Consider the following 135,680-nt stretch of genomic DNA (forward strand, 5'->3'; position numbering starts at 1 on the left):
ACTTCAGTTGAGGAAAGATTCCAACACTAAAATACGGAGGAAGTTCAGGCATATGAGCAGAAACTTCGACTTAAACAGATACTCGAGTTGCCGGAGTTCGACTTATCGAAATTTCACTGTGTTCGTTTTGAATTTGGCGCCTGAATTTGAAAGGGGGAAAAAAACAAGCTGGAACTGGTGCTGCCATCTTTCGTATTGGAAAATGAAGAACTAGAGTATTTTAGTTTCTAACTAGATGGCAGCAAAACATTCTAAATCACGTTTCCTGAAACCACCTGAAATTCACTTTCATGTCCCGTAGTTTTAATTCAAGAATATGGCAATGATAAACAACCGCATGTACATGGATTATGATATTTTTTTTTTACTACGATTTCTTCTGATTGGCAACACACGGCATTGCGCTGTCACAGCCGTTTCAAACTTCCGCAATCAAATTTTGACAGTGAACTTCTCCACAGATGTGAGTCGACTGCGTGATGTAAGTGCTTGAATTTGAGTAAATACCTGAAAAGTGAAAACCGTGAAATTTAAAACTCCGGCATTATAATATTGCGCGAAACTCATTTCATTATTGAAAAAGTGCTTTAAGGCATGCAGGGCCGTCTTAAAACCTCCATAGGGGCCTCCGGGCTAAGTGAATTTATTGAGCCCTATGTGGCGAATTCTAGAAAAATTCAACTTCTCAATTTTTCTGAGGGCCCTCTTCCCTTGTATCCATTGAGCCGTACCCGGGTGGAGGGTGGGGCCCATGCGTTAAGACGGCCCTGAAAGCACGTCCCACTTCGTTATTTATTTATACAATAATGTTGCCCGAGGCCTAAACAGGAGAATGCGGTTGATGGTGACGGAAAAAAAAAGTAATCGCTACTTATCGTAAATCACTGCTCCTTACTCGTTAACATTGAATTTTCAAAGTAATAGTTTATGTGAATGAAAATTTTTCGGGTGCCCGAAATACAGTGAAACTTCGTTACAACGATACCCGATATAGCGTTAAATACCCGAAAAGTGGAAACCGTGAAAGTAAAAACTCCGGCATTATAACATTGCGCGAAACTCATTTCATTATTGAAAAAGTGCTTCAAGGCATGCAGGGCCGTCTTAAAACCTCCATAGGGGCCTCCGGGCTAAGTGAATTTTCTGAGTCCTATGCGGCAAATTCTAGTAAAATTCAACTACTCATTTTTGGAAATGCCTGTGGTCTGAGAAGGGTTCATTCAAGTATTAAGTGAGCATCGATGGGGGGGGGGGGGATTCAGATTTGCTGACTTTGATGACATGGGGGGTTTAGATTATGCTTACGTCATCAACCATCCTTTATGAAAATGTGAAATATTCTTAATGGCATCTTATTTGGTACACCAAAAACTAGGAAAACCTTTCTCTGGTTTGTGGGCATCTGAACTAACATTCTACCTATTATGTTACTAAGTCCCTTACAGAGCCACTTTGGTGATCTCTAAATGTTTTGCGGATCCAAATGATCTGGAAATGTGCCCGGGTCATTTAAATGATCTTAAACTGTATCATACAAGTGATTCGTGATTATGTCGCAGATCACTTAAGTAATCTGGGAATTAGTAACTTGGGTGATGTAGAACTGCAATGGGGAGCTGCTTAGGTGATCTAAAACTGCCACATGTCACTCAAGGGATCTCTAAATATGCCATGAATCTCTTAAGTGTTCTGTAACTGTGTCATGGGTCACCTAAGTAATCCGTGAATGTACCACACGCCTACTTGAGTGATCTGAAAATGTGCCTCGGGTTACTTAAGTGATCTTTAAATCTAGGCTTATCGCTTAGTTCATTTTTGCAAAATTAGATGTGAGGGGGTACGTCACATCAGATAACCCCCAGCGCCACATTTGGTCTGCATGCCAAAGGTTTACCATATATGGCTTAGAAGGTAAGTCGCAATGAATTTCTTAACGAGAAATTTTGCGTCCTTAGCTCTTAAATACCATTGAAACTAACAGAAATTGATTTTAATAGCATATACAGTCAAACCTTGTTAGTGCGTCACCCGGTTAACACGTCACTCCGCTTACCAGATCACTTTTTGGAAGTCCCAATTATCCTCAGGCAGGAATTGGCACAGCTATGGCCTACTCCGTTTAACGAGTCACTCTGCTTATCAAGTCATATTTTTGCTCTCCCAAGAGTGACTCATTATCGAGGTTTGACTGTAATAGGTATTTACTTTGGAAATTTTAATTTAAAAATATTTTTCCATTAAAAAAATTAATTTTTGATCGTCTGGGGTGGGCATGAGCTCCCTGTGCCCTCACCCCTGTTTGTAATCCCACCAATATGCATTGGAGGTGGGGGCAGAGCTGATGAAATTTTGTTGATGGAGGGGGGGGGAGAATTGAGAGTTTTCCTGACAATGGGGGGGGGGGGGCAAAAATGGCTGAAGATTTGCTGAGTAATACTTGAACAGCTCCTTAATAATAAACTGTTGCTTCCCGATGTAATGATAATCCTTCTACAATCATTTATTTTCTTGGTCTGATGAGTATTCAGAGGGGCATTTGTGATTTTGCCACCCTTCTCTCATGCTGGTCTAATTTTCTTGATCACTCCTTCCTCAGATTTTCTGCCATGGGCCACATCACACTTAGCTTACGTTTCTGTTTCTGAGTTGCTCTTATGACTACGTACTCTTGTGGTTACTCGTACTCTTTTAGTTATTCACATATTTCTACACTCTTTTGGTTACTCCAATGCTCGTGCACTCTCTAGGTCACTCGTTTCCTGACTCATTCATGTACTTGTTCACTCTTTTGATTACTCTGATGCTTACTCTTGAGGTCACGTTTTGGTTTACTCCAATGCTCTCTAATTTATCATGCGCTCTAACTCTCTCTAGGTCACTCACTTGATCCCTTGCTCTCTAGGTAATTTTTTTTTTTATCATTCATATGCTTGCACACACACACACACACACACTCTAGGTTACTTATGTGCCTGCGCACTCTTTTGTCCACTTGCGTGCTTACAAACTCTCTATAGGTCACTCGTTTGCTTATTCACTTCACTGATCTAGTATATCCTTGTTGTCTAGGCAGAGGCAGATCTATGGTTTTACCCCCCCCCCCCACCACCCCGGAGGGGCATACAAATTTTCTGCCCTCTTCCTCCGAAGTTGCTGCCCTAGTCTATAACCCACTAAGATCCCCCCCCCCTGTAAATTTGCCACTGAGAGTATTGTTATATCAAGATTTAAATGCATTAATTTATTCGCTGCGGATACATAAATAGAGCTGGATGTTTATTCGTTGTACAGTGGAAGAAGTGACCTCACTTCTGTGTGTGTAATCTGAGAGCACATGCTCATTAGTGACAAGTGGATGTTCAAGAATTGATGAATTAAATGAGGATGAATGAAACTATAGTTCGTTTCAGGTTAACTTTGCAGTGGAAGGGAAGCTACGAGGGAACCGCATCACACGTTGCTATGACAACGAAAGCCTTTTAACCAATGTATCGATGCGCGGTCGCGGTAAGGTATAGTTTATTCTCACTGAGAAAAATCTTTTCACGTATAATGGTGACCATTTTTTTTTTCTAATTTAAAATTCTTAAACGAATAAAGATAGATTCAGAACAATATTTTTTCAGTATTTTCTTCAATCATTCAAAAAATTGAAATATTCTGCATAAATGATCATCGTAAGCATCCGATATATGGGAACTATATTTTGTGGCGAAGGAATACACTCTCTACCTTTCTCTGCACTGCAAAGTTAACCTGAAACGGACTATAGCTAGCAATCCTAGCCTAGCATTCGCTTTAGCCCGATTGTAAGAGTATAACTGGCAGTATGAAGGTTGATGGTTCTAATCCTACACACAACTTTCTTTTTTTCCTCTTACCTTTTACCTTTTGAGTTCATTCGTGAGGTGAAAAAACAAAACAACTTCCCTAAAATTCTGAAATTTTGCAGAAATGTGTGCTGAATATGTGTGTTAGTGTAATGAACAGAAATTAACCCATAAGTATTTACAAAAAAAAAAAAATATTGAATTGTGAGATTTTTGAAATTTATATATCTTTTTAAATTTAAAAATTCATAAAATTCTAATGAATGATCAGATATAAAAGTCTGAGGTCCAATTTACTGAGACATGCATACAAACATTAATAATGTATACAAACATAATGTATATGCTAAGACACTCCTGAAATTTTCAGAATTTTGGGTGTAGTTAGTTTTAATCTTAAACAGATGAGCTCAAAAACTTGCGCTGTAAACACTATACACTGTATGCACATCCTTCCCTCAAACGATTTCACTTAGCAGTGAAAGAGAGCAAATTACCACATTTTGGCGAAAAAGGGTTGATTTAGTTAAGAAAAGTTTCAATTAGATCTCATTTATAAAACTGGGGATAAATTTGTCAACACGAAGATACGTGTAATAATACGCGTTATAATATCGCACTACATGGAGAGAAAAGTGCCAATTGTGAAAGAATAAGGCCAAACTTGGCTTCTAAAGGGATGGAATATTTCAGTTAATTTTCAAGAAGTGACAACCTGCTGCTGGTGGAGGAATGTACTTTCGTTCGGTTTTGGCACATAACTGATGATTAAAAAAATGACACGTCACAAAACTTCAAAACATTATAAATCACTTAATATTTCTTTGATCCAAAAACAAAAAGCACCTTTCCATATTAGTTTTTCACAAGGAATCACGTGTGTAAGAGATTATTGAGCAATCTGGTTACTACCCTGTATGTTGTTGCAATCAATCTGTTAATTTCAATATTATATGAAGGCTAAGAACTCAAAATTTCTCTTCAAGAAATTTAGTGCAACCCACCCTTCAAGTTATTTATGCCCCCCCCCCAAAGATCGATCCTGCATATGCCTCTGATTGGATTGCTCTTTGAAAATATACATGAGGAGTTTGACCACCACCGTCTGACACTGCTGTAGTGAACTTTGCTATGCATGCGAGGGGATTGTTTTTCACATGACAATAGACTGAAAATGCTGTATTTTTAAAGAGTGCTATATATATTAGAGTCCGAAAATCTGATGACAAATCATTTTTTTCAATTCATGCCCAACCAACATCAATCAATATAGGACAATGATCATTTGATCATTTTTGTCACACCATGATCATTTTCTGCACATGAGGGCTAATTAGACTGGGACCTAAAATTTATTGCTGGTTCCGAAAGGCAGGCTTATTTTTTATACTCATGGAGAGGTTGGTGCGTTAATCCTTTGATGGGGACCCCTTGCGGTAGCAATTTTTTCTGCGGTCACGTTCGCCGTTTTTGTTGTACCCCTGTGTCAGGAAAGTTTTCTGACAAGGACGAACCGGGTATCGAACTCGCGACACCTCTAAACTTCTTTTGGTACTTTAGGTGAGTATCTTATTGACCTGGACTACCGCACCCATAGGAAAATGCCTCTAAGTTCATGGAAAGAATATATGCTTGGCTCCTACAAAATTCATCAGTCCCAATACTTAATAATTTTCAAATTTTGTCTATTTTAGATCATGGGAGATGATGCTGCATCAATCAAAGTAGATTCTAGGAACTCTTGTGTGGTTATGAAGAACAAGAGGAAAGTAATAGAAAGGAAATATAAGTGTACAAAGACAGTATGATTCAACCTTCATGTTTATAAAATGGCTGTTGTGTGAAAGAAATGGTATGCTTTACAATTTTTTAAAAATTTATTCAAAGATATCAATGATTCAATGAATGACAGAACATATTCGCAAGAAGTTTATGGTTAAAAAAAATATTTTTATTTTGTTAAAGCTACTGATAAGCGACCTATCTAGAGCAGTGCTTCTTAAAGTGGGCAGTATCATCCCTGGGGGTAATAGAAAGCTCCAAGGAGTGGTAGCAGCTATGAGTATAACATAGGATCCTATGGGTTGGCTTGAGTTGGCGGTTGATGATTAAAAAATATTCTTGGGTGGGGAGGCAATGGAACAAATAATTTGGTAACCTCTGTTCAAGAGTTATGCGCTCAGACAATAGTCATGGCTTCCCATATCCTTGAGCAGAGCCCCCTAGGGCACATATCCTTAACCTGTTGCTCGAGAGCACCCAATAGTGCTCTCTGCTTGTGCCCTATTTTGTGCTTGCAAACACTTGATCGACATCTCGAGTAAATACCTTGTAGAAATTGCATTCAAGGATTAAAATCAATTTTGTTTTTTCATGCATTCGTATGCCAAACTTGGCATAAGGGTGCTCTTCTTTTAATGATGTGTACAGTCAGTGCTCGTGACTAGAAAAAGATTGCAGACCTCTGTCCTAGGGGTTGGAATCTTTGGTGGGTCCCGGATCAGACTTTTTCAAGGGCATTCTCAGTAGCGAGTACATAGCATGAAAAAAAAAGAATGATGAAATCCATTCTGTTTCTGAGGGCTGCATCCCTGTCAGCTCCACCCTTTTGGGGCCATGGCAATAGTACTGCAATAGTAGTTCAGTTACTGTACAACATTTTAGTCAGTCTACATTGAAAACGAATGATTTCTTAGAACAATGATATTGCTACAGATTTAAAATTTTATAACTTAAAATATTCAATAAAAAATTACGTTTTTTCTGGTTTTCACTTTAAAAACATAATTTTGCCTCCCCTCGCATACTCCAATGGTAACTAGGAGTAACAGCAAAAATTTCCAGATATAAGAATCAAAATGGTTGAGAAAAACATGATTATTATTAACGGTGGCTACTGTACTTAAATTTTTTCATAATTTGTTGAAGATGACATCTTTGGACTCTTCCTTTGTTAGTGCAAATCCAAAGTTTGAAAATACTCTCTTGATCAAAGGTGAAATGGCAAGACTCCCTAGTTTAGCTAGGGAGTCTTGCCATTCCACTTTGGATTGCCAGCTTTGCAAGTTGAGATGCAGCATTAAAATTTCAAAAATAATAGCATTTAGGAACTCCCATCAACTAAATCATAGTATTAGATATTGTTGCACTAAGAAGTGATGGGGAAAGTAGTTTCATCAGCTTTTATATCCAATCAGCACTGATGACAAGCATTTGCTAATTTTTTTATGCTTCTCAATTCAGAGCCATACCATTTTGCATGTTTCCGAGGCCTTTAATTTATATTTGGTTGCAATGTTATTTCCAGTAAAAATATTGTTTTGAGTGCCTTAAATCTTCATCATAATTTAATATAACAAAAATCAACATTGTATATATAAAATAAAAACTCTCTAATACACATATCTGTTTCAAAAGTAAAGCTGTAGATGAAAATGACAATAATATTAAAATTATTCTGAAGAGAGTAGGAAATTATTTAATGTTTGTGTTATTACTGGTAAAATATTGCCATTTTAAACATTACGTGCAATCAGTGCATTTATTTTCAATAGGAATTTTTATGACATTCACTATTAGGTTTTTTGACGTGTCAAAAACTGCCATGCGTCAAAAACCTGCCTAACCTGATATAATTGCCTACAGTAGGGCTAGATAAATCTAAAAAATATACATGCCCGTCAACATGTAACTTGAAATTACATATGTCAGAACCTATTTTATGACAGTATCTGTCAGGTAGTTGAAAAAAATATGTATCCTGTCAAAATTTTTACATGATTTTTGTATTTCCAGCAAAATAGATCTGTCCAGCCCTGGTATACGGCTTCACTTTTCTTTCAAACCATTCTGCATGTGTATATATATATTGTTAAAGTTTTATTATATATACACACAGTCGAATTCCATTTTAACGAATACAGTTATAATGAAAATCTTAATTTAACGAACACTTTTCTAATCCCCTAGATAAGTTTACGTAGGAATAATGCAAATACCTGGAATTCCTTTATAACAAAATTTTGTTACAGCAAACTGATTTTTCTGGTCTCCTTGAGTTCACTATAACAGGATTCAACTGTATATATACACACATACGGGGGTCTGTCCAGACTTTTTTTGTAGGGTCCTGTTTTTGTGAAAATTTCCCTTATTTTTGTAAAAAGGATTAATTTTGTGGGAAATGAAGTAATCTAATTAATCTGTCACAAAAGAAATGAAATTCCAAATTTATGGTTTCATTTTTTATTTCATGAAGGGTCTGTTTTTCAGGTCCAGAATTTTGTGAAGGGGCTATTTTTTAGATCCAGAATTTTATGAAGGGTTTTGTCCATTCCAAAAAAATGGACCCAGATTTCAGCTGGACAGACCTCTGATATACGAGAGCAGGTTTTAACTTTGCAAAGGTCTTGTACAAAAATGATTAACCCTTTCACTACTGATGGTACTTTAAAGTGCCACTAATTTTTAATCCCTGTAACATCCCTTACATTCGTTAAATGTGGATTATTGAAATTCAGTTGGATATTTCGCCCCGCAAAAAGGATTTACAGTGCCTTCATTGCTTTCACAAAATGTTCACTTAAAAATGTATAAAATATGCCTTCCTTTGTGGTGAAATAAATATTCACTATTATGTGTTATTCAACATATTTGAATCAGTAGGAATATTTGGATAATCCTATTTTTTATTTTTATTGTAAGCGTATAGTGCTAATGAAACTTTCAAGTACCAGGTTAATTAATTCATTGTGTAACTCACTGAATACTTTTTTGAAAAAAAAAAGATTGTTTTTAGGCTTTAATTATGTATAGAACTAAAATGAACTACCAAAAATTTACATGGTAATCATTTCATTTTTTTCATAATGTGGTAGTGAAAGGGTTAACCAAATAAAGTTTGATGTTATGCTATTTGTATAGAAGGAATTAAAGAAAAAATGTTAAAAGAAGATTGAAAATTTCTTTAGTTGAGCGATAAAGCATCTTTTATTACTATTCAGTGCTGCATCAATAACAAAATTTTCCAACTAGATTCTTCATCAAAATAACTAGAATCCAGACATAACAACCAGGAATTAATTTTAACCATTATTAATGTGAAAATATATAAATTGTAGGCCTAATTAATAATTATAAAAAAAAATTACCTCTATCACATAAAAGAAATGTTTTAGACATCATCAGTATTCAGTGACTTCAGTTGAGTTAAGCAAAAAATTAAGCTGTATATGAAATGTATCAAGTACACTTAATACATTTCATATGTATCAGTTCCAATTTTTTTCAGTATCAATGCAGAGTTTTCAAAATTATGAAAGCACTTATTTTCTCTGTATAGATCAGCACAAATTCCAAACATCACATACCATGTCTGTACAACTTCGGTTGCAACCGAGAGATTTTGATACCTATTGTTAAAAAACTATAAATTCAATTTGATCCAGTTGAAATATAGCCAGATAAAATTTTTTACATGTGAAGTATAGTTGAACTAGCTTATAACAAGGAGCCTGTTTCCGGAAAAAATGTTAGATCCAGTCACTCCCTAAATCCGTATTCAAGTGAAAAGAAAAATTTCAGAAATTAAATGCTTATAGCAAGTATATGTAATACGGTATGGATATTTGAGGTATAAAATATTTTTCCCATCTTCTAGCAACTTTATAATTTCTATTTTATTTCAGCCGATGGCCCTTGAATTAATACAAATCTAAATCTAATTTCTGTTCTATCTTTTGATAGTTAAAAGTTAGCTTTTGGACATTTTTGCCAAAAAAATAATGTAACACACGTTAAAGGAAAAATTCTGTTGATATTTCTCACTAAACACATTGAGTCTGTATTGGAAATTTAGCGACAGTTGAATTAACCAATTCTGATTGGTCTGTTTCCTGTTTTCATTTTCCATCCTTGCCCTTCCCTTCTATAGGAAGTGTTGCTGTTCCTTCACATATAGAAACAAATCGTATGGGGTGATAGGCTTTTTGCTAAATTATTTGATTGAAATTTATCCCTCATAAATTGTATAGTTTTACTGTTCTCGTTCCATTTATTTTGTTATTCTTATTTTTTCAAGTTTCCCTTTCAAATTGCTTGTTAAATAAACTACAGTGAAAGCGACAGAATTGCCATACAATTAGCATTATATGAAATATTGTATAATAATAATGTATGAATAATAATGAAATAATAATGCGTCAATTTGCTCATTAAATACAGACTCTCATTAACCCATTTTTGACTGGCATTGCATTAATGCAACGTTCTGTTTATAATTTTTTTCGATTAATTTGTATTCAAATTTTTGTATAAAATTAACTTTTTTGAAAATTAAAAGGTTCAGCGAGGGCCATTATATTTTCTAAAATTTGTTTACAAAGGAATTTAATTTTTTATGGCTTTTCTCATACAAAAATGAAATTTTTTCCTGATTTTCCATCTGGAATTTTTTTTCCCATGAAAAGAAAATGTTTTTTAAAAATAGAAAAAATATTTTTTTCTGAAGTTTTTTCTTTTCACATGATATGTGAGGTTTCCCAATATCATGATCACTAATTATTTTAATTATGTTAATTAACTTATATAACTTAAAAATTTATTAATTGTAAATTCACATTAATTACGAATAAAAAAAAAACACGCTAAATTAATATCCAATTTCCTGAAACTTTCAAATATGTTATTTAAGTAACCAGTTATGATACATAAAAAAATTGTGAAATTTTATCATGAATTTGAGGACCATCAAAAATGGGTTTTTTAAAAGCGGGTCTGGCTGTATTATGTGGTGAGAGCAGGCACGGATCTATGCGGGTGTGGGTCATAATCCCGACAGAGTCAAAATCCCGACATGGTCAAAATCCCGACACGGTCGAATTTAAAAATTCAATTTCGCCGTATAAGCCACACTTCGTGATTTCTGTCTCGATTTCCGTTTGTCGCCTTAAGGTGTTTGTGGCGCATACCAAGATCAATGGAGATTAATAATTTGGAAATTCATTTAATTTTCCAACTTTTTCTGGCATTTGTCGCTTTTTCTATCCGCCACAAATACGGCTATTCCTTATTATTTTCTTTGAGAGTTTTTCGAAATTCTTACTCGCTCAAGTTTCAAATAGTTTCAATAACAGTGGGAGCAGGGGGATTTAGTCCAGAGAGGAGAATAACGGTTTATATGTTACTGCCGAAGCCCGAAATTGCCCACTTCGCAAACTGACTAGCCCAGTTGACCCTTCCAATGTCCGAAATACGGGCTTTGGCCAGCCTTTTGTGTGTATCACTTATCGCTCAAGTTTCAATGCCAAATGATATTGCACAAAGTTAGACCGTATCATGAATATCTTAATTTAAATTTTCAAGGTTTTTCGAAAGCAATGTAATAGTAGAGAAATATTTTTATTGATATGTATAAAATTACATGTCTTGACAGCCTAATTCACTGATTCATCGCCGAGCCGCAACCACTGAAGCTCAGGCCCGTAGCCAGGAATTTCATTCGGATTAGAGACAAAGTTGTCAAATAATATATTTGGCCATGTTTTACCTTATTTCAATCATTTTCTCACATTTCGTAGGGACCGGATCCCCAATTTCCCCCCTCTCACTACGGCCTTGCTGAAGCTATAAACATAAAATTCTGTCAGTAGTTTTATTTTATACTGTTGAGACTCATAAAAAAATTTCTTAAAATTGAACTAAGTTGGTCTTACGGAAGAATTTGCAGATTACCAAATCCACGCTAGTGAAGACGCGTGTAATAGTTAGTTCCTTATTCATGGATATTCCCCACTTTTCATCATTCCCCCCCCCCCCACAATCATTTTGTACTTCACTATAGACAGAACCCTTTGAACCCGTGCACACGGCAGTGTTGTTTTTGGGGGTCCAGCTCCCATGGTCCCACAGTGGGAGCTGGGGGATTTAGTCCAGAGAGGAAAATAACGGTTTATATGTTACTGCCAAAGCCCGAAATTGCCCACTTCGCAAACTGACTAGCCCAGTTGACCCTTCCAATGTCCGAAATACGGGCTTTGGCCAGCCTTTTGTGTGTATCCCTATATATCCCTATGGTTCGAGGTTATCGCCGCATTGGAGTATTTATTGTGATAATTATGGCCATTTATAATTAGCTGTAGCTAATCATAATTATTATGGTTAGCTGTGGCAACTCTAACAGTCAAAGGAATCTGAATATCGATATCTTAGTGATCCATGTATAGGGGTCGACATGTAGGGCCTGGCGAAAGCCCGTAATTCGGACATTGGCCGGGTCCACTGGGCAGGGCAGTTCGCGAAGTGGCCAACCTCAGGCTTTGACAGTAACATATATAAATATATATAGGTATATGCGGTCATCGCTCGATATAACGACCCTCTCGTCTCTTCAAAATGGTGGTTATATTGGGAGGGTCGTTGTATCGAAAGTAAAATATATATGATTGTCGTTCTATGAAAACATTTGGGTCTTATCCCACTGGTCGTTGTAATGGAATTATCGCTATAACATGAGGTAGTTATAATGAGCGTCGACTGTATATATATATATATATACACACACACACACGGGGTGATAACACTATCGACTGACCGATAATTACGCACATGATTCCTTGTGAAAAACTAATGTCAAAAAGTGTTTTCCGTTTTAGGATCGTCAGAATATTAAATGTATTATAACATTTTGAACTTTTGTGACGTATCATTTTTATAACGGCCAGTTACGTGCCACACAACCCACGAAAGTTAAATTTTTCCCCAGCGGAGTGCGGCGGGCTTTCTGGAAATAAACTGAAATATTCAATCACGTTATAAGCCAAGTTCGATTGTCTTCTTTCACTATTGGCAGTTTTCCTCTTCGTGAGGGGATTAATGTTATAATCTTGTTATTACGTAATAAATTCGATCACTATGTTGGATTGATATAATTGATCTCCATATTTGTAAAGTGTTTTGCCAAATGACTTTTTTTGATCCCCCACATTGCATTATAAAGTATGCAGAACAAAAATTATGCACAGTCGTCCCGAGCACCAGGGCTGGTACCCTTGTAGGAGCCATGATGGCACCAAAATACTCGAGGTCGTACTCATTGCCCTAGCTAGTTTATTTGTTGAAGGAAGCCCTGACCAGGACCGTCTCAACAGCATGATATCCCCATCCCGGGACAAGGCCGCAACTAGAATTTTATCCACCCGTGGCAAACATGATTTTGATGTCCCCTGAACTTTGAAATACGATAATTTTGTGAGAGTGTTCATTGTTCTCACCTAAAACTGCTGCCCCCTAAATTTTTCCGCACTGGGCAGTTGCCTCCTCCCACTTTGCCAAATCTGGCCCTGCCCCGGTCGAAGGGGTTTAGTGGAGTCTTTTTCTGTCCTCCACTTGATTAGAAACACCCGATAACCAATTTACATTCTGAATGCCGAAAATTTAGACCAGATCTCATTGTGTGTGTGTGTGAGTGCGTGCGTGTCACACACACACGAGACCCTTCCGTATATTTTTTTCCATGATAAAATTGGTGAATAATATGATAATAATAAATGATGAAAATTCTCTCATTTTCATGATGATTTACGTACCGAAAAAAATCATTTCAAAATTGACTCAAACTGAAAAAAAAGAAAGAAATAATTTCAAACTAATAAAATGTTTTCAATTATTTTGGCCCTCTGATTGACCGGATTCCCATTGGCCCATTGTTCGCCGTATTAAGCCGTTTTTAATTGCCGGAGTTGTTCGCCCGTGGGCTTCGTGAAGAGTTGTGGTTTTTCTCACAACGTTTGATAGGTTGTGATTACCCCTGGATTAAAACAGTTGAAATTTCTTTTCACATATAAAACGGTAAAATTAATTTTTACACTGCAGTTCCAGGATTGAGTTTTCAATGGAATCGCAAGGGAACGAGATTTTTTTCCGTTGAGCACAGGTTTCCGCTTAATAAAGGTTCAGTTGATATAACGTGTGAAATTATGTAACGGTCTCTTAGGTAATTGAAATAACATATAAAAATAAATTAATTGAAAATAAATAATTTAAAAATAGATAAAATTAATTATACTTAAAATAATTGAATGTAAATGAATAATCAGTCTATAATTACCAAATAATGTATTTAAGTTCTGGCAGCACCTCTATAAAGTTCCGACCTACACTGTGTTCTAAAATTTACACACGACACATTTACGTTCTTTTTAACTTCCTCAAAAATTTTCGACCAGGGTGTCATTGTCTGTCGTGTCAGGTTGTACATTATCGTCAATGTTTATGTAATCCTCAGCATCAGAACCTTGGGGGTCATTCAAATATTACGTCATCATCGATGGTGGGGGGGTTTACGATTTGCTGACTTTTGATGACAAGGGGGAAGGGGGGGGTTTGGATAATGCTTACGTCATTAACCACCCTTTATGAAAGTATGAGTTAGGATTCAGAGCTGATGACGAAATTTTGCTGACGGGGGGGGGGTCAGCGTTTTGCTGACTTTTGCCGAAAAGGGTGGGGATCAAAACTGGCTAAAAATTTACTTACGTAATACTTGAACGGCCCCTTTAGTAGGAATTTTGTAAGGGAAAGAGCAACATGGTCTTGCTGCCCCTACCACTGTAATATTCGAAGATTTTATAACTGTTTTTTTGTTCCCACCTAAAATTTGTCACCCCCTAAATTTTGCCACCAGTGCAGTTGTCCCCCTTTCCCTCTCTGTAAATAATTCCGGCTCTGCTAAGTCTTGCGACCACGGAATGCACACAGCTTGCATACAATTATGTAAGTCTTGCATAACATTTGAAAATTCAACCCTTACACTGATTGTTGCTGTTGAAAAGCCTGCTCTTCCGAAAAATTTTGTTACAATTTCAGAAAGCAATTGCTTTACTATGGTTATGGCTTATCAAAACCACTGCATTGAGTAAAGAAAAAAAAATGTTTATGCTAATCTAAGGTGTTGATAATGTATAACTCTCATTTGTGAGCATAGATTGAGATGAAAAATTTTACCCACTCAAAAATGTTTACTATTACTTCCTAAATTGTCCTCCGATACCATTTTTATATCATTCTGATAGTTATCGTCCATTGATCGCCGTGTGTGAAATTTTCCGTTAAAGGATACAATTTTTGTTTCTGTTTCCACGTTAGACAGGTTCTTTTTAATCGATTTGCATCATTCGAAAAAGTGGAAAATTGTTCCATATCATCAAAATTTTTTTATTGTATAAAGTTAGAAATATTTCAAAATGATAGAAAGCGAAAAAAAAAATGACGTACACTAAGAATTTATAATTTTACTTAGTTCAATGAAGATATACATTGAAAATAATTTGAGAAAAAAGAAAATTTTTGAGAAAGAGAAAAAAGTAAATCAACAAGGTGAACGTGTAAAAGGCAACTTAGCAGGGCCGGATTAACCCATATGAAGGCTCTAAGCACTAAAGTGATTTTGGTGCCCCACATTTTTAACTTCAACTCATGCTCCTCCCCCGTGATAATTAGATTTGTTTACAATTTTCTACTATAAGTCTGCAAATTTTGATAAGCAGATAGTTTATGTGCGGTTCAAAATAATCATTTTACCAGGAGCCTATGATGCCACGGCTGCTGAGGAGCCTCGAATGTCAGGAAGACTTCGTGACAATTTTATCGGGTTAAAATTTTGAAGAGAGTATGCAAATTGTGTGGTAGTGTAGTTGCATACAGGGTGTCCTTTAAGAGTTACTACGGGATTTCAGTTTGAAAAAATGCTCAAAAGGCGTTCAAAAATTACCCTGTACCAGTTTTGAGAGTGAAAACAGTGTGTAACAAAATAAAAAAAAATCTAAATTTTTAATGGCCTCCCCGTCCTCTAACTTCTAATTATAAAATGGCTGCACTGTATCTCCTGAGGCCAACAAAAAAATTCCAAGTTGACAATTACAATGTTCGCTGAGATATTTGAATTCAAAATTCGGAGAAAAGTTGGAAAGGACAGCATAAATGAGGGGAAGAAGCGTTGTCGATTAGTTTTTGCTCTCCTTTCATAACTTTTCCCCAGTTTTTGAATTCAAATATCTTAGCGAATATTGCACTTAGGAACATGCAATTTTTGTGTTGGCATCAGGAGAGACAATGCAACAAATTTCTAATTGGAAGTTAAAGGACGGGAAATCGAAGAAAAATTTAGATTTCCTATTTTGAGACACACTGTATTTTCCGAGGATGATATCACTTTCCTCTATCCATACGAAGGTTTCAACGGTTGGCTGATGCGAGATGAATTTAGGAAAGAAAAATTCAACTGTACTCTTGCTAGAAATATCGTACCCACGTTCTTGAGCTTTCTAGGTGAGCTCACTAGACTACAAAGGCAAAGAATATCAATTTTTCTTTGGAACTTGTATGCGATGGACGGTCGCACCTAACTCTGGTGCCAGTTACACTGCCACCAGTCCATGTACGGTCCCGTTCAGCGCACACAAACTCTAACGAAAGATTGAGATATTCGTTGCCATTGCAGTCTAAGGCGCTCACCCGGCAAGTGAGAGAACGTGGATTGGATTCGATTCCCCGCAAAGACAGTTTTGAATGTTCTTTCTTTCCTATATTCATCTTCGCATCAGCTAACCGTTGAAAAAAACACTATTTCCACTCTCAAAACTGGTAAAGGGTAATCTTTGAAAGTATTTTGAGCATTTTTTAAATTGAAACTATACCTCTCCGACGGACGGTTGATAAGAAAGGGCCGTACTAGTTTACCTGGGGGGGGGGGGGGAGGATGATGCTGTTGAGATAGCTCTGGGCTTACTTTATGGAAATAGAGCAAAATCTCTGAATCCAAAAACTGAGCATTAACGCGAGTTCTTGTTCGAAATTAATTTTGATTTTCTGCTTTGTGTCAAACATACAGGACATAACGCCACCTCTCGCACACTCCACTGCATAACACATTTGAAATTAAAATTTGAAAAATTTATTTGTTTTTATCATTCTCATCAGCGCCCCTCGCCGCGAGAAATTCAAATCCCGACAAATCGCGAAGTGCGGCTTATACGGCGGATTTTTTTTTTTTTTTTTCAATTTGACCGTGTCGGGATTCTGACCTGTCGGGATTTCGTCTGTCGGGATTGTGAACGGAACCGCAGAATTTTATATTGTAGCCAAAGTTATAAAGAGAATCGGGTAATTTCCCAAAAATATACATTTTTGCAAAATTAAGTTTTTCTGCGTTCTTCAAATCAAGAATATGGTTAAAATTTGACCAAAGAGCAAAGGCGCCAAAAGGCATTTATTTCATAGAAAGACGCAGATAAGGTTATGCAAACGTCGCGACCATATAACCCATATTTCCAAAGGACATTCTCTTATTTTCTGGAATTTCGCTATCCCAACTTTTTGAAAATTGAAATGTTTTTTCAGGCAATATTTTCAACGAAGTCCACTTTTATTTTTGTTCGTCACTGCAATCCAAGTTTTTCCAACTTATAAATTATACCGACTTTTAATATATATTCGCTGCATGACCACATGCCCCGTATTTCCCGGGACAGTCCTCGTTTTTTTTGTCCGTCCCGAATTTTTCCCAAAAATGTTCCGGTTTTTCCCGTTTTTTAAACGGATTTTTGCTATTTTTATCGAAAACATTGAGACAAGCAATTTTCATAATCCAATAACTGATATGCGTGTTGACATGCTTGCGTTAAGAGTAACTGATTTTTTTAAATAAAACGTGGTCATTGCCTGTGAATTTCACCTAAAAAAATCTTATAGCATGTTTATTACAAGTTGTATTATCACACAGTAAAAATTCAAACAAATGTGATAGAGATGGGTAATGATTTTTTTCACGACCCACTCTACTGTGGGTGTTTTTTTGGGAAAAGGTCTCTCTCTGGTATAATGGCAGTGGGCAATATCGTCCCCTGAGGAGGGGATAGAGAGGTCCAGGAGGGTGATAGAATCTACGGGTATAATAGGATCCTATGGGTTCCCTTGAGTTGGGAGGGAGAGAAAAGGAAATTCTGCAGAAGGGACGATGGAACAAAAAGTTTTGGAAACTGATTTAAATTAACAGGAACTGGTTAAAATACTATGTAAAAGGTATTTTCTTCAGGTGTTTCAATTTTTTCACAGAAATATTAATTTTTTTTCTCATTTTTGGTCAGATTGGGTCCCTCCTTTTCCCCGCGTACGTCTCAGATGTACATATTGTGACTGGTATTTCACGGAACCCTAGGGTTTTGTGAGTGCCTTTTTTTTGGCGTTCTGCGGGATCAGAACAGAACGTTACAGAACCCTTAAAAATTTTGGAACTCCGAAAGCTTCCAAAGAGAAAAGAAAACTACTATTACTGATACTCGGAATGTTTGTAGTTTTTATACATTGAGATTTTGAATCCTTTAAGCGGCATTGACGAGATATATCGCCTCCTTAACATATTGTTTTGCTCTCGACCAAAAAATTATGAATTTCAATTGGAAAACTCGAATGAAATTGAAATACACATCAATAAATTTTCAGAATATTTTTTGTTTAAGATGAGTTTTTATTAATGAAATATTGGATTATCTCGCTCATGTTAGCCCTTTCAGGGGGCATTGAGGAGCTCCCTTAAAAAATCGTTTGTTTTAGCATTAACAAGCCCAGATATTTCGTAAAGTCGACTTCTCAATTCAACCTTTTTTCTTTAACACTCTTAGTTTGCGCCTGATGAAAATAAAAAAAAAAGCTCACTTCATCAATAATGATATAGTGCAGACCTCGCAGCGCTCCTATTTTTCCTTTTTAAAAATGCCATCGTATTTTCCTACTTTCGTCGCAGTTGCCCTATTTTATTCTAATTCTCACCTACTATTCCTATTTTCCTTCTTTCCTTTTGTTTACAGCTAATATCTCACTAAGAAAATTCCGGGAAACCGCAAAATGTCACTGCTTTCCGTCCCTTTTTGAGGTGCTTTATTCACATCACAACTCCTTACTGAAAAAGAGAGGGGAAAAAGAAAATTTTTTTCAGTTCCATCAGAGCAGGGGATGATGACAACTGTATCTTTTCGCTCCCGCGCCGTCAAAGTGCTAAAAACTGAAGTCCAGTGGGGAAATCTGTTTGGGAGATCGGTTGCCGTGAATAAGGCAGAAAAAGGGGGAGGGGTAGAGACAGGCTCTGTCCACACACAAGAGATTCCATGAGAGACTAGGTTTCTCTCCCTGTATCGTTCAAAGCCGGGTTTTCCTAGTAGGCGTTTCGCGCCACGTGAACCGAACTGGATCATTTCGCTTCAGCAGAAATGTGTTACATAATCACACTACGCATTTGTGTATTCCAAGCGTGGCGCATCAGATCAGGGTGGCTATATTGTAGTATATGGCCCTGGGTTCAGCTACTCTATCGGCCGCATGCTCCGGTTTGAAGGAAAGGGAAAGACAACAGCAGAAAATGTGAAGAGAAGATCGGTGAAACGCGCGGCACACGACGCATTCAATTCCTCCAGAAGCAATCCGCCAATCACACCCGACGTAAAGCATTGTCGTGAGCCGTATTGCGCTCTGTAGGAAACAGTACTTTTCTTATTGGTGAGTGGACGGCGTGTCGCGCTGGGCGATTCACGTTGCGCGCAGCATAGAAAACCTGCTCCTAAGAAAACCCAGCTTTACGGGACAGAGCCCGAGAGGGGCTTTACGGGAGGGGGGGACGAGCTGATTACCCGTTCGCTAAACCAACACCCACTAGAAAACAATTCTCTAGTAGGTGTTGGCTAAACCCAGTTTTTTTTAACCTTCAGAAATAACTTTCGGGTTTATCTTCGGAGTCATTAAAGTATTACGTCAGCATCGATGGTGGGGGAGTTCCGATTTGCTGACTTTAATGAAGGAGAGGGGTGTTAGGATGATGTTTACTTCAGCACCCACCCCCTTTATACAAATATTAAATGTTCTTAATGACATCTTACTCGGTGCGCCAAAAACGAATAAAACTTTTCGCTAGTTTGTGGGCACCTGAACTAACATTCTCCCTATTGAGTCTTCTGCAGAGCCACTTTAGTGATATGATCTCTAAATACTTGGAGGATCCAAGTGCTCTAGTCCTTTACCGCGCGTCATACAAGTGATCCGTTATTATGCCGCGGATCACTTAAGTAATTTGGGAATGGGCCGCTGATAACTTGAGTGATATAGAACCGCACTTGTGGCCGCGCCATTGTTCTAAAACTGTGCCACATGTCACTCAAGGGATCTATAAATGTGCTACGGATCGCTTAAGCGATCTGTGAATGTGCCGCTTGGTTCATTTTTACAAAATTAGGTTTGAGAGGGACAGACCATATTTGGGCCACACCAAGGCCGTCTTAAGAGCGTCATGGACCCCAGGGCCAAATGGTTCTTTTGAGGCCCTACATTGCAAATTCTAGAAAATTTCAAACAGATCTCATTTTTGTGGGGCCCCCCTCTTCATCTGAGGCCCCCGTGCCGTGCCCGGGTGGGCCCATGCATTAAGACGGCACTGGGTCACACAGGCCAAGTGTTTACCGCGCCTCAAGGGTTACCTATGGGCTTAGAGGTAGGGTCGCAATGAATTTCTTAAAAATTTTGAGTTCTTGGCCTTCAAATAATATTGAAATTAACGGAAATTCATTGTAATAAGATATTTTCTTTCGAAATTTTAATTATTAAAAAAAATATTTTTTAATTAAAAAATAATTTTTTGATCGTCTGGGGGGAGGGGAAGACCACGAGCCCCACGTACATCTCTGATCCACCACTATGCGTTAGGAGGTAGAGGGCAGAGCGCTGACGAAATTTTGCTGAAACGGGGAGGATCAGAGTTTTGCTGACTTTTCCCTAACAAGGGGAGAAAGGGTAAAAATTTGCTGACGTAATACTTGAACGGCCCCTTATTTTAAGCATGTGCTCAACCCATGTCTAAATATGGCGTGCTTCAAGTGGCCTCGGTACACTTGCAGATAAATTAAATGACCCGCGGCGCATTCCTACCTCATTTAAATGACCCGCGGCATATTTCCACATCACTCAAGTGGCCCTTGGCATATTTCCAGATTACTTGAGTGACCCGCGGCACATTTACAGATGACAAATAATCTGTGGCGTTGTTCTAGATCACTTAATTAAGTGGCCCCCACACTGTTCAAAAGGTTGAGTTAGGTTGTAATGTGCCGCGAGTCATTCAGGTGGTCTGAAAGTGTGCCGCGGGCCGCTTGAGTCATCTGGAAATGTACCACAAGTCACTTGGATGATCTGAAAGTGTGCAGCGGGCCACTTGAGTGGTCTAAAAATGTGTCGAGTGCCACTAAAATAATCTATAAAAAATGCATCGAGCCACTTAAAGTGTTAATGTATTGCAGACCATTAGGTGATCTGTGTGCTGCGAGCCACTCAAATGATCTCGAAGCGTGCCGCGGGCCACTCAAATGATACGTAAAAGTGCCTCCAGACACTTAGAGTAATCTGCAACTGAACTACGAGCCACTTAAGTGAACTGGGGGTTTGCCGCGGGTCGCTTAAGTGATTTGGAAATGTGCTTGGAGGGTCATTTAGGTGATCTGTATATATGTTGTTGGCAGCGTAAATGATCTGGAAATGTGTCGCTTGCCACTGAAATAATCTGGAAATGAGTCCTACTCAAATGATTTGATGGTCGTCCTGGGCCACATAAGATAACTCCGAGGTGCCATTAGTTAGTATGAATGTTTTAAGGCATAACTAGGTTCATGTGTATGCTGTTGACGACTGCCGTTGTCTATGAAAAAAAAAAACTTTCATGAACATAATATGCAGGCCATTCTAATCGCCGTATTCTTCGGGTGTAATGTAACTCCAGGAGGCGTGTTACATCAACGGTGTTCAACATTCAGTAGAGTGTTGGGCATTTCATTGATTTCGAAATGTGTCGCGGGTCACTTAAGCTGACCTGTAAATATGTCTGGGTCAATTGAGTACTCTGGAACTGTGCCGCTGTGATCTGTAAATTTTCCGCCGGTCACCTAAATGATCTGGGAATGTGCCGCAGTATACTAAAAGAAGAGCTGGTGGCAGATGGCAGCAATACACATATAACAAGCATTACGCAGAAACAAACTTCAGGTTTCACTACACGCACACTCCAACATGTACCAATTCGTTAGAGGCTCCGCAGAGGAATATAGACGAGGTACATGTATGGTTTAGTAGTAGTAGTAGTATACTTAAGAGAATGTGAAACCGTGATGCAGGTTACTTGAGTGATCTTTTAAAAGTTCCATGGGTCAATTGAGTGCTCTGGAACTGTGCGGCGGCGATCTGTAAATATTCTGCGACATATTTACTGATCAAGGAATGTGCCGCGGATCACTTGAATGACGTGTGAATGTGCCGTGGATACTTGAGTGGTCTGGAGCTCTGCTGTGAGTCACTTAAGCGATCTAGGAATGTGCCACAGGTTATTAATTATAAGATTTTATTATTTATAAGTTATTACAAATAAGATTTGAAGTTGTGAGCCACAACAGATGACTCCGGGCCACATTCGGCCCGTGGATAATGGGTTAACATTCTTATGGCACCTAGACAGGTTTTTTTTCTTTCTTCGAAAAGAACGGGGGGGGGGGGGAGGATGGGTCACGATCAATAGTTAGATTTTTCAAGTAACAGTAGTAATTTGATTACTTTCTTTTTAGTTTTGTTATTTACATTGTTTTCGATACCACATTCTGTGGAAATGAACGATTTTTAAATTAATTGGAACTTGAGTTTCCTAAAATATCTATAGATAATACTATAATTAAAGTATATAAGGTGTGAATCTTAAAGGCACAACATTTTTAAATGTCACGATAATTCAGGAATTCCATTTTTTTCCCTCCTACTTTTTTCCTATTTTTTGTCATTGGTGTTCCTATTTTTCCTACTTTTTTTTCAAATTTTCACTTCCAGGCCTGATAGTGTTTTGAAGGGGGTTTAGTGATTTTGGCTGTGCCACGTATTCGCGTCAAAAAGTCTTTATTTCTTTTATTGGTTTCTAGAGTGTTTTAATAGCCGCGCCTGTCGGTACCGGTCTAATTATCCTTTCACCCTTTGCCTGTAGAAAATGACCATGATGCATGTCTTTTCAGTGCATCCCAATGGTTCGGACGCATCCAAACGCTAAACATAACTGAATTTTAGGTGTCATTCGAATTGGTAACTGCATTTTTTTTAATCGCATATAAATTATTTTTTTGTTCACATCCTTGTCATCTGGTTTTCGTTGCAGATAAAATTTTCAAAAATTCCAAGTAGGCTTTACATTTTTTTTAATTGAGATATTGCCTTCCCATTCTTTACGGCCGTGTGTATTTCTCAATATCGACTCGACATTTATTTTCTACCATCCGTGTAAAAGCATCTAATAAGTAAGTTTGTTCGCGGGAATGAACACGTGTTCAAAGCCTTCGACAATCCCTTGGGTATGGCGGCTCCAGTGCTTTTTCCCCATCCAAAGTAAATACTGTGCCATACCATCAGTGGCCAACATTTGAAAGATAACAGGATATGGGGTTGGTTCACAATCTGGTAAGTCACGAGTGCTTCATGATGTACAAAATAGCTTAGTCTTTCTAATGTAAAGATAAACATTATCGGAAAAACTATCCTTTGAAGGGTGTTTACACGCAGCGTTCTAAACGACGTATATTAAGTGGTTGATGTATGTGGTTTTGGTGGATGACAGTTATATGGGTTGCGATGGTGAGAGGAAAGCAAACTTCTTATATGTGGAAAACTCGGATATGTTCCTTGTTTTCGACAGGAATTCCTGTGATTCGTGTTTAGAAATTCCTTTCCTAAAATTGCTGCGTACATAGGCCTACACGTGTTGTGAATAATCCGTGGCACGTGTTGTGACATCCATGACTTGAGGAATAATACAAGATTTTTTTTGCGCCACGTGTTTCTCAGCTTCTATTTTTTTTCTTCTTTTTCTTGTCTTGGACGTCGTGTTCGCAATTCTTTTTTTTTTCTTTCAGGGAATAAAGAAGTTTTAGGAATAGTGTAGTAATTATAATTTTTTTGTAAACTGTAAATAAATGAAATTAGGTGGTATGTATCGTATTAACATGGTTGCAAAAATGTTTAGGTGAATACGCTTTTAGTAATCACATCAGTTTGAGATTTTAGAGCTTAAAGGAAGTGCGAGTTTTCAAAGTTTCTGACCTTTTTTTTTTGTTTATTTCCGTTGACCCTCTATGGGTCACTCCCATAAAAACGTACATTTTTTTATACAGAAAGATGTAAATAGGTATTGTTTACATATTTTTAATTGAAACAATACTTCAACACAGCACTTTAATTGATTAGAGTGGATATTTTAATTAGCTGAAATGGCTTATTAAGGGTAAAATATACAGTTTGCTTTCATTTCACTGTTATCTATAACCGAATGAAATCTTGCTAGCAAAGTTGAATACACTGAAACCACGCTACAACGATATTCGATGTAACGTCATTTTTTTCAAATCTTGTTTTGAGTTGCCTACAATGTCAAAAATGCAATGGTTCTTAACCGGGGGTCCCCGGTTGAAAGCATTTTTCGGGGTGCGAGATAGAAAACAAAAGACGTTGTTGACTGATTACTTAGAAAAATTGAAATGACAAAAAATTAAATTTTTCGATTCTTAAAAAACATGAATCATGAAGTATCAGAGAAAATCCTGTAGGCTTCAGACCACTCAAAAGCATGAATTACACAGACATTTACAACATTTTAGAGAATGAAAGAGTATGTCACAGAATAAAAAATAAATTTGTATATGAGCGCCTTGTCCTTCAGGAAGAAACCCAACCCGTGTTTCTTCTGAGAAAAAAAAAGCAATTGCACGTTTCTAAGCGCGATGTTCGCTGTCACATTTGAATTTCAAAAATTGGAAAATAATAGCATAAATGAAAGGCACATTGTGTGCGTCCTTTATAGTTTTGGTGAGCATCTGTTTGTTTCTTATCACACTAAGAGCCTCTTCAAGTATTTCATTTCGAGTAAGTTTATTTATTTTCGAGTTGCGGTAGGGTCGACTAGCCAGCTTCTACACATATTTGCGAACCATTGCTGGGACAATAACAAACTAGTGAAAAAAGGGCGAAAACTTTGAAAAAAAGGTTGCACAAAGTCACCACCTGAATTCCCATTTTTTTTGTTTATGCCTAATATTTCTGCCAAAATGCAGTATTTTTGCCATTCAAATAGGTATTTCTTGTCGTAACTTCTACATAGAAATATTAAATTACCTATTTTCCAAGAAACAGTCACCAGGAGAGGTTTACACGCACTTGAAAAATTTCGTGCAAATCACAATACAGTCCCCCCCCCCCCCGTTTTCGCGGGGGTTACGTTCCGGGGGTGACCGCGAAACTACAGGTTTTTGTAAACTGAAGAGCCAAAAAAACTGGTACAGGCATGCGTATGCAAATAGAGATATGAAACCAATCAGAGTACGGCGCTGCGGTCGGCAACGCCTATATAACACAACAAGTGTCTGGCACAGTTGTTAGATCGGTTACTACTGCTACAATGGCAGGTTATCGAGATTTAAGTGAGTTTGAACGTGGTGTTATAGTCGGCGCACGAGAGATAGGACATAACATCTCCGCGGTAGCGATGAAATTTGGATTTTCACGTACGACCATTTCACGAGTGTAGCGTGATATCGGGAATCCGGTAGAAAATTAAATCTACGACATCGCTGCGGCCGGAATCGTGTTGCGGCACTTCTGCGTGTTCGCGGGGGCCCTACACGATATTAGGCAGATTTACCAGTTTTTTTGGCTCTTCAGTGTATATCTCGTTTATTGAACATCATGTGAAAGAGCAGGGTGACGCAGGGGTAGAAGGGAATGTAAAAGAGTGTGCAGCGATTGTTGGCGATGTTTTCTGAAAGAACATTGTGATTTCTGTTTGCCGTTTCTTCATATCAAGTATGTTGGAGTATGTTGACAAGGCTTCCTCTACCAATTTTTCTACATTCGAAGAACGTAAAATAGAGATCTATGTCATGAAAATAATCTATTGCTGATTTGAGCTTGTGAAGCCCTTCCACTGTTACTTGTGAACTTGTCTTCTACTTCTTTATCTTGATCTTCATTTGGTACCGCTTCAGTTTCAGGACCAGTCAGCTGCATTAATTCCTCCTTTGTCAATCTAGTATCATAGCATGTATTCAGTCTCAAGGTGCCTCCTGACTTCCGGAACGAAACACCGTTTAAACCAATCCAGGAAAAGTATTATGATAGTCCAAGCCTTTTTATTGTTCGTCTAAAATACTGGGTGCTTTGGCTTTTCCGTCCCTTCAATGCTCACGGATTCGCAGATTTGAAAATGATGGACTTTATCATGTACCCATACGCATTTGCGCAAAACAACATAGTATCTCTACTTGCTTTAAAACCAGAAGCTCGCTTTTTTTTCCTCTTGCTTAACTTCTTTGCTGCATTTTCTTCCGAAATAGTGTAGTTTTGTTAGCGTTAAACACCTACTGTTGTGCATAACCCATCTCTTCAATAATTTTCTACAAAGTCTTTGGAAATTTTCTAGGTGCCTCTTGGTCGGCAGAGGTTTGATCGCTAGTGATTTTTACATTGTGTGATCCGACTCGTTTCTTAAACCTATGAAACAACCTTCACTTGCATAAAATTCTGATGAAATAGACGTTTCACCAGTCTTTTCCTTATGGAAGAGTAAATATTTTTCGCCTTTTCTGTTATAATATTACAATCAATTGGAATACCTTTTTGTATCATCATTCTTGTACCCACAAAAAACAGCATTTTCTGTACGAGAAACATGGATCCCATACGCGCTGCAAAGTTTTTACTGCCACGGATGCAGCTACATCCACGGCTTAACGAATTTCAGAGATTCCTTTTTCTTGTTGTATCTCACCGTAGATTTGTCGATTCCGTAATGGCGGGCCACACCAGGTATTGACTTGCTTTCGCCAAGCATAGTTTTCGTCAATATATCCAATTTTGTTTGTCAAGTTTTCACTTTTATTTGTCTTCTCAAAGCATTATCAGTAGCACTACAAGAATGAGCCCTAATAAACAAGCACAACTCAAATTATGTAAACCGAACACGTGAATGACGATTGCTGAGTGTTGTCAAAAAAAAAAAATTTCCAATAAAGGGAAAAACAGCCAATACGGGGGCCGACTGTATAACCTAAAAAATTCTCTAGACCAGTTCTCAATCGGTGCTCCGTGTGCACCTCCCAGGGGCTCCGCGGCGACTCGAGGAAAATAATATAAATCAGTAAATTTGATAGGTAAATAAATAAGAGGCCTACAGGTTCTGCCATAAAAATTATGTACAAACAGGGCTCCGCCATAAAAATTATATACTGGATAAGGCTCTGCGAGTCAAAAAAGGTTGTGAACCGCTGCTCTAGACAACAGCTGACAGCAGATGATGCAATAAATGCTGTCGGTGAGTCACCTACAGTTCCAGAATCGGCATGAAAAATTTCCGTATCTAAAAAACCTAGTTTAAGAAAAAAGCATTTTAGTGAAAAACATTAGCATGTGTAATGCTTGCCAGTTCAAATATTTTAAGAATATTTTTAGTACAGGTAGAATCTTCCTTTTGTCCATACTTCAAAATTTTATTCTTAAATAATAAAATGAAACTTTAAAAAAAATTAAATCTATATATATAAAAACGAATGTATGTCTGTCTGTCCTTTATGCATTACTACACTATTCATCCGATCGCCATGAAACTTTGGGAAGTTGTTGAGTACACTCCCGGGAAGGTTTCTGGCATAGTATATCTATCCTACGATAGGTGGCGCGCGTGTCGAAGGTTCCTGGCATAGTTGTGTAGCGGGTGCTAGACAACGGCGATTTATGTTTTATTTTTTATAATCATTATTTTTATAATAATTATCATTTAACAGTTTTAAATAATTTTTTTATTGATTTATATATTATATACATATTGATTTATTAAAAAAAAAGAAATATTTAAAATATAACAAAAATAATCGAGCTTGGTGATACAACAATAAGATAATCAGTACGAAAAAAGTAACTTCCGAAGAAATCAAGTTGAGGTGTCAATAAATATTTTGTTTATAAACATAAAAGGAGTAATAATTAATTATGACTATCATGTTCATCTAGCAATAATACCCCGTGCTACCCAAGTTTTCTTCAGTTACTGGGAGGATTGGAAAAGTGACAAACCATTACAAAGGAATAAACTGTTATACTGGCAGCATTAAAGAAGAGGCAAACAATTGTAAAGGCATATGCATGTCTGAAACGCATTTTTTGAGAACCACAGTAACCAAAATAAACATTCCCAAAAAGATTATTGGGGGCCCAGGATCCATTCATCATTATGTTCGTTATCATTATAACGAACTGTGTGGCATATCCATAAATTTTTCCATTTCTTTATTCAGCGAATTTATTTATTCGATTTTTTAGCGATTATTTATTTTCAGCGAATTTGCGAGCATAGTCGACAGTTATGCCCCCCCCCCCAAACGGAAATCAATTGGTCGATCTACATCTGAAGCACGAAAGAAAAAGGCATTACGAGCTTCAGGATTACGACGAACAACGGGAAGCAAGATTAGAAGCTGTTCGAATACAAACTGCTCAAGCCCGTTCTTCTCAAACGAACGAGCAACGAGAATCAAGATTGGAAGCCGATCGAGTACGCACTGCTCAAGCTCGTTCGAATGAAACAATTGACCAACGAAGAGCAAGACTGGGAACCAATCGAGAACGCAATGTTCAATCCAGACGGACACAGCACGCTGATTTGAATCTTGCTGCGTTCCATTACGATGCTGATTATGATTACAGTCTTCATCGAAGTGTCGTTATTGGAAAAATGGACAAGTTATGCGAATTTTGCCGTGCACTGAAATTCAAGAATGAAACTCCAGGAATGTGCTGCGCAGGTGGAAAAGTGAAATTGCCAGAATTGCATTTACCACCCGAACCATTATCAACGTTGGTATCAGGTGACACAAGCGAGTCGAAACATTTCTTGGCAAACATACGCAAGAACAATTCATGTTTCCAAATGACATCGTTCGGTGCAACAAAAATCATACGTGACAATTACATGCCAACGTTCAAAGTCCAAGGGCAAATTTATCATCGTGTTGGATCACTTCTACCACTGCCGGATTCAGATCACAAATTTCTCCAAATTTATTTCATGGTAACCACTGATGAACAAGTTGATCAACGTTGTCGATTCAATACCAACACTAATAGAGAAATTGTTGCTGCCATTCAAAATTTATTCGATCAACACAACGAATTAGTTCGACTGTTCAGGACGGTCCTTGAGCGAATGCCAGCTGATGATTACGTTGTTGTCATTAGAGCTGACAAAACACCAGCCGGCCAACACGAAAGACAATACAACGCACCAACAATTAATGAAGTGGCGATCGTCAATTTTATTCTGGCAAGGAGAAGATGGATATCATTTCAACATCAAAATGAGAAATCCACAAACACACGAGGAGACCAATAAGAAAGTCAGTGCCATGAATTACTATTCATATCGATTGATGATTCGTGAGAACCCAGACAATCACATTTTGAAATGTCGGCAATTGTTTCATCAATACATTGTCGATATGTATGCAAAAATCGAGACCAAACGACTTCCCTTTATTTGATTGAATCAAACCGAACTGCGCTCAGAAGAATATATTCATTTACGCGATGCAATTGCTACTGATGGTAATCCCAATGAACTGGGAAAAATGGTCATACTGCCAGCTACATTCACAGGAAGCCCACGGCACATACATGAATACTCACAAGATGCAATGACTTATGTTCGCGCATACGGCCGTCCAGATTTTTTCATACATTCAAGTGCAATCCTACGTGGGATGAAATTAAAGAACTTCTGTTGCATGGACAATCGTCTTCGGATCGCCATGACATTATCGCACGTGTGTTCAAACAAAAACTGAAATCTATGATGGATTTCATTGTCATACATCATGTTTTTGGGGAGACACGCTGTTGGATGTATTTCATTGAATGGCAGAGAAGAGGATTACCGCATGCACACATTTTGATTTGGTTGATCGACAAAATTACACCAGACAAAATTAATGAAGTCATCTCAGCAAAAATACCAGATGTCCCCATTGATCCAAGCTTATTCGAAGTCGTTACCAAAAACATGATTCATGGTCCATGTGGCGATCAACAACAATTCTCCGTGCATGAAGAATGGAAAATGCACGGAACGCTATCCAAGAGACTTACACGCCGAAACTATCAGTGGAAATGATGGATATCCACAATATCGTCGACGATCAACTGAAGATGGTGGGAAATTCATCATTCTAAAAGTGCGCAACAATGACATTGAAGTCGATAATCGTTGGGTTGTGTCGTATTCACCACTACTCTCGAAGACGTTCAAAGCACACATCAATGTCGAGTATTGCAATTCAGTGAAATCTATCAAATACATTTGCAAATATGTCAACAAAGGAAGCGATATAGCAGTTTTTGGAGAGGGAAATGCATCTACACCAATCGATGAAATCGAACGATATCAATTGGGACGCTACATTAGCAGCAATGAAGCTGTTTGGCGTCTTTTCTCATTTCCAATTCATGAACGTCATCCAACAGTTGTTCATGCACAGCAGTGCATTTTACAACGGAAAATGTACATGCAAAGGCATTTTCGCCACCGCAAACAACGTTAACTGCGTTCTTCTCATTGTGCACGGATGATTTGTTCGCAAGAGAATGCTACTTTACTCAGAAGTGCCAAAATACTACTCATGAAATGCATCAGCGAAAAAATTTCAACGTCATAAACAGGGCAAACCAAACCAGTTGAAGGACATCCGAATTTATATTCGTCCGACGCGTTAGGCCGTCTGTATACAGTTCATCCAAACAATCAAGAATGTTTTTACCTGCGATTACTGTCAGTTAACATATGTGGACCGAAATCCTTCTAAGAACTGAGAACAGTAAATGATGAAGTATGTGTGACCTATCGAGAAGCTTGCCAAGAATTAAATCTTCTTGAAAACGATGCCCATTGGGACACAGCACTCGCTGATGCATCGAATACTGCTCAACCACAGCAAATAAGCAGCGATAATATTGACAACGTGTTTCCCATCCAATCCGAAAGATCTTTGGGAAAAATACAAAGATTACATGAGTGAAGACATCCTACGCCGTTTGCGAGCAACGAATCCGGACATACAATTCACACCAAATGTGTATAATGAGGCGTTAGTTTCGATCGAGGATATGTTTGTCAATCGCTAACAAAGGATTGGTGCAGTTGGGAATGTGTGCACCAAATCGATCTGCAAATGACGCTTATGATCGTGATTTGCAACGTGAAACACACTTCGATGTCGATGATTTGGATACATTTGTTGAAAAGAATCTTCCAAAATTGGTTCCAGAACAACGCATTGTATATGACACAATCATGCAAGCAATTGCAAATCAAAGCGGCGGATTGTACTTCATAGATGCGCCCGGAGGTACAAGCAAAACTTTTCTCATTTCAATCATTTTGGCAACCATACGAACACGGAATAAAACTGCACTGGCAATTGCATCATCTGGAATTGCGGCAACACTTTTGGATGATGGTCGAACAGCGCATTCAGCACTGAAATCGCCGTTGAATTTGAAAACCACTGAGACGCCAACATGCAATATCACCAAAAATTCCGGAATGGGCAAAGTTCTCCAAACATGTGAACTTATCATGTGGGACGAATGCACAATGGCTCACAAAAAAGCATCGGAAGCGCTTGATCGTACACTGCAAGATTTGAGGGGAAGTGGACAGCCCTTCGGTGGAGCACTCATTTTATTGTCTGGTGATTTTCGACAAACTCTGCAAGTCATACCACGTTCAATATCCGCTGATGTTGCCTCATGCATGTCTCAAATCATCAGTTCTATGGCGACATGTAAAGAAATTCACTTTGAAAACCAATATGCGTGTTCAACTACAAAATGATGCATCCGCCGAACGTTTCGCAAAACAATTGCTGGATATTGGGAATGGGAAGATGACAATCGACAGATCTACACAATGTATCACATTTGCCAACAAACTTTTGTAAGATGACATCAACCAAAGACGAATTGATTCAAAAGGTTTTCCCAAATATCGCGTGGAATTACAAAAATCATCAGTGGCTCAGTGCACGTGCTATATTAGCAGCTACAAACAACGATGCCAATGCCATCAATTTCAGCATTCAAAACAGAATACCAGGCGAAGCGACAACGTACAAGTCCATCGATACTGTGATGAATCTAGACGAAGTTGTCAATTACCCAACGGAATTCTTGAATTTACTCGATTTGCGAGGTATGCCACCGCACATTTTAACATTGAAAATTGGCGGGGCCTATCATTCTTCTCCGAAATATCAATCCACCACGACTTTCGGTGAGAAAGATGATGAACAATGTCATCGAAGCTACAATTTTGAATGGCAAATTTAAGGATGAAGATGTATTGTTGCCACGTATTCCAATGATCCCAACAGATATGTCATTTGAATTGAAACGTTTACAGTTTCCGGTGCTACTCGCTTTTGCAATGGCCATCAACAAAGCACAAGGGCAATCGCTGCAAGTGTGTGGGCTAGATTGGGAGAATCAGTGCTTCTCGCATGGACAACTGTATGTGGCCAGCTCACGCGTCGGAAAACCTTCAGATTTATTCGTGTACGCACCAGACGGAAAAACAAAAAATATCGTGTATCCACAAGCACTCTAATAAATAAATAGAATTAAAATGACGCTCTGAAATTTTTTCCATATGGAAATGAATGAGTTTCAATAAAAATGACAAAATGTAAATTGAATGTTATCATAACGAGTTCCCTTGAACTGCCTTTTTTTCTGAGATCGCAGCAACGCGCGACAGGTAAGCTAGTACTATATAAAAACAACGCGCTATCCACATACAGCATTCACTGGGTGAAAGCAAAATGAGTCTAAAAATGCGGGCGAAACGCCCGTAAATATGTGCTCGTGTGAAAAGGCGTGCGGGTCCGCATACCCTTTCACACGAGCACACGAATTTCAGTTTGAAATTCGTGAATAAAACTATTTTTTTCGAAATTTTTGTAATTATTTTTCTTCATCCCTGATTCAGAGAGAGTGCCCATAGGCAGCCTAGAGCCATTCTTTGGTGGTTCAATCTAGAGCCCCATAGAATATGGACATAAAGATGTCTTTATTCTGATCCTCACAAACAGTCGATGGGAGAAAATATCTTAAAATATTTTCAAAAGATTTTGAAAAAAAAAAAACTGTCTTTTCGGAAAAATATGAAAGAAAAATTCCAAAAACATCCAATGATGTTCCAAAAAAAAACCTTCAGGAGATATCAAAGACCTTGCAAGTAGAAAAAAAAGGAGAGGGAGCGGAGACTTTCAAAATGTCTGTGCTTAGAAATATTCACACCACAATTCTATCTTAGGCCGGGATTACACTATGAAAGTTTTGTAAAAGCTTTTTGATAAAACGTGAAAAATTCAACCAATAAGATCACCAGTTGCATTTCCTTGAATTCAACCGATTCGCCTATTGGTTAAACTGTTCAACTTTTATAAAAGTTCTTTTATAAAACTTTATATTGTAATCTTGGCCTTAAGCCCGGATTACACTATAAAAATTTTATAATAATTCTTTTAAAAATGCTACCAATAAGTTGATCGGTTGCATTTGCTCGAATACAAACGATAAATTTATTGGTTGCTTTTTTGAAGTTTTATAATATAACTTTCATAAACCTTTTATAGTGAAATCCCATTCTTAGTTTAGTCACTTCTGAAATATAAAATTTCACTTTTTTTTTTTAGTTTATAGGCTCAATATCGAGTAAAATATACTTGTAGGTATCGGGGGAGGGGACCACCAAAACTATTCAAGTGCTTACGGCCTTCAAACGTCTTAATCCGGCTGTGAGTGAACGCCGTACGTGGATAACGTTGTTTAATGAAAGTATTTTTTTTTTAAGTTTAAAAAAATTAAAAGATTAAAATATATATATGTATAGATATTTTATGTTATGTTTAATATTTATATGTTTTAAATAATTCCAATATTTATATTTTTTAAATAATTTCAAATATTTAAAAAGAAAAAATTAAAATTTTTTAATTTAATTTAAAAGTTATTAAAGTATGTACTCAATTAAATATTCGTAATAAACAGAACGGCTTATAATTTTGGTCCCGTCAGTGGCCGTTATTGGCATGTTTTATTGTATAAAATTGTAAAGTATGGACAAAAGTCAGTTAAAGTTGCTATATCTCCATCTTAGAAGGAAACGGTTTCGGCTCGTCTGAAAGGCTCAGTATATTCCAATTGTTAAAACTTCTTCCGGACCCGCTTCCGCTCCGTGTGAAAGGCCTCTAAAGCTGGTGTTGATTGTGTTACCTGCTGGAAAATAAAAAGATCAGCATCTCTCATCTTCCTGTATAGTCTCATTTATATAATTTTGAAGCCATTCATTTTAATCTTCAATCAGTTTTTGTTATTTTTATAGCATTCCTTGGTGTTTAAACAAACTTATCTTTAGAGTTTTGGCAGAAGCTGGGACGAATCAAACGATTTCCCATTAAAACCTAGGTCAATTACGATGGGTTCAAGGGAACTACAAATGTCTATTCTAGCGGAGAAAAAAAAAAAAAAATTGGTGTCTTTTTTTTTTATTGAAAGCCTAGTCGATTACTCACATTCCCTGGTATATATCATACACGTGGCATGGAGCCTTCATAAAAAACATTTTCCACCCACATCTCTGATTGGACAATTCTTTAGTTTCGGTTTGAGGCGAAGCTGGAGATGGATTATTATATGCAGACACAATTCTGACTTGGTCAGTGGTCATCAAGAGTTTGCGTGTGTGTAGTATTCTCAGGTTTTACAGCAGTTAAGATTTGAAAGCGGTATGTAAATTTAAATCCAATTTTTTTGATACACTATCTTTGTATGTAAATCGTGAATATTCACTGATACAGAACTTTGATTTCTAATGATATCAGTTAAAGCACGCAAAATTTTCCAAAATTTTACGTTGGTTTCTGTCGCCTGCGTAATAAACTTTGAACTTCGCTATGCGCTGATGCTACAGTGAGTGTTCTTGAAGGTTATTATGATATTGAACATTATTTCACATTGTTAAAATTTTCCAGCGTTTTATAGAATTAAGGTTAATTAACACTTCATCTAGCTGATGGAAAGTACCAGGTTAGACAATTCATTGCGCATTATCTGATTGTTTGGAAGAATTATTTTTTTATCTTAATATTGTGACATTAATTAGTACTATAACGACCAACCAAATAATTTACATGATTACTATTTATCAATGCATTTATATTTTTATTGCCATTTTCTTCTCATTCTACTTTTTCATAATGCCGTGGATCAGGGGTCTTCAACTTTTTAGACATCGTGGGCCAAAGCAAGAATTAGACTCCTTATTGAGGTATTTCGAATAATAAGATTTAATCCAGAATCCTCAATCGCACACCGACATCTTAACGCAGTGGTTCTCATACTTATGTCACCCGCGGCTCTCTTGCTCAATTCACGGTTCGTATGCGGCGCCCACAATAGTTCGGTATGTGTTTTCCAATATACAAGAACCACTCGAAGCATAGGTAGCAGCACTATGTAATCACTATCTACAGTTCATCGCGACGCACACTTTGAGAAACACTGTCTTAACAGAAGGGCCAACCGGATCCCCAACCTGAACAGGGGCCCAAAATAGTTGAAGACCTCATTTATTCTGAAATTACTTTTTTTTATTACTTACCGATAAAGTACTCTGAAATCATTTCTGTACAATTCTGGAAAAGTTTGATTTCATTACTTATTCTTTTAATTATTTTAAATTCACTTTAAATTTTTTTTGTAATAATTATCCCGTTAGCTCTGAAATTATTTCTTTGGTTCATTCTGAAATAAATTCTTTCAGTAATCCTAGGAATATTTTTTTTTATCAATTATGAAATAATTCCTATTGCTACAGCTGAAATTATTTCACTGTTTATGAAAATGTTTTATTTTAGAATTAATCACCCATTAATTAAAAATTTTAATCAGTTACTAAACAATTTCAATAATAAGTTTTTTTCATAATTTCTTTATAAAAAATTCTTGAATTATTTTTCCGGTAATGTATTTGTCAGCATTACTGGGAATTTTATTATCGGGTATGCCTTTTCGGATGCTGACTTAGTCGTAAAAACTCTTTGGGCCCCGCTTGCTCCATATCTCACTGGCCTGCTGGCAAAATCAAATTATTTTTCCATTTATCCTCTTTTTCGATGTCTTTAGCCGTTTTCTAAATATTATCGGTGGGCCACGGTAAAATGCTCCGAGGGTCGAATGTGGCCCACGGGCCATGCGTTGAAGACTCTTGCCGTAGATAAAGGTTTAATGATGGAATATGAGCTAGAGCAGGGGTGGCCTACAGCTGACCCGCGAATCGCATGCGGCCAGTGAAGTAATTTTGTGCAATCCGCGGCGATAAGGTAGAAGTATGTACCTTGAAAAAAATTAAACTAATTTGTGATCATTATTTGAACTGTCGGTTCCGACAACAGATTTCTTGATTAACTAACTGTTTACGAACTTATTTTTAGGGACGAAATCAATTCAATAAATAATTAATTCAATTTATAATAGAGCGGCTTATACACCGAAGTTGCACCACTGGTGCGGCCCGCCAACAGAAAGAAGTTTGCCACCCCTGATCTAGAGCATTGATTTTCAACCGTCGTTCGGCGATGTTATGGATGAAAAACTGCCTCTATTTGCAATATTGACTATATTCCTTATGTTCTCTTGTACATATTAAAAATCCGCAGAAAATGAAGAGATTTAAAATTCCGTAGAGGAATGTGTACGAGATGCATGTCTGGTTAAATAGTGCGTATTAGTATACAGTCTGACCCGCGATATACCTAATGAACTCCGATTAAACGAATTTTCCGATTCAACTAATTTATTTTAGAAGTTCTTTTACGTGTGTTTGTGTTATCTCAACCACGTAAAAGTTTCACGAATAAAACGTTCCTTTATCTGATTCGTTAAATCGGGGTTTGACTGTATATTGCATTTTAACGTGTGTGAAAAACCCCCTCTTGGGCGCAAAATGTGAAAAAAAAGTTTCCAAATGTATTTTTTATTCATCATAGAAACCAAACATCACAGTCAACTTCATCAACTGGTTCATTATCATTATCAGTCATTCTCATAGCAAATTGCAAGGAATTGAGTAATCTGTTAATATCTATAATGCTATCCATATACAGGAACCCCTCCCCCTATTTTTTGGGGTCTAATTTTTTTCAAAAAGGGTTCCTTACACACGTTAAAATACGGTATTCTTTATATCAGGCAGTAAATTGGTCAGTTAATTGTCTGTATATTGGTTTTTATTTCCCTAGCCGTTTGTCAGGTCTGCCAATTTTTTATCCCATTTCCGTTGGTCCGTGAAAATGTTCAACTTAATTTATTGGTCTGCAGGATTAAAGAGATGATTCAGAGAAGGAAATAATTTTAATGCGGTTATTTTTTTGAGTTGAGAAAACGATGGTATTTCGTTGATTTACAATGAATTGTGATCAATGATCATTGAAATTGTCTTGTAATTCCATCGCTAAAAAACTTTCACACTGTACGAAACTGTATTAGAATTTAATTTCTTTAGAATTCATTAGTTCTGAATTCATTTGAGAAGTTAATATTTTTTCACATGGCTGTTTTCATCCGGTAATTTATTTTGAATGGCTAATGACTGCTGCCAAAAAATTTCTGCAATCAAATTTAATGGGAAATTGTATGATATTTTTTCTGCAAATTACGTTCACCGAAAAAAAAGGTAAACTTGCAGATATATATGTGATACATTGGCAAATCTGTGATAAATTAGAAAAAGTCGCTACTCTCTGCTAGGTAAAATTTTTCTTATGGATTTCTTTTCTTATTTCGGAGTTAAGTTTTGGTAGTCCCAATCTAGCATTTCTGTTATTCTGTGACTTCACTGTGTAATGTATTGATTGCTATTGGAAGTTAATGCCTTTTTAGCTGAATTTCTTTTGAATTTCCTTATTTTAATGTGACTGTGGCGGTACTATTATTTTTTAAATAAAGACATTTTTGAAAAAACGCATAAGGTTTTGGTTTGGATATGGTATAAAATTAAGAAAATGAATGTCATTTCATGAATATTTTGGTGAAAAAAAAGTTGTTGCCAATTTTATGTCAAATTAGTATATTTTCAGTACTTCTGCTAGACGTTATACATTAAAAGCTATTGCTTGTTCAAAATGTTCTTCACACATATTAAATAGTATTCTAGTTTCAGAATGCTATGAAAACATTTTGAGACGGTAAAAATACACATCTTTCGTTAAAAATATTTGGCATTCTCAATTCAGAATCATTTGATTGGAGAAGTTTCAAACATATAGCAAAGTTTTTAGTTCATTGCACAGCCAAAGCTATTTAACCCTTCGACTACTGACAATGTATTTCGAAGTATCACTTTCTGTACTTCTGTAACCTCTGTAGCATTTCTCCCATATGTTGTTGGGTGTTTGTTTTTTGAAGTATTAAGATTGTATAAATAATTTACGATTACGATGACAACACAAATGTGGGAAAACTAGTCCTTTTTTTCAATATATTAATTTATAAAATTCAGTTAATGTTTCGCCCCTGTAAAAGTGTTTACTGAATGCAGTAAAACACTGCACCTCTCAATGATTTTCTTCCTGGTGAAGTAAATATTGATTATGTATTTTTTTATACAGTGAGAAAGTTTCATTGAAAAATTCTTGAGAAATCATGAGAAAAAAAATATCAGAAAACGCATTTAGAGACAAATGAAGCAGTTTTTTATTCTAGAATAATTGCATTCTGAAATGAGCATATGAATAACGACGAAAATTTTCACGAAATTCATCGTTTGAAGGCTTTGTAGCCGCCTTGAATTGTTCCCAAGAGATCTCTGATGACTAGGTGCTATAGTATGCATTAATTATTTTTCTAAGTAGATCTGCTATCCTGCAGATTCCGATAATTGTAATGACGTTGAGTTTCCAGTTGTACTTTTCTGAAAGTTTCTGAATTTCTTTCTCCAGACGTTTGCTTTCCATTGTCACAAATGCCAGTATTGAGATTTCATTTTAGAAAGGACCTTGGTAGTCTAAAGAAAACTGCTTTGAAGCAAATTATAATGAGCAATTTTTATATAGCAAACTTCTCAAAAATGGCCCATGTATTTAATGCGCCTATTTTTTGCAACACGTGGTCTTTCATATCAAATAAAACTTCCATAGTACTCATTTCCTATTGTTTTCTGAACAATCTGAGTTGTTAGTAATCCTAGTTCAAAGGTTCTTAACATCTTTGATCCATGAACCCTTTGTGCTTAAAAACTAATATTCAGTATATATCAATATAAAAAAACCATGAGTAAATGGTCTTCTCATTCAATCTCGGAATAACCTCCAAATCAAATTGTCACTAAAAGTTAACCAGAGGCTTTCCTAATTGCGAGAGGAGGGCGCTATATAAAGTACGAACTGAACCAATCAAGTACCGGAGAAACCTCTAGCTTGCAAACATACTCATACATGTATGACATTCCTCTATTTTTCCGGAAGCCGTATAGAATAAGCATAATATTCAAAACGGGTGGCCAACCTTTTTCCAAGACGTGCCACTGCAAATTTTAAAGCTCAGACCATGCATCCCATTATACGGGACATTTTTTTCTTTGTGTCTAAAATATTGGTTAGGGATCGTTCAGGTATTGCGTCAGCATCGATAAGGGGGGTTTCCAATTTGGTGACTTTTGATGACAAAGTGGGGAAGGGGTCTGGATGATGCTTCGTCATCAATCACCCACTATGAAAATCTATATACGGTATATAAAATTGATTTTGTGTGTATGTTCTCTATATACAAATCTACAATTTTAGTTCGATCGTCGCCAAATTTTGCATATATACCAAATAGGACCCGACTTGAACGATAGGCAACTTTAAAATTTCGTCAGCAGAGCAAATGCCCCAAATAGGCAAAAAAAAAAAAAAAACTGTCGGGCAACAATAGTTTTTGGGTCTCAATGATCACTTTCGGAACGTTTACTTTGGTTACTGTGGTTTCCTAGCTATGCGTTTCGGACGTGATATTAGGGTGGAACGAAAAAGGGAGTTTTTTTCATTTTTTTTGGAAATTGATGTTGCCTTTGTATTCAAAAGATGCTTTTCAAGGTTTTAAGAACTTACACCAGAATCTAGGAAAACATTGATATCTCGAGGTTCCTCACAGACCCTAAAGGTTGAGCAAAAAGACTTTTCTAAGTACACATTATAAAAATATTTTTAAACATAAACAAGGGTGCTGTAGCCCAGGTCGATAAAATACTCGCCTAAAGTACCAAAGGATGTTTAGAGGTGTCGTGAGTTCGATATCCGATTCGTCCTTGTCAGAAAACTTCCCTGACACAGGGGTACAACAAAAGCGGCGACATAACCGCAGAAAACATTGCTACCGCAGGGAGTCCCCCATAGAGGGGTTAGCGCACTAACTTCTCGATGAGTATAAAAAACAAGCCTGCCGGTCGGAATCGGCAAGAAATTGTAGGCCCTGGTCTAATTATCCCTCGTGTGCAGAACATGACCGTGGTGCGACAAAAATGATCAAACATGAAAGATGATGATTTTTAAAAAGCATTGTTTAGAAAAGAAACACTTAAAGTTATTCAGTATATGAGGCAAAACTAAATATACACACACATTTATTTATTTATATAAACCCAGAGAAATACGAGTTTCATGTATGAGTAATAACTGACAAGCAAACATTGCAGCTGTCATGGCAGTTGAAAGGGGAATTTTTCAAGCACTCCCGAATATAGTGATTGATATAGGGAGATGAAAATAAACCTTTTTTTGGGGGGTGGGGACAAAACTATAACCATGTTCCAAATTAAAAAAAACCAAAACAGTTTGACGATATAGGTGTCAGTAGAATGCCTCTATGGCTTCCTCTGTTATCACACTGTTATTATATTTCACTTTTTTGTAAAATAGTCCGCTTTTTTTTCCAACGATGGAAGAGTACTCCTTGATTTTATTCTGACTTGAATGAAGCCTTCACGATTCGTTGATACAGCAAGAGATGCTTCAGTTACGAGTCGTACGCACAGTTCAACTGCTTGTGTGTTATCTGAGAATTTGGCAAGGGCCACTTGAATGCTCTGGAACTGTGCCACAGGTCATTTAAGCGATTTGTAAATCCTTAGTTCATTTTTACAAAATTAGGTTGGGGGGGGGGGGCAAGCCACATCCCATAACCTTCAGGGCCACACTTGGTCTGCGGGTCAAGGGTTTACCATATATGGCTTAAAGTGTGGCTCGCAATGAATTTTTTAAAGACAGTTTGAGTTGTTATCCTTCAAATAGCATTGAAATTAACAGAAATAGATTATAACAATATGTAAAGGTATTTTCTTTAGAAATTGTTTTTTTAAAAAATATTTTTTGCATTGAAAAATCTTTTTTTCTTGGGGGGGGGGGGGGAGAGGTGCACGAGTCCCCTCCCACGTATGTTTCTGATCCCACCAATATGCGTTAGGAGGTGGGGCAGTGATGACGAAATTTTGCTGACAAGTGCGGAGGGAGTCAAAAATGGCTAAAACTTTGCTTACATAATACTTGAATGTGTCAGAAGGAGGAACAAACTTGATATCATGAGTGCGTGAGTTGGTGAATGTTCCCATGATTTTTATGCTGGAAAAAATCAATAAAATTAGAATTAATAAAAAATACAAGGCTGTACAGTGTCATGGGGGTGTTATTTCTTTACGCCTATGAAGGGGGTTCATTGCGCAAAGAATAAGCATTCAAATTGACCCGCGACTTCACTTGTTGATAATGGTTTGGACCAGAACTAGGATTTTTTTGGGAGGGAGAGAGCGTAATTTTGCTGCCCATTATGTTTCCCCCCCTTCCCCCCACAAAATTTGTCCCCTTCCAAATTTCCTGCCCTAGTTGTGACATTCATTCCCCCTACATCCTGTGGCCAGGCATATAGAACCTCCATAGTGAATTTATTAGTTTAAAAAAGCAAAATTCCCTGGACAGATCATACACATTCTTGAGAACACGCGATTACCATGTTATTTTTAAAAAAATAGTATAATTTATTTAATAAAAAAATAAATATGTCCAATACCTCAATGATTCTAGGAGGTATCTAGGAGGATAGATATCATTATGGATATGGATCCTCCGGGCATATGTCTCCAGCTCACAGTCTGGAACCTTAACAGCCCTATACTTGTGGAAGTTGGAGATGAGGGACGTTGATTTTATTCACCATGAAATCAAACTAATCAGTGCTAATTAGAAGAAATTTATTCACTTTCACTTATACAAGAGAGAAAAAGTTGACAAAATTAGCGAACAGTATATTTTTTCCCAGGTATTCTCAGTAATTTTTTTTTTCAGTTTGGGTCCTATTGTTTTAGAGCTAGTAAGTAGATAGCTACAAGTAATACTAATAAATATAAATTATTCTTTGTCTCTTAATAGAGTAAAACCTCGTTTATCCAAACGTCAATTTTCCAAACAACTCTGTCGACCGAACACCTTTTCAACCTAACTCATTTTCAGTTTTGTATAGTCAATGATGCTCAACAGTTGGTATTCTCTTGGAACTTGAATTGTCTTATCTCCCCACTCCATAGCTCCATTCTATTGTGTAGTTATAAACTATTGACAAGCAAACAAGCGCGTGAATAGGAGCAGATCTAGCTGCCATCTTTTTTTCCAACTGACGAATTCATCTTAATCCTATGGGTATGCCTTAATGAGAGGGAGGAGTGCATCTTTTGACAACAAAACACTTCTTATCACAGTTTTGTCGGGGAGGGGGTATCATTTTTTGCTAAATTTCAATTTATTCCTTTGCGTTACCGAATTTGTGTCGAAATCGATTTTCTGAACTTTTCACTTTTCTGAACACTCTTTAGTCTTAATGTGTTTATGTTTAGATAATCTACTTTTTAAGGGTGTGTTGCATTCTTTATATACATATTTAACATCCATCCATTTGAAATATATGATATCCATATTTATTATGAGCATCTTTCTCTCAACCGCATTTTCAGGCATTTTGCCTGTTGTGCCGTTGTATTTATGTATATTATTTCTTCATGATTTTGTGTTGAGCATTTTATTTTACTCAATTTTTTCACACAATCTTTTACGTATATTTTGCATTGTAATGTAATTTGCGTTATTTTAATTTCCTGTCAACATTTCTCATTTTCCTGTTTTTAAAGTTATCTACTTTTTGGCAATAGTGTTAGTATGCCTCAACTTCAATTAGTGCAGTGTAGAGCTTGCGCTGGGAGGTTTCCCTGATCTAGGGGGATAGTTGCGGATAGTTTCAACTGTAAAGGGTGTTTGGATGGGGCAAAGTTGGAGCCCGAGGCGAAGCATTACGAGACAAGAGTTAGGGTTTTAGTGGGCCCGGTTATTACGAAGCCACCTGTCGACAATGAAGCAATCTCCATGAACGACAGTTTAGTGGGTAAATGGGTGGTCATGGATGAGGTAGGGGGATAATGATTTAATCATCGGCGATTCTATGGAACAGAGTGTGTAGGAATTTTTACGGTTTCGAGCGTTTTTGTCTTCCTGGGGGGAAATTGGCAACATTTGGGAGGTTTTTCATAGCAGAAAGATGCCCTTGCGGATAATCCTGTAGATAGGAGCGGTTATCAGTGAGTCTCTGTCACAGTACCAGGATTTACTATTATCCGCTGGGAAGGGGGGGGGGGGGTTCAGATGTGGCAGTGATTCCAGTACTGCCATGGAGTACTAGGAGGTATAGGATCAACCAATGCAATTTAGGCCTGAAGGACATTTGCTTCTCACTTGGGGTCACGTTCTTGGAGCTTTCCGCATTTACCGATGGGTGTCTTCGTCAGCATTTTGACTGAGTACATAACAAAAGTTTACGCACCAATATGGTTCAACATTAAGATAAGAGTCATCGTATGCTGATGGAGCAAGACATTTGTTCAATTTAGTGGAGTTATCTAGGTTTTTACCTGACAAAACATTATGCATCATTGACCCAGTTATTCAAAGGAACGCTTTCTACGCCCACCCAGAGAATTTATTGATCTCATTACCCTCAGAAATCCGTACATTCCATGTTCCGAAAATAAACTTTTCTGCTAAGCACTATTCGGAACTAATTGCATGGGATCAAGTGCGAGTGACTGAACCACCTATTGTAAAAAATTAGAAAATGGGCCCACAAAAAATTATCTGAACATGCTTTTCCATCTATACAGAATTTTCCGTGTCGCTGAAGTAGGCCTCATAGATCACTTTCACATTCAAAGATCACCTAAGTAACCCGCAATACAGTTACAGAACACTTAAACGATCCTTGGCACATTTAGGGATCTCTTGAGTGACATGTGCCACAGTTTTAGAGCACTTAAGCGGCCCCAATGCCGTTCTACATCACTCAAGTTACCCGCAGAACATTTTCCAGATTACTTGAGTGATCCGGGACATAATTACGGATCAGTTAAGTGATGTGTGGCACAGTTCCAGAGCACTTATCGGCCCGGAAACATTTCCATAATGATCAAATTTTTCACTTGAAGGATCTGTGAAACATTTAGATGTAGGAGACTTATCAATAGGTAGAATGTTAGTTCAGGTGCCCAATAACTATCAAAAAGTTTTTCCGTTTTTGGCGCACCGAATAAGATGCCATTAAGAATATTTCATATTTTTATAAAGGGTGGTTGATGAAGGAAACATCATCCAAACCTCCCCTCCTTCCTTGTCAGCAAATCGGAACCCCTCCCCCCCCCCCATTGATGCTGACGTAATACTTGAATGACCCCTTCGGAAAAAAATGAACTTGTGAAATAATGCGTTTTTTGGGTGTTTTAATAAAATAGCTAGTTGATTTACATAAATATAGACTGAAGGATATTTTCTTATTTGATGATTAACACAAGTGTTAATTTTTTGAAATGAACACTGTTTATAAAATTGTAGTTTTAAGTCTATTGTGTACTGTACTGTTTTGTACTTACTTCATTGGGAAAATTGTCAGTTATTGACGACTTTTTTTGCTGTCCAATTTTTTCACCTATTCCGCCCCCCCCCCCAAATATGGGAAAAGTGTGATTGACAGGATTTAATTGCTTTATATTATGCTTACATTTTTGTACTTAATTGGCATGCTTAATTTTTGTCTAGTGTGTATGTTTCTATTCAACATTTTGTTCTTTTGCAACATAAACCTGATTGAAAATCAATTCAACTAGTAGAAAAGGAGTCTGCCTAAAATCTCACCCTAAGTGGCTCTCCACAATATGTAGGGCTTGCCAAAAGAATGAGTTTCTGGATTTTTTTATAAGGAAAATTGGATTCTTACATGTCCAAGGGATTAATTATCATGCTATCTTTACAAAAAAGAATACTTCTGTGCCTGTTATCACATTTTGAAAAACCAAAAAGTATAACAAATTGATCTATTCACAATGTTCATTATTTTGTTGTTAGATTTTGCGAGAATGGCAGAACAAGAATGCATGAATGGGAAGAATGCTGAGGTGATGTATAATCATTAATCAATATATATATATATATATATATATGTTTGATTGTTTTGATTAATTATTCTATGATTATAAAATTCTTTTTCGAAGAATACACATTTAATAAAAAAAGCTGGGATTGATAATGAACATGAGCTTCAAAATGTAAATTATCTCTATACAGCCCTATATTTAGAATGCATGTTTCTGTGGAAGAACTCCACACCATACATAGCCTTGTTACTCTCTGCTTTGAGGAACTCCTGTATATATAGGAAACTGTTCGTTAGTCAAACATGTTCAATCTTGGGAAAAGTTTCTCAAAAGCCCAAGAAAGGATTATTTTGGCTCCTGTAGATTATTTTATAGTATTGAAAAAAATGAGAATTGAATTTATTTGACGAGTGATTAATTAAAATTGCATAACTATTTAAGTTAATAAAAAACACAGAGTATAGAAAAATATTTTTTCATAATTTTTCAAAAAGTTTTGAATTAAACACACTCTTGTATTCATTTCATGTTGGTGTTTAAATATCCTGCCAACTAATCAAAGGTAAATTAATTTTTTTTTTGTTGGTTTGTATTTATGGCAAAAATGCCCCCCCCCCCAGCAATTATCCTTTATTCAATTTTCTAATCCCAACAGACCACTCAGTGTCCAGCTGAGGATAGATTTGAGCTACTCTAAGTGGCCTCTACTGCTAGGATTACATTTACTACCATCACTAGCATTCAAATGTCAATGAATGGTCAACAAATCTTTGTCTGCCTTTTTAATGACAGCCTCTTTGTATAAAAAGTCTTGGGACCATTTCCTGTATTTACTTCATTTTGCTGAAGCCTCTTCTATAGTTTTTGTCTTTAGCTTACTGTCAATCACACAGCATATATTGTAAGATTACAGGCCATGCAGATTACAGGCAAAAATTTCCTTTTTTTTCCCCCTTTCTCATGTTAATGTTACTTTAATGGGGCAAAAAACTATGTATTTTATTTGAAATTAAATGTTTTCAGTCACTCTTTTTAAAAATTTCTTTGTGGCCTCCTTATCAATGGCTATTGCTTTCCTTTAGTAAGATTTCCCACCGTAGCCCCTCCTGGAATATCCTAGGTCCCCTTCTGGGCCATGGCTTCCAGTAACCACTGCTCTATATCATTGGTCATGGATCATTATAATCCCACCACACCACTTGTATAAGGGTTTTTTTGTCTGACGGCCAGAGTATTCAGATTGAAATGGTGTCTGGGAAGAGCGTTTTCTCGATACTGGTTTCAAATTAATTGTGTAATATTGGGTATCTGTGGTTTGGCATCGTGAGGACCAGAGTTCGAACCCCACCGGTGCTACAGTGGTGGTCGGCTGTAGTTGGTTTCTTGTGGTTCCCAACTTTGAGGTGGTGTGAATGCGAGCTGATCTCCCTGTGATAAAGTCTCACCACGGAGAGCAACAAGCCTACAAATGGTACAAATATTCAATCATTACACTTCTGAAATATAGATGGCAGCACTGAAAATCAGACATAACACTATATATGCACTCAGACTAATAGTTAGGTACACACATTCATACTTCCAACACAACTCATTCGGTAGTAAATTGCCCATGGACATAGACTGGAGTTGTGCTCAGGTTGAAAGAAAGAAAGATTGAGCATGAGGACAGTGCTGTTAGTAAATTGTACACGAGATCTGTTCCTCACACTTATTGACAGTATGTGACAAACTGATCCTTGCCATCACTTGAAGCGCACTGATTATCAAGACCAGAGCAGAAACTCTGACCCTTTTTAGTTTTGAGCGTGAAGCAAAATATTTCACGCCACAATAAGAAAATCTGACGCAACGAGTTCTCCTGGGTTAAAGATGAAATTCAAATCGGTGAGAGATTAAAAAAAGGAAAAACAAATGATTTAAATCGGCATACCCTAGTTTTAAACAAGTGAAAATCTCATTTCAATGGTTGAATTAACCATATTTGTTAGGTTGTCTCAACACATGAGCAGACCTGGGTATGGCTTGGAAGTCCCAGGTGCTTAAGTCTCTTGCATAAATAAGAAAAAAACTAAAAAAAAATACTATTCAGTTTTATAACAGCAATCCAAAATTCTAAATTATCAGTGATAACCTTGAGGGAAAGAGTATGCATGAATATAAAAGTAGGGAGTCTGTCTCAGTGCTCCCACCAAGCCATCTCAATGCATTTCCACACTAGAGGGTGTTGAAGGCATAGGCCTTTGTGATGATAAGATTTAGTGTAAATGGGTAGGTGGATACTTTTCCAGCTACATAGGGGCCAGCGTTATGTGTGAGCATTATATGAAGCAGAGTGTGGAGATGCATTATGAGGAGTTTAATAACATAAGAACAAAGAACACACACACACTATAGAAGACGATCACCATTGTACAAGTGACCCGGTAAGTAGAGTGATCTGATGTGTTATCTCGAAGTTTGATTGTATTCTATCTTCATTATGCCTTGAACACCAATATTTTTTTTTATGTGAATGCTTCCTACGCACACATATATATATATTTTGTTTTTTGCATCTTCAAGTGATTGTGATTCAAACTTAATTGTCCAATTTGAACTCCATGCTCCAAGTAATGAAAGACCTTTTTTTTATTTGTGATTTTATTCAGTTTTTTGTTGGAACCGAATTTATTTTCACGTGGCCAATGTGTGAGATAGCTTAACTTCGTGCTTTTGTCACAACATACAGTATATACTAGTAGTGAGCCGATCTCCCCTTTAAAAAGCCTTTCCACAGAGAGCAACAGGTCTACAACAGTACAATTATTCAATCATCACACTTCACTCATAGTTAGAAAAATTGATGGCTGAATGTAGACGAGGTGCATGTGTGATTTAGTACAAGTAGCATCATGAACTTAGTCAAACTTGATTAATTCCAAACTGAGAGTAGCTACTTGGCAAGCTTTTTTCCACACATGCAGTTGTAATATTTTTTTGAAACTAAGAACTTTTGCGAAATTGAATTTTTTTTACATTTTTTTTTCAGTAAAATTATCATCAAAAGAGTATCTCAAGTTTTTTTATGCATTATAATGAACAAAATCTATGTTAATTTCAGGCACCTAGATGTGAAATATGCCAAAACTTCAGCAAAATAAAATTGAATGAGGTGAATCTGTGCAGACATTGCGAATCAGCAGTAAAAGTTTCACAGAAAAGTGTGGAGAAACCTTGCAAAAATTATGGGAAATGTATTGACCTCAACCAGTGCAGAAGTTGCAAGGCTAGGAAATTCATTCAGCTGGTACAGGAAAAAAAAAATATTTCAGTTCCATGTTCAGGTATATTACTGATTTTTGTGTATGGAAATTTGATTGTAAATATGGCGAATATAATTGCCACTTGAATGAAGAGTAATTCAGTGTAATTTACCAGTGTTAAAATTGATCGGACATATAAAATGTCTGCTACTCATGAACATATCATGTTGGTAGTATGTTTTAAAATTTGTTCTATGTCATATAAGGTAAACTGATGGAAGTGAAAATTGGGGTGTGAGTGTAATCACATATGATTTGTAAAATTTAATGAGCTTCTGGTAAGGGTCTCTTATGGAATTTTTCTTTCTTTCTTACTCTATTTTCCAATAAAAGTATTAATTGGTACTATTTGCAAGGCTGATACATATTTGCAAGGAGCTTTCATAGGGAGAAGTTATGTTCGTGGTCAACACATTACCTGTTGTGCCTTTTACATTCATTTCTGAAAGTGTGAGTTGGCCTAATGCTTATCTTTGCTTGAGGGATCAAGCAAAGACAAGCATAAAAAAAAATAGAAAAGATTTTGAGTGAAAAACTTGTTTTTATCTGCTTACAGGAAAAATTCTCGAAGTTACATTATCTCATCTCAAATTGGTGAAAATACTTGGCAAGGGTCCATTCAAGTATTACATCAGCAGATTTTAGCCATTTTTGACCTCCTCCCTTGTCAGCAGTTTGGAATATTTAATGTCTTCAACAAAGAGTGGTTGATGGTGTAAGCAACATTCAAACACCCCCCCCCCTCCTGTAATCAAAAGTCAGCAAATCCAAAACTCCTGATGCTGATGTAATACTTGACTCCTAAGCAAAAAAATGGTGTTTGTATTTCTTCCATAGAACTTTGACGTAATATTATCAATAACACTGGACGGGTTAAAAACAACTTCATTTATTGAATTATTTCAAGAAGTTTGTTCTTACTGTGTTTTTTTTCTCTCTATCAGCTGCGGAAAACATTCCACAGTGTGCAGAAAATAGGCCACTTCATCCTAAAAGTAAGGTTTGATTTAATAAGGAAACATCCTACGGGATGGGATCAAAAATTCTTGTATATTTGTCAGACATTTATTATGTCTCTCCTGTCTTTTTTTCCTATGTGAACCAACTTTGGGACTCTTATTGCTTGTTTTCATCAATATTGATAAGCTAGGGTTCATGTAAAATAAATCGGGATTCATCTGTATTATACAAATTCTAGAATTGTCAAATTATCAAATTTTGTGATCATTTCAATTTTTGAGCTAGTTTAGTTTTTGTTTTTTAAGATAGTTTATTTTTGTGTTTTTTGAGATGGTTTATTTTTGTGTTTAGTTTCATCTTTTTCTTTCCTTGGTGATTTTACACATGTGTGGCCTTCAAAAGATTACTCTGTTGCTGGAAAAGGTCAAGGTAAGTTTCAACTGTGATTTTTTTTTTTTCTGTTCTTTTTGTTTCTGTTCTGTTTTTTTTTTCTGAATATTTTAATACATTTATAATGTAATGATCTCTTCACACTATTCTATTACTATGACTCTTCCTTGCACAAAATTTAAATGTATAAATCACTTTTGTTTGATGATATAAAATCACAAAAATGCTGTTTAAGTCTGATGAATCAGCCTGTAGCAAGGAAAAGAAATGGTATAAATATAGGAAAAAAAAATTAATTTCTTTTTCTTTTTCACAGGACAAGACGAAGCCCAGCCAACACTTGAAGGTAATTAATTTTGCAATAGGCTACAGCAAAAATTCTTATAATAATTTGCCTGTAACGATTTTTTCTGCTCCTAGCACATAGTGATAAACCTTGTTGTAACAATAATTTTCTCTGGTTTCCTGGGCATTTTTTTTATACAGGGAAAATTATATATAATGATACCCTCTTACATTTTTCTGTAGCCCAATCCACTTTTCATTGTGTTAATATATTACTCAATCTTAAATTATAATTTCTTTGTAACAATGCGTCGTCCCGATCCCTTGAGTATTATTATATGAAGTTTTTCTCTGTATAACTGACTTTCACCGTATTTGAAATCGTATGCAGTAAAATTCTGTTATGATGAAACTCATAAATATACAAGCAAATTTCGAGATTTTGCTTTGCAAAGTAAATTGTGAAACATGCTTTCTTTATCTGTATTGTACTAGTCTTTCAGATCTTTTTGCTCTGATATTAGCAATATATATATCACAAGCAGTATTCAATATCTCAATTAAGAAATTGAAGATGACCATTAATTTTAATGAATTGTATTGACAAAACAATTTAACTGACCAAACGAAGCTTTTCAAAGTTTTCACTGCTCAAAATACCTTTCATCTTGCAGAAGGTTTTTTTCATCACTTGGGAAGTGTTTTTGAATTGTGGAGTTCCATTTAAATAAGAGCCCTAGCAGTGAAAGATGGCCATGATGGAACAGAGACTGAAATTGACAGTCATCATCACATGTTGGAACATAGGAAATTACTATGGGGGGGGGGGGGGTGTGTTAAGATAAGATTAATATTTTTGTGTCCATCCTTTGTTAGAATACTCCAGAATAATGAGTATAAGGAGCATGTGTGATACATGGCAGTAATCCTTCCTTAGTTTGTCAGTTTTTCTTTCTCTCTTCAATAACCATTTTCAAAAAACTGACATTTTAGTAAAAATTTTGTAGCTTACTCAAACACATTTTCTGTATCTTCAGCATTATCACTGTCACAATCACTTAATATCAAGATTGTTCTGTAAGCTGTGTTCATTATATCAGACCTCTAGTATAATCATATCATATTATTTATCAAATTTTAAATAATCAAGTTCTAATAGCACTGAAAGGTCTAAAAAGAGGATAATGAAGGTTGAAAATGCAAAAAAATCATTAAATTGTTTTTTTTTTTTGGACAAGGCACACCCCAAACAACACCAAAAATTATGAAATTTGTTGCTTTTTTTTTCAATATTTCACCTTCAAGTCAAGTGGCTCAGTTGTTTATTAAACTAACAAAAATATCAGTATTATAGTAATGTTCTATTTCTTCATTTACAATGTAGTCAGTCTAATTCATTTTCAATATGAGGTGAGTACTTCATTCCTGAAGGAAAAAAAAAAATTGTTGGGCTCCCAAAATAACCCATGCTTTTGTGGAAGAGGTTTTTTTTTCCAAAACTGTTTTCTTCCCTGTTCCTGACAAGAAAAAAAAAGCAAAATCGTCAAAATGAATCTCTTTAATGTAAATAACGCTAGATGGAAGCTTTGTACTGTATTTTAACATTGCACCTGAATGAATTAATGCCAGAACTCCTGCAATATGAATCTTAACACCATCAGGTTTCATTTGGTCCTTCTGCTTAACACGTAACAATCTTCCTTATGGGGTTGTGAAATAAATAAAATATTTGAATTTCTTTTTATTTTTGCTTTAGTTACTGTACTGTGACAACTGAAATCATAAAAGTGGGATAAGCTGTGAATCATGTGATTCTAGGAAATTTTTTTTAACTTAAACACTCTGTGAAGAAATTGCAATTTGTTGTTCTAAATCATTTTTGAGCAATTTTTATTCATAAGTGCTCATTTCATACTCTGTTCAGTCAATTTGCAGGGCCCTCATTTCAACTTTTTCCGGGGGGGGGGGGGCAAAGCACATGTACTCAATATATGTATATATATATATATATATATATACCATTTTTAGTGTATTTTCAAAAGCCGGGGGGGGGGGGGTGTCAATTTGCTAGCATCTGAGAGCTAACTTGTTGAGGCAACACGATGGCTAAAAAGGTTCATTGAATTACATTAATGACTAGGCCTAGGATGGCCATAATCTTTGATGTTTACTTTGTTATTTTATGTCTTTCTGTTCTTGCTGTAACCATCCCCAGTGTTTTATACATAACATGCATCAAATTTATGTGATTAATAGAATAGAAGGCTGGTGTGTGCGTGCAGTTGAGACATTTGTCAAACATTGCAAGGTCAATTCAAGAGCACCAAATACATTATTCGTAAGTTGGGGGGGGGGGGGTGGCTGCATAGAGTAATAAATAGGAATTTAGATGTTTTCCTTCCAATTTGAGGCTAGCCAATTTATGTATATAATGTATGTAGTATATAATATGAATATATCAGGACTCCCACTCGTCCAACTTTTTCTACTTTTTGGTAAAATGTCCTTTTGTCCTACTTTTCCTATTTTTTTACCAAATCCTATCGACAAAATTTGTGTAATTGATTTTAATTGAGCAGGAAACTATTTATATATTGCCAAATGTTACAAATGTTGGAGAATGCAATTAATGGTTCTGCCAAAGCAGAAATTGTATCATTTTTAAGGTAATTTGGAGGGGGGGGGGGGTTTATGTGGACCATTTGATTGATTAATTTTTCATTTGCTTAGTTTGAGGGTTCAAGTATCATAGTCATTAAAAACTTCTGTCTGGATGGAAAAATGATTTTGTATTTATTACTTCATGGTCTTGGACAAGTAACTTTCATCATTCAAAATTATGATGCAAATAGGTGAAACAACAGTTTTCATTTGAAAGCAGTTGCATACATACGCCTATTCTAGGTTTGGTGTTTTCTGATGCTACCCAATAGTATTCAGTTGTCTTCTGTATTTTTAAGGCATGAACAATATTTACAATGCTCAGCAAAGAGCTAGAATTGGAAGTGCTTCATTTGTCTAAAATGATTACACCGGCATTGAACAGTAAAATGTGAACAAAACAGTAAAATTTAAAAATGATGAACAACACAGTAAAACTATCTGGTTCACCTTGCCTTATTTACATTGGATCTTGTAATTTACACATTTTGCATTGTGCTTTTGAAACCTCGAATGTGCGTCATTCTTAAGAAACTTACGTTTTCGAAATTTGCTGTGCCTTGTCGAAGAGAGTTGACAAGCTCTTCACTTTGAAAGACTCGAAAAAAGAATGTAATATATATGAGGAGAGACAGCAAAGAATTATCTGTGGTTGCTAGTGCACTGTTTTGGCCAAAAATTGGTTTTGTAACCAAGCCATTTGTCATTTTGTTTTGGCTTGACTGAAATAGTGCTAGGGGAAAAAAAGTTGATTAAAATTTTTTTTTTTTTTTTTTTGCAAAAAAAATTTTTTTTTAGGAATTTTTTTCCATTATGCTATGATTATGTTGTCTAAGGGGGTTACCCTTCCCCCATCCTACTTTTTAGTCCTGCATTTTCCTACTTTTTGTCATTTTTTGAGTGGGAGCCCTGATATATATATATATTTATTTATTTATTCTAACATGCAGATTCATCCTTGGTTATGAAACCCCAGAACATCAACTCCCAACCTCATCTCATCTGTTATCATCACAAAATTTGTTAGTCGTCGTGACAGTGGGAAAATATGTTGTAAAAAATTTTGTTTTTTGACTCAAAAGTGTTTCTGACTCTGAAATGAAGCTAGCATAAGTCCAGTGGCAAAGTCATAGCATTTGTTCATTCAGACTTGCCAATTTCATGTGCAGGGAGGGGGGGCACCACTCTTGAAAATACCTGCCTTCTATTACTCCTGCTTTTGGAAAGATGCTCTTCTGTGTAGATGCTCTTTATGTAGGTATCTTCACAGTTAAAGAGAAACAGTCCAAAGGTTTTTTTTTTTTTTGTGAAATTTTGACATTTTTCAAGTTTGAAAATTTTAAAGTATCACATTTTCCTGCATATATCTGTAGGTTATTACAAAAAAAATTGGAATTTGTTAGTGTTTAATATATGGTGCTGCATCTTATCTGTATAAATGTGAAGCATTGATGACTACAGCAGGACCCAACTTGAACGATAGGCTACTTTAAAATTTGTCAGAGTTGGACAAATGCTCAAAATGGGCAAAAATCTGTCGGGTGACATAGTTTAGTTACGGCAACATATAGTTTCTGAACCTCAACAATGACTTTTACAATGCATTTCAGATATGCATATGCTTTTACAATGGTTTGTCACTTCTTAAATGCTGCCAGTATATGGGGAAAAACCCGGGTAAGGGCCAGGTATTATAACTAGTCCAAAATAAAAATGGTAGAACTTTTGCCAATAAATATTTTGATGATACTGAGAGATGTCAAACAAATGCTATGAATTTGAAATTTTCCATTTGATTATTTTCACAGGACTGGGCAAAGCTGAGCCAATATCGGAAGGTAACAAAATTTTATGCAAACATTTTTTCTTATGATTAACGTGTCATAGAAAAATGTTCTCAATTTTTGTTCATTTCTTTGTTTTTGTAGGTGAACACAGAGCTCAGACAATGCCAGAAGGTGATTGATTATATTTAAATTTTGCATTTTCCAATATTTGGAATACTTTAATCATCAATTTTTTTTTAAAATTTTCAAAGCCCCAAAAAAATGGGGGGGGGGGGATTCCTTATACACTTGAAAATATGGTAATTGATTTGTCGAGCCTTGTCTCAATATCATAAAGAGTGGGAGTTGTTCAATCATGAAAATTAATTGTGGTGCATAAGAATTAGATGTTTCCAATTTCAACTTCAATATATTCACATAATTAATGATCAGGTTGATTTCTGTTAAACACTATTTAAGCTTATGAACTTGAAAAGCTTGTAGCTGATCTCTAAATGCCTTATGTTGAAACACCATCTTGCAAGTACAGCTTGAGCTATTCTGTATGAAGATTGTCATAAAATTATTACAATAATATGATATCTGATGGAATACCATTGGTTGGTTGGTTGATAATGATCTGGAATTAACACCCATGTTGATCTTTTTCTTTTTCCACAGCTCCTGTGGAAGCAAACAAAGAAGGTATGCAAACTAGGCATTTTAATAGCTTACCTATATAATGTATCCATAAAAGCTTGAAGTAAAACATGATTCGTTATAAAATAAATAGAGATGCAGAATTTTTTTAGAAATAGAGCTTGATTTTGTTTCATATTCATATTTTTCATCTCATGATTATTATGTTTCAAACAAAAGTAATCATTTTACTTGAAAGTTTAGACCACATGATATATTTATTTTGTGAATAAAATTTATAATTTTTCTGAAAAACTTTAAAATAATATAATTTTTTCCCCTTCCAGTTTTAAAAGTGGCAGATGCTGAAGGTAAGTTTTCTATCACAAAGTTCTGGACATTAATCTTTTTATTCTTTTTATCTGCCCTGTATATAAAGGTTTTCTCACATTTTTAGTTGCTTCTTTTTTATTTAAAACTAGCTATATAATACCCGGCGTTGCCTGGGTTTTCTTCAGTGAGGCTTTTTGGATCTGTATCTCCCTCTTTCTTTGAGTGATATACAAACCTTGTCTAAGTTAACCAATATAGTTGTGAGACTTTGAAGAAACGTAGAAATGAATATTTTTTTCCCTTTAAGGGGTGCTAGGTATTTCTATTTCCCCTACCCTTGAACTTCAAGTTATTCATCTGCCTGTTTCTGCTTCAAAAAATGTTAATTAAAGCAGCAGAATTTTTTCGATGTACTTTTTACGGACCCATAATTAATTTTAAAACATCCTAAACTATATGAATTTATGCAGTTGAATATTAAAAGACAATATGGAGACATTAATTTTCATGCTTGAGAAGATGTAAATAAATGGTTGGAATCAATGTTATTGCATGGATATCCAACTCAAAAGTAGGTCCGGTGCTAATTACTTCATATTTTTGTTTTCTGGGCTTCGTATCTCTAAGCAAACTCAATATTTAAAAAGTCGAGAATTCAATAGAATTTTTAAAATTATTGATATGGTGGAAAACCCCATTAAATTTCTGCATTTCTACAGTAAAATCAGCAATTTTAACACTGATTTCTATGGGGATCATCCTTTGCCTGACCCTCAAAGTGATGCTGATGATGATTCTGATGTCTATTCAAAAAACCTCATTACTGGGAGGATTGAAAAAATGGCAAACCATTATAAAGGAATAAACTATTATACATATACTGGCAGCATTAAAGAAGTGACAAACCATTGTAAAGGCATATACATATCTTAAACACATTGCTAGGGAACCAAGGTATCTAAAATAAACATTCTGAAAGTGATTGGTGAGGCCTAGGAACCATTGTTGCTCCGCAGCTTTTTGCCTATTTGAGGTATTTGTCCTGCTTGGACTAACTTTTAAAGTAGTCTTTTGTTCAAGTCTGGGCCAGTTTGGTGTACATGTAAAATTTGGCGACGATAGATCTAAAATTGTAGATTTGTATAGAGAACATACACACAGACGACACACAGAAAATCAATTTTATATGTATAGATTGTTGTCGACCTTTTTTTGCAGAATTATCAGCCTTTAGTAATTCTCCCCTCCCACCCTACCTGTTTTGGGCCAAATAAAACTCTAAATACAAATGATAGTTTACAACACTTTGGAAGCTACATATCATTCTATTAGTTCTCCCCTTTCCTTATTTGGTGGCAGAAAAGACTTGAGAATAAACTGCAAAAAAAGAAAAAAAATGTGGTCTAATTATTGTTTGATTATAGTGTATATTGACAGTCTGGTTCAAGATGGCAACAGCGCAAAAAATTGAATTTTTTAGTTTTGCACGGCATGAGAAAACATGGAAAATGTCTCTAAATATCCTGACACCCAAACTCCCAATTCTGCTTATACGCAATTTAATGTGAGCCAACTCCCATTGAGTTCCATACAAAGCAAATCATTTAGACACTGATTTTTAAAACAGATTTTTTAAAGTTTTAAAAACAATATTTTTCTAATAATTACAAAATTTCTTCCCAAAATGTGCCATATATAATTTTCTAATAAAACAATTAATTTGAGAATAAAAATATATATACAATTTAAAGTATTAAATAATTGTGATGCGCAATAATTTTATGGTTAAAATGAGTTGGTGCTTGCACTCAATCTATGAGCCACCGAGTGATTGAGTGAATAGTGCTAATTCTTGTCACAAAGGATGAGTTATTTCACAAAATGGTGACTTGATGCTTTATTTCGAATTCATAAAATGAAGATTTGAAGAAGCCATTTTTCTCGATAGTTTGTTTGCATGCCTTACCCATTCTGAATATTGAGGTGGAAAATTAAATACTCGCTTTCAGAACGCTCGTGTTTTCACAAAATCTGGATGTAAAGTCTGCGTGTTTGTAGAGTGTCACGTATATGAAAAATAAGCTTGATTGTGGCACAGCTTTGATAAAGGTTGACAACCCCTGCTCTAAAGTAATCCACATTTATATGAATCTACTTCGTGGATACCATTCACTGAATATAAAAACTGTTTTGGCCCATAAGTTGAACACGTCTTTAGACCAACCATCAGTCGATATTGAGTCGGAATACCATATTCAGCATGTACTAAATAGGATTAGGAAATTTTGAAATGTTGATTGACATTCATAAAGACGTCTGTAACTATTGAAACACACTTATAATAATATATTAGTTCTTTTTTTAATGTTAGGTTCTGATTTATATTTCATATAACCTGCTAATTTAATCCGTGATGAAATGTGGCCAACATGGTGACAAACAATTATACTCGTATTATAGAAATCCACCCATTTTTGTTATATAATCAATTTTTCCATAATTTCATTATTTCATTTAATTTGCATCTGTTTGTATGAATTTTTTCTTACATTAGATATTCCACTGGTTCGCCACTTGGATGTAAGTGTGGTAGAAGTTACACCTACAAAAATCAAGCTGAATATTGTCCCATTAGATGAGGTTAAATGGTCACAGTTTTGTGTTACTTATTATGGCACCTCACCTCAGGGTATGAAAGATCCACAGATGTATCGAGAATTTTGCAAAGGTATTTGTGTTTTTATTCCTTGTTATTGGTTTTGCAATGATTTGATTTATTTTTCCTCTTTTCATTCCCTTATTCTTTTGTGTGCAATATAAATGCATTACAGGGTCTACATATGTTATTGACGATCTGGTGCCTGGCTACTCATACAAATTGGCAGTTATTGCAAAATCTGATTCTCAAGATGAATGCAAGTCTGATGAACTGATGATAAATATTCCTGTTGCAAGTGTTCCTGGACAATGTATGTTCAAGTTCTCAGAATGCCCCCAGCAAGATCGATTTGTAGTATGTTGGGGAGAGGCATTGCCAAATGGATCTCCTATTAAGTTCTACAAGATTTCATGTGCACAGGTTAAGTTTTTTACGATATTTTTTCTTTTCTAAATAGATTATTAAATGAATGCATCTCTTTCAACTCTTTTGGATTTTCTGGGGGACTCCTGAATTTGTACTCCATCTCAGACTTCCGATTCCGAAAAATTCTTGTATCTCCCAAATTTCAACCGCGATAGAAAAATCACGGTTGGATTGCCCCTATTTTTTGGGGAAAAAATTATTCCCAAAGAATTTACTGGTCCTTTGTTTGTGCCCCCCCCCCCCCACACATCACATGCTTAAAGTGAATCAGCATTTTGACGAAATTCACCAAACAGTGGGTGTCAAATTTGAAAGTTTCTCAACAGCTGGCTGATGCATAGATCAATCTAGGAAAGAGAAAATTTGACTACCCTTGCAGGAAATCAAACCCACGTCCTCTCACTAGATTACAAAGTCAAAGAATATCTCAATCTTTGAGTAGAGCTTGTGTGCGCTGAACGGGACTGTTCATGGACAGCCGGACCTAACTCGGGCCAAAGCTCATTCAATTGATCATTATTGAATTTTCTTTTTTCTAAATTCATCTTCGTATCAGCCAGCGGTTGAAACCTTTGTATGGGTAGCAAAGAGTGACACCATTCCCGAGTCAATTCATTAAATCTGTCCATTCATTTTTTTAAAAGCAATGGATAGTCAATATCACCCTATTTGGCATTGTAATGTTTTTCTAAAGGACAAGAAATTCCTCATTTGCTTTTCAAAAATGATTAACTTTTATATGATGGTTGTTTGTCTTCCATATATTGAGAGTCAAAATTAGTAGATGCAGAATTTTTTTGTTATGTAAGTATCCTCTATGAAGTGACTTTCAAATGGGAGTCTAGCTGACATTCTTGTCTTGAAGAAAAATCAACAGAAAACCAACCTCAGAATAATGCAAATTAAAATAGACCAATGTTCTGTTGAAGCTTTTAAATGCAACAACTTCAATTTATTTCAGAAAGGGTCCTCAAGTAGATGTGTCACGAGGACACTTTCCCCCCCTTTGACAAAGAAGCCTGACATATTTCAACCCAGAATTGTCATGTCAAATAAGTGAAATTTGCTAAATGTAAATATAATTGTGTTTGTAGCGTGGAAAATATTTGAGCTTCTGTCTTTATATTATTGTGGAAGGCTGAGATGAATCTCGTGGTTGTCTATTTTTTTTTCCTTGTGTTATCATTCCGTCTGATATTCATAAAATGCCCGAGATCTGAACCACAGATCGTTTGTGTAGAGTGGACACACACTCTTTATGTATCACACTGTATGTGTTTGTCGGAAAATCCTAAATATTAAATGCTTTGCTTTGACATCTCAATCATTTGAGCTCAACAACAAATTCCTTGAATTTTTCTGATTCTTCCTGTAAAATTTTGAGAAATTCCGAGTTAAATTGAACGAGAAAATGTGTGTTCTTTTGAATAATATATATACTTTCTTTTGTGAGAGAGACACACCTAATGATCCACTGATAATCAAAGATATTATCGCCATCTTGATGAGTCAGTTTTCTTGTTCCCACACGAACGCTTCCCGTACATGTAAAAGGAAGATAAGATTCCTTTTCTTTTTTTCCCTTTCTCTCTCACTGTTGGTAATCTGTTGTATATTTTTTTTTATACTTGAAAAGCCGATTTTTCGCCTTTTGCATATTCTGAGTCGATGGTTTTTTTTTTAATAAGGGAAACAAACATTTTTGTTAATCAAGAGTTTAATTTTGAGACCGTGTGAGTATTTCAATTTTAAAAATATATTTTTTTTCCCCCTTTTTCTCTCCACTGTTTCCGATGCTTTTAAAAAAAAAAAAAAGGCTTGTGTTGTAAAATATCTTGAGGGAGAGAAACTATAATGTTATATATATACTTGAAATTATTCTCTGTCATCGAGAAAGTGTTGAATTTGAATTTTTTTAAGAATTTCCTTTGTTTGGATTTAAATTTTTCGGCATGTCGCAAAACAAGAATATTTATATATGATGTCGCATATCGTTGGAAAGCTAATTTTTTTCTCCACACAATGATGTTAATGTTTTTTGATTTTGATGAATATTTCTGCATTTAATCCGGAAATCTTATACTGAAAATTATTGTTGTAATTATAAACTTTGCTGAAAGCCGTTCATTTTCTTAAATCGACCCCGTATTGAGAGAAGATGTTTTTCTTTTGGTTTCATGTTTGTGTTCGCGCCTCGGGATACAATTGGGTAGAATTTTGGATGACGCAGTTTGCGCGACGAATTAGAGGGTGCGCTTTCTCAAGCCCCGCCCATCACTCAATTTACATATTATCACTGAAAAACTTTGAAGGTGTGCAGTTCATCGGGACCAGTTGCACGAGAAAGCGTGGTCCCGCCGTTGAAGAATCCCCCCCCCCACGTAACTTGAAGAGCCCCTGAAACTCAAATCCCAAGTCAAGTCACTCAAACCCCATTTAGTTCTGAACTGCCAAAAGTCGTAATATTTTACTTGAAGATGTAAGATAAAAAGAAAAACAGTATGAAGCATCGTCTCGTCATATCAGTTGCTCCCAACTGATCCAGGAAGGAAGGTTTACTGTCATGCCAGAAAGATGAAGCCCAGCAGCTGTCTCTTGCAGTCCAGTCTAAGGATGCTACTTCGTCCATGTCCACACTACCCCGAGTGGTAGTACAGATGGAGAACTTTGATGCTCCGACATCGTAAAGTATGTGCACGGACCGTTGCTTCAGCAGATACAGAGGACATTAATCGTTCAATTCGCCAAGCAGATTCGCCAGTCAAAGGATGACTTATGAGAAAACGAACTGTCCGTACTGAGTGTTCAAGTTAAAGGGAACTGTTCATCGAAATAGTGACCTTAATATGGGAGATAGTGAGTAAATTTTCTCTTACAAATTTTGTTGAGTGGTCAGGAAAAGCCAAACTGCAGTAATATTTAGTTTCTTGTCTTTTGTAATCAAATAATTTTTCGATAAGTAAAGTAAGGTATTTCAGCATCGTTTTTTTCTTTTTGGTATTTTGTTTTTGGTTATATGAATTAAGAATTAAAGAACCTAAGGTGCATTTAGACCTCTGTGTGTTGACATATTCCTTTTTCTTTGTGACGTAATTGTCACATTGGTGCCGTGACAAACTCGAATCTGAGTAATTATCTTTTCTCCTGAAGCTATTCTAAGAAATGCATTTGTGTTGCATGAAAATATAAAATATTCTGCTCTCTTGTCAAGTAAAATACTAATTAAATGTCACACACACAGAAATTTTATTTTGCATGTTAGCTATGAAATATGTGAATATTTGGTGTGCCTACGATTGAAAAATTTCATGTTGGTATAAAGTGGATATAATTTAAGTACATAGTGGTGTATATATACATATGTACAGGTTATGTTGATCGAATTCTTTAGGGGTGACCTCTCATTTGATGCACAAATAATTGTTTTGGTTCTACTGCTAGTTATTTTTCCTTTGGTAAACAGACACACACACACAGTGACTATGGCACAAGCACAGGATCCACAAACCCTGTGGCCTATATTAATGGGTGCATATAACAATTTGCCCATATTTTCTAGCACAGCTGAACCCTCAGCTCGTGAGTTATTTCGTTGCATTGTCAATGCAACTGCAATTGGCAGGGTGGAATGCACCACAGAAAAAACATTGTACTACAGAAGTGTACAGGGAAGGTGGCTTCTCAAAAAAAAAAAAAAAAAATCTGTTACCAGAAGAGTGAACACCTCTATGTTCTCCGTCGTTTTCATGTTCACACTAGGCATGATGTGTGATTGCAAGAATTCCATGCAAATTTTTCTCTTTTGTGTGTGTGTATAATCGAAAAACAGAATTTTCCAATGTATGCTCAGGGTTGATCTCATGAATATTCGCTCAGTATTCTTTTTCTTTCGTACACAAAAAGCAATGTAAGTGCTGTCTCTCTTTGGAGGATAATGTTGCCCGATTATACCTTTTCAAAATGGAAAAGACCATAAAGTCTGTGTATAAAATGAAAAAAAAAAAAAATTCGAGTCAAATCCTTCATAAGGATAGACGAAGTAAAATTTTTTTTCCCTTGTTCTGTCAAATGGACATGTGGTCAATCTGAACTCTCACTCTCTAGTACAAACTTTCATGTAACATGAACATTCATTGATCGTTTGTATATCATGAAACGGCATGTCTAGACATGACAAATGTCGTAATGAGAATACAAATCATTGAAGTGTTGTATAAGAATGAAATGTTTGTCACAACTCTAATTTGCTCTGTTGTATCATAAGCTGATGCTGCGACCATGGTAACCATAATCAATTCCAACCAGTTCACCGAGTCACAGCATCCCCTAAAGACTGACATTGAAAAAAAAAATTTTCTTCATTCTGTGTATATCATATCATAAAATTGTCAATGTAACAATTTGCATTTGCCTGACCACTGAGACAAAATCGAAGGGGAAATTGACTCACAAATGTATAATTTGTCACAATGTAACATTGAAAAACATGTTTATTTAGTTTGTATAACAAATATCATTTGTTTATAATGTCAGCAATCGAATATTAATCATATGTGTTGTTGCTTGAGTATTCCAGGAAAAAAGAGAATTTTGTGATGACACGTAAACATAAGCAAGTATGTCGAGTATGATTGAGGACAATCAAAAGAATCTCAGAAGAAGTCGGTTTGTAGATTTAAAGTTTTGTCCATTTGTTGTATCTGTGAAACACCAGATCCTTTTTGTTGTATCTGTGAAACACCAGATCCCTTTTGTTGTATCTGTGAAACACCAGATCCCTTTTGTTGTATCTGTGAAACACCAGATCACTGTTGTGTATTGATGATTTAAGTATTTGTACGTTGAGAAGTAGTAGTTTCGTTTTCATTGATGTTGTCCTTTCTTTTACGTTAGTTTCATTTTCATGGTGTGTTGGTTTCGTTTTCATGATGCGTGTGTAGAGTCCGAAGCATGGACAAATTCGTTGAATCGAAGTCATATTTCGATGGTATGAGAAGCAGTATAGAGGTAACACCTTGGAATAACTCAGGTGACACACTTTGTATTTTGTTCGTCTGTGTGGACAATGTCTTCAATTCCTTGTCCCCAAATGTCAAATGAGTCATGGTAACGTTTGCGATTGTTCTTTCTTTTGAAACACTATGAACAGCCAGGCAGCTAAATCACTCAATCATTTTCTTTCTTTTCATCATATGTTGAACAATATCATTGAGAAATTCCTGACATCTGTTGTTTTTGTACAGTGTTTTCTCTAAAAATTTTCCCTGCGGTAAAATTTTTTTTCCGAAACCGTCGGTGATGTCACGAGGACACTTTCCCCCCCTTTGACAAAGAAGCCTGACATATTTCAACCCAGAATTGTCATGTCAAATAAGTGAAATTTGCTAAATGTAAATATAATTGTGTTTGTAGCGTGGAAAATATTTGAGCTTCTGTCTTTATATTATTGTGGAAGGCTGAGATGAATCTCGTGGTTGTCTATTTTTTTTTCCTTGTGTTATCATTCCGTCTGATATTCATAAAATGCCCGAGATCTGAACCACAGATCGTTTGTGTAGAGTGGACACACACTCTTTATGTATCACACTGTATGTGTTTGTCGGAAAATCCTAAATATTAAATGCTTTGCTTTGACATCTCAATCATTTGAGCTCAACAACAAATTCCTTGAATTTTTCTGATTCTTCCTGTAAAATTTTGAGAAATTCCGAGTTAAATTGAACGAGAAAATGTGTGTTCTTTTGAATAATATATATACTTTCTTTTGTGAGAGAGACACACCTAATGATCCACTGATAATCAAAGATATTATCGCCATCTTGATGAGTCAGTTTTCTTGTTCCCACACGAACGCTTCCCGTACATGTAAAAGGAAGATAAGATTCCTTTTCTTTTTTTCCCTTTCTCTCTCACTGTTGGTAATCTGTTGTATATTTTTTTTTATACTTGAAAAGCCGATTTTTCGCATTTTGCATATTCTGAGTCGATGGTTTTTTTTTTAATAAGGGAAACAAACATTTTTGTTAATCAAGAGTTTAATTTTGAGACCGTGTGAGTATTTCAATTTTAAAAATATATTTTTTTTCCCCCTTTTTCTCTCCACTGTTTCCGATGCTTTTAAAAAAAAAAAAAAGGCTTGTGTTGTAAAATATCTTGAGGGAGAGAAACTATAATGTTATATATATACTTGAAATTATTCTCTGTCATCGAGAAAGTGTTGAATTTGAATTTTTTTAAGAATTTCCTTTGTTTGGATTTAAATTTTTCGGCATGTCGCAAAACAAGAATATTTATATATGATGTCGCATATCGTTGGAAAGCTAATTTTTTTCTCCACACAATGATGTTAATGTTTTTTGATTTTGATGAATATTTCTGCATTTAATCCGGAAATCTTATACTGAAAATTATTGTTGTAATTATAAACTTTGCTGAAAGCCGTTCATTTTCTTAAATCGACCCCGTATTGAGAGAAGATGTTTTTCTTTTGGTTTCATGTTTGTGTTCGCGCCTCGGGATACAATTGGGTAGAATTTTGGATGACGCAGTTTGCGCGACGAATTAGAGGGTGCGCTTTCTCAAGCCCCGCCCATCACTCAATTTACATATTATCACTGAAAAACTTTGAAGGTGTGCAGTTCATCGGGACCAGTTGCACGAGAAAGCGTGGTCCCGCCGTTGAAGAATCCCCCCCCCACGTAACTTGAAGAGCCCCTGAAACTCAAATCCCAAGTCAAGTCACTCAAACCCCATTTAGTTCTGAACTGCCAAAAGTCGTAATATTTTACTTGAAGATGTAAGATAAAAAGAAAAACAGTATGAAGCATCGTCTCGTCATATCAGTTGCTCCCAACTGATCCAGGAAGGAAGGTTTACTGTCATGCCAGAAAGATGAAGCCCAGCAGCTGTCTCTTGCAGTCCAGTCTAAGGATGCTACTTCGTCCATGTCCACACTACCCCGAGTGGTAGTACAGATGGAGAACTTTGATGCTCCGACATCGTAAAGTATGTGCACGGACCGTTGCTTCAGCAGATACAGAGGACATTAATCGTTCAATTCGCCAAGCAGATTCGCCAGTCAAAGGATGACTTATGAGAAAACGAACTGTCCGTACTGAGTGTTCAAGTTAAAGGGAACTGTTCATCGAAATAGTGACCTTAATATGGGAGATAGTGAGTAAATTTTCTCTTACAAATTTTGTTGAGTGGTCAGGAAAAGCCAAACTGCAGTAATATTTAGTTTCTTGTCTTTTGTAATCAAATAATTTTTCGATAAGTAAAGTAAGGTATTTCAGCATCGTTTTTTTCTTTTTGGTATTTTGTTTTTGGTTATATGAATTAAGAATTAAAGAACCTAAGGTGCATTTAGACCTCTGTGTGTTGACATATTATTTTTTCTTTGTGACTTAATTGTTTCGGTTAAAATGCTGTAGTACATATTTATTCAGGAGAATTACTCACTGATACACAAAGGGTTATTGCGGACACGGTAACAACTCAAAAATGGTACCCCACTAATATGATCACCAGGCCAAAAGTTTTCTTTCTTCGAGTACTGTCAACATAAATAGTACTCAACTTAACAATTTTACACCACAACATAATTGGTGCTGTGAAAAACAACCACCATCACAGATGCATTGAAACAGTTCTAAACTAGTGGAACATGTTTTTTACCAAATTTTATTTATAAGCAATGCTCCCTATGTTTTTTTTTTATTAGACCTAATTTTGCTGAGAGCAATATGTCCCATGCACCAATGTTTGGTTTTTTTTGCATGTTTTGAATCATTTTCATCAGAAGTTGGTAAATAATAATTTATCATTATTTTGTTTTTGTGTTTCAGTGTGATTCGCCTGATTCAGTTTTATCAGCCATCGTAGTGCCATCTGATAATCCCTGCTACACTTTGAGAAACTTGCGACCTGGCACTTCCTATCAAGTTGGATTAGAAGCCTATAATGACATTGGAGCCAGCGCAATGAACAGCATAACTTTTTGTACTGCTCCCGGTAAGAAAACTTGTGAATTGATACTAGTACACAAACATGCGTATATATCACATGGTCTTTGATTTGAATTGCATTTGGATTAGATAGTGGTGTTCATTAAAATTATGGGGGGGAGGGAAATAAAATATTAAGTACTTATTTAAATTTGAATTTTTTTTGTCTGCAAATATAGGATGAATATTTATGCAGACAAAATAGTGCAAATTTGTATAGTGAAAAATGTGGCCATTCATATGATATAATGGTACTTTGACCAATTAATGCAAAGTTATTGGGACTTTACTGTGTGTACAGTGCAGCACTAAAGTTAAAGCTCAGATTATATTCTTATAGAATTATAAATAGCTGATTGATTTTGTTTACAATTTTATTTAAGATGAGAATTCACAGAGGGAAAAAATTAGTTTTTCATGCCTTAAAAGTCACAGAATCAGATATATGTAGATTTTAATATGCCACATGAAACTTATGTCACAAGGGGTGGTTTCTCATTGTTGCTACAGTAACATTGAATGTTTTTGTGAGTCAAGCACCATGCCCAGGCCCATAAACTGGGGCAGTGCCCCAAATGTGGGGGGGGGGGAGGGCAATCCACAAAAAAAATGTGCACTTATTTTGCAGAGTAATAATCCTTTCAAGGAGAGGCATAAGAAAAAGTCTGCCCCGAAAAGACATGGTACGGCCCTGACCATGCCAAATCCACTCAATTCTCGAATGAAGAAATATTGAGGATGGGTATTTGAGTCACAAGATAAATCGGTTTTTTAAATTGATATTGATTTAAATGAGACACATTTATAGATTTGCTAGCATGTAGTGAGCATTATAAACCAGAGAAGGTCATGCTATACACTTCCATCCTCATATTAGAGGAATCTACTAGGCCATCTGATGCCTCGCGTTCAATAAGGAAGGAACTTTTTAGCAGTTTCCCGGGATTGAACCCAGTTGATCTGGCAGTTGCCTTCATGGTGGTAAACATCTTACAACTGCCCCTCCCAATCAGTAACTGTCACTTGAGCCAGATCAATTTTATTTCTGCATAAGAATGGCTTTCCAGATGCATCTCTAAAATCTCTGAGACAGATTTTAGAAATTTTAAGAAATAAAATTTAAAAATTCGTGTGAATGTTTTGTGCTGCAATCTATATTTAAAAACGTGAGTAAAGTATGGTGACTGAATATTTGCACTGTTGTGGGTCTACAGCAAGACTTTTTAACAGGGGAGATAGGCTCGTATTTGCTCCTCGAAGTTGGGAACCACAGCTGACCTCCACTGTGGTGCCGGTAAAGTATAGGTGTAAAAAGTAATCTGTGGACAGTTCTAAAGAGGTTTGTTTGTTGATACTCACGTTTTTTTTTTTTTTTAGATGACGTACAACAGAAACTGACAGTTAAACAAAGTTTTACTGTACTTATGAATTTGTTGTTTCTGTTGTGACTCTGTTTCCAGGTTATTATTATTTTTGGGCCTTTTTCAGCTAAGAACATTGAAACAAAACCACACTTAGATTTGATGATGCCTCTGTCAAAACACATTGGTGAAAAACTGGTTTTGAAAGTTGGAGTTTTCGGAATACCGAAACCTGTTGTGCAGTGGTATGTGTGGTAGATTTTACTATGCTATTCAACATTATTCCACATTTGCGTGCTTTAAAATCTTTACTTATAAGAAGTCTTTTCTGCAGGCCACATCACATCCACTACCTATCAAAAACTGTTCAGACATATTTCAAAAGGAACTATGATTCATGAAGAGATTTTTGTTATTGTAGTAAGAGGTAAAGGTTTGCCTATATGGACGGACTATACGAAGTTACAAGTCCCAGATACCCCACACCTTGATCCACGGACTACATCAAGTGGAACTTTTCTCTATTCCGCCTGCACAGCCGATGTCATTTGAGTTCTGACTTTACTTGTCTTTTTAGTTGGAAAAATAGCCATTTAGTTTCTAACAAGGAAATCTATTATTTTTTAAACTTTTTTTTCACTTTCTATTGTAGTCTAGTTCTATTCTTCCAACAATGTGAATTTGTTTCAAATACCTTATGTTCCTTGTGAAAAAAATTACTCAAAGATCAGAATTTTTTGTCTGCTAAATGTTTAAAATATAGACAATTTTTTCTAGAATAAGAATATAAATTAATAATCCAACATGTTTAGCCGTTGTAGGACTGTTACTCTCTGCAGCAAGACTTTTTAACTGGGAGATCAGCTCGCATTTGACCCTCGAAGTTGGGAACTGCAGAAAACCAACTTCAGTGGACCACCTCTGCAGCGACGGTGAGGTTTGAACCCGGATCCTCGCGATGAAGTCCACCACTCGACAACCACAGTGGCTGTCACCCTTAGACTCCAATTTAGAAATTAACTCAAATTTAGTAACCAAATTTAGAAAATTTTAGCGCCAATATTGATTTTATGCTTGCCATGGTGACCTACCACCTAGGATTTCTCTAGCCCTGTTTATAATGTTTGTACATCTATATGTTAATCAGTAGTAATTTTTTTAAAATATAAATTATTATTATTTTTTGAAATGGGTTAATGCAGGACAAAAGATGGGGAGAAGCTTGCACGTAGTGCAAATGTGAGTCAATCAGAAGATTATAGCATACTGGAGATTGAGAATGTGAGTCTTGCTGATGCTGGATTGTACACTGCTCATGCTGGTGATGAGAGTTCATCTGTTGAAGTTCAAGTTATTGGTGAGTAATTGTGCTCTTTAGTTTGAATGTTTTTTAAGCATGTAAGAGAGTTACTCATCGGAAAAGAGTAACATGTTTAACCCTATCAACGGCTCAGGGTTGAACAAAAAGCTGCTGATTTTCCCAAAATCTCTTCAAAAAGACCAGAGGTCACATGATTCTAGAATGCTTTCCCCACCCCCCCTTTCATATGTGACAATGGGTAATCAGCATGTATGATAACCCGTCGAGAGGGGGCTGAACCCAAGTGACAGGCTGGCGATTGACCCTTTCTTCCCAGAAATGTACTTTCTCCTTTCTTCAAAGTTTTTCTATTTTCTGAACTAAATGAAAAACATGTAAAAAGGCAGGATACACTCAAAATTTTAAACGGAATTATTGTACCGTATTTATATATAGATGCTCGGCATTCTATGGCAAATAAATATTATAGATTAGCTTTAATAGACAATAAAATTTACTTGCTTCGTTCGAAATATTGATATGATTAACTTAGTAACGGAATGGCAGAACATACTAAGAAGAAATTACTAATCCATCCATCTGGTATTTTAAATGCCTCAATATTTTCAAGTTGGAAATTTTAAATATTCTGAATCTTGAGAAGCATTCTATGCCCCTTAATATTTTAGTGAGAAGTATGCTCTCTCACGATTTTCAAGTTCACCTAAAATGTGAATTTTTCTTTTGAAAATTGCAAAGCTTTTTCGTAAATAATGTGTGTTGATTAAATTAGTATTGTTTGAATTTACTACTACTTGAAGCAAGGTATTACAACAACTGACAAATCTATTCAAGCAAAACTACAGCTACTTCCCAACCGAGGAATGTCATTTAATAATTTATCAAAACTTTTTTGGGGTATAAAACTGCTTCTCATTGCTTTACTTGCCTTCTTTGTGATATTCATTTCTTTTGTCATGATATCTTATGATCATGGAATTATTTTCAAAAATGAATGTAGGTTTAGTGAGATTGATATACGCATATTAGATATAGTCATTTGTGATGGAATATAAACAAGAATTTTTTGGAATACATAAATTAGGTGCATTCATCATCTCTCAAATACACAAATACTCGAAGTAAATAAAATCGCTGGAATTCAAAACGTGAAAGAAAGTTATAGGTAAAGCCCGGATCATATGTGAAGAAAAGGGGCAAAATATGCTCTAAAGATGCTGAAACATGCACTAAAAATAAAGATGAATCTTAATTTTTATAAAAATGTTGAAATATACCATGAAATAAAAAATACCCGCTTTTTTTTCAAAAAATTAGAACACCTTAGAAATTTACGAGAGCAGTTCATGAAGCATTCAAGTTGGAAAGGCCAAATTTAGGGCACTGTTGTAATTTACATTTTCATCTTTCCACCTATGTGAATTGCTGCAGCATCGATAAATTTTTATGATCAAGTCAAGCACCCATATGTCTCAATGCATTTGTTGACGTATTCCGACGCCTTTGATGACAAGAGATGGGAAAACGGTTTGAATGATTACGTCAGAAACCAGCATGCAAAAATGATAAATTAGCTTTGAACAAGAAATTGCAGCGTTCATAGGGCTCTTTTCCATCATGCTGCCCTGGAGCCCATAAAAATGTAAGTCGCTCAACTATCACATGCTCATCACATAGCTGCCAAGTCTCCCGATTTTTCCGGGAGTTTCCTGAATTTTAGCTTCATCTCTCGACCTCCCGAAAGTTCTTAAATCTCCCAAATTTTTACGAGAACCATAAAAACTCCCCAATTGTCCCTAAAAATTCCCTACTTCATTTAAAAAGACTCTCCGCTTCTGTTAACAATCCCTAAAGAATTTCTTGTGGGGCAAAACGTCTTTTGCCTGTTTTTTGCCCTTTCGAAATGATGTCACACGTCGTAAATGGGGGAATAGTGGGGAAATTCCTTTTTTTAAGGAAGTTTTACAAACCCTCTGATGGTAACAAGAAAAGTTGTTTGTCTTATCATGCAGGGAAATAGCTTAGGGGCCATTCAAGTATAATGTAAGCAAATTTTTAGCCATTTTTGACCCCCCCCCCCCCCCTTGTTAGCAAAATTAAGCAAAACTGAACCCTTCCCCCCTGTCAGCAAAATTTTGTCATCAGCTCTGCTCCTTTGAATCCTAACACATATTGGTGGGATCAGAAACGTACGCGGGAGGGGTCATGGGGGGGGGCCTTGTGTGCCTCCCCCCACACGAAGAAAAATAGTTTTCAATGTAAAAAACAAAAAAAAAATTTCGAAAGAAAATACCTTTATATGTAATTATAGTCAATTTCTGTTAATTTTAATGCTATTTGAAAAGTAAGAACTCAATTCCCTAATGTTGCCTGTTATTTGCGCTTAATTTCATTTAGCACATTGATTTGGATCAATTGTATAAAGGGGAGAGAAACCAAAATATGCAAGAAAAATGATTCCATCGATGCATTTGTGCCATCTACAAAAATTATGTGGATTCAATAGACAGAAATGGAATCATTTTCCAAGGATGCCGGGTCAAGGGTTTACAATAACTCTTGACCTGTAGACCAAATGTGGCCTCGAAGGTTATGTGATGTGGCTTGCCCCCTCAAATGCAATCTTGTAAAAATGAATTAAGCAGCACCTGTACAGATCGCTTAAATGACCCGTGACACAATTCCAGAGCATTTAAGTGACCTGTGGCACATTTTCAGATCACTGAAGTAGGCCTGTGGCACATTCAAAGATCCTTTAAGTAACACCCACAACACAATTCCAGAACACTTGAACGATCCGTGGTATATTTAGAGATCCCTTGAGTGAAATGTGGCACAATTTTAGACAACTTAAGTGCCCCCCCCCCCCGGTATCATTAGGGAGAATGTTAGTTCAGGTGCCCACAAACTAGCGAAAGATTTTTCTCGTATTTGGCGCACCGAGCAAGATGCCATCAAGAATATTTCATAAAGGGTGGTTGATGACATAAGCATCATCCAAAACCCCCCTTCCCCTTGTCATCAAAAGTCAGCAAAGTCACCCCTCCCCATCTATGCTGACATAATACTTGAATGGCCCCCGTAGCAGCCAATAGTCTTGGATAATAATTGAAGATTGTAGTGATGCACATGTGGTGTCAAAACTTCCTCTTTTGTTGAAGTTATGTACGTGCGATATTAAAACATGAATACTGATAAGCAAAAAATATTTAATCAATTTTAAAGATACTTATTCTATTTGGAAAAATCCCTTTTGTATTTATTAGGGAGTTATTTTAGTATAAAATATGGGGATTCACGCGTAAGTTTGTATATTTTCTTTTGAAATACAAACTTACAAAATTGTCACTGAATAACTGGCTCAAATTTTTTAAACACCCAGCCGATCGCATGTGGCATACATAAGTGATATGTATGCTTTAATTTCATATACACATACACACACAATTGGCCAACAAACCAGAACATGCCTCCCAATCTGCCTCAAGGAGGAACACAAGAGGTTAACGAAGCTGGAGATTTTTTTTTCTTCATGAGCTGCTTTAATGCTTTGGTGACAGTTTCTGCAGAGCCCTGGGAAATGCACACGGAGCACCGGTTGAGAATCACTGCCCTAACCAAGTTGTAACCAACAAGTGAATTAGCACAAATATAATTAGTAATAACTGGAGGAAGAACTAATAACTATAAATATAGTTGTGTTGCACAAGCTGTTTTCTGTGTGGATGATGAATGAATTATTGGATTTGGAATAAAGTGGTTAAATTTCATAGGTTTGAATATATATTCACAGATACGAAAAATAAATATTTTTGCCAAATAAATCAACAATCTCTTATTTACTGTTAAAACTTTCCCTTTCTTCTTTTCAACTACCACGTGACTATTGTGTTCTTTTCAAACCAAATAATCCTTCTTTTCTCAATAAGCTATTCTTCTTTTCAAGCATTGATAAGTTCGGGGAGAAAAGGCCTACATTGTTACAGGAAGGGACCGTTTGACTACACTGTGTACCTGTCAATAGCCATACAAAGAGAAGGGGGGAAGGAACTGGTTCCTGGCGAACTCATTTATGAGTCTTTGCTGAGATGGGTGTAGTCATCTTCAAACTCATATATGAGTCAGCTGTTTTGAAAGTAGTTCTCCTTGGACTCGTATATACGAGTCTTAACTGTTTAGGAAGTTAAAGTCTAGATCAGGGGTTCTTAACCTTTTTCAGCTGTGACCCAAAATCAATGCCTCGCCAACTTTGCGACCCATCCTCTATTTTTATTTTTAAAAAAATCTTTTATCAAATATTTCTGATCTGATCAAAAAAATGTTTAGTTTCTGACTGTGAATACAGGGTATCCTGTGAGTGCTAGCATGACCTTTATCTCATCAACCGTCCTTTGTAGAGGGATGTTTACCATTTAAATAATGCTCGACAGGTGTTAAAAAATTGTCCTGTACCAGTGTTGAGAGTCAAAATAGTGTCAAAAAATAAAAAGTTTTATGTGGTCTTCCTGAGTCTTCCTGCGGTCTTGCTGTTATAAAGTTGTTGCCTAGTCTCTCTAGATGCCAAAAAAACTGTTTCTAAGTGTAATATTCACAGAGTTATTCAAAAAAATTAGAAGATTTGGAGCAGAACAACGTTAAATTCGGGTAAAATGGTTTTTCCGCAGTTTAATGCTTTTCTTTCCCAAATTTCCCCATTTCCCCTCTGCGGTTGCTCATTTATCTGTGGTTGCTAGTACACTGTTTTAGTCAAAAATTGTTTTTCTTACCAAGTCATTTCTGCCATTTTATTTTGGCTTGAGTCAATCTTATAGGACACTAAATTAGTGCTATAAAGAAACTTTTTAAAATAATTTTTAAGTTTTAAAAAGAAGACTTTTTTAATATTAAAAAAAGTCTTACAGCCTTTCCCCCATTGTCCTACTTCTTATAATTTTTTCGAGTGGGAGCCCTGCCTTGAGTGAGCTGCATTATGTGTGAACTGAATGACATGTTACCAAGACACAGCAGGATCCCTTTTTGGTCTGTACATGAAAGATACTTATCTCTTATTAAATAAGGAGTGAATGGTGTAGATGGGCCTCTACAACTGTGATTACTGACAAATAGTGTTTTGACGACTTCTAAAGATATTTCATACAATGCAAAGTGTTGTTACTGCGATTCAATTTTAGTCTTGATTTTGCAATACACATTTATTTCTATAATTAATCAAATGTTTAGTAATTTATTATTTATTTAAAAGAAAAAAAAATTGCTCTCTGATATCAATTGTAACTTTCATCATATTGAAATCATAGAAGGTATTATTAGATGGTAGATTTTTTTCTTTAGCTGTCAGGGAAAATCGTGTGGGCTTGAATGCTATTAAGCAAGCTCTTCTTTCTTGGGTTTGGACCATACTGCAGTTATTCATGTTCTGTTGCATTTCAGGTCAGTATTTGCTTATAATGAACTTCAGGTTAAAAAAGGTTCAGAATAAGTATGTTCAAAAAATGGAATTTCAGATGTTTAAATTGTGTTGAGCAGAATTATTGTATCAGGATGCTTGTTTTGTCTTTAGATATTGAAGAATGTGAGAAATAGAATATGTTATTCACACACAGTAACAAAACAGCTATAATTGCTCATCCACTGGTGACTGGAAAATACAGGGTGGCCAGATCAAACGTCCCTAATTTTGAACACCGATTAAAAATGAGCAATTTCACATAGGATGGCGTTATTAAAAAAACTATGAGAGTTTTGCAACAGATTTTGTGAACGGGTGATTACATACACTGCCATTGTTGCAGGCAAAAAATATAAAATGACATCACTGCAGGAGAAATTAAAAATTGTAGATGTATCGGATTGTGTGCAAAAGTGATCCACCTGATTCTATAAGAATGTTAGAGAAGTAACACAAAACTTTCCTCAAAACTGGAAGTTTGCTGAAAATAGCTGGAGATGGTCAACAGAGATTATCAGATGACCTCATGGAAATTGTTCACCAGGCTTTCCTTCGGAGCCCTTGAAGTCTATCAGGCAAGTTGCTTCTGAGTTAATCTACACTGCTCAAAACAATTAGGGGAGCACATGGTTTTAACAAAATTACGCAAAGATGTATACCGATAAGTAACGAGGAGACCACACGCCCTATTAAAACTCGTGCATCATGTCTAAACAGTACTTTTTTTTATCGTTTACATGTAACCAAATAACCATTTGGTTACATGTAAACGATAAAAAAAAGTACTGTTTAGACATGATGCCCTAAATCATCTTTTCATGTTTTTTCCATATTTTCAAAGAATTAAAGCTTAATTCCAAATTTTTTACGTCTTTTTTCTGTATTGCGCATTGATACGCGTGTACTATCCATTGTATGCCAATACGTGGCTGTCTCGCGCGGTTTTCTTCACTTTTTTGCTTGCTCCCCTAATTGTTTTGAGCAGTGTACTACAGTCAACTGCTCATGCTATTGTTCATGGGAGACTTGGACTGAGTGCATGTAATAACCTACAACAATGAAGCTACTAGCTTCTTTTGTTACAGAGATGTTAGCTATCATCTACGTTGAACCCGATTTCCTCTCCAAGTTAATTTTTCAGAGGAGGCAACAAAATGTATCCAACAAAATCTCAATTTTTGGCTCTGGAAATCCCCATGCAGTTTTTGAAGTGGAAAGAAACAGCCCCCTCCCCCCAAAATTAATGTGTGATGTGTGCTTTCACATGATAAGGTGATTGAGTCTTTTTTCTTTTGTGAGGCATCTGTGGCAGCAAACATTTACTTAGATATGCTGCAGCTTTATGCAATACCCCAAATGGAACATTTGCAGTCCAATGTAATCTTCTGGCAAACTGTAGGCTAGTTCTGGCTACTGTCACCATTCAAATATTGCAGAGGACAGGGCTGCCGCTGTACAATCGTATGGGCATCTTGTTGGACTCTCATTGTGAGGATCCATTTTTGAACCCTGCTCATGCACGATGGTAGTCCACCAAAGTTGGTTTTCTGCTGTCTCCAAGGCGTGAATGCAATCCGGTCTCCCATTTGAAAATCTCTTCACAGAGAGCAGGCAGACCTTCAACATTATACTTATACAATATGAAAATTCAAGTATTTGCAAGAACACATATGGCAGCACTAACACAAAACAAGCACAACTCAAACATCAAAAATACATCAGGGCCATACACTCATACAACTCATTCTGACATGTACCAACTCATCATAAATTCCTTAGAGGAATGTGTATGTTCGGTTAAGTAGTCCTAGTAGAGGGCATATGGCTGGATGCTATCAGTTGAATAGAAGTAAGCACATGTAGAAGTACAATCATTTTTTTACCAAAATCCTCTTAGTGTTGCTGTCTATTTGTATACTTATCTCATCTTTTCCAATGTTTTTGGGAAGAGTAGGAACTGATAAAAAAAAATAAGGGCATTTGTTCTGGACATCCTGTATAACACCTTTAAGACTGCAAAGAAATTATAGGCAGTTAGATGTACTCGGTATAGCAGACATGCTGGAGGCGCAGTGGCAGTCAGCTGAAGACAGAATTCAAGTTGGTGTCTCCCATTTTTTAAAGAAAAATTCCACAGAGAGAAGGCATATTGACAACTATGTACTTTTTCATTTACAATGAAAAAGTTTGTTGTAGATAATAAGGGGTTTTTCAGCTTCATTTATTTCTTTATTGAGTACTCTACCTACATTAGTTCTCGGCACTGAGTCAGCATAAGGTATTAAAAACTGCTTAGATATGACACCATAAATGTGCTTGAGGCCATGCATATGCACGCTCAACACATTCTGGCATGCACCAATTTGTTATCCTCAATGAGATACATGTAAAGTTAAGTAGTTGTAACAGAGATAAATTATCATGAAAATTGTTTTTTGTAGATGCAAGTTCATTATTGGAGCATGATTATCAACTCGTAGAAATTGGAATAAATGAGGATTTATATCACAAAATAGTTGCCAAGGTATGATGTTTGACAAGATCATTAGTGTTATATTTCTAATAAAAGAACACGTTGAAAGCCTTTTTTAGGTTTTCTTTAATAAGGCATCAATTTTTTTTAATGTTTTCACAAATGAATAAAAAAAAATCTTGCACATTAGAACAAATGCGCAACTTTAGACCCAATTAATGTTTATTATATGTTATTTTTCTATGCAAATACTCATATATGATGTGAAACTGATGGAAAACTCTGCATTTACAGATGAACAAAAGTATGATCAATTACCAAGTTCATAAGGTAAAGTGTGATTCATTATTAGTAGTACAAATTTTTTTTGGGTTCGCACCACTAATAAAACCTTCCCGTACAGTGAGAGACATTTGCCTCGAGAAGATGAAAGAAATACATTTGAGCTCTCGACCCCCTTTCTTTTTTTAGACACATCATTGGTTACTCTATGAACATGGCTGATTTGTTTCCCCCTCTACCTCTGCATTATTTTTTTTTCTCCTCACTAGTTTTATTGTCAAAAGTCTAATGTACATAAAGGCAGCGACGGAATCGGGGAGGGGGGTGGGGGCAACTGCCCTTGGCAGAAAATTTTAGGTGGGAACAAAAACACCATTGTAAAATTATGGAATTTTACATTAGTAGGGTGGCAAAATCTCCCCCCTCCCTTGAGTTTTCTATGTAATGTTAAAATTTTTGTTTAATTTGATTTTTTTTAATGTTTTGGATAATTCAAAGTTGGGGTGGGGGGGGGGGGGAATCATGATTTTTGTATGAGCAAATTTAGTTTGGAAAAGCTCTACAAGAAGTAAGACTGCTTCTCTCCACCAAGTTGTTGAACAATTTTCAAAAATGAATAAAAGTTTGATCTAAGCAGAATTTTTTGATTTTAGACAAATTTATACAGTGTACTTGAAATAGTTGTTAAATCAGAAATATTGTATGTTTTAAAGTTTATATCCTTCATGATTTTAGATCTACAAAATCAAGAACAAGAGTTTGTGGGACAAGTACGTTTCAAGTTACAAGCACTTTGAAAGTGAACGTGGTTCTGCAAATGAACAAATTCTATTCTATGGTTGTCCTTTGAAGGAGTCCATCTTGAAATTCGGATTTGACCCTAAATTGTCTTCAAAATCAGAAAAATATAATCTAGATCACGAAGGTGAGCAATGATTAAATTAGTTATAGGATAATTTAGGATGTGGTTTTGTACATAGCTTACTTAAAATGAAAGGTGTTGAATGTGGCAGTAATTCATGTGGCTATACTAGGTCAGTGGTTCATGATTTTTTAATTTGGTACCTAAAACTGAGAATGGGGAATAACAGCTTGTGTGACCTAAATTGCTGGGTTGTGTTACAGATATGACCCAATCAAGAATAATTATCAACCCCTCAATCAGATTTATTAGATATTTCACCCTTATGGAATAAAAAGATGATGTAAAGTGAAGTTTTAATGAATTTTTTTTTTAAATTTCGGTGCTGAGGAACTTCACGCCCCTTAACTATATATACACTGCTGGCCACCGTAAATGCAACACCCTGAAGGAAGCATGCAAATAATATGAAATTTACAACATGCATTAGCGGAGGTGAGATATTTTAATGATTAGAATTTCAGCGCAGACGCACATCACGCGCGCCTGTGGCGCCACTTCAAAGCGCTATTTAAGGCTTGGAGATTTCGACGATTTGAAGTACGGCAATTGTGTTTTTCTTGTGGTTTTTCAAAAAAACGATCAATTATGCCTCGTAGAAAACAGCGATCATCTTTTGATCAATTATCCGAGTTCGACAGAGGAAGGATAGTGGCCTACCGAGATTGTGGATTATCTTTCAGGGAAATCGGTAGTCGTGTTGGACGAAACCAAACAACTGTAATGCGGATATGTGATCGTTGGATGCAGGAGGGTACGCAGGACCGACGTGTTCGATCGCATCCACCTCAGTGCACCACTTCACGTGATGACAGGCGTATTGTGGGTATGGCAGTGACGGATCGCTCAGCCACATCACGAACCATAGCACAGCACATTCAGTCTGTACCGCATCATCCAGTGTCTGCGCGTACCATTCGACGCCGTTTACAGCAGAGTGGTCTGTCCGCAAGACGTCCATTGCTTCGTCTACCCTTGACGCAGAACCACAGACGTCTCCGCCGCCAATGGTGCGATGAAAGAAGGATGTGGACGGCACAATGGAATGAAACTGTCTTTACTGACGAGTCACGCTTCTGTCTGTTACACCACGATGGTCGGATTCGAGTCTGGAGACACCGTGGAGAGAGGATGCTGAATAGCTGCGTTATGCACCGCCACACTGGTCCTGCACCGGGTATTATGGTATGGGGCGGTATTGGATATCACTCTCGCACTCCTCTAGTACGCATTGCCGGTACTTTAAAAAGCCAGCGCTACATCTCCGAGGTGTTGGAGCCAGTTGTCCTTCCTTACCTTCAGGGCTTGTCCACAGCCATATTTCAACAGGATAATGCACGACCACACGTGGCACGCATTGTCCAAAGGTTCTTCGTCAATCGCCAGATTGAATTGCTTCCCTGGCCAGCTCGCTCTCCGGATCTTTCGCCGATAGAAAACATGTGGTCCATGATTGCTCAACGATTGACCCAGATTACATCCCCAGCTGCCACACCAGATCAACTTTGGCAACGCGTGGAAGCTGCTTGGTCAGCTGTACCCCAAGAACACATCCAAAGTCTCTTTGAATCAATGCCGAGGCGTGTGGCAGCGGTGATCTCCAACAATGGCGGCTACTCTGGCTACTGATTTTGGCAGGAACCACACTTCACAGAAGTCTATAAATTTAATCATTTGATGCTTGGTCAACATGTTATCTATAAAATAAATATTGTTGCGATATCTCTTGTCTTTCTTGGTGTTGCAATTTGGGTGGCCAGCAGTGTATTACATTCGGGTATTATGGAATGTCATTTTTATTTTTTACTAGCTGATATCCGGCGACGTTGCCCGCCTCGTAAAAAATTTATATACGTATATATAGCTTATTAATTCTTAATCAAAAAAATTTCTGCATCAAGTAAGAAAAAATTACTTTTATTTTTAAATATTTTAATTAAAAACTTGGAAGCAATCGCTTGTGGATACACAATATTTTTTGTTTTTCCATCTGGTGTGTAGATGTCAAGTTTTTGGGATTGCCAACATGCGACGTAAAGCTGTCCGTGAGAAAATCAGGGCTCAATTAGGTTGATACCTGCCACTGCTAACGACTGGCCTTGCGCTTTGTTGATTGTCATGGCAAAAGTTAAACCAAACCGGGAACTGTAATCACTTGAAAGTGAATGACATTTCTTCAGTGATAATTGGGATACGTGGAATGAAGACGTCTTCTCCTTTGGCACATCCAGTTAGAATCGGTGTTCGATGATGTAATTGTGCAATTTTTTCACGCAGAGTTTGTTGAGTACCGATGTCTCCAAATTTCTTAAAAGCATTATAGGTGCTCCGACTTTGAGGGTCAAATTGTGTGGTGGCACACCCGGAATATCCAAAGAGTTCAGAAATTCTGCAGAGTAGAGAACTGTCTGCTTTGTGTCTGTGACAGTGTCAACCGATTTGTAAGATGTGGAGTCTCCCGGAATAATTTTTAAGATTTTTTCGTTGATCTTGTTCACACTGTCATTTTTCGATGCCAGAATCGCTCCCTCACAAAGCCACTCATGGTTTCGGTGATTTTGTTCAATATTTGGGAAGACTTTGTCTGCAAGTTCTTGAACTGAGTTTAACAACTGGCAAAATCTATTTGGGAACGTAATGAGTCCAGTGCTTGGGTCTCTACGAGAATTCTTCCATTGCCAAGTTTGATCAACTGACGTGAAAATAATAGCAGTGCCGAGTCATTTTTCAGTTGAACTCACATATTGGTGGATAATGATAATTTTTCAACTTCATGCCAGAGTGTTGATGATTTGAGGCAAGCATTGAGTTCATCAGCTGGCGTTAAACATTTTTATTCCCAATTTTGTCGTCGTAGTTGTTGTCCTCTGTTGTTAGTGACGTCATATGTGCAGCTTGTGCAGGGAATATTATTCAAACGCCTTTTAAGCATTTTTTAGTTTGAAACTATACCTCTACGATGGGCGGTTGATGAGATAAAGGCCACATTAGCACTTACACGATACCCTGTATATAGGCTAGCAGAAATTTCCGGTGCTCTTCCCAGGGTTTTCTTCAATTACTGGGAGGATTGGAAAAGTTACAAACCGTTATAAAGGCATAAACTGTTATAATGGCAGAATTAAAGGTGAGACAAACCATTGTGTGTGTGTAAAGGCATATATACACGTCTGAAACGCATTGTTGGAAACCAAGGTAACCAAAGTAAACGTTCCGAAAGTAATTTTTGAGGCCCCAAAACCATTGTTGCCCGACAGTTTTTCGCCCATTTGGGACATTTGCCCAGCTCTGATGAACTTTTAAAGTAGCCTACGGTTCAATCCCGGTCCTGTTTGGTATATATGCAAAATCTGGCGATGATCGGCCTAAAACTGTAGATTTGTATAAGGAACAGACATACATACAGGCATACTTTCACATTTATATATAAGATTATTCCAATTTGAAACATGGTAGAAACCTGAAACCTGTATTTCTATGAAATTTGGTTTGTTTTTGCACGGACAAGTGTATCTAACATAAAAAATCGTTAGATAATATTTAAGGGGTTCAAAATAAAGAAAACTAATTCAAATTGATTAAAAACAAGATTGAATGAGTCAATTTGATGACAATGAAAAATAAAAATTTCATATTTCGTTTTTGTAGCGTCTATTTGCAAGAGTCATAATTGCAATCTTCCTATTCTGCCCCAAAACAGTCTAAATGGGCCCACAGAGAAAAGGACACACATTATTTAATATAAAGGTATATTAAATTATACCTTTCCTCTTCTATCTTACTGAACTTTCCATCTTGAAGAGATGGCCCAACTCATACAATGTTTATAGCATTCCATATTTATTTGACACACAATCTTTGAAGAAATAGTATCTCATTTAACCGGGAAGATTAGCTGGCTAAAGAAAGGGCAGAAAACAATGAAACGCAACACTTATGATGCATGTTTGTGCTTAGTTTTAAATTACTGGGCACATTTCTAATAATTTAACACTTTTGAAAACTTGCCTGAGTAAATTTCTTAAAGTTAAAAAAACATAGCAGCTGATGATGGTGACAATCGAGCAATGCTGACTCTACAACATGGGGGCATTCTGAAGTTCTTTATCACTGTTTTACTTGGAGGCCTGAAGACAGAAAACTGTTATATTTCCATATTACCTGAATGTACTGTTTCAATATACACATAATTTCCTAAACTACCAACAAAACTGTTCTTCTGAGTTTCACAGATTGTTCCACATAAATTTTTAGTACACTTTTTTTAGCAAAGTGAGAAAAATTCTGTCAAATGATGTTTGTAACAAGTAAGATGCGGTGCAGTAAATCAGCTGTCTGTTTCAACCTGAAGCCTGCTGAAATTATCTCACAAAAATTCAACTGATGAATGATTTTTTTTTTTCATGATTATAACTACGTAAATTCGCAAGATGATTAGATTATATAATAATTTTTTTTCCTTCTTAGTTTTCTGTTTCTCAGAGTCTGCAGCTGCTGCTAATGAGTTTGCTTTTGATGAGAAGCTATGTGAGCATGCAAGAAGTGAAAAAACATGCTTTGAATGTATGAGGTGGGTTACAAGTTTTTCATGTAAATATTGGTATTGACATTTTTACAAGTGACGTCCTTAAAATGGTTAATTGAGCAGTTTTATATTCAATGACACATTTTGCTTTACTTATCTCATGCTTCCTCTCTACAGCTAATTGAAACTACTCGTGGTTAGCGTATATGACATTTTGGCTCATGAAAGTTTTGCACCTAATACTAATTTTTTTTGGCAGATACATGTTCTTGGTACGTGTCGTGCTTGGTCGTCAACATAACTTGGAACAACCCATGGTATTGCCTAAAAGTGGAGCTTATTATCATAGTGTTTTAGCTGTCCTGAAAGATAAGGGAGAGAAGGAAATATTGATCTTCAATGGAGAGCAGGTGATAATTCTAGATTACAACAATAAATTTTGACTTGATTTTATAGTTTCTTCCATTTAAAATTATCTTTCTAATTCACTGAAACAGCTACATTTTTCATTCATATTATTGTTTGACCACCTTCTATTTTTGATGTATGATTTGTCTCATTTTCCCCTGATATGTCTGGAAATTTTATATTTACTACTTCATGATCTTGGACTATTGATTACATAGTAACTAACATTCATCATTGAAAATCATGGTGCATATTTCATGTATAAGGGAAACAACAGTTTGCATAACAAAGCAGTTGGATACATGGGCCTATTCTAGGTTTGGTGATTCTGATGATACCCAATAACATTCAATTGTTTTCTGTGTTTTTAGGACATGTGCAGAGGCATAAACAATGTTTATGATGCTCTGGGAAGAGCTAGAATTAAAAGTTCTTCACTTGTTAAAAACTGATTCTAGCATTGAACAGTAAAATGTAACAAATCCCTTTAAAAAAGATGGGACTGTGCAGCAAAACCATCAGGTTTACCTCATTTACATTGGACCTAGTAATTTATAAATTTGGCACTGTGCTTCTAAAAGACACTGGAAGGAGTGTCATTCTTAAAAAACTTGCTCGTTTCCATAATTCGCTATGTACTATATATTGTGAGAGATGGAAAAAAAATTATCTGTGGTTACAAGTACACTGTAATCAATATGTGGTACACAATATATGTAGTACACAATATATGCTTGTACACTGTAATCTTATAGAATACTGAAATAGCGATAATGCCCTGATTATGCTGATTATGACAACATAAGGACACTTCCTAAGGATCTTTCTCCACACACTTTCAACTAGCTCTTGAATGGACTGCTGCCTACTTGGTGGACTATTAACTTCAACATCTTATTGTGTCACTTACATATCCATTTTGCTTCTCAGATTTCATGAAGAACCGGGTTGTGAATCTATGTTCTGGTTAACTTTGGATGATGCATTATTACTATTTTTATTCCGTGAAATAACGTTTGTTCTTTTCACATAGGGGCCATTCAAGTATTACGTAAGAAGATTTTGACCCCCCCCCCCCCGTCATCAAAAGTCAGCAAATCTGAACCCCCCCCCCCCCCCCCCCCCGATGCTGACCTAATACTTGAATGACCCCATAAATTAATAAATTTCCAGACCCACCCAGCCTTCGGGAATGCTTTGACGAGTCTCGTGATATATGAGACAGTGTGGGTCGGGTCCTTCAATGTATGTGAGCTGGTGGTCTCATTAACCCCTTATCTGTGGCATTTACACTGCTGGCCACCGTAAATGCAACACCCTGAAGGAAGCATGCAAATAATATGAAATTTACAACATGCATTAGCGGAGGTGAGATATTTTAATGATTAGAATTTCAGCGCAGACGCACATCACGCGCGCCTGTGGCGCCACTTCAAAGCGCTATTTAAGGCTTGGAGATTTCGACGATTTGAAGTACGGCAATTGTGTTTTTCTTGTGGTTTTTTCAAAAAAACGATCAATTATGCCTCGTAGAAAACAGCGATCATCTTTCGATCAAGTATCCGAGTTCGACAGAGGAAGGATAGTGGCCTACCGAGATTGTGGATTATCTTTCAGGGAAATCGGTAGTCGTGTTGGACGAAACCAAACAACTGTAATGCGGATATGTGATCGTTGGATGCAGGAGGGTACGCAGGACCGACGTGTTCGATCGCATCCACCTCAGTGCACCACTTCACGTGATGACAGGCGTATTGTGGGTATGGCAGTGACGGATCGCTCAGCCACATCACGAACCATAGCACAGCACATTCAGTCTGTACCTGACCGCAAGACGTCCATTGCTTTGTCTACCCTTGACGCAGAACCACAGAGGATGTGGACGGCACAATGGAATGAAATTGTCTTTACTGACGAGTCACGCTTCTGTCTGCAACACCACGATGGTCGGATTCGAGTCTGGAGACACCGTGGAGAGAGGATGCTGAACAGTTGCGTTACGCACCGCCACACTGGTCCTGCACCGGGTATTATGGTATGGGGCGGTATTGGATATCACTCTCGCACTCCTTTAGTACGCATTGCCGGTACTTTAAAAAGCCAGCGCTACATCTCCGAGGTGTTGGAGCCAGTTGTCCTTCCTTACCTTCAGGGCTTGCCCACAGCCATATTTCAACAGGATAATGTGCGACCACACGTGGCACGCATTGTCCAAAGGTTCTTCGTCAATCGCCAGATTGAATTGCTTCCCTGGCCAGCTCGCTCTCCGGATTTTTCGCCGATAGAAAACATGTGGTCCATGGTTGCTCAACGATTGACCCAGATTACATCCCCAGCTGCCACACCAGATCAACTTTGGCAACGCGTGGAAGATGCTTGGTCTGCTGTACCCCAAGAACACATCCAAAGTCTCTTTGAATCAATGCCGAGGCGTGTGGCAGCGGTGATCTCCAACAATGGCGGCTACTCTGGCTACTGATTTTGGCAGGAACCACACTTCACAGAAGTCTATAAATTTAATCATTTGATGCTTGGTCAACATGTTATCTATGAAATAAATATTGTTGCGATATCTCTTGTCTTTCTTGGTGTTGCAATTTGGGTGGCCAGCAGTGTATTTCTGAAAAATGCACAAAAATTCAAAATTTTCCTTTTTTAATTTTGTTTATTATATCAATGAAAGGGTTACAAAATAGTTTTTTTTAACGAAAATGTTTTTGTGTGTGAATGAAGTAACTATTGCAATGCAATAAATACACAGGTGCAGATTTGGGTAATCAAGACAATTTTTTTCATATTGACTTTTCCAGCGACCTGGAAAGGAAAAACCAGTCTAAGATTTTTAAAAAAGTTAAGGGACGATTTCTTTGAAAGGAAAACATTTAGATTTTGAATTTTTGGTGTTTTTGGGGGTTCATGTAAAATATATCCTTGAACTTCACAATATCTAACTATGGGACCCCACCTATCCTTCATGTCAAGTCTCAGTTATCTCTATCAGAATCCTCAGAAATTTGATTTTGCATACCCATTGGAAATACACCCAGGCCTCACACACTTGCCTATTCCTCATAAGTTTAGGCAAACATGACATTTTTGGGGGGGGCCCCCCCCCCCCTATATATATATAGCATTCGTTGAGAGGAGGTATAAGTGCGAAGGAGGCTTGAGGGCCTGTGCTTCCCTCCAAGTCAATCAAACATTAAAAATATTTAATATTTTTGTTACAAATTATAATATGGAAAGGCAAAGCTAATTTTAAGGCCTCAAATTTGCGGGCTTGTTTGATCATGCGAGAAACAGGCGCTGAGTACACCCAGCCATTATGAAAAGAAAACACTCGTCTTTCTGGATTCAGGTATCACACATTTTTGTTTCCCAAACTAAGTTTTAGCGACCACATAAGGGGTTTAAGTGACTGAACTTAAAACATGTGATCAACAGATAGCTCTGGAAATTTTCAGGCCTTCTGCGAATCTTCCCTTTGTTTGCAAAAGTGTTTTTTTTAATGAAAAAAAACCCCCCAGTGTTTAAAAAAATTTCATGGCAGCAATGTGTGGGGTACATGCTTCTTTCATTCTTTATTATTTCATATGCTGATTGTTTTTTTTAACCATAATTTCAGGCCTATTCTGATGTTTTGATCGAGTATGTGATGTGCGAAAACTGAGATGTTCCCATTTGATGCTTTCTGAAGGTTCTTTTCTTGGAGGCAAGCATTAACTATACAGTTCTTTATTATGCAGTTTATTAACTCTTTCTTCTCTGGTTATCAATTTTGTCGCCTGGATTTCCCGCCTTCCCTCTTTTTGTGGCATTGTGTTTTCATTTGTTTTTTGTGTTCGCTGAGTCCCAGTGATTTTGTTTGATTATTTTTCCTTTCAACTTCAGAATTGAACGTTTTGTGAATGTACCGTATAATTTTTAAGCAACTGCTTTTATTTTTTTCTTGCCCCAGCTGTTTTTGAGTTTATTGTTTTGCCAGCTTCAGTGTTTGTTTTGATTTCAATCCCTTTATATTTTGTTCGCTTTCATTTTGTGGTTTTTCTCTCATTATCATTGAGATAATTTTGTGTTTGAAATTTTCAATTTTGATCAATAAATGTTTTCTTTTGTGATTTTGCTTGTGGTTCTTTTGAAACAAACATTTATTATTACATCTTTTTTTATTACATCAGAAACCAAAATAACTTAGTGAAAAACATGAACTTTTGGCAACGTTGATCGTAAAATTATTCATGGGAAATGGATTAGCTGAAATCCATCCAATTCACCCATTGGTAGTCATGGAATTTAGGAGAACTCTTTGGGTCCAGTGGCTTGTTCCCTGGAGGTACTGCAGTAGAGTTATACTGTGCTAAACGTTTGAGAAGCTTAGCAAGAATCTGAAAAACAAGATAGTGTGATATTGTTACATTATAATCAAAATATAGACTCAAAACTTGTGTACTCCATGCTGAAAGATATATGTTGTTATGAAATCAATGTAAGGTCTGTTTTTGATTTACTAATGCTTTTTTAAAATTGAGATTAAAAAATTGTCTTTAAATCATATTTTGGTGGATGAGATGAGAGAGATGATCTTTAAAGCTTAATAAAAAAATTTTCAACTTTGTAAAAAAGTAATGTAATACAAAACAAGTTGTATGAATATCCAAACCAGGGCTTGACAAATCCCAAGTCGCCATGTCAACTAAAAAATCTGTTTTGGCACCTGAAGCTTTATATATGTTATTAAATTGGAGTCCAAGGATGAAACAATTTTCTAATTTCATAACAGTGTCTCTTCCAACATGACAAGGTGGTTTAGTTCAGGAAAAGCCAAAAGAAAAATGTAGGGCAGTGTTACCTTAATGCATGGCTGCACCCCAGGCGAGCCTCATGAGATTGGTTACAATTTCCAAGAGTATGGAAATTGCTAAGCACAGACCTGCCAACTCTCCAGATTTTGGCAGAAAATTAGATTTTATGCGAGCTTTCACGTTGTCGTGGAATCAATAATTACTGTCGTCGTTAGGGAAAACACCCGTAGAGGACAGTCGTAGTCATTTTCATCGAGCAGCCATAAAAAAAGTCTGTGACCGCATTTAAGCAACTGGCAAAGACGCGACTCAGGGGCATGACCTTTGTTGCCGAAATTCCTGTATAATCGTTGTATTCTATTAACAGCCGCGCGGTAAACGCGTTTTTCGTCCGCAGCTTTGTAATTTGAATTTTTTTAAATCGTTTCTTTCGATTAAACATCTTCAGAAAGAAAATATAAAACCAAAATATAAGCCAGTTGAACACAATGCCTATTTCAGTGAATAACAGTACTTTTTTTTTTAAATGATCTTTCTTTAAAAGTCCTTATGATAAAAATTCATGAATGTGTAAATTGAAAAGATATGTGGGATTAAATGTCTTAATTTTTCATGTCATGATCAATGCTAAGCTTGTTCGCCAAGATAGCATTTGCAGAGTTCTCAGTTACCCAGAAAGTATGGGGAAAATTATACAAGAAGAAAAAACATTTTCCCCAAGAGCCTGAACTAAAAAGAAAGGGGGGGGGGGGAGCAAACTTTCGGAGGGAACAAAAACACTCATTCATCAAATGTGGTGTGGGTGACAAAATAAGCTTTGTCCTCTGTTGCCAGAAGTTTGATCGTTTCCCTTGATCAAACAGATATTTGCTGGGAATCCTATGATGTGAGTGCATCATTGATTGTAGTGCGTGAAAAAGTCAGCAATAGCACGGATGGCATGATGATTTGCAATCTGGAGTAATGTTATAAAAATACCAGAAATAAGGAAGAGTATCACTTACTGATGGTTGAGCATCAGCAATGTTGGTATATTCACATGGATCATTCTCAATGTCAAAAACACATGGTTGAATGGAAGGCTTGCAGTTCGATGAGAAATTCTGGGGTTTCGGGCCACAAGTGACTTCGGCTGGGTTTGATAATATATTCTTCTGTTTCTCCCATTGTCTTGTTTCGTTCTTTCTTCCTGATGGCCCATACCAGCCATTCCAGTTCCCATCGTATTGCTTGCCTTGAATAAGTTTGTATTTTCCAACCCGCAGAGCTGCAGTATGTAAAATTGGATCTATGTTCAGAAGGACTTCTTGTCTGGGACTAGCTGACCCACTGTTCAATGAGTTCCACATATCCTCTCCATCAATGTCATTCAAATTATTTTTTCTTCCTCCTAAAATATGAATTAAATAATTGTATTATATGATATTCCTTAATACAGTGATACTAGTATATATATGTGGGCGGGCAGAGTGTGGAAGGGAAAGAGACGATGACGAGAGAGAAACGAAACACATGTCTAGTCAGACGAACAGCATTTAATAGAAACAAAGAGAATAACTATCATACAGCAGCGATCAAGTGCAGGGAAAAAAGAAAGTCCCCAAAAGAGGGAAACGTTGCGTATATGGGGAAAGAACATGAATATACACACACACAGTAAAAGGGGGAAAATGATATTATTCCAACAATATATGCCTCTTTTGCAGGGTTTAAGCTAGATAAAAACTTCCTTTCACAAAAAAGCGCAAATGGGGAGGAAAGCTTCAGCAAAATGCTACAATGCTAATGTAATGGTTGGATGTCTACTTGTTTCGTACCTCCTGTACACATTTTTGCGAAAGTGGCTACGACTTCTTTCACATTCTAAGATTTTCTTTCGCATTTTGCAAAAAATGTGAATACGCATATGAGAGAGTTCGTGAGAAGACAAACTCTGAGCTGATCTGTTTTGTCTGTGCGTGGAAGGCAATCAGTAAAGCCGCCATTCTACCACCACCTTCTACAGCAGAAATCCTCTGCGCGAAGCTTTGACGTCACTGAAGTCATCGCATTTCACCTGTAGCCATGGGATATAGCAGTCCGACGTATGCGAAATCTTTTAACTTTTTGCAGTATATCCGATGACTATAGGTGAAATGGGCAGCTTCAGTGGCATCATGAGCTTCGCGCAGAGGCTTTCTGCTATAAAAGGTGTTGGTTCTACCAAAGCCTCCTAGAGAGTAGTATCTAGCAGGCTTTGACTCTTCTTGATACCCAAACGCGCAAAAACTTATTTTCCCTCAAAAACGCCCCAGGCTGTGAGCTAAAAATAGGTTTTTGAATGGTTTAGAGCGGCCCATCCAGACCCGGCTTCATTTGCATAGTGCATGGTCAAGCTTGCGGAACTTGTGTCTGAAAGAATGTTTCGTCACAGGTGCCGTAGGAGCTCTGATATGAAAAAAACGGGGATGGTGTCTAGGGTTGCTAGACGCTTGTATATACGGCCCACAAGGGTGTATGCAAGTTTCAATTGCATTGAATATTCATGAATTATTAAGGGATTCTGCGATCTTGGAACGTTGCTTTGCATGAGCCCTCTAGGTTCCAGTGCCACTGAGGTGCTGTATTTAATGAACTTTGAATTAAAATTTAAATTTGATTATTTTTTTATTGTACTATGATTATGTTGCCCTGGGAGTACTTTCCTCATGGCAAAGCTGAACATTCATCACTACTGGCAAGCTTTAAGCCAATATTGGCATGTCTAAATATGAGTAATTAATTCATTAGAATTCAATACAAGTAGTAGGTATATGAAAGCCTTTCAAGTGAGAACTAGTTTACAGAAGGTTTTGCATGTAGTGTTGTCTGTTGACCGTTGAATAATTACAACTGTCTTAATTAGTTAGGGAGGCTTATCCCAAGCATTCTTCAGACTGGTTTTTATCTGATCAATGAAAGACCAAATTAAAAAGAAATTCAATCGATGCTCGATATAATGACCCCCCTGTGCCATCGAAAATGGACGTTATATCAGAAAGAATACACGATGGTCGTTATATGAAAATACACACACATTTGGGACTTATCATACCGGTCATTGTAATGCTATAATGGGGAAGCTACAACTAACGTTCACTGTATATTGCAGACCTGCCAATTCACCAGATTTAGGCGGGAGACTAAAAAGTTTTAACCCTTCCTCCCGCTTTCCGGAATTTTTATAAATTTCTCCCGATTCTTGACATATTAGATTTTCTCTCAATTTTGGCGGAAAATTATGAGCATTAACTGCACGTTATTATTTTTGGCTTACGCTTTGTGGGATGAAGAAAAGATAAAATTAGTTGCCAGATGATTGTGGAAGTCACGCAGCTTTAGATTAACAGGTTTTTTTCTCATACGAAACGGGTTCCTGTCGAAACCAGCACTTGACTGACAGCATACAAATTGAGCGGCAAATGTTTGCATCATTATATTTTGATCAGGGTAGTACACTGAACCTATCTGGGGGGGGGGGGGGGCTGGGCTTTCCAAAAATTGGCATGTCTGCATGTTGCATTCATATGCATATAGATGAACACCTGCAATAGTTTAAGGCCCTTAATTAACTTGGAGGCCCATTCGTTAAAAAGTCACTGTCTATATGGAAGTGGAGCCCCAGCTCTTTTGTATCATTCTGAAAATACCCGAGCCTTCAATACAAAATATGAAATAAACAATGTAAATTAAGCTGAATTTCATTTTCAAGAGTGAGGACAACGATTATGGAAGAGGCTTGATTCAATATCCTCTTCATTCCAAAGGTCCACATGTGTGGGCCCTCGTGATTCTTTTTTTAAGTCAAGACTTGAGTTACACATGTGTATTCAACTCCAATGGCTGGTAAAGATATAGACCCAAATTAATTGATTAATTTGAAAAACAATTTTTTTTAACTGCTTTAAGCAGTTTTCAGAGCTCCCACTGGCCCTACTTTTTTGGCAAAATGTAATACTTTCTCAGTTTTCTCCTACTTTCTAGGCTTTTGCTCTATTTTTCCTACTTTTTTACCAAAACCTATCAACAAAATTTCTATAACTGATTTTAATTGTGGAGGGGAATTATCAATATATATTGCCAAATATTTATTTATTTATTTTTTCAAACCGAGCACAACTCAGGTCTATTGCCACAGGCAATTTACTACCTAGTGAGTTGTGCCGGAAGTGTAAGTATGTGCACCTAACAGTCCGAGTGCGTATCTAGTGTTGTGTATGATTGTTCAGTGCTGCCATCTATATCTCAGAAGTGAAGTGAATGATGTGTAGTGACTGAATATTTGTACTGTTTGTAGGCCTGTTGCTCTCTGTGGCGAGACTTTTTAGCGGGGAGATCGGCTCGCATTTGCGCCTCGAAGTTGGGAACCACAGAAAACCAACTTCAGCCAAATATTATAAATGTTGTAGATTGCAATTAATGATTCTGCCAAATCAAAAATTGTATCGTTTTTAATGTTGTTTAGGGGTGGGGTGTATGCGGCCCATTTGGTGGTGTATTAATTTTTCATTTGCTTAGTTTGAGGGTTTAACAAGTAGAGTAGTCATTAAAAACTTCTGCGTGGTTGAAAAAAAAATAATTTTGTATTTACTACTTTCATGGTCTTGGACAGTAACTAGCATTCAGCATTTTTTAAATTATGGTGCACATTTTGTGTATAGGTGACATAACCAAGCAGTTGGGTACATGCCTATTCTAGGTTTTTTTTTACTCTGATGATACCCAATGACATTCAATTGTTTTCTGTGTTTTTAGGACATGCAGTGGCATAAACACTATTTACAATGCTCAGCAAAGAGCTAGAAATGAAAGTGCTTCATTTGTCAAACGCTAAAATTTAAACAAATCCTTTTAAAAAAAGGATAGACAACGCAGTAAAACCATCTGGTTCACTTCGACTTATTTATATTGGACCTTGTAATTTACACATTTTGCACTGTGCTTTTGAAAGTGGTCTCAAAAGAGCGTCATTCTTAAAAAAAATTGCACTTCATAATTTGCTATATATTGTTGAAGAGAGTTGATAGACTGCACTGTAAAAGACTAAAAAAAGAATAATATATATATTGTGAAGAGAGAGAAAATAATTTTTTTTGTTACCAAAAAGTCATTTTGCTTTCTCTTGAGTCAATCTTACAGAATACTGAAATAGTGCTATAAAAAAATTAATTTAAAAATTTTTCAAAAGAAAACTTTTTTTGGAATTTTTTTTTAATTCTATGATTATGTTGTGTGTGTGTGTGTGGGGGGGGGGGGTTGTTGGTACCCTCCCTGGTCCCATTCTTTCTAATTTTTTGAGTGGGAGCCCAGACTTTTTTAAAATTTTTTCTAATAGACATCATAACTGCCACTGTAGAAATCGCCACACCTTCTAGAAATTGGAAGAGTATATATATTTTTTCTGATTGTCAGTTGATAAATGCAGGGGTACAACAGAAACGGCAACATGGCCACAGAAAATTACTACCGTGGAGAGTCCAACATCAAGGGGTTAGTGCACCAACCTCTTGATGAGTATGAGAAAAGGCTGCCATTTGAAATCGGCAATAAATTGTAGGTCCCAGTCTAATTAGCCCTCTTTTGCAGAAAATGACCAAATGCTTCCCCCCCCCCCCCAATAAAAAAAATAAAAAAAACAAGGAAGAGGAAAATCCTCCTATTATCAGACTTTTAACAAAAGCTGACTCTGCCCACATTTGATGATACATTATCAAATACCATCATCCATACTTTGGCAGTTGATTGACAGGATAGGGAAGGGGCAATACATGTTATCAGGAAAAGAAAACTTACAAAGTTGATAGAGCATTTTAAGAACCTGAGATATTTCTGGATTGCCAAAATAAAGCGGATAAAGTTGGATGAGATATTTCCCTGCTGTAAGGGATAAAGTGAATTTCCACACACACAATAGAGACAAAACAATCCAAAAATATTTTTAACAGCCAATTTCGGTTCAGGGTGAAGAGGATTTACGAATGTTTTGGATTATGAGCATGTTTATGGAATGAATTATGCTCTTCTGAACTAAAGTTCCACTGTAATTAAAAATAGCAAGCAAAAAAGTTCGTTAAACAAAACAATCTTGAAAACAAATATTTGGTGAATGAGCACGAAAAAAATCTGAGTAAACTTTTTTATTTGATCTTTAGTTGGCTTTAAATGTAAATCTTAGTGATCCTTATTATAAATATGAAAGAAAATCCTTATGCTCACCTGCAGCATGATAAAGAGTTGGTAACCAATCAGTTATATGCATTAATTCCATAGAAACACGTGAAGAATTTTTTAGAAGTGGACTCCATATAAAAGCTGCTCCACGTACTCCTCCTTCCCATAGAGTTGCTTTGACCCCACGCAAGGGCCAGTTTGAAGCTGCATTCTCATTGAATCCAGCAGCTGGGCCGCCATTGTCCGTAGTGAAAACAACAATAGAATTATTTAGCATGTTTTTCATTTTCAACATACTGAGCAGATTTCCTACTCCATCATCCATTGCGGACACCATTCCTAGAAGGCGAAGAAAAGACGATATGTGCATATCAAGATTTTGAAAAGAGCTGTGTGTACACACAAAGTTTAATGCTATGGATACGGGAGAATAAGGGCCTCCTCATACTGAGATATACTACTACTAAACCGCACATGCACCTCGTCCATATTCCTCTGTGGAACTTTTAACAAATTGGTACATCTGGGATGGCAGCACTACACACTGAGATACTGAAGTCTGGCGACTGATAGGAGACTGCATCCAAGTGATCCAACTCATATATTGACATGGTGCTCCTCACACAAGAATATATATTGGCTACAAGATATCCCAAGCGATGGAGTCGCTGGTGACTTGACCAGTGCCATCTTAACACATGGACCCACCCGGGAACATCCTTGGGGACTCGAGTGCAGAGCAGTCTCATGAAAACTAGATCTGCGTGCAATTTTCAACAGCAAGTATGTAAATTGGTAGGACGGTATTTCTAGGGCAGGGGGCTTCAGAAAAATCACTAAGCCCTTGAGCATTGTGACACTCTTGGAATCGGATTTTCATAATTCTGTAGCCATAGCTACAATGAATGTTCTCTTCAATGTATAGATGTATCTTTAATTTTATTCTACTTCGTCTTGGAGATAGTAGGATAGGATAATAATTATTTATGATAAACATAATATCTTCATTGCTGCTAGAATCGATAAAAATTTTGATTTTTCTTATCCCAGTTTATGAGATACAGGAAGACAAGAAGGTGAACCAAACACTGTGTTGTTTTTACTCATTTTCCCAAGCTTTGAGATCTTTCTTAGTGGTGCCATGTGAGGGAGAACAGGCAAACAGACTCCAGTCGAAGCTACTTGAGATAGATTTGAGAATCTCTCTGTGTGTGTGTGTGTGTGTGTGTGTGTGTGTGTGTGTGTGTGTGTGGGGGGGGGGGGCTAAAAGTTTCATACTCACCAGCAAATATCTGCCTATTTTTGTCTTTAATGTGACTGAAACGAGATACATATTCTGGAGGAGCCTGAAGCGGAGAGTATGAATTCGCACTATGGACAGCTTGGTATGCCAGATACAGGAACAAAGGCTGAAATTCAATGATGCATAAGCTCTATTATTGTTATTCATTACCTACTCATTTATTCAAAGAATTTAACTGAAGTAGCTTAATTTGCATAGATTAGTATTACTATTTACCTGAGAAGCATCATGTCTCTGAACGATATCAACTGCATGGTCTGTGAATAAATGAGTCGAATACTTCATGTAGGCATCTGTTATACTGGTCAGGTTATTGTGCAAATCTAGACCCCAAAGTCTACCCTAGAATTCATTATTACAAAATTTATACAAATAATACTGCACAAAAGGACATGATGCATGTTAAAATGATACTATTAACTATTTTATTAGTGAGATATATGGCCGTATTTTTTTATACCATCTGTTGGGTATGATCAAAATAATCCTCTTTTCCGCCCCAATATCCATAATGGGAATCAAAACCTCTGTAAGTAGGAGTGTATTCTTTGCGGAAGAAGCCCAAATGCCACTATAATGGAAAAAATAGTCTGAAAATGAATATGGTTTGGCAATTGCCAAAAACTTGACCGAGGTGGGAAAAAAACATAGAAAAAATTAATTACATGAACAACAGCCAGAATTATTTATTTAAAACACAAAGCAACAGGTTGAAACCCAATTACAGCTGGCAGTAAAAATAAAATTAGTTCAAAATATGAACAAATAAAAAAATACATCAAATACAAATAAATTAACAAATTTACACAAAATACAAAACCTCTACACAAAGATATATTCGCAACAAAAATCTTCATCGGTAACAGACAAATGAAAAATATCCAGATGTGGAGAAAGGTCATTATATATATATATATATATAAACAAAAACAAACCTCAGGAAATCTGTTTACAGCACAGTATTTAAGTGCTAGATAGTGATGATTTACTAGTATTGAATGACTTCATGGCAAATAAACAATTTGATCTTGTATTGTGGCATTTAATATTAAAACACATTTCATTAAGAATGGATATGCAATCTGCTCTGGATCAACTACTTTCGTGGATCGTAACCGTGGGAAGTAACTCGAAAAAATAAACCTTAGTCAAAAATTGAGAATGAGAGCTATCTATATTTATTCAATGTAAAAACAGGTATATATACACAATGCTTGTGGGGGAAAAATGACGTGTCACTTTCTAGAATTAAATTTGGAAGAATCAGCGAAAAAACACGAACACAATCGATATGGTTATTCAAAAGTTTCTTGAAAAAAATGAGCAAGTAATTTCTGCATTTTTGTAAACTAATGAGACTGAACTTGTGTAGCTGAGTGGCAGATAAAATACTATTATAAGGACCATGTTTTTTGAAATATAAATACCTTAAAAAGTTGTTATGAATAACTTCAAGACTCAAAATATGGCAAGTGTGTTCAGGTTGATTAAAACATATTCCAGTTTAAATTTTATGGGGATATTACAAAGCGGATATTAAAGTATTAGTCTTAGTTATTAACAAATTGCTCAATTTCTTGCAATTTACTATGAGAGTGACTGATGACGATAATGAACTAGTTGATGTAGCTGATTATGATGTATCAGATGAGAAGTTTAATGGTTTCTATGATGAATAAGAATATCTTTTGATAAGAGAATTTTTTTTCCAAATTTCAAGTGCAAAAAATCTGGGTTATTCATGCTATATAGGGTTACACAACAAAAGAAGAAACCAACATCCGAAGCTAATACCAAAGAAAAAAATGTGTATTTTCTAACACATTTCGACACAGTATGGATGTTGGTGCATCAACAAATTCATAAGCCCCAAAGCAGAATATTCCAAAAACTTTGATGTATGTTGCAGAGCAATCTCTAAGAATTTTAAGAAGAGAACTCTTCTCTCTGTGCATAAAACAGTCATTGGAATTTTTACAGTAGAACATTTCCAGTTAGCTGATGGCTCATTGCAGACCAGTGCGAATCCAGAAAGGAGGGAGGTTACCCGTCTGAAGAACCAAAGCCAAATAATATAGGATGAATTTTTCTGATCCGTAAAATACAGGATCTAAAGTACCTACACAATAAGTCACTTCTCAGACACATCACCCTTGATCCTCCTGCCTCCACTTCATTTGCAGCAGAAGACGTCTGCCTTTGCTCCATTTGAAGCTAAAGATATCTTCTGTCAGTCTATTAGCAGCTGAAGATGTCTGCCTTCACTTGTTTCGAATCTGAAGATATCTACCTTGGCTTCATTAGCAGCGGAAGATATTTACTTCGGCTTCATTAGCAGCGGAAGATATTTACTTCGGCTTCATTAGCAGCTGAAGATGCTTGCCTCCACTCCATGAGCAGCGAAAGATCCTGCCTCTGCTTTATGTGCAGCTGAAGGTTTCTTTCACTTAAGCACAGCTAGATGGAGGAGGGGAAATAGGAACGATCACCCCTGCAAAAGCAGAATAATGTGGGAAAGTTTATATGTTCCACAAAATAAAGAGTGATTCGATGAACTTACAAAATTTTCCCCTCCTGTCATATTCTCCTGGATTTGTGCATAGTGCGGGGAACAATGCAAAACATTCTGCTTTGGGGTTCATTAGTGGAGCCAGGTGTAGCCATGCTACTAGATTTACAAGATGTTTATGCAAGGATAGATATGATAATGTGTGATATCATTCAGGGCTAAAAATTAGCGACCATATCCATGCCAATATCAGGCATTTTCAAGATAAGCACCACATTTATTATTTAAATTAGTTGATTACCTTCCCTATGGCATGGTTAGAATATCCTAACGACTTCAAATGCTGAGGAAGAGTGAAATGTTTAAGAGGAAGACCCCAAGGCTGATCCACGTATATTACATCGTGCTGTAATCCTGAGTGACAAAAAAAAAAGAAGAAAGCTTTAAAGACGAGGAAAGGTTTACTTTATATTGTTCAGTTGTGACTGTGATAACAACCAAGAAGATAATGTGTTTTAAATTAATTCAAGACTGTTACTAGTTGTGTTTTTTAACAACTGGGTGTGGAAGAAAAATATGAGCTACTTTTCTCTCTCCCTAAACTATTTGCTTGTATTATTCCTTACATTATCTCTTGATTTTTTATTATCTCTTATTTCTTAGGTTTCATTCTAATAGCGAAGCTGTCATTTATTTGAAGGGAATCAAGAAATAACTAATCTCTCGTAACACAAATAGCAGGCATCTTGAAAAGATTTGCCCTTATCCATAAATTTATTATTTAATAGAGAATGAACAGGTCTCTAAAGCAGAACAATTTATACCCATTAATTTTGGGAACAACTTAAATTTTGAGATGAAAGGGTGATGCTTATATGACACAACAGTTGCGATTTCTTGAAAATCACAGCCATTTACAGTATAATTATATGCTCAACCCATGGCCTGCATTCCAAATGTGGCCCGCGACCTCGAATCTAACTTTGTAGAAATGAATTAAGGGGCACATTAAGAGATCACTTAATAAACCAGAGGTGCAGTTCCACATCACTTAAGTGGAGTGCGGCACATTCCCAGATTCCAGTACTGCACAGATCACTCAAGTGACCTGGGGCACTGTTACAGATGACTTAGGTGGCCCATGGTACATTCTCACTTCAATTAAGTAGTCTGCGGCACATATCCTGGTAGCTTAAGCAGCCCTCAACATGTTTACTGATCACTTGAGTGACCTGTGGCACATTTCCAGGTCAATTATAATTTTTTTTATACAAGTGACCTGGGGCACTGTTACGAATCACTCAAATGGCCCGCGGCACCTCATTTCAGTTAAGTAGCCTGTGGTACATTTCCTGATGGCAGCCCCTCATACATAATATACTTACAGATCACTAACGTGACCTGCAGCACAATTCCACATCCCTTAAACAACCTCATGGCACAGTAACAGATCACTTCAGTGACCCGACACATTCACAGATAACTTAAGTGACTTGCATCACAGTTCCAGATCACGTAAGCAGTCTGCGGCACATTTACAGATAACTTCAGTTTACCGCAGCACATTTACATTACAGATCACTTAAGTGTCCCGCAACACGTTTTCAAACCAATGAAGTGACCTACACTCTCCAAAAGATTGAGCACCCTTGATTTAGAGTGACCAGAGCCTGATTTTTTTTTTTTTTTGTAATAACAGACACTTCATTATAAGCAATAATACATTGCAAACCAATTGCAATAGCAATATTCATGTTATAAGCCATATTTGTTTCGTCAGGCTCACTGTATTAACTGACTCATCAAACATCTCTGGGTCTGTTAAAGGCTCCCTGTGACCACTAGATTTGCTGGTCAACCTGCTTTTTAACCAGGATACCTTCAAGTTGAAGTCAAGGCCCTGATAGTGAATACTACTTACGCCAAGGGGTCTTAAATCTTTCCATGACACCTGCGGGCCCGGCCCACCAAGCCATATAGTTCATATTCTCCTGCTATCAAACCGAGTTCCACAAATTATTGAACAGTTTTATATTTTTGCTCTGAAATTATTACTTTCATTAAATTTGAATTTTTATTTATTTTGAAATAAATTTTTTCATTGATTCCAATTTTTTAAAATATTTTCTTTTATTAATTCTGAAATTTGTTTCAATCAGGGACTGATTAATACAATTTTGTAAGGGGGGGGGGGAAGTTGGTTGGTTGAAAGATTCAACAAACCGAGGGGGACCTGAGGGAATGGGATACCATCAGAGAATATATTTTATGTTTTGCTCTCGAGGGAGTGGGGTAGTCACCTACTGTGCACCTCTTTCTTCAATCTGCCACTGGTCTCAATGTTCTGAAATTTGTTATTTTTTCATCAACTTTGAAATTATTTCTTTCGGCAAAAAAATTCCTAATATTTTTTCATGTGAGCTTTTACTTTTAAAAATTCTGAAATTATTTCTTTCAGTAATTCTGCAACTATTTTTTCATTATTTATGCATTTTAATCAATTATGAAGTAAGTTTTTCAATAATCCTAAAATTATTTCTTTCATTAAGATTTTTTTTCAGCATTTTTGTAAATTCTGTAAATTTGGATGCCAAATTTTGTCTCTCGAAATACTGTGAGTGAAATCATAGGTGTCCCAAAAAGTGTTTTGGGTCCAGGTCCCTTTTAATGTATCAAATGCACAGCATTACTGTTGAATCTGGAAAGTATCTCAATAGTTCTAAATGCAGCAGTACAGATTTCAATGGCCAGCTCTTTAACATTTTTTTTTGTAATTTAATAATTTTTTTTATGTTAAGTGGCTATTTTGTCAAAATTATCAGCAGGCCATGGCAAACAGCTCAGAGGGGCCACATTTGGTCCTTGGGTTGAAGACCCCTGACTTACACTGTCTTGATGGCATATGCTTTAATGGCGTTTGAATAACATTAGAATGTCCTTCAAGCTACAAAGACAGTGAAAAAAAATGGGGGTTTCCCCGCGACAGTTGTCAATTGCTCTATAGACCCGTTTTTCCTCATGAATTTTTGTATTTAATCAATTACGATATTTTTGATACACCTTGTACAACAAATGAAACTGATCAAAGACTACACATTACCCACCTTGCCCACACTGTGAGCATGATAACCCAGTTTGGTCAAGTACTGAGGAAGCAAAATCTTGTCGAGGGGCAAACCCCAGGGATCAGGAGAAGATATTACCCCATGCTGTAATCCTAGAAATATATCAACCAATTGCAAAAGTTTTGACTATGTTGTAAATTTAATTCAGTACATTGAATGATTAAAAATGTGACAAAATACTGAATGATTTAGAAAAGATCGTTAACTCTGTCTTGATGGTCATTCCTTTAGTGTCTATGTCTATTCAAGAGAAAATACTGCAGTGGAGCATCTCAATTTTACATTAATCTGTCACCAAATCAATATTGAATTGTGGACAACATTTTCTGTACAATCTAGGGGGAAATAAATTAAGTTTTTTTGAATGAATATGACACTCTTAGGCAATGGTGTATTTACAGATTTATAGGGGAACTTTGCTGGCTATAGCCCAGGGTGACAAGCTCAAAGGGATGGCAGATTCGAAGAATGAGTGGCAGAGAAAATTAGTAGAATGGGAAAAGGGTAGCAAAATTTTTGTATTACCCTAAATAAATCTGCCTCTGCCGAGCCGTGCATCTTAATGCATGTGCCCACTCAATCCTCCTCAAGAGCAGGGGGGGGGGGGGGGCTCATAAAAATGAGATCCTGTTGAAATTTTAGAGAATAAGCATATAAATTGGTATGGACAAGCATTTCTCGCCAGATAGGGCCTCAAAAATATCACTTTGCTCAGGGTCCCCTGATGCTCTTGAGACAACCCTGCTGCCAAGAGAGTAAGGGAAATATATAAGTCAGTTGAGTGACCTAGAGAAATTGCAAGCACGTGAGTGGGCAAAAGAGTTACTTGAAGCATATGCAAGCATGTGAATGATCGAAAGAGTGAGCTAGAGCTCGTGCAAGTATGTGAATTAACAAAAGAATGACCTAGAGCAGGAGTCCACAAACTATGTGCCACGGCATCTTGGTGTGCCTCCAACCTTTGTCAGGGATACCATGGAGTGGCGAGCTCGGACAAAGGTTTTTTGAAGAGATTCTTTGCTAAACTACTTTAGGGAGGTGCGGATAAATGCTGATTAGGGAAAGGGGTGCAGTGAGTGAAAAAAGTTTGAGAACCCTGATCCAGAGCATGTGTAAATGATGAAAAGTATGATCTATAAAGAGCAAGAAACCATGTCATTGAGCAACCAAAAAAAAAACCAAATGAGCATATGCAATCATGTAAGCCATGCACCAAAACAGTGTGTATAAGCATGTGAATGACTAAAAGAGTGACTTAGAGAGTGTATGTGAGCATGGGAGTGACCAAAAGAGTGACTGAGAGGGGGGCAAGTGAGTTACCAAAAGAGTGACTGAGAGGGGAGCAAGTGGGTTATTAGCACAGGGTGGCAAATTCGAGAAAAGAATAGTCAAGATAATTAGGGTTAAATAAGAGAAGAGTAGCAAAATTTATGTAGCCCACCGGTGGCAAAACCATAAATGCACTCTGCTCTTGGGCTATTTGCTGTCAGACACATCTATCCTATTACTCTTAATGAGAAGAGAAGAATGTGCATCATAAAATATTGACTTTATTTTATTTATTTTAATATAGTAAGACCCTGATTATGCGAGCCTCAATTAATCGAGTTTTAGGATATCCAAAGCACTTTTTATAACCTTATTAAAAAAATTAGGTGCACAGTAAAACAACTTCAAAACACTTTTTATTGTGACAAAACTGGTATGGAGAATGTATAAGCCAGTGTGTAAAAGAGGGCATTATCACCCTTTAGGAAGAAAAACGGGATGATCGCAAGTACAACATATTTTCCTCTCGGGTGGCTTAGTGCTGTTGATGGTCATAGCGCATGGACTTCTTGGTCACAGTCTGAAGACCTCAAGGGCAGGCAGGCAGGGTGGGGTCTCATTATCATGGGATTTGGTATCATGATTTTTTCAAGAGTAAGTATGTAAATTGGTCAGAAGGAACAACCAGCTAGGTAAGGGTCCCAGAACATCACTTTATTTGGGTGCTCCCCTGAAGCATTTAAGAGTGCTTGATAAATGTAAAATGAGTACAGAATGTAAAATAATCTTCAAAATGTTGTGTATAGTGTAAGTAAATACATAACAGTACTTCATGTAATTTTTAAGCATATTCAAATTTTGAAACATGCAATTTTCCCTGCAAGAATTATACATTTATTAAAAACCATGTTACAGCTTTATTTCATTTAATCTCCCCACACCACCTTAAATTCTTTAATGTCTGTATTACTGGGGGTTTTGATTATCCGAGCTAATGTGGACCAAACCCAAGTCCCACTGTATATAACACACTAAATTAAAAAATGCACTATTAGATCTTAAGCATATATATAATTTGTTGAGCCTTGAGTGCAGAGTTCTTTTCGTCTTTTTTTTTTTACTTAAACAAGCGTAATATTATAAGTTGGTAGTAAGTCAAAACAGATTCTCACCAGTATGAATTGGATACAAGCCCGTCATCAAAGATCCTCTTGATGGGGAGCATATTGGACAAACATAATAATTGTTGAGGATTATGCCACTTTTTGCAAGCTTATCCAAGTTTGGTGTAGGAATTTGAGGAGAACCATGGAAGCTCACATCATTCCATCCCTGTTAATTGATTCAAAACATTGTTTCTTTTAAGAGACAGATTTTCAACCAGTGTGCTACATGAAAATAAAGATTACATAATTGCTGTAATGTAAATAAATAACACGAACAATACAAATGTTGTAGAAACAATAGAAATGTTGATTCTTCATTAATTAATAATTTAATTTCCCAATTCCAAGTTTCCCAAATATTTTGTTCCGCACTGACCCCTTATTCAGAAATTTTTTTCTCTCATCGCCCCCTCCCAAGCGTACCCACAGGATCCAATGTTATACCCGTAGCTTCTATCTCGTCCCACTGGACAATTCCATCGCCCACCAGGGGCAATATTGCCCACTTTGGGGAACACTGCTCTAGATGGATGAACATGTTTCTCATAAATTCATTTATATTTTTTTTTCTTCTATGAAAATCAATAATTTGATTTCTATGTTTATGATTGTATAATTCCAGCAATAGCTTAAAATGTATCATAGAATGAAATCAACAGAGTTGTGAAAATGAAGAAAATCGAATTCTCAAGTATCTTGGTGTATAGAGTCACCATGACAGTAAAATACAGGAGATTGTTGGCATAAAAAATTTTTGTTAATAAAACAATTATCTCACCAAATCATCAGCAACTATCACAATTATATGAGGCCTTTCACTAGCTTGTGCGAGACTGACAATAAATGATACTAATATACTGATCCTTTTCATACTGGCATTTGATGTGGTAACCAATCTACATTAAAAAAATATATGTATATAAGAATTCAAAAATGCAATTCTATTTATAGCATTTATTAATGAAAAGAACCTACTGAGGCATAATGTTTTTTTCAATTGCTGTCATACAGTATAAAATACTTGTTTGTGAATAAAAACTGATATATAATACTTCTTAACCACATATGTACACCTCGTATACATTCCTCTATAGAATTTGGGGTCATTCAAATATTATGTCAGCATCGATGGGGGGGGGGGGGGGGGGTCTGGATAATGCTTACACCATCAACCACTTCTTATGAAGATATGAAATATTTTTAATGGCATTTTATTCGGTGTGTCAAAAACGGAAAAAACCTTTCGATAGTTATTGGGCACCTGAACTAACATTCTTTGTATTGATAAGTCCCCTACAAAGCCACTTTAGTGATCACTACATGTTTCACGGATTCTTCAAGCGCTCTGGAAATGTGTCCGGCCACTTAAGTGCTCTGGAATTGTGCCATGGGTCATTTAAGTGATTTGTAAACATGCTGCTTAGTTCATTTTTACAAAATTAAGTTGGGGACAAGCCACATCAGATAACCTTCAGAACCCTGTGGGTCAAGGGTTTGCCATGTATCAATTAAAGGGTGGGTCGCAATGAATTTCTTTGAGAAATTTTGAGTTCTTACCCTTCAAATAGCATTTAAATTAACAAATCAATTATAATAACATATGAAAAGGCATTTTCTTTCACAATGTTAATTTAAAAAAAAAATTCCCATTAAAAAATTTTTTGTCTAGGGGAGGCGCACGAGCTCCCTATGCCCCCTCCCGCATACGTTTCTGATCCCACCAATATGCATTAGGAGGTGACAGTGCTGATGAAATTTTTTTGACAAGGGGGGTCAGAGTTTTGCTGACAAGGGGAGGGGTCAAAAATGGCTAAAATTTGCTGAAGTAATACTTGAACAGCCGCTTTATAACGAATTGGTACATGCTGGCATGTGTGTTTTGAGTGTATGTGTGGCTCTAAGCTATTCATACAAGCACAAAGGTCACAACAGGCAAATCGCCTAATGAGGTGGCTGAAAAAAAATGCCCAGAAAAATATGGATTTCAAATATAATCAAAATACAGCATCCCAATATAAAGGCATGTATAACAAAAGAAAAAAAACTTGTAATCAATACCGTATAATATGCTGCCCATAAAAAAAAATTATGGTTCTCTTATCTAAGTATGGATAGTTTCACGATTGACCCCAATATGTGTATTGCATTTCTTTTCAAACATGCCAATTGTGTTAGAATTCACGACCCCCAGAGGTAAGTTATTTTATTTATATTAAAAATTCTATTAAAGAAAAACTCCCTTGTGACACCACAACCTGGATTTGTTTCCTGGTTGAAGCAGTTGATTTAAGATTTACGGTGTATTAATAACTCATGGTCCATCCTATCCATCTCATTGAAAATTTGAAATACGATATTCCAGACAATATTCCCCTCTTAAGCTCTGAGTGTGCGCCATCAAAGAACACTTGTGGCTCTTCTCTGTACCCCCCTCAACCAAGCTACATTTATGTTGTCAGAATTGTGCTTATTTCATGTTCTTGCTGGTCCTGCCACCTGTCTTTACCAATTTGAAGTAAAGATGGGAAATGATTGAATTTTCATGTCTTGTCAGTATTGTGTTGTAGGTCTGCCTGCTGTGCTGAGAGACTCTTTCAAATGGAAGTCTAGCTCACATTTTGTGCCTTGAAGTTGGAAAAACTGCAGAATAATTTTAAACATCTATTCACTGATGTCCACACTGATGATTGAAGGTTATTTAACTGCTTAACTGTTGAAGAAATCTTACACAATCCTATCCTCAGTGCCATACTTTTTCCCTCACATGCCATAAAGATATATAAATACACCTGTGGTAGTTAATGCATAGACTCTGTAAGGCATATATATACACAGGACTGCAACTAGGGTGGTGCAGACGGGTCTTGTGCCCCGGGCGCTATATTAGCAAATTTCACTCTTTAATATCTCCTTCAACATTATGAGGGGGCGCCAAAATGCATGCTTGTCCCGGCTGACCATGCATCTAGTTGCGGCCCTGTATATACCTGTAGCAGTTAAGGAGTTATAATGACCAAAGTTATCTCAACAGCATTGTAGGCTCCACAAAGTGTTGCTCTTGGGTTTTAAAAGAAACTTTAAATGATAATCAATGATAAACATATTTGCATTCAAAAGTCATAGTCCTATACATAAGCAGAGATAAACTTTAGGGGGGGGGGGAAGACAAGATAATATGATTTCATTACATATAATTTTCGATCATCCATGCATATCTCTGCTCATGGTACCAGATCTCATTACTGTAGGTTCCCTGGGCTGCTCCTGGTAGAGGTCTAAGTATTTAATGTTTGATTTTTTTGTAGAAGGCCTCACATTGATTTCTTGGAAAAATTTATGGCCAATTTTTTGAGCCACCAAAATCTTGAATTAAAAAATGAATGGTTGGAGGTTTTTTCCCCCCCTAACATTTTTTTTAGTTTTTGTAATAGCATGACGACTCAATTTCAGCTTTATCACCATGTAGGTATAAAATCATTGGGGGAAGGGTGGGGGCTCTCTGGAACCTAATATTTCTATATAAGTTACTATGGAGATGGAGGCAAATGTGCGGTCTGGCTGCCATGGGCAGCAAGGGTGTAGCGAGGGCGGGGGGGGGACTTGGGGGTCTGGTCCCCCCCCCGAAATGTGAGAAAATGACCGAAAAAAAGGAAAAAGATGGCCAAATCCATTGTTCTGTCACTTTGGTCCCCCCCCCCGAACGAAATTTCTGGCTACGCCCCTGATGGGCAGGATAAAGGCTTACGCCTATGTTTATCACATAAATTACCAAAAACATATTTACTGGAACTCATTTATTTCACATATGTGAAATAAATGCATTCCAGGAAAATATTTTTCATACAGTTTTATATAGCAATCAAAGATTGAATGACAGGTTATCGAGCCAATTGTCATTAAATTTTCTGATTTTACATATTCTCTAATCTTGCAAAATTTACTTTCATCAAAATTCAGGTAAAAAGGTTTTATTTTCTACTCTTATTATATAAAAAAACACTTACTGAAAAAAATCACTGCATTTTTAGAAATTTATATTACAATTTTCATGGTCTTTAAACATTAATTACATCAAACATCGTGCAAAGAAGTATTTCCAGCTGATTAGGATGAAATGCAGCTCAAAGAAAATCTTTGATCCTTTATTATCAACGCGAGGAGAAAAACACAAGCGTAATTAATCAATCACATGGTGAAACCGAACACAAAACTTCTCTCCTCAGCTCTACCGACTTCAACAACCAAAAGATTTCAATACATATGATTCGTTCTTTTCTTTTACTTGTCTGAGGCAATTTTTTTCTGACGAATCACAAGATCCAAAGAACTCCGTAGTATTATACGTATTTTTCCGTTTTTTCCTTTAACATTATTTACGTCGAGAAAACATTACAATTATTTACATAAAAATTGATTTCCAATATGTCTTATTTGCAGATGCTTTAATAAATACAATAATAATATGTTGCAGATAAAACAAATATACACACACACATATATATATATATATATATATATATATATATATATATAAATTCTCAGCAAAAGAACTGGGAAAAAAGCACTTAGGTGTTATTGAAACCCTACGTGTTACTACACGGTGTTACTAACGTAAACAAGTTACTATTTTGTAGGATGAGATCAACTCATTACCTGTGTAAGTCGATGATTTCTTATTTATGTTTATTACTTGAATAAAAATTGATGTTTTTCGAGAAAAAATTGACAAAATGGGGATGAAAATAAATAGGGATCCAAGGGGGAAAAAAATTCTAGTATATGGTATGATTTGGCGACAAAAAGAAATTGTTTCGTCTCCAGACCGGATTTAGCACAATTTACGTGGGTTTCGGACATGCGCTTGAACTTGGGAACAGCTTTAGTATAATCCCTTTTTCGGCGAGGAAGAATGTCGCAAAGCATGCCGAAAAGTCGCCAAAAATGAAATGGAGTTGTACCACTATGTATGTGGCATGAAGAAATTATTTACAATCAGAACCGCAAGGTGATAACAATTTAATTATGACCCCATAAATTACTACTACTCCAGTTCTTGGTATATATCAATTGAACGAATAATTTATTAAAAACATAGCATGCACACTGATTGGCAAAACGATGAAACTTGAAACTGGTATGCGTGAAGGTAAAAAGCAAATAGGGAGCAAGCAAAGAATGAGTCGTCAACCACATTTTTAATAATTGCAGTTGTGTAACACCAACGTAATACAAGGTGCAATGATGAAACAGCAACATAATACATTTTTCACAGTGACACCTACAGAGTCGTGCTTTGGGACGTCTTTCTTTCCAAAGAAGAAGAATTGCCAACACATCAGTAAAAAAAGTATAATGCTACACAGTGTTTGCACGGTATTTACCATTGCGAAGTAGGAGGTTGCAACTTCTTTTTATTCAACTCCAGTCGAACAGCTCCCACATAAGAATTGAAAGGAGCACGGGGTTGGCCCAATTTAACATTCACTACATCCACTTCAATTATACAGGAGGTTACCTGGTCATTGGGAATGATGACTTTTTCAGCTCCCACAAATACATTCACGTCGTCTTGAGAGCTGCATATTGTCCCAATAATACTCAGACAAGGTTCAGAACCACGACTAGAAGGCTACACAAACTAATTTCAACAATTAAACTGATAGTCTCTGAGCTACATCAGTGAATCAGCCACGTCCTAACTGAGGTCAATGTGAATGCTGTGGTAGATAGGGTCATCTTAAAAGTATCATGAGCCCCGAGCCAAGTGGTTTTTCGGGGGCCCTACCTGGCAAATCCTAGAAAATTTAGACCAGATCTCATTTTTGTGAGACCCCCATGCGTTAAGACGGCATTGGTGGTAGACAAATTTATGTCCCAACTTCAGTCATCATGCGACGACACCTTGGGCTTCACACAGAAGAATAAGGCCCACATGCTTAGTTGGTGGACGCAAGAGCTTTGGAACGCAAGTTTCTGAAGGCACAGGGAGGATACCAAAGGTGCATCGAGAACCTCATATAAAAAAGCCAAGGCAAAATATATGCAGCTAGTGAAAAAGACGAGGGATACTTGTTGGGCGAACTTTTGTGCCGAGCAGAATTGCCCCTTTGGACCAGTGTGTTGCTCAGTCTTCAAGTGTCGAATCTCGCTGGAAATTACCATGCGTCAAATGGTTCAAAAGCTACAATCTTGGAAGCCGCCAAACTCCAGCTGAACACTATCTTCTCGGACCCCACAGACGATATAATCTTGGTATCGTGATCCAGTAATACTTCAAGTGGCGACCTCCCAATCTCGACATTTGAAGTGCTGCACATCGTGGAGAAATTAAACAATCGCAGGGCTCCTGGATTTGACTACATTAGTATCCCTATGTTGAAATCACTCTTCAACAGATATGCTGCAGAGATTACATTGATCTTCAACAAGCTACTAGAGATGTCTGTGCTTCAGCATCATTTCAAAATAGGTAAACTGCTTCTGTTCTTGAAAAAAGATTGGGACCCAGATTCCTCAAGGTCGTACCACCCGATATGCCTGCTGCCTATTCTAGGGAAGGTTTATGAAAAAGTGCTAGTGCAGAGAATCGTATTTCAATTGGAGAAGGTCAGTTGGCTGAGTCTTCTACTTTAGATTCAAAACTCATGGATCAGCTGAAAAAGCGATCGCTGTACTCCTTCCAGTTATTCGACAGAAGCATGTCCAGGGCCAGTTGACTGCAATAGTCTCTGTCTCTGTGGACATACTGTACATGGAGCCTTTGACTCCTTATGACACGATTCATTATCAATCAGTTCAGACGATTGCCTCTTCCTGAGAACTTGGTGTGTACAACAAAGCATTCTACAAGGTAGATGTATCACCATGACCGCTGATGGCCCCATTGCAGTCAAAGCCCAGCAGAAAGGATGCCCACAAGGCTCTTGCAGCGGTCCTCTTCTGTGGTCTGGTCCTGGACACTCTGCTTAAGCTTGATTGGGGATCACACATCCATATTCAAGCCTTTGCGGACGACCTGGTTTTTGTGATTTCTGGTGCTAATCATGACATCATCATTACTGAATCTCAGATGACGTTCAACAAACTGACTAGATGGCTTGGTGAGAATCATCTTGAGAAGACCAAGTTTCTTTGGCCCCCATCCTAAGGAAAATAAACCGCATATAATAATCGACAATAACCAAATTTTTGGCCTTAGAAGCAAATAAAGTATCCAGGAGTATATATATAGCAGGCTTAACTTTATACCACACTTGATGAAACAGATTGACAAAGTTCATGAGACTTCTGCAGTTGTTGCGAAGAGTGGCTGAACCATGGTGGAACCTCCGACAGAATTTCCGGAATATGCTTTACAAGTCTGTGGTGCAGCAGCAGTTATCCTATGGATGCGCTTCTTGGTATCAGGATCCTAGACAGAGGCAAAGAAATATAGCTCAAAGACCATTCCTACTTTATGTTTCAGGGACATACGTCACCACAGCCAACACTGTCTTATATGTAGTAACTGGAAATCCACCTCTCAGTAGCTTTCTTGATTATGAAGCACACAAAACATGACTGCTTCACTTTGATGAGGATATTGTGGTGGAAGCTAGACGACTGCGTGTAGCTGACTTAAAAAAATGCTCAAGACCTGGCCACAGCACCCAATTATGGACATAGCGGTAAACCAGATGATGCTATCCAATAGTAGTCTTGTGATTGTGCCTGATGCAAAACTGGTTTTTGGATGGCTTGAAGACTCCCGAAGAAACCAGAAGTGCATTTGTGGTTTTGCGGCAGGAAGATTTTCGTGAAGTATCTTGGAAGAGAAGATTTGCAGCTGAGAGCAGTGTCTCACTTATCGCGCGAGGATCTGTTGAAGACATGACAATGTAGTTAGAATTCCAATGCGACCAGACTCCTTATAAAGTTCAACGACAGGTCCTGTGGCACCATCATGTTTGGCTCAGAGAAAATATATTAGCGGTCACAGAGCACGGCCAATTTCTGTCTATTTAGAATGGTTTAAGCGCTCTACTCACTCTGCTTGTAATTGTGGAGCTTCTGGATCCCTCTGGCATTATGCAACACAGTGTCCAAAGACAGCCCAGTTCCACTTTGGTAAGATGCCAGAGTCTCATACCTTAGTCTGGAAAATAAGGAGACCCTTCGTAGTCCTACAAACTTCCATTGCCTGATAAGTCTTGCCAGATTTCTGGAGCAGAACTTGCATCAAATGCATGACAAAACCAGAGGAGCATGCGAACCGAGAGGAGGCACCGACCCGACGTATGTGCCATCAAGGAAGTGCTGCAGTCAGTTGAGGGAATATGACTTACAGTCAGTAGTAGTAGCCAAGACAGAGAAGTTACTGACGTCACATACCTGCCCTCACAAGAGTGCAGCAGTCAGGCGAAGACATACAACTGGCGTACCTATGACTACTGAAGACCGATGCTGACGATCGCACTGATGTGGAGCTGGACAATGTAAAAACATGGATGACTGTGATTAGCTCATCCACTGTGATTCAAAATTTTATATTCATTATTGACAACTATTAGATTTAGATTATTGACAATCATTCAATTAACTGATGTTTCAGAACTGAGGATGATTATGTTAGTGACATACAGCTGTTTTGCCGTAATTGAAGACTTGGCAACAAGAAAAAAACCATCGCAACTAGAAAATTTTTTATCAGAGCCTAAAATGTCTTTTACTTGATTGTTGAATTGGAGTCTAAGGATGAAAAAATTCTCTGATTTCATAGCAGTACATCTTCCAACGTGGGAAGGGGTCATTAACATTCCTCCCTATGCAAGCGGAAAAGGGGGAGCCTGACTGGCCTCCAGTTTGAGGGCCAGAGATGAACCCTATTTTTGTTTTTTGCACTATAAATTCCCATTGACGTCTTTTCCAAGGACCCTCAAATGATCAGTGATAGGCTAAGGCTACCTGAGCCTATCCTAACAGGGTTAAGAACTAACCGCTTTAGTTAAACGTAGGAATGGAGATCATGTCTCTCTCTCTCTATACGAGCAAGTTGTGATTATTTCTGAATTAATTTCGGGGGCGCTCAGAGCCATGCTACAAATTACTGTGAGCAACCACAGTATCCCTGCTTCGCCGCCGCTGCTTAAGTGACTCGGGGTGCTGTTCCAGATCATTCATTAGAGGTTCTGTAACGAATATCATCACATCTGTCTGGTTTCTAAAGTTCTAGGTCATTCAAGCAGCCCGTTGCGCATTTCAAGATCGCTTAAGTGACTTGCTGTGCTATTCCAGATCACTTAAGTGACTTGCTGTGCTATTCCAGATCACTTAAGTGACTTGCTGTGCTATTCCAGATCACTTAAGTGACTTGCTGTGCTATTCCAGATCACTTAAGTGTCTTGCAGTACATTTCCAGATCACTTAAGTGTCTTGCAGTACATTTCCAGATCACTTAAGTGTCTTGCAGTACATTTCCAGATCACTTAAGTGTCTTGCAGTACATTTCCAGATCACTTAAGTGTCTTGCAGTACATTTCCAGGTCAATAAAGCGGCAGCCCGCGACATGTTTACAGATCACTTAGGTGACCCCATGGCACAGTTCCAGAGCACTTAAGTCACCCCATCATATTTACAAATCATGTAAGTAACCTACGGTGCTGTTCCTGATCACTTAATTGAGGGGCCCGAACACGTGATCAAATAAATAAAGTGGCCTCACACTCTCTGAAAGATTGAGCACCCTTGTTCTACTGTATTATTTTTCTTTTTTTATAGTAATCCATTTCTTTAAGATGTTTTCCATTATTATTCGCTGCTATAAATTAAAAAAAAAATGCTTTCCATTTATTCTTTTAGGTTTATAACATTGATGCTGATCATTATGTGGCAAGAATACCCCCCTTCCCGATGACTGTCATAAAAGCTGTTGGCTATGGTAATAAGTGGTAAAGTGATTAGTTTGTACAGGGATTACCACGTGAAACTTGATGTTGAATCAAAACGTCAAATGCATATCAACGAAGAGAGTTATAAAAAGTATTATTTTGTTAATCACGCATAGCTATATGTTTATCAGTTCACAGTTGTTAGAATATAAACATAATGCAGTGTTCTGATCATGAGAGTGCGCCTGTTGATACAGAAGAACTATCAGCGGAACATAAAATCGATGCAGCTCGTTCTATGAAGGAGTCAGTGAACACGTGCCTGAAAGAGGAATACGGTGATAAAAATCCATATCGTTGCGTTCTATGTTCCAAACGATTCTCCTGCAATGGCCACCTCATCAAACATAGTCGAGTTCATAGTGGGGAGAAGCCATTTGAATGCACGATGTGTGGGAAGATGTTTACTCAAGGCGGCCATCTTAAGACACATATGACTATCCATACAGGTGAGAAACCATTTCGGTGCGATCTCTGTGGGAAAACTTTTTCCACGCATACTGGTCGAAAACGGCATAGCCGTATCCATACAGGTGAGAGGCCATACGAATGCCACATATGTCTCAGGGCTTTCATTGACAAGTGCCATCTAAAAGAACATTCTCTTAAACACGAAGAAGAAGGCCAACAATTCGACTGTCACAGGTGCCTGAAAAGTTTCATGAAAAAAAGTGCATTCAACAGTCACATGAGAGAACACAAAGAAGAGCTATCGTGGATGTGCGGGATCTGTAAAAACACTTACTATCTGAAAGGTAGCCTGAATCGACACTTCCACAGGTTTCACAAAGGCATGGATTCCAAATTATATAAAATTTCATTGAAAATGCAATCAGGAGGGAAAAACAAACATTTTGAGATCAAAACTGAAACGGATGAGAAAATTATAGGCCTACCTAATCATGTCGAAGAAGGGAAACTGGGAAAAACGAAACAACTAGAAGAGAATGACTCCTTGGCTGAGAGTGAAGAAATATTACCCAATATTTAAAAAAACTTGCCTTATATAATGATCTGATATTGATCATTATATAATTGTGATATGTTATGTTACATGTACGAAACAATACATTATTTTTATGAACAAGTTTGCATATAACGTGCCAAATCAGCATCTTTAAATTCTTGATAGTATTTGTATCAAACATTGATAGTTGCTCAAGCAAGGATGTATGTTATATCATTTCGGAACTAGGGCGGAGTAGGAGAGGGGGAGTCGAAATGGATGCTTGCTCTTGACTGATGGAACATAGTATATAGTTGCATAAGTTATCCTTGTATTGGAGAAAGGAAATGGTTTTTATATAAAAATGTACTGCACATACTCGTCTATAAGCCGAACCCCCCCTCCCCCAACACACACACACTTAAAAACTGCTGAAATGGCTAAAAATTTAAACCTTGTGTATAAGTTGACTCAAAAATTTTATGCATTATAGAGAAAAAATGTTTAGAAATGTTAAAAAATGTTAGAGAAATGATGTTTATCAGATATAGATGTCACGATGAAAAATAATCAAAGGCCTTCGGAATCTTCCTTTTCCTCAAGAAAGCATGGGTGCATAGCCAGATATGGGGGGGGGGGGCTGACATGCTCATTGGAAGGTTACAGTATTACTATTGAAAAATACATAGAAAAGACAACACTACTGAAAGACGCTAGCTATCCAACTTAGATCCTTTATTTATGGATGTAGAAACCGAACTAAATAAAATACAAACTTTCTTTCTCACCTAGTGGCAGTGAAGTGATATAAGTGCCATCTGGCGGTGATGATGAATATAATAAATGTTATATGTATAACATTTAACACTCCCCATGATTGGAATTCCAAAATTACACATAATCATGAGAATAAATTGTACTTATTATACAAAAGAGAGTAATTCTACATATTCAATACAATTATTTCTGTACAATTTCAACAATGTATATTCATACATGAAATGCAAATCGTTAAATGAATCTGAATAAACACAATGATAACATACTCTTATTGGACAGGAAGAATACAAATATGTATCACATTTCTCTTCATGATTTTTGCCATTTGATAATTTCAAATTAACAACTCTTGCTTTGTTGTCGCTACAATGAAACACTTCAGTAATTCTACCCCTTAACCATTGAGAGCTTGGTATCTTCTTTGATTAACACCAGGGTGCCAATTTTGACATCATTCTTTTCGAATTGCCATTTATTACGCTGTTGTAAATTGTGTATGTAGTCCTTACTCCATAAATTCCAAATTTGCTGTTTAGCCTTGGCAACCCTCTCTCACCTTGACAGTCTGTTGTCACAAAGATTTAGAACTTCAGACTTCATTGTTATGGGTCTACCTATCAAAAAGTGCCTTGGGGTTAGGACTTCAAAATTATCAGTGTCTGATGACAAGGGAGTGAATAGTCTGAAATTTAAGACTCCCTCTATTTCAGTTATGAGTGTTAGGAATTCTTCAAGGTCAAGTTTAGCATTGCTCACAACAAATTTCAAATAACATTTAAATGACTTGACCCCTGATTCCCGTATTCCACCAAAGTTCGGGGAAATAGGAGGAATAAATTGCCAGTCAACAGCTTCTCCTGAGAGATATTCAACTAGAAATTTATCGAATGTTTCACCATGTTGTAAAGTTTTTTCAACTCTGCACAGGTATCTATACAATTTTTGGCATTGTCTGAATATTTTGGAAATTTTCCCTCTTCTACCAAAGAAACGTTTCAAACTGGCGATAAAACCCTTAGAGGTCAGATCGCTTACGAAGTCAAGGTGTATAGCTCTGGTACATAAACAGATACATATACTTTATTCAAAATTCCCTTTGTTTGGTTCTTGAATGATCAAAAAAATGGCCCACAGAAATCCACACCTGTAATGTTAAATGGATACATGTGTGTCAAATGTTCTTTTGGGAGATTTCACATTATTTGTTGAGCTATTATGGGTTTGTTTCCAAAGCAAGTGAAGTATTCATGTACTTGCTTTTTACACATGCATTTGCCATTAAGAGGCCAAAATTTCTGACGCACATGACATAATACAGCTTGTGAACCAATATGTAAATATTCCAAATGATAATATTTCAATACAATCAGAGTGAATGAATTATTCGCTACTCGGAAATTTAGCATTCAAATTTACATTAAAATTAGCTAATCTTCCTCCAACTCTAAGTATACGGCATCGTCAATAAAGCAGTTCAACGATGCTAATTTGCTATTGCCTGCAACAGGTTTACCCTTCTTAATGTTGCTACCTCTTTTTTTTAAACTCACTTCTCTGAACAATCTTTACTAGAAAATTCTCGGCATAGGCAATTTCCTCTGATGTCAACGAACCACTCCTTGTTTTCTGATATTCCATATGAACCTGAAAATATAACTACATATTCTAAGAATGGTAGTATACCTGTTACTTGCATTAATAATATGGTGGTATATTGGATTATTATACACAACAGACAACTGATCAGTGTCACCATCATCATCACATATTTGGTGGATGACAAATTCTTCTGAAACAACTTCATTGTTGTTTTCAGGCCATAGATCTGGTTCACATGCTAATCATGAAGGACCATGCCACCGTACATGGTCAGTTGCTAGACAAAACACAGTCACACCATGGGTAACTTTGTCCACAGGATTATCTACTCCAGGACAATGCCACTGATCTAGAAAGGTTTTCTCTTGAATTTCAGCTATACTATTTTGCACAAAAGTCTTCCATCTGTGTGAACAATTCTTTATCCAATGGAGTATGACGAGAGAATCTGTCCACAAGTTCACCTTTGCATGTGAAAAGTGTGCTTCAATGTTGAAGATCAATCGTGCGCCTAAAACTGTAGCCATCAGTTCCAGATGTGGCAGTGGCAGTTTTTTCAGCGGTGTCACTCTGACTTTCGCCATCACCAAAGAAGCACCAGGATTCTTGGATTCCCAAAACTTCACGTACATAACTGCTCCATATGCATGTTGAGATGGGTCACAAAAACAGTAGTTTGAGATTCCTGTCATGAAAACTTATCTCCATTACCAGTGTTGAATCTATATCTTCTGAAGATCTAGCAGTTGAATATACCAGCTGTTCCATTTGATCCGGATATTTTCCAGGAATGATGCCATCCCAGTCGATTCCAGCCAGCCACAAATTCTGGAACATGATTTTGTCATCTTGGATGACAAATAGACTTAGAAATCCTAATGGTTCAAATATTCTTGATGAAGCTTGCAAGATACTTCACGTCATTTGTCTGTTTGACGTTATAAAATCCACGATATCTTGTGCTGTGAAGGTGAAAATGTCCTTCATAGAATTCTGCTAGAGCCCCAGAACTTTGGAATGAGACTCAGAATCAGGCAGTCCAAAATTCACAAAATTATTTTCAGTCTCGAATTTCTTTCTGATAGCATCCAAATTAGAGTTCATTTAGTAAGAGTCATGGAAGCTTTTCCCATGAGAAAAAGTTTGTTTCATGGTACACTTTTAGAGTTTCTTTTTCTGAGTGAGCCCTGCATATGAAGTCGTCAACATAGAGGTATTCACTCAATAATTGAATGGTATCCGGATACAGTTTGTTGAATTTTTTCAAATGATGTTTGATGCAGGCACTCAGTCTGCAAGCCACAAAAACCTCATGACATCTTGATCTTGGGGACGCACTGAAATCTGATGAAAAGCCTTCTGTATGTCAACAGTCAATGAAACTTGATACATCCTGAAATTTAATAGAATCTTTAAAAGTTCAGGAACTGTTATGTTTTCTTTCCTTCGAAGACGTATCAAACCCAATCTTTAGTTTTTTGGAACTGTGGTCTTCCCGAATCACAACACGATGAGGTAAATAGAAAGTTCTATTTTCAGCAAATGCTTCTGGTTACACCGTTTCAATAACTTTCTCCATCCTTTAATTTTCAATAACACTTTTATAGTCATCGAAAAACTTCGAGTCGGCCTTGAATTTTTCCACAAGTTTCAGAAAGCGTCTCTCGGCATTTCCATAGTTATTGTGAAGAACAACGTTTTATTTTTTCCGTGGTAGAGCTACTTCATATCTGTCATCTTGCAAAGTGATCGAAGATGCAAACAGTTCTAATGCGCCTTGGTCTTCTTTTTTTTTTATGCGGATAGAATCCAACTCCCATAATGATTATAATGTTGATAACTCATCAGCAGCCACCATGTTAACACAAACACATTAAGATAGCATGTTCTTTATGGAGGATTTTTCTTATAAACACCAACCGAACAAGGTGTTCATGGCTAAGTCAGCATCTTTAACTGCTGCCACAATACAACTGCTGATTCTTTTCCAGCTGATTCCACCCCCACCGGTTCTTGCAGAGAGATCCCCAAGTTATGGAGTTCTCAAACATCTGCGAGTCAAGCAGTCATATCCCAGCCCGTGATGATGGGAGCTTCCACTACTTGAACTTCCAGTGTTATAAAGTTTGTAGGGTTGGCTATGTTGTATAAGGTCAGCTTCACTTTTTGTCGCCACCATTGTCTCCCATTTTTTTGTCTCCAAAAGTATGGAAGTTCAAGTTGGCCTGACCTCTCACTGGGAGATTTAATTTCTTCAAAATGTCTTCATGAATTACGGAAATTTGACTGCCTCCGCCAATTAAACATTTCACAATGTAGCTTTTACCCTTGTTCTTCCATTGCATAAACCGTTTGTAAAATAACGTCTGATCTGTTACGTGCCAACGTATTTTGAGACACTCCCGACAGATTTTTTTTTATACATGCTATCTGTATCAGCTCGCAGGGTGGGGGGGTCATGGCTTCCCTGATTTGAAACACACAATTTCATGATGCTTTCTTCTGCAAATTTTGCAATTCTGTCTTTTGCTCTTACACTCAGATGTAAAATGTTGTTGAGCAAAACACAGATCTTTTCAACACTCAGCTCTTCACATTCAAATTTAATGCAATTGTCTTTTTTGGAAAAAATACAAGTTGTATTGACAGCTGTCAGAGCTGAAGCACCGAGTACATTCAGTTTGAAACGATTGCTTTCTTTATATCGGGTTTCATTTGAGCATATCTTGTCACTGAACATGTTTGTTCACGGAATTTGCGACCTCACAACAGTTTATTTCTCTAGTCAAAAATTCAATGAGCTCCCTGATATCAAAAGAATTTCCATTTTTATGATTCCGATTAAATTCATAATTCAGTTCGTGTGGAAGTTTTGTAAGAATTATCGAACAAAGTAAATTTCCGTAACTCCCTGCAGTCACGTTCAAGGACTCCAAGCTTTGTATGTGAGTTTCGCATTCATCAAAAAATTTCCTTAACACTGACATTCGCCAAATTTGTCACTGGGTCAATAGCAAGAAGCTTATTCATATGAGAACTAATTACCATGTCTTGCCTGCTGAATCTATCTCGCAAAATTTCTGTTGCCAAATCATTATTTTGATCACTCATCTTGAGTGATCAGAATTATGATGAGTGATCAGAAGCCAGAGCATTATCTCCTAGTAAGGATTTTAAGTATGCAAATTGCTTGGTTTTTGTAAACTATCATTGCTATGAATGCAATTTTCAAATAAATTCCAGAAATCTAGGAACTTTCTTGGTTCCCCATAATAAGTGTCAATTTGAAGTCAGGGTACTTTCAGCACTTTCCACGCAGGTTTTGCAATGGTTCTGGAATTGGCATTTGGAGCTCTTGAATCATGTGCTGAAGCTCTGGAATGGGGTATTGAATCCTGCTTTGTTCAACACGCTTGATCGGTTGCACCAGGAGCTGCTGGATCCTTCCTTTCCATATCACGACCCGGTCTTGATATTCTTGACTTTGAATGATTTCGGCTTCAAATTCTTCATCATCAACTTTGAGTTTGATATCTGCATGCAGTTTTTCCAGTTCCCAATTTTTTCTTCTTTCGGAGCATCATCCATTAATATTACTTTGATCCTCGAAAGCAGTTTGATTGTCAGCTGTCTGACAACTGATCGTTTCTTTTTCAAATTGTCTAATTTCATCTCATCCAAAGTTCAGTAAATTCAATATTCAATCGGAAACTTCGATTCAAAAGTCCTGATCCAGGATTTTGGCACCAATGAAAAATATATCGAAAAGACAACACTACTGAAAGATGCTAGCTATCCAACTTAGATCCTTTATTTGTGAATGTAGAAACCGAACTAAATAAAATACAAACTTTCTTTCTCACCCAGTGGCGGTGATGATTAATATATAATAAATATATAACTGTACATATAACATTTAACTATGTTAACAGGTGGGAGGGCAGAGGGAGATATTCACTACCCACATCGTTCACTATACAAAGGAGTGGGGGGAACAAATCACCCTTGGTAATAAAGGTATAATTTGCTCTCACCCTTTCTATTTGTGGAGTCTGTATCCCCTTGTGCATGGTGGGTGTGCAATGTGTCTTGGCTCCTGGCAGGATATATAAACTGGGGTACTTTTTGTTGTTGGGATAGATATCTTTTTGGAAACACCTTTCACGCTTGGACATCTTCATACATCATGGCTCAGGACCTTTTAGTGCAGTGTTTCTCAACTGCTAGGCCCTGGCATCATTCGTACCGGGCTGCGAATGATCAGCCGTTTAATTTTTCCTCATTCATTTTCCATTAGTCTTGTTTGACTGAGCCTTCCACTAACAAAATTGAATGAAACTGAGCCACAGGCTTGCCAAGGCTGAGAATCACTGTCCTAGTGCTTTGATGAATCTTAATCATTCATTCAATCATTCTTCAAATTTGCCATCCTGGGCTATAGCCCATCAAGCTTCTCTCCCTGCAAATAAGCGTGTATATGCACCAAAATAACACAGCTGTGTCGTGAGGTGCATTTGAGCAGAAATTGTCTTCAAAATCAGTCTCTCAAATAGAACCAGCATTGAATTGCTTGTTTTCATTATTAATTTGAAAAGGAAAAAAGAAAAATCATACTTTAAAAACATTACATTACACCGGGCTTGACAAATCCCAGACACCAGATTGGCATGAGGGATTAAAAAATTGCTGTTGGCACATAAAATTCTCTATGTGTGATTACTATCTCAGGCAAAAGAAATATGCTTAGGTTCCTAAAATATTTGGGTGACACCTAGATTTTTTTTTCTTCTCAATTTGTCAAAAAAGCCTTGCATTAAACATAAAATTCTTGTTTCGCAGTCTGCTACACGATTTATAAAAATGGTTTTTATCAATTCAATAAAATAAATAGGGACATGATTCATTCAATTCAGTTATATATCTATGTCTCTACTGCAGGGCTTGAAAAATCCCTGGTTGCCAGGGTGACTAAAAAAATTGCCATTGTGGGTCATGCCTGAAATTTTCTATGACTATCTTGAGGTCTAAGGACAAATTTTCAAAATTTATGTGACCGTTTCTAAAAAAAAAATCACCTGGTCCTTGAAAAAGCCTTAAAAAAAATGTTCTTTTTTAAATAAAAAATTGTGCTTGGTTTCTAGAAACTTTGACCGATTTATTTTAAGATTTATCCTGATCTACCATATATTGAGAATGTGGTATGGAGCTGAAGATAGATTTGTTTTGTAGCATGTCAATCTAGCTGCTGCAGCGAGGTTTTGTGAGCATCGTGCTGGATTCTCATTGTGGGGATTCAGGTTTGAATCCTGTTAGTAACACAGTGGTGGTCTGCTAAAGCTGATTTTCTAACTTTGAGGCTTGAATACAAGCCGATCTCCTATCCAAAAAAAAATCTCCTCACAGAGAGCAAGCAGAACTGCACAACACGATACTTATTAAACATTAGGGTTGGTACATCCTGAAAAAACTGAGAAAGGAGGATGCTCTTATAGTAACGTCACCTTTCCGGATTTTCACAACAGATGGCACCATTATTCTGACCAATAAAACTGGCTACAACTATAATTTTAACAAACTCTTGAAACAGAAATAATTCTGGAAATTTCTATGGCTATTCAATCAATGGAAAAAAAACCCCACAAAAGCACTCATATCAATGAAGAGATATGTGTCTCAAATTGGTGAAAAAATTCTGGAAACCTGAAAAGGAGGACAAAAGGGAAAAACGAAACATAGGACGTCTGGTAGCTCTGCATAAGGGGCCATTCAAGTATTACGTAAGCAGATTTTCAGCCATTTTTGACCCCCTCTCCCCCCCCCCCCGTCAGCAGCTTAGAATATTTCATATCTTCAAAAGGGGGTGGTTCGTGGCGTAAGCAACCTTCAAACCCCCCTCATGCTGACGATATAATACTTGAATGACCCCTAGCATGAAAATTCAGTAATTTACCATTTTGAACTCAGAATATCGCTGCAGTGGTGGTTGGCTGAAGTTGGTTTTCTGCTGTTCCCAACTTCAAGGCACGAATGCAAGCCGATCTCCCCGTTAAAAAGTCTCGCCACAGAGAGCAACAGGCCTATGTTACAATTATTCATTCTCACAAAAATTAGAACTTTGCCTGGTTTTAATTTATACAAAAAATCAACACGTTTTTAAGACTAATAAAATTTAATTGGTCGAATGGTCCAAAAATTGAATGACCATTCGACCAATTAAATTTTATTTGTCTTAAAAGTGTCAATTTTTTATATAAATTATTCATTACACTTCACTCACTATGAGTTGAGAAAAAACTCAGTTTAAAAAATTGATTGCAGATGACAGCACAATACATAACAATCATTACACAGGAACAAACTTCATGGAAGGTTCACTATTCATGCACACACATTCCAACATGTACCAATTCGTTAGAAGTTCCACAGAGAAATATGGAAGAGGTGCATGTCTGGTTTAGTAGTAGCATTTTGGCCCCGGGTCACTCGAATTTATAAAATGATTCTTTTAATGCATCAAATGCATAGCAGTAGTATTGAATCTGGGAAAACATGTTTCACTGTTCTAACCAGGGTTTAAGCTGGATAAAAAATTTCTTTCGCAAAAAAGCGAAAATGGGAGGAAAAGCTTTAACAAAATGCTACGATGATAAGGGGCCATTCAAGTATTACGTCAGCAGATTTTTAGCCATTTTTGACCCCTCCCGCCTTGTCAGCAAAACACTGACCCCATCCACCCCTTGTCAGCAAAATTTAGTTAGCAGCTTAGAATATTTCTTATCTTCAAAAAAGGGTGGTTGATGACGTAACCTACCTTCAAACCCCCCCCCCCCGATGCTGACGTAATACTTGAATGACCCCTAATGTAATGAGTGATGGTTGGATGTCTACTCATTGCCTACCTCCTGTACGCATTTTTGCAAAAGTGGTTACTACTTTTTTCGAATTCTACGATTTTCTTTCGCATTTTGCGAAAAATGCGACCGTAGCTTAAACCCTGGTTCTAACTGAATATGGCAGTACAGATTTATTGACCCCAGGGCTTTCATTTTTTTTTTAATTTAAGCATTTTTCTAAGTAAAGTAGCTATTTTCTCAAAATAGTCAGCTGGCCACACTTAACCCTCAGGCCATGGGTTGAAGATCTCAGCCCTAAAGGAAATGGTTTAGTAATAGTATACCGTCCACAATCTGTTATAAGAAGCATGTGCACAGTAGATAAGATTGGTGGTCATAGTGACGGACTCTTATCGCAAGGATTCGGGTTCGCACCCCACCATTGCCACAGTAGTTGGTCGGCAAAAGTTAGTTTCCTGTGATTCCCAACTTTGAAGTGAAAATGTGAGCTGATCTCCCCATTAAAAAGTCTTGCCACAAACAGCAACAGGCCTACAACCATACAATTATCCAATCATTACGCTTCACTCATAGAAAAACTGGTGGTAGATGACAGCATTACACAGAAACAAAACTTCATGTCAGGTTTCACTACACGCACATTCCCGCATGTACCAATTCGTTAGAGGTTCCGCAGAGGTGCATGTATGGTTCAGTGGTAGTAGATAAGATACTCAATTAAAGTACTAAAGGATTTTTAGAGGGGTCACGACTTCAATACCCGGTTTGTCCTTGTCAGAAACCTTCCTGATGGAGGGTACAACAAAAACGACGGCATGACTACAGAAAATGATCACTACTGCAGGGAGTCCCGCACTGAGGGATTAGCACACCAACCTCTCTGTGCGTATAAAAAAGACTGCAGTTCGGAATTGGCAATAAATTGTAGGCCCCAGTCTAATTAGCACTTGTGTGCAGAAAATGATTGTGGTGCCACAAAAATGATCAAATATAAGAAGCAATGTAACAGAGACAAAAAAAATAATGTTGCTCAATTTTATTTCCTTGAAAATTTATCAAGTCAAAAACGGTATTGCATGGTGAGAATAACGATGGAAAAAATAGTGCACAGAATTAAAGATAATCTTCCAAATGATTTCTAATTTATAACATATGAGAAAATTTGGATGTTCTTTTCTTTCTCGATGATATAAACATAATAAAGCAACGCTAATAATGTACGCAGTCTGTTCAAAAAGTTACAGGATAGATTCATTCTCGATTGTGCTAGTGCGTGCAGCGATTTAGTTTTTGTGGTGAAAAAATCCTATGTGAATGTTTATTTTTTAAAGCACTTGTAGACAGTCGTTAACCCTCAGTGTTATATTATGAAAAGGTGGGATACCCATATGGCTACTCAGTGTATATATAGGCGGCGGGTCATGTCTCTGATGACATGAGCCACAGAGCACACATTCCTTGATTTACACCAATAATACACCCTCTTCTTATTTTCAGTTATGGTCCTGCGAGTAACTAAAGGCTCATATACACTATCAAGCAGAACTTGTAAGGCAAGACCCCTCCCCTTTCCGGAGCCACTTTAATCCACTCTTGGGTACACAAACTTCCTTTGAAAAATCAACTCCCTGTGATCTGGTTCGAACGACTCAAAAAAGGATTAGTTCATTATTTTAACACTGTACAAATTGGGCTACTGAACAACCAATTGCAAATGCTTGTGGGGGAATGGACATGTATTGGATGGATGCATCAATGGACATTGAAGACCTGCAATATAAGTGATGAGATTAAGAGCTGCAAATACTGTTTTAACAGTTGTGTTTTTGTATGACTATAAATTTGCATAAAAACACAAGAAATATGCTAAGTCATAGTTGAAAAATCGAAAACAAAAGTAGGAGGCAAGTATTTTTTGGGACGAAAGACGTCACTCTTCCTTGTTAATACGACAGATACAGGAAACTGGCTAAGTAAGGAGATATCAATGTTTCATGAAAAAAAAATTCATCTCTGCCCTCGTGGGGACACGAACCCTGATCTCTCGTTTGCCGGACGAGTACTCTACCAACTAAACTATGAAGACAGAATTTCCTCTCCTCGGAGAGATGAATTTTCCTTTCCTGAAATATTGATATCTCCTTAGCCAGTTTTCTGTATCTGTCAAAGTATTTTTTGGCTAGAAAAAAAACAGCACAAAACCAATTTTTTTCTCTTGACTTTTTTGGTGACCCTTTTTCTAGTTGGTAGGTTGACTCACCCAGGACTGGGATGGGGGAGACAACTGCCATGGGCAGCAAATTTGAATGAAAATAATCTAATAAATTCATCAAATTTTTCAGTGGTAGGGCGAAATCATGTTTGCTCCCCCTCCCGAAAAAAACAAAACCATAGTAACGACACTGCACACACACTTTCTGAAAATTGACAAATTCCCAATATAAGGTATACACTATTTAGCAATTATTTCTTTTATCATCAGACCAGATTTGGAGCTATATTGATAGGGTCACCAGTGTACAATGAAATAAGAACACCTAAAAACAAGTGACAGAGGTTGAAGTTGGTGATACACATAACTGCCTTGTAGTAGATGGAACCTTTCAGACAAAAGTAATCATATAATGGGAATTTATCTGAAAATTTAGTGCTGCTTTTGTGGGTGCCAATTTATAACCACATGTAAAAACATATTAGACGTCAATTCTATTTTTTTAGTTGAACTGGTGCCTGTGGGATCTGTCAAGTTCCAGGACACAATACGCGAGAATTGAATCAGTCGCACCAGAGTATTTGTATATAGTTCAATTATGGGCCCAAAAAAGACTCGCCATCTACCCCTGTATTTCCCTAAAAGGGAAAATGGGTTAGTAATGTTTAAATATGCGAAAAAAAATGTTACACGAGATACTATATTGCCCCTCCCCCACCAGAAACATGAATGTAAATTTCTAAAATGTGGGAAATGACATTTGAATTATAATGAAATAATTAAGGAAAGTTTGCCTTACCATGTACGAGTGTTATTTCCCTAAAATGCCTTGTAACGTGTGTCAAAAGAGGCTAAACATGTTTCTGGTAAAACGCAGCAAAATAAGAGATCCAACCAGTTGATAAAACCAAAAAAGTGAAAATTTGGACATTCATTCTTCTAGTATGGGAAGGGGGAGACGATATAATAATTGCCAACTTTTTGGCAATGAATGAGCATGAATCCAAATTCTATAAAAAATAAATTCTAAAAAGGATTTTGAAAAAGCAATGTGGGGATTTTTTTTATAAGAAAATAAGAGTTGTGGGAAGTTTTCCCATTTACAAAAATGGGACATCCTGCAAGCCAGTGCCGATTACAAGAAGTCACCAATCATTGCCCAACCAGCAGGTTAAATTAATTCTGTTAATTTTCTATAAGCGTGGTAAGTGCCAACGTGGCTTAGCAACCCTGCCAGTCACATCTGTATTTGTTAGTTTGACAACTGCATTAACAACCATATTTTAATGTGCGAAACTCTGATTTTTAGGCTTAAAATTTGGAAAAAAAAGTATATATAACAAATCCCTCCTATTTTTGACAAAAAGGGGGTCCCTTGTACATGTTAAAATGCAGTAACGAATTTCATAAAATTTTTTCATAGTTTGCGCATTTCCCGCCACATTTCTATTGGTTATCACATATTAGATTGATTTCATGTAATAAATTGAATTTTTTGTGTAATCGTGTGTAATTATGTGTTTTTGTGGGCGCCCTATCACGTGTCGGCTTCTGATCTGATCACATGCTTTGATTTCAGCGAGTGATTCATACTACACTCAGGTCCATAAATTAAGGATAATTCAGAATCACACGCACATCAAAATCTAAAGTAAAAATTTCACCTGCAGAATTATCACACACATCTGCAAGAATGATATGCAAATTTCAGGAAGCCACCAGATGATGCCAATAGTACGTCACAATGACGAGAGTGTAAGAGGGGGGTATATAAGGAATGGTGGCAAAGAAGTGAAATTGTTCACAAGAGTTCTATAAGGCGCTCAGTGCCATAAGCGAATAGTTATGACACAGAGGACGCATGTGGATGATTTTTTACGTGGTAGAATTATCGGCTGCCTGGAATGTGGGCCTACTTAGATGGAAGTACCCAAGGAACTTGGAATTGCCCAAAGTGTCATCTCTAGGCTTTGGCAACGATTCCAAGATAACGGAAATGTCAGTAGACGTTACAGTACAGGTCGCCCCCAAGTTACAATGCCGAATGAAGACAGGTATTTGGCAGTAACTGCCAAAAGAAGCAGACGGAGCACAGCATCCGACCTGTCTCGTCAGCTATCTGCAGTGCCGTCACAGTGGGCTTGTGTGATGTTTTCCAACGAGTCCAGGTTTAGCTTGCAGTCTGATTCACGTCAGACTTTCATATGGAGAACGCTGGGTACCCGTTACCACCAAGACAACATCATTGAATGACACCGTTACGGTGGTGCAGCATCGCTCGTTTCGGGTGGAATCATACTGGGTTCCAGAACAGATCTGCATGTTCAAACCAGAACCATGAAAGCCCAAATTTATCGGGACATCATTCTGGAACAACATGTACGTTTGTTTAGGGGTGCCATGGGCGCAGAATTTGTGTTTATGGATGACAACGCCCGTCCTCACCGAGCAAACATCGCAAACGAATGCCTTGAATCTGAGGATATAACCCGTATGGAATGGCCAGCATTCTCACCTGACTTGAATCCGATAGAGCATGTGTGGGACATGCTTGGCCGACGAGTTGCAACCCGTCAACCACCTCCTACATGTGCACCGGAACTTCGCATGGGAGACATACAATGTGTTAACCATCATACCAACCATGTAATAGTAAGTTTTTGTAAAGGAGATATTTTTTACAATTGCTCCAGGGAGCAAAAATCGTAGTTTTTATGAATGGTATCATACATACACCATCGTTTTTGCTCTTTATCTTTTGTTTAATAAATGGGCTTTATGAATAAGTAACATTTGTTTTGTTTCTGAACCTTTATTTGCTGGAGCTGGCATTATTCTCAATTTATGGACATGAGTGTAGAACAGGCAATTTCCATTGACGAAGGGGTTATATTAGCCTTGAAACAGCATCATTGGTCTTCATCTTTCTACATCTAGAATTGACCACTGCAATTGCTTGGCATGAAATAAAATTTGACAGATTGGCAGTGACCATTCTCATGGGAAATTAACATTACTCTCAAATCACACCAACAAAAAAAATCACCATTGGACTCTGAAGCGGGACATTACAGCAAGTTATTACAGAACATATGATCAAAGTAGTACACATCGCCTTGCCAATTTTGGATATGAAATAGCTGAATTGACGCAGGCTGTTTGGGGAATTTTGCACTTTTCTCCTCAGAAATGAAATAATAATTATTATTTGATGCAATGACAACAATTAACACTATACTGGTGACATCATTTCGGGGATTAAAAACGAAAGGAACAATCTTGTTTCCAGGTGAATTCTTTGTAAATAATTTTCCCCCAAAGTCAGGATTTTTTTCTCCAATCACGGTCAAAACTCGATATATAAGAAATTTCTGAGTGATAGAGTAGAAATTTTGTGAGACTCAGCAGCTATAGTACTAGGGCACTGTGGTGATTAAGTGGTCATAGTGACTAACTCGCATCGTGAGGTGTACCACATGTACATTCCAACATGGTACCATTTCGTTAGAAGTTCCACAAAGGAGTATGGACAAGATGCATGTGTGGTTTAGTCGTAGCTATGGTATCGGGAGGGGCTATTTCATCACCCTCCCCCTAGAACCGGGCCAGATTATAAAGGCAGTACAAGCTACAGATACTACACAAGATCTTATGGGTTGGCTTTGCTGAGAGAGAGGGTTGTTGGTTTACAGTAGAGCTTGACAAATTGGGAAAATATTTGGGCGCCAAGAAAATTTTATAGGTGCCAATCATTTTTCTCCCAGGTAAAATTGATCCAAAATAGTAATTTTCATGCCCTCCCACAAGGGTGGGAGGACAGGGCTACAGCCCTTGGGCCCGGGACAATACTTTTTTTCCGCATCTATAAATTCATTATAGAAGGGGCCCGTGAGAAGTCTGGCTCAAGACCTGCCAAAGACCCCAGCTTAAGATGTCTTCCCTGCTAGCAGACATGCTGTCCGAACATTTTGTGGTTCTGAGACTTCAATTGAGTTATCAAACATTAAAAAATTACTATTGGCACCAAAATATTTTTCTCACCATGGCAACCTGGAATTTTTGTCCCGTCCTGATACACAGGTGTGTAAAATTCCTACAGCATTATTCCCGAAATGTTTGAACAGACAGCATATATAAATGTGAAACAAATAGATCTCAAGCCACATTTACATGTGCAAGATTGAGGGGTTTGCCTAAGCCCATTTTTTTTGCAGAGGAATAATTAACTCCTCTCCTTATAATCCTTTGTGCTAAGAAAACTACCTTTAGCTCATTTGTTATCCATCTTGCGCCAATCACTTCAACCCACTTGACTGGTGACAACTTCCAGAAAGAAACGGAATACACCAGCATAAACTAAGCACCATGTAAACAGGTTGTAATGAAAATCGATGTTAGCGGTCACTTTCTGGGTGTTTTATTTTCCACATGTAAACATGACTTTAATATAATTCGGTCACTTAATTATGTTGTGTTGAGAAAGAAAAACAAAATGTTAACTACAACAAAATCTCACAATTCATAATTTGGTGTTTATCTGTTAAAGCGGCTGTGGCAAGAAAGGGGATTTTAATAATTAAGACAATAATAATAATGCTGATAAGGTCATAATTCCCTTTTTCCACCAAGGCCGCTATAGCAGGGGGAAGAACTCATAACTCTTAACAAACTCTCTGAACTTATATATACGTTTATCAGTGACATAATTATCATGCTCAAAAACGCTAAGCATCTTCCGCAGCTTCCAGAATTGATGTACCGTATGCCAAGTCCCAGTATTGTTCGACGCCTCTCTTTTTGAAAAATTCTCTGGCGAATGTTTCAGTAGGACAAAGCTTAAACATGATATCTCCAAAGTTCCGTTGGATGGAGGTTCCTTCCCATATGAGAACACACCGATTCTCGATTTTAGGACCTTGCTCGGTGCCATCTTTGCTAGCCTGCTCCTCCCCCCATTTTATTCTGTGCAGCATGAGGCGTTTGAATTTCTTCTGTTGCATGGGACCGCCTTCGACAACGACTACGTTAATGTTTCTGTAAAGGACAACGCATCCGGTCATCATCAGCTGTTTTGCGTTCATCTCAACTTTGAATTTTTTTGAAGGGTTACTGAGATTATAGACTCTATACACAGCGACATTAACACCAGCGCTTGTGTCTTCCTTGAGCTTCCTGACCTTCTTCTCTCGTTTCTGCTCAACAGTCAATTTACGAGCGGCGTTCGCTTCCTCATGAGCTTTCTGTCTCTTCACCATCTGCTCTCGGACATGGGCCTCAATTTTTGTAGGATCTTGCACGGCTTGGTTACCGAGCACACGCATTAGGTTAGACATACGAACTTTTGGTTCTGGAGGCGGTTCGAGGCCCAACCTGATTTTTTCTTGTTTCTCTTTCCACGCTTCCCGGCGATTTTGTCGTCTCAGTTTCTTTCTCTCTTTCTTTGTCAGATACACAGGTATGAGAGGCGGTTTCGTTGATTCCCCTGCAGGTTTAATCTGTATTGGATGCTCGACGAGACCTGTAACACCTTCCCATTTAGATTCCACTGCATAATTATCATAGTTTTCGCTCTGCAGTATGTACGAATCCCACCATTCAATATTCGGCACTTCACCTTCTTTATACTCCTGCCTTGGTACGATCAGAGCCAATTTTGTGGCTGAAGATATCCCAGTCTTTTTGGCGGCTTGCGCTATTTCATTCTGTAGCTTCTCAAGCTGTGACTTGGTTCTGAGACGTTGGGCGAGTTGTTCAAACTTCCCTTTCTCGTGGAACTTGAAGTTCTTCTTTGCTCTCTGGAACGTTTTAGTCCCGACTCTGGGATCGAAGAACTTTTGCTCGTACAACTCCTCCATCACCTTCTCCTGACTCATCTTGAACTGGGCTCTTTTCTGCGCCCTGATGTTCGCTTTGAGAGTCGGCATGTGGTGAGTAAGATGCACCTCTTTACCAGTCATGTCTAGTGTACGGCCTTCCGAATCGAGGATGAGTGGGGCCGGTTTGTGGTGTTTTGTTTCGTCAGGTTTGTAGTTGGTGAGGAGCGTTGGCTTCGAGCTCAACCTAGCTTGGATCATCGCCGTGAGCTGGGCTATCCTCGCTTTATTTTCCGACATCGATGGTGCTTCCTTGGCATCAGCTGGCGGAGTAGCTGCGAGTGGGACCTCAGCGGTGTTCGGTACAGTGTTGTTGTTGTTGGCAGTCATTTGGTTGACCCTGGCGACAGCAGTGGTGAACTGCATCTGCTTCTTCCTCTCTTCGATCATCTTTTGAGCATTGGCCATCATTTGTTGGATCTGTAAAGCCGTGAGCTGTCCGGGGCTCGGCAATCCCGCAGGTGGCATGTTGCAGTCGTATTCATCCTCGTCCTTGGCTTTCTTGACGACCGTCTCGATGTCATCCTCCCTGTGTCTCTTCTTCGATTTCTTATGGGAGACGGTCTCGTCGACTATTTGACACAGATAGCTGGCGAGTTTCTCGGCCTTCGGTTTGTCCAAATAACTCGCCAACTTGTCTTTCATCTTCCTCTCGTCGTAACCCTTGGACAAATACCTCGCAGCTGTGGACACCAGAGTCGGCTCATTGAAACCGAGACATTTCTGAACCGACTTCTCGATCTGATGTCTAAGCTCTTCGACATCTTTCTTGGATATCGTCGACATCTTGAGAACTTACGACACTAATTACTACAATTAGGAAAAGGACTCAAAACTGGATGCAAAACTGGCCTAATGTTTATAATTCAGCTCAGTCACGACACTCGGTTACGGGGTTGAAGCAAACACAATGTTTCAAATGAGAGAAAAAAAAGTATTTTTAAAGTTGTTAAAAAAATGCTTTTATTTCGAATTAGACTAATAATTGTGAAATGTACGCATAAAAGTTCTAGCAGACTATGAAAATATGTATGTTATCTTATTTTTCTTCGAAATATGTGTTACTGCCATCTAGTGGATTTGTTATGAAACTGTTGAAAGGTAGCGTTGATATTCGATGTTGTTATGGGTGCTTATAAAAAAAAGAGAACAAAGTCTGGTTGAAAGCAGACGTGGATCCAAGGCGATGTGTCAGGAGGAGCGACATATTGCATATAGGTTCGTTGAATAGTCCTATATTTTACAAGGCAGACCAATTTTCCTTATTTTCAGAGGAGCTATCCACACACACAGGGCCGCAACTAGATACTTTGTCAGCCGGGTTGAACCGGCATTTTGGCAACCTTTGAAGTAGAAGTAGTTAAAGGGTGAATTCGGCGCCCCTACTGGTCCGGCGCCGGGGCACTAGGTCCCCCTGCTCCCCCCTAGTTGTGGCCCTGCATACATACCTAGATGAGACAACCGTAATTTTTTATGGGCAGGATGTATATTTATATTTTAACATAATTATTAGTTAAAAAAAAAAAATTATTGCTCTTATGGGTTGCTGTATTTTTGATACAATTTGGATATACACAAATACAAATACACGGCGAGAACAGGCGAAATGCTCAATGAGATGGCTTCAAGGTATTCGAGGCCAACGAGTTATTCGGCAACCATATTTTTAGGACCATCTTTTTCAGCCATCTCGTTGGACAGGGCCGTAGCGTGCCTTCTAAGGGCCCCCGGGACAGACTTTTCCCTGACGGGGGGGAGGTACCTCTGGATGGGGTTATTATTATGCAAAACAAATGTAAACATTTGTGGGGGGGGAACCCATTCAGCTTGGGGATCAGAGGCAGTGTCCTGGTTGCCCTAGCATTTTTACGGCCCTGTCGTTGGGCTATGTGGCCCTTGTTTGTTGTGGTCTTTGCACTTGTATTTATTATTCTGCTCTTCGAAGGGGCGATATCCCCTCCTCCTAAATCCACTCCTGAGTGGAGTCAGACTTCTCCAGTTGCGAATGAAGCAGAGGCAGACATTTTCAGCAGCGAATGGAGTGGAGGCGCGGGCGGATCTAGAGCTTACTGTTGGATGGGGGGGGGGGTGATTTTACGAATCGAATTTCGTCCCGTATTTTCTGTGACAGTCCCATTTTTCTGTTTTTTTCCTCCATCCTGACTTTTTTTTAAAAAAATGACTCGGTTTTACCCGTTTTTTAGTCGAAGATTTCTTGAATTTGTTCTTTAATTTGTTGTAATATTATATAGAAATTCCTAAAATTTCATGAATTACCGCATTTCGCTTGAGAGAGGGGGGGGGGGTGATCGATCCACTCCTGAGTGGAGGAAGGCATTTTCAACAGCTAAATAAGCGGAGGTAGGCGTGGCCCCCCTAGACTGGGATCTTTGGCGGGCCCCCAAATTATTACGGGCCCTTCTATAGTAAATTTACAGCAGGAAAAGACACAAAAATTATGGTATTTGCCCCGGGCCCCAGAGCTGGAGCCCTGTCAGCCCCACCCATAGAGGCAGGTATTTTCAGCAGCTGAAGAAACCGAGGCAAATATCTTCAGCTGCGGTTGAGCGCAGGCAGACAACATTTGAGAACCTCTGTTCTAGTATAAATACTAGAAACAGCTTCGCAATAGAACCATTGCTAACCTATTCAGAGGCGATGGAGTAGGTGATGCGCGAACACTCAGGGTAATTAAAAGCATGAGCCTGAGTACCCATTCATTAAGATGCCACTGATTCTAGGCAAGTTTCCGTAAAGACCACGGCTTCTTCAAGCTCCTAGAACAAGGGTAAATGTAAAGTTTCTCGCGGAACCCTTTTATATGCATAAAAAAGTGGTAAACTATGCTGTAAAAATACGCAAATATGCAGTGGATAATGGCGGGAAAAATGAGTTTGTGATGTTTGTGGAAAAAGTGTGTTAAATGCATGGAAGGGGAGAATTTTTAATAAATTCCCCTAGAAGGGACAAAATCGCAATTAAGTGCGGTACTTGAGTCAGTCGCTTAGGCGAAAGAAATTTGGGATCTTGTTGCCAGAAGAAAAATTAATTATAAAGCTTTCATTATTTTTGGAAAAACCAGTGGCTAAAAAATTAGGAACACCCTGTTACTCACCACTAATATTGTGTGGGACTTCCTCTGGCTTTGATGACACAGCAGATATTCCTCTAGGCAATGGACCCTACAAGCTGCCGAAACCGTTGCGGAAGAATATTAGCTCACATTGACGAAATGACAGTTCTTTATTCCTTCAGATTAGAAGGTGTTTCGAATTGTCTTAACAGACCTTTCAACCTCATCCCACAAATGCTCTATCGGATTGAGATCGGGTGACTGAGAGGGGGGCATTGAAGCAATTAAAACTTTATATCATGAAGCAATATGAGGTCATTCTAGCCCCGTGGGAGAGTGCATTGTCCTGCTGGAAATATAACCATCATCATCAGGAAACATTACGGCTATAAACGGTTC

The 135,680-nt window shown here is 37.1% G+C and overlaps 3 protein-coding genes and 1 long non-coding RNA gene across 13 annotated transcripts; 2 read left to right on the forward strand and 2 right to left on the reverse strand.

Moving 5' to 3' along the window:
* Positions 1–394: 394 nt before the first annotated feature.
* LOC149075581 (uncharacterized) lies at positions 395–87,772 on the forward strand. Of its 9 annotated transcripts, XM_089243067.1 has the most exons (23): positions 395–481; positions 5,525–5,682; positions 45,455–45,504; positions 48,587–48,809; positions 49,733–49,783; positions 50,100–50,177; positions 50,455–50,484; positions 54,893–54,922; positions 55,013–55,042; positions 55,532–55,555; positions 55,837–55,860; positions 58,377–58,550; positions 58,654–58,901; positions 66,755–66,920; positions 68,402–68,519; positions 69,477–69,631; positions 74,927–75,025; positions 77,486–77,568; positions 77,812–77,847; positions 78,535–78,724; positions 83,189–83,291; positions 83,506–83,656; positions 87,280–87,772. In XM_089243067.1, exons 2-23 carry the CDS (start codon positions 5,649–5,651, stop codon positions 87,322–87,324), a joined length of 2,142 nt encoding a protein of 713 aa, XP_089099193.1. In that variant the 5' UTR covers positions 395–481; positions 5,525–5,648; the 3' UTR covers positions 87,325–87,772. The 9 variants fall into 9 exon arrangements, with proteins under 9 accessions (XP_089099193.1, XP_089099197.1, XP_089099194.1 ...); XM_089243071.1 differs by lacking the exon at positions 74,927–75,025; XM_089243068.1 differs by lacking the exon at positions 55,532–55,555.
* A 12-nt stretch (positions 87,773–87,784) lies between these two features.
* LOC149075582 (arylsulfatase B) lies at positions 87,785–108,234 on the reverse strand. Of its 2 annotated transcripts, none has more exons than XM_089243082.1 (10): positions 108,022–108,234; positions 104,796–104,913; positions 104,024–104,183; positions 98,759–98,871; positions 96,409–96,519; positions 96,165–96,290; positions 95,928–96,054; positions 94,691–94,984; positions 89,461–89,846; positions 87,785–88,039 (listed from the first exon to the last, which is right to left on the reverse strand). In XM_089243082.1, the coding sequence occupies exons 2-10, from the start codon at positions 104,886–104,888 to the stop codon at positions 87,905–87,907; spliced, it is 1,545 nt and encodes a 514-aa protein (XP_089099208.1). In that variant the 5' UTR covers positions 104,889–104,913; positions 108,022–108,234; the 3' UTR covers positions 87,785–87,904. The 2 variants fall into 2 exon arrangements, with proteins under 2 accessions (XP_089099208.1, XP_089099209.1); XM_089243083.1 differs by lacking the exon at positions 98,759–98,871 and adding an exon at positions 101,562–101,674 and having other exon boundaries at positions 108,022–108,161.
* Positions 108,235–108,584: 350 nt separating this feature from the next.
* LOC149075583 (uncharacterized) lies at positions 108,585–115,343 on the forward strand. The gene is made up of 2 exons (XR_016194011.1): positions 108,585–108,674; positions 113,856–115,343. It is a non-coding gene; the product is annotated as an uncharacterized LOC149075583 (long non-coding RNA).
* A 15,386-nt stretch (positions 115,344–130,729) lies between these two features.
* On the reverse strand, positions 130,730–133,088 carry Prp3 (pre-mRNA processing factor 3). The gene has a single exon (XM_089243076.1). It carries the CDS (start codon positions 132,992–132,994, stop codon positions 131,060–131,062), a length of 1,935 nt encoding a protein of 644 aa, XP_089099202.1. The 5' UTR covers positions 132,995–133,088; the 3' UTR covers positions 130,730–131,059.
* Between the last annotated feature and the right edge of the window lie 2,592 nt (positions 133,089–135,680).

The sequence above is a fragment of the Pholcus phalangioides genome, unplaced genomic scaffold (assembly GCF_987345545.1).
Source record: "Pholcus phalangioides strain wild (caught in Gottingen) unplaced genomic scaffold, Ppha-v1.0 ptg000015l_1, whole genome shotgun sequence".
Classification (NCBI taxonomy): domain Eukaryota; kingdom Metazoa; phylum Arthropoda; class Arachnida; order Araneae; family Pholcidae; genus Pholcus; species Pholcus phalangioides.

What these genes read in the sequence shown, in the direction of transcription:
- Prp3 (XM_089243076.1), bottom strand. Translation starts at nt 132,994, where the DNA reads ATGTCGACGATATCCAAGAAAGATGTCGAAGAGCTTAGACATCAGATC.
- LOC149075581 (XM_089243067.1), top strand. Translation starts at nt 5,649, where the DNA reads ATGTTTATAAAATGGCTGTTGTGTGAAAGAAATG. An exon ending in TGTTGCTGGAAAAGGTCAAG is followed by an intron (nt 50,178 to 50,454) that starts GTAAGTTTCAAC and finishes TCTTTTTCACAG; the next exon opens with GACAAGACGAAGCCCAGCCA. An exon ending in CATGTTCTGTTGCATTTCAG is followed by an intron (nt 75,026 to 77,485) that starts GTCAGTATTTGC and finishes TGTTTTTTGTAG; the next exon opens with ATGCAAGTTCATTATTGGAG.
- LOC149075582 (XM_089243082.1), bottom strand. Translation starts at nt 104,888, where the DNA reads ATGAAAAGGATCAGTATATTAGTATCATTTATTGTCAGTCTCGCACAA. An exon ending in TTGATCATACCCAACAGATG is followed by an intron (nt 96,291 to 96,408) that starts GTATAAAAAAAT and finishes AATGAATTCTAG; the next exon opens with GGTAGACTTTGGGGTCTAGA. An exon ending in AACTCTTTATCATGCTGCAG is followed by an intron (nt 89,847 to 94,690) that starts GTGAGCATAAGG and finishes TTCATATTTTAG; the next exon opens with GAGGAAGAAAAAATAATTTG.